Raw genomic sequence first — 137,427 nt, forward strand, 5'->3', positions numbered from 1 at the left:
ACAGTGACTGCCTGCCCACCTGCCACATGCCATCTCAGGGCTACTGCTGTCACTCACCTGCCACCTCCACCCTCTCCTCCTGGCCAGACCCTGCCAGGGACACCAACAATGGGCTCCAGGATGCCATTGCCAGAGCCACAGTCACCCTCCTGGGCCTTCAGCCCCACTACCTCTGGGCCCACCAGGCCAGCCAGGACAGGTGGCATTGCATTGTCCAGCACACTGGGGATGATAAGCAGTGGCTGGAGGCCTTCTGCATGACCCACACCACTTTCCAGGATCTCCTGTAGCAGCTCCAGCCACACCTGGAGTGGCAGCACACAGACATGTGGCTGCCTCTCCCTGCAGACACTTGCCTGGCCCTCACCCTGCTCAAGCTGGCCGCACCTGCCAGCCTATAGTACATTGGCCACCTGTTTGGCATGGGCAAGGCCACCACTGGGGAGCTGTTCTGGAAGTGTGTGGCGCCCTCCAGGACGTGCTGGGGGACACTGTGGTCCGCATGTATGAGCCCCCGGCAGAAGTAGTGGGGTTCATGTTCTGGGATTCCTTCAGTGCAATGGGGCCCTGGATGGGACCCACATCCCCATCACATGCCTGACCCATGAAGACTGCCTCTACTACAGCCAGAGGGACTTTTAATCCGTGATGCTCCAGGCTGTAGTGGTACACCATGGGGCCTTCACACATGTAAGCACCGGCCAGGCAGGCAGTGCCCACACCACCCACGTCTTCAGGAACTCTGGCCTGCCAGACCTGGTGCTTTGTGTGGGGGGTGCTGGACCTGCAGCTGAGCACTGTGAGCATCCCACCCCTCCTCATCAAGGACCCCACCTACCTACTCCTGCCCTAGCTCATGTAGCCTATACCAGCCACCTGGACCCCTGCCAGGCCCACTTTAACCACTGCCTGGGCCAGACCCCCACTCTGGCAGACTGCACATTCAGTCGACTCAAGAGCCACTGACGCACCCTCACCACCCACCTCAAGTGCACTGAGGACAACCGCCCCCAAGCTACTGTTGCAGCCTGTGTGCTGCCTAATATCTGCAAGGCCCAGGGGGAGCTCTTCCACAAGGCCTGGGCAAAGGAGGCATGGCATGCAGAGGAGGCCTGGCAATGGGAGCATCACTTGCAGTGTCAATGGTGCCCGCCCCCCCCCCCCCCCCCCACACACACACAGCTGACTCCCCAAGAAAGTGTCATACCTGCCAGCAGAGGCCAGGGCACCGGGTGCAGGAGGTGCTGGCTGGCCACCTCCTCCAGCACGCCCTGCTCTAGCCCGCCTGCATCACCGCCCACAGACACTCCTACCCCCCCAGCACCCCATGCTCACTCCAGACATGTCTCAGAAGAACAAGTTTTTATTCCCCTCACATCAACCAGAGCCCTGCTTCACCCTCCCTACCCAAAAAAACAGAGCCCCTCCACCACTCACCCACCAACAGTAAAACACCTTCTTCCCTGCGCAAACTTTGTACAATGTCCTTTGTATGCCATCCCAAGGTGGGAGACCATGGGGTGGAGACACCTAGGGAGAAGACCCTGGGGACAGGAGAACAGCACTCTGGCCTCTGGCTGTTCCCCTTCAGGTGCGCATACCACAGCAAGTGCAGTGGGCAAGGGGCTTGTCTGGGGCAATGGTGGCCAGTGGTCCCCCAGCATGGGCAGATCCCCCTCCAGCAGGCAGTGTTCAGGATCAGCAGGGCCGACATGTGTTCCTGGCCCCACTGCATGGAGCTGGGGCAAGCGGCAGGGCTGGGCCCAGGTGCAGGGCTGGGTGGCACCGGAACCAGGGTGGGGTCTGGATCAGGGACTTCTGTCCACTGAAGGCCATGCAGGACCTCCTCCAAGGTCCAGGCTGGGGCCTGTTGCTGGGCAGCTGGTGGCTGCCAGGGGCCAGGAAGGGCTAGGGCCAGGGGCCAGGCAGAGGGCAGCACAAAGGTGACCACCAGGGCCAGAACAATGTCCAGGATCTAGGAGCTGCCATCTGTAGCCTGCACTGCCCAGGCCAGGATGACATTCTGCTCCCACAGCGCCTTCACCCACTTGTGCTGCAAGGCCAGGAGCTGCACCGGGAACTCCCTGTCTGCCCAGTCCTTTACCTCCTCATTCCTGTCCCGTGCCTCCTCGCACCAGTGCCACACGTCTTCTGCCCATCACCTGCCCTGGCAGGCCACATCCTCCACCCACCAGGCCCGAACATCCTCCAGTGCCATGACCAGGTGGTCCAGGAAGAGGGTCCTGTCCAGGGTCCTCCTGGTGGAGCCAGCACATCAGCAGGGCCCTGGCTATGGGCAGCGAAGACCCTGAGGCCACATTTTGGCTGTCAAGTATGGCCTCTCCCCCATGTGCAGCTGCAGGCCCTGTAGAGCCAGGAGAAAGAAGTCGTTTGCATGTATCGGCAACATTTCAGAGATACAATGCTCTGCACCAAGGACTGTGCAGTGCCTGGCCTCAGATCAGGGATCGGGCTGAACAGGTGCCCCAGGACCATGGTAAGTCAGGCAGGCAAGTCTGGGTCCAGGCAGCCAACCTGAGCCCCCTCATCCCCACTTGCTCCCCTGGGACTGGTGGGCTGCCAGGTACTGGCCAAAGGCAGCTTGCCTCCCCTTCCCCATTCTCAGGGTGGGACTGACTAGGCTTCTGTCAGGACCTGCTGCCATGGCTCCCAACCCCAACCTAGGGAACTCCCTGATCAACAATTGTGGTCGGTGATGGCAAACCACTGTGCCCATAAGGCCTTGACCTTTATGCAGCACTGCTGTGCCAACCAGTTGTGCCCTTGATCACACATCCAATCTTACAGCCCTTCACAGATGTGGGCATTGGAGCGCCCACCTCACTCAAACTGGCACTGAACCTCTGCCCCACCCCACAGTGCCATGAGGTCACCAGTCTCCTTCATTGATCAGTTGGGGCTCCAGGTGGTGGGTACAGGAGTGGGTATGGGTGCCAGTGAGGACAAGGCCATCATGGGTCCAATGCCAGCTCTCTTGGTCTCTGTGCAGCTGTTCCTGTGTCACTGGGTCTGGGCAGCTGTCTGCAGCTGTCTACAGCGCCAAGCCCAGGGGCCCACCATGGGACTGGCGGCCGCACCCAGAGGTAATGCCCTGCAGCACCTGCAAGCTCAGGGCAGGCTGCTGGGGGTGGGCTGCAGGCAGGTGGAGCTGGCATCAGCAGCCAGAAGCTGCCTGCAGCTGGGCCTGGGTGCTGGCAGGCCTGGCTGGAGGCTGCTGCAGCACCATATGGGTCTGGATGGCACAGGCCTGTCAGTCATGTGGCACTGCAGTTCCAGGCAGTGGCATTGGGGTGCAGGCAGGCTGGGGCAGCTGGCCTGCAGCCTACCCAGGGGGACACAACACACAGGCCTAGAATGCCCTCAGGCTCCCTGCTGGTGTGCCCCAGAGATCAAAGTGCCTGCAAGCTTTTAAAGACCTGGGCAGGGGCTGTCTTAGAGGCAGCCCAGCCCTGGGGCAGGAAAGGCTCCCAGCTTGGAGCCGTGGGGCTAGCCTGAGACTGGTCCCTAGTGGCAGGACTGACCCAGGAGCAGATTTGCTTCTGGGTCGCATTTACGTGTTCATTACTGCACATTAACTAACTGTGAGTAAATTTGATACCTGCATTTTTAGGTATCATATTTATTCACAATTAGGGGTTTTTAGTGCACAGTAAGCGTGCATATGTGTAGATGTGCATGCTTACTGATCAGTAAACTATGCTACTGAGCAGTTAAGCATCTCATGTAGATGAGCCCACTGATTAGGGGCATTAGAGAGAGGGGAGGCTTCCAGCCACCAAAATGGAACAAGAATATCTAGAGAAGAAGGGAGCAAGGCAGCTGGACTCTAAGTCTGAGACAGCTGGGAGAAGAAAAGCAGAATTGCCTTGAGCATGCTATATAATGAGGGGGATGCTGGCCTATGGGAAAGGGAAGGGGAGATGTAGGAGGGGTGATTATGGACAGAAAGTGGGAGTACAGGTGACAGAGAAAGGAACAAGAAGTGTCTATGAGAGAATCTCTCTATCAAGATGTGGTCCATGCTATGAAAACACCTGAGCACCTCTAGTCTGTCTGGTTTCATTCCCTGATTCCTACTGTATCCTATCTGCAATAGCAGCTGTATTTGGTGCTTCAGAAGAAAACAAAACCTTCACAGTGCCCACAACCAAAAGTGTAAGGAGGAAAATAAATACCAAATTATGCAGAATAGGGCCTGCTGGGCACAGCTGCCTGGTTGATTCTCCAAGCTGGGACACTCAAACCAACAGGTATAACTGAGACTGGAGTAACCCAGAAGAGCAGCAAATACATGGCCTGTAGGTGCAAATGTATTAACAAGGGACACTGGTATTTGCTAAGAAACTTCTGGGAAAACTATTAACTCAATGAAGGTGGCCACAACTTTGCAGGGTGAGGGTCCATGTCCCTAATCCTTCTCTCACTGGAGTTGGTGACAGTTATTCTTTTACGTTCAGTGGGAGAAGGGCTGGAGCCTGTATTCTATGCGGGTCCCTTCTTCACATCTTTGACTGGATATTCCCCACCACCAGTCCTCCTGCTCTCCCAGCATCAATCTCTGGGTCTCACTGGCACACCACATCCCGGCTGGCTATGACACTGTGCATCCTTCTCAAAACCCAGTGCCTGAGGATGCAGCCAGATGGTCACAGGCAGTCATCCTGGGTAAGGCAATGTCTCTGGAAGTGTTAAAACTGTCTGTCCCCATCTCTATTCAGCTTTGGTCCTTACCCTACTCCACTGAGCCTTGGCATCTACCCTTAATCTTTCTGTGCATCAGTGCCCTACCTCCAAAAATGGGAAATAATCCTTCCTTTCCCTCACCTGTGGTCTGTCATTTCTGGACTTTAATGTTCTTTGTACCAGAGGCTGCCTTTACTAGATGTTTGTACAGCACCTGGAGCAATGAGTCTACATATTGATTGCAAAAATATAAAAAATAATAATAAGTCCCAGGAAAATGTATATGCAATGGAATGCATGGAGGAAAACAGACTTGTGAATGCACAGTCAAATCAAGTCAGTAGGGTAAGATAAAGGTAGTAAAAAAGAAATAAAATGAGTTTATGCTAGACAGGGACTGGAGGGAATTAGAAGTGCTTTTACAGATATATCAGGGGAACATAACAAATATGAGTGAAAAAGTAGGCTCATTAATAAATGAGGAAGGGAAGATTAAATTAATGATAACTCTGAAATGTCTGAGCTCCTAAAATGTTTTCTAAAAATCTGCTTTAAACAAAAAGAAATAAAGAAAGAAGTCTGAATGATTAAAAAGTAACAGGGACACTGGTAGAAACAGCTATTGGTAGAAAACAGGTATGATGCCTCCTTGCAAAAATGAAAATAATATATGAATCCTTGAGTCCTTATCACACCTATCCTGTGGCATTGGTGGGATTAGCTAACAATGTATGGAACTGCTCACAATGGAAGCTGAAGTCATAAGGATCTGAGGGGGCGTGGGGAGATGGGGGAGAAGCAAGATCATTTTCAAAGAAGGAAATGGAAGTGATCCTGGCAATTACTGTCTGACACATCTGACTGAAATCTCTAATAAAATAATGGAGTAAATATTAAGAGAAAAATATGTACATGTTTCCAAAGAAATAGGCTCCAGGCAATTTAAAAGCATCGCAGCTTTATAAATACATAAATAACTATGTGAGCTGACTTATTTTTTGTACTGAATAACAAAATTAATAAAGTAAGGAAAAGAAGTATCTAGTTACCTGTCTGTATTTGTCCCCATCACCCTAATGACAAAGCTAATCCTCTGCATAAATAGATTTAAATTTTAGTAAGTCATTTTGGATCATTTTCACAAAAAGGAGTTATAAAATCCAATCAAATGGCCTTAGAACTGAGAACTGTCCCATGGAGTGAGGTTGGCTGATGGACCATAAACCAGGGTGTGTTGTGCAGCAGGGAAAAGTCTTCCCCTTAAGTCTTCTGTCTGAAGGGAGACAAAAACAGCAAATCTGACATAAGATTGCCTTGAAATGTGGCATCAAACCTGCATGGTGTTGGGCCACAGATACAGAGAAATCACGATGCAGGTATGATGTTCCCTCTCCAAAGGACTCTAGCAAGACTTAGATGTGAAATGTTGGTCATAGGTCTGATAGAATACATTATAATTACTTGTATTACATTAGCCCCTGGGTATAAGCACAGGACAAAAGAACAGTCCTGGACCAGAGACCTTACAGTCCAAATGAAGCCAAGAGACAAATGGGACTCTAAGAAAACAATGAGCCCCTGCTGATGGCACAAGAAACAGGGTGCTCATTGCAGCTGCCCCATGTCATTGCCAAGTTTTGCATAAGCAGCACAGCAATGGAAAGTGGTAAGGGGGCAGGGATTGAGGGAGGACAATGGAAGTGGCTTTGTGAAGCTCTTCCCAAGTGGAAGGAACATCATGGGAGAAAGCACAAAGGGGCCTGTTTGCAAATCAAGCAGTGGGGGATGAAGGCTGGTACTGTGGGCTGGGAAGACAACTGTCAGTATCTCAGTAGCACAGGAGAGAAGACATGTAGGTAGGTAGGACAAGGCTTGCAAGTGCAAGCAAGTATCTTATGTTTGATGTAATGGAAATTGGGGAGGGGATGCCACGGGGGCAGAAATGGTCAAAGTGATGGGCTTAGAAGAGAAGCTCAGCCACAGCAAAGGCTTGAGGCATCTTGTGAGCAGGGAAACACTGACAGAGTAAGGGGAGTTTGAAACAAACAAAAAGGACTGACGGCTAGAGAGGCTGCTTAAGGTAGGAAGAATTTTGGCTGAGATTTTCAAAGAAGCTTAAAAGAATTAGGAACTGGAGACCCCTTAGCCTGCTTTTGCAAAGGGAGTGGGATTTGTATTCATCAAAGAGGATTAGCTGAGCACTACATCAGGAAAAGTACATGACAACATGAGGCACATGAACAGCTAGGACCCAATCCAGCCCAGCTATACCTCCAGTGCGGTCCACATAGTCGTACCATGGACAAGCGTGCCCCTATGCATAGAAAGGACTGGGAGTAATTAAACGGCCTGAAGATAAGAAAATACTTGGGAAAAATCTGGGGGAATTCCCTAGAAATGAATTCCATGGAACTGTGGAGTAGTTTGCACAGAGCTATAGCGAAGCATCATCTGCAAAGGCATTAGAGCCAGTCTGGGCAAACCAGGGGAAATTACCTGCAGGGAGCAATCCTGCAGGGGCAGGACAGTGAACTAGGATGTGACCTACAGAAAAGAGGGCTTGCCCAGATCTCATAGAGAATGGCAGGGTGGGCAGGAGAGTTTCCCTCTGGTATGAACCCTGAGTGCAGACCCAGGAGGAGAACCTGACCTGAATTTTTTGGCTGCTTGACATGGACTCCTGAGGCTCATGAAATTGAGCTGGCAGCAGTATTATTCATACCTAGGACATTCAGTGGTGGCAGGGCAGCTTTAACCCCCATGGGCAGAGTGAGTGAGCACCTCAGAGGCAAGGGACCACAGCTTACTGAGTAAAGGAAATGGAGATCAGAGACTGTGTCCGGGGTGCCCTCTAGTGTCATGGACTGGGATACAGGTGGAGGCTGTTGAAATCTATCCTCTTGTGGGGCTATGCTATTCAGATGCTGATCTGTGCTCCTGTCCTGCTCCTCTGCTGTGCAGGGAGACATTCTGTATGTCCTCTTAGCCAGCCACACTGCTGCATGGTGACTGCTTCCCATGTCCCTCTTCTCCCCTGCAGGGTAGAGCATGCGGCCTGGGCGTATGATGGATTGCTATGTTATCCACTGGTGGTATAGTGGACCCATCAATACACTATATCTGGGTGAGGACTGAGCCCCATCTCCAGGTGGGTTCTGGCAGCTCACTGACTGGCATTAGCCCCTCCTCCAGAACTGTACAGACTGGGTTCTGGTCCAGTCCTCCAAGGTGCTTCTTAGCCTTTCCCATGTGTTCTGCAGGGACAAGGCCTCCTGATCATGCTGCCTGAAGCGCACTGTGAGAAGGAGGAAATCAGGGCATCCCTACTCCTCTGCATATTCCTCAGCACACCAGCCTCTGCTGTCAGGAATGGCTGACTACATGCAGCCCTCTGAGAGAAGCCACTTGCTGGATAACTCCAGAGCCCTGCTATGCACAGTGCTCTGCCAAAGAAGGGGCTGCTTGGGTCAGCACAGAGGGGCTGTGGTGTATCACTTGGTACTTGCTTTCTTGGCCTGTGTGGAGCAAAGCTCCTGCCTGGAAACTGCAACCTGGCGGCTAATCCTTCAATCTGATCAGGATGGAGATGTCGTCTGGGAACTCCATTATTCATCCAGCGTGTGTATGCCTTTCCCAGACCTGGGCCATTAATATTTTATACGGCTCCTGCTGCCCTCCCCCAGTGAGTTCGTAGAGCAACATTATTCAACAACAGAGCAGAAAGGAGAGGAAATGGTGTGGGGCGAAAGGGATTTGGGAACCTCTGTGCTGGCAGGGCCCCTGGCTCTTACACATGCCGCTCAATCTCATCAGAGGCCATCATAGAGGTGTCATTGCAGGATTCATAGGGGCAAGGAAGCAGATGACTTCCCACACATCCTGAGTCAGTGTACGCATGTGAGTATGTATGTGTGCACATGATATCTATTCTAGCACTCGTCTGTTGTATGTGATCCTCAATATATTGAGTGAGGGAGGGAGTGTGTGTGTATGCCAGGTCCAGCTATGTATATGTGTACATATGAGTCTCTCATTCATAATGTGTGCGCACATCTGCGAGGTCCAAAGATGTGTGATGTGGGTGTACATGCATTCACTCACCTGTGTGTTCACCGCTGTAGTACGTGTGTATGTGTGGTATTTGCATACTGTTGTTACTCATTGTCTCTATTTTGCTGAAGTCTGGTGTCCAGACAGGATCAAGGCCTCACTGTGCAGTGCTGTACCATCAGGGCACAGCCCAGTCCTGACATTCCCTGAGGGGCTCCAGGATAATGTCAGTTGTAGCCTCTGGGGCTGCCCTGGGGTCACTTAGTTTCTCCTGGAACACAGCGCACTGTCTGCCTGGCTATGCGCCGCCACGCGCAGGCTGCAGGAGGAGCCTGTGTGGGAGACGATGTTATACAAGCACAACCTTTGCCAGTCCCAGGGCCACTCCAGCTGTCAGCTCTGTATGGCGTGCTCTCTAGAAGCCTAGCAGTTAAGTGTACAAGGCAGTAGGTAACAGCCATTCAGTCAGGGGCAGAGAAAGAAATCCAATGCTTCCCTTAATCTCCTCCCCCAACTGGTGATAAGAGTCAGCCCCTGATTTACCTCACCCAGCTTCAGGGACCCCTCCACCAGTCTGATGCCTTTACATTCACTAACATGGGCCCCTGGCTGCCCAGAGGGAAGTACTAGCAATGGACTTTTCTATCCCTGAGGAATGGATTCTGGGACCTCATCTGTACTAAACAGGCCCTAATCAGTAGCAGCAGTGAATACTATCAAGTTTGCATTCAGCCTTGTTCCACACATGCCCTTGGGCCTGCTAGTCTGTCTTCTGCTATTAGGACAGAGAGCAGTAACAACCCTGCCTCTCCCTGCCAGTCCTGGATAATGCAGAAGCTGATCATCAAGCTCTGGAGGTGCATGTCCAGCATCCAAAAAGCAAACTTCACAGACTGAGGCCAGGTCTTCATTTAAAATTCTTCCCAGTGTAGATCAGGATGGGAGTCTCTTAGGACATCTCTATACTGGAAAAAAGCTAGTGTCGACAGTTATACCAACAAAAAGTCCCGCGGGGAACAGGTGTAAGCAGTATACACACAGGCACAGGTACAATCTCTGACATCGTAGCTTGAGCGAGAATACATGTAAATGCCCCCCATTTACCCAACTGGAAGGGCTCATAATCCAGCCACAAAGGCTTTCTCAGATTCAGCTACATCAGGGGTTGAGGGATTTCTCACACTGAACTGCCCTCACTGAGAACATCCTGCCACTGCCCGATAAGCTCAAGGACTTGGTAGAAGCTCATCTCATCTCAGTGAAAGTGGGAGTGTTTGTCTCAGAAAGGAAACAAAAGGGGACAGGATGACAACATACAAAGTAATGAGCTGGGCAGGGAAAGCAGACTGGGTCTTCTCTTCCCCCTGGCTCATAATGCAGAATAATGGGGCTTTCAACAGAGGTGAAGCGTGGAACAAAAGCGCAGGGTTTTTGTGGGACTGGCTGCCAAGAAGCAGTGCTCAAGCCAAGAGCTTTGCGGGAAGAGATCTGACATGCATACGGATAATGAGCACGTCCACACAGTGAGAAGGAAATGCTGAAAATAAGGCAGGGCTTTGAGGAGGGACACCAAGTCTCTTGCTTCGGGGCAAACACCAGGCTCTAGCTATTGGGGTTAAAAAGGAGCTTCTTGGAGCAGTTTAGTGCGTTGCAGTATCCTCTGAGACGTTTTCCTTCCAGGCACCTTATTTAAAGCAAACCAGGAGGAAATCTGTGACTGTCCCAGAAAATCCACAACTGTTGGTTACCTCATGGGGTCCTGATCACTATCAGGAATGAGATCCTGGATTTCACTGATATGATCCACTCCAGCAATTCTTTTCCTTTCTGAGAGCTGAAAAAACCAAGTTCATTCCTAGTGTTTCCCCAGAGCTTTGAGAAAGTGCACTCAATACTTTACAAATTGCAATTGATGAATGAAAAATCTAGTTAGATTTAAATTATAATTAAAGTACCATTTAATTCTCATTTTTCTGGTCTGCTTTTACAAATAATTGTTTCATTTCACAGTTGCCGCCATACTTCATGGGTCTGTCTGAGACTGGAAATACCGGAAGATAAAAAGCTGTTTACATACTATTTCTGGCCTCTCCATGATGAAAGTAGTAATAATACTCAGATTTTGTCTGGAACTTTCCATCAGTAGATTTCAGATTGCTTTTAAAAGTGAGATTGGCACTATTGGAAACTGAGGCACAAGGAAGTGAAACATCTTTCCTGAAGTTACTCAACAGCTGGGGGGGGGGGGGGGGGGTGATCAGATGCAGCAGCAGCAGTAATCCTGTTTGGTTGAGATGGCTCAAGTTGCAGGCAGTTCAGACTGTGCTTGTGTGGTCTATTTAGACGTGGTAACCATTATGCCTCTATTTTCTGCCGACTGAACCTGTAAGTTCCCTAAGGGCTCTGTGCTCTGGTGCTGTGTTGTATTCAGTTCAATACAGAGTGTCACAGAAAAAATCCACAATTTGCACACTGTTTTCTCTTATGGAAACTTTAACCATTTTCCCCTCTCCTTTCTCTTCCTAGTCTAAGTTGAAGGAAGTTTTGACCAAAAAGCTTCTGGCTGCTCTTTTTGCATGGTGAAACCTCACAATAGTGAGTCAGTCTTTATAATTATCTGAAAAGGGGGTTGGGGAGGAATATCAGGTGGTGCACTTTTCATGATATATCAAGAAGACCTGAAGCTTTTCAAATTTTTTTTCCTATTTCTGCTTGTCAACATTCAGGCATTGTGTACTCTGGGCACTCAATGGAGAAGCAGAGAACTAATGGGATTATGGCATCACAGATACAAAGAATAAAATGAAAGAAAGAAAAGAAACAAAGGAAAGGTGTTTTTTTTAAAGTAAAAAAAACAGCAAATAAATTAACTCCAGTAGCCATTTTGGAGAAAGAAGGTTGCTCTCAAGAAGTCAACAAATCATATTCCCATTCCTTTATGTAGGACTGAGAGTCCTGCAAGAAGATAGGTTGAACATTTCTGTAGGAGGGAGGAAGCAATCACTACAACAACAACAAAATAATGTTATTTTATATATATGACAGAGAATCAAAAAGGGCCCAGACACAATAATTATAATGATCTTTAGGAGGTCACCTTTAAAGATTCAGAGGCAGCAAGCATTAATATAAGCAAATTCAAGTTGAAACAGCACAAACCAGCTGGGTTCAGAAACAGAAATCTAGTTCTTTCTAACTCCCCAGAAACTCCATTTACATGAGGTCCCCTAAACTGCAATCATAGAACCATAGAAAATTAAGGTTGGAAGGGACCTCAGGAGGTCATCTAGTCCAACCCCTTGCTCAAAGCAGAACCATCCCCAACTAGATCATCCCAGTCAGGGCTTTGTCAAGCTGAAGCTTAAAAACCCGATGGAGATTCCACCACCTCTCTAGGTAATCTGTTCCAGTGCTTCACCAACCTCTTATTGAGATGGTTTTTCCTAATATCCAACCTAAACTTCCTTTGTTGTGACTTGAGACCACTGCTCCTTGTTCTGTCATCTGTCACCACTGAGGACAGTCTAGCTCCATCCACTTTGTAACCCCCCTTCAGATAGTTAAAGGCTGTTATCAGATCCCCCCTCAGTCTTCTCTTCTGCAGACTAAATAAGCAGTTCTCTCAGCCTCTCCTTAGGAGTCATGTGCCCCAGCACCCTAACCATTTAAAATGCTCGCTTCTGGACTCTATTCTATATGTCCACATCCTTTCTGTAGTGGGAGGCCCAAAATTAGACACAGTACTGAAGATGTGTCCTCACCAGTGCAGAATAGAGGGAAATCATTGCTTTCTTCGATCTGCTGGCAATGCTCCTACTAACTCAGCCCATTATGTTGTTAGCCTTCTTGGCAACAAGGGCACACTGTTGGTTCATATTCAGCTTATTGTCCACTGTAACCCCCAGGTCCTTTTCTGTAGAGCTGCTGCTTAGCCCCAAGCCTGTTGCAGTGCATGGGATTCTTCCATCCTAAGTGAAGGATTTTGCATTTGTCTTTGTTGAACCTCATGAGATTTCTTTTGGCACAATCCTGTTATCTGTCTAGGTCACTCTGAATCCTAACCCTACCCTCCAGTGCATCTACTACTCCCCACAACTTGGTGTCATCTGCAAACTTGCTGAGGGTGCACTTCATCCCATCTTCCAGATCAGTAATGAAGATATTGAACAAAACCACACCAGGACCAACACATTTGATACCAGCTGAGTCTTCAGACAAGCAAAATGATATTAACTGATCAGCCCTTGATGGGATGGCACTGCTGCCAGCTACATCTAGAAGCCATGGCTTTACAGAAATGAACTCTGTCATGAATGCTAGCTACATACATGAGCTACATACAGACTAGCATAAATGGAAAGCCAGAGATACCACAGAGGTGGGCACAAACCAAAACACCGCAGATCCAGACTTCCTTGAACTTGGCAGAAGTTCAGGTCTCCATCTGGATCCAACATCCAGATTCACACCAGTACATCACAGCCAGATCCAAGGTTTATGATGCAAACCTATTCTTCCAGCACACTTGGACCAGACCTCTAATCCACATGAAGCTCCTAGGGCTAAATATTAGTACACTTTAGCAGAGAGTGGGAGGGAGTCATGCCCCTGTCTTAGCAATTACTACGTATTTTGCAGCAATATGCATTGGAAATAAAACACAATGTCAAGCTAAATTCAAGTGGCCTCTAGAAAGTACTGTCAGAGGCCACTTTGCTGACACCAGGTCAGTTCACAGTTCTTTGATCACAACGGAGTCTCCGCTTCCTTGCCAGACTGGTATTTTGTCAAGGACAGAGTAAGTTTATTAATATACACAGCAAGCATGTATACATACAAATAATCCGGGAGCAGTTTACTCTAGAGTAAACTCTCCCAGGAACTTGTTTACATACACAGGGACATGGAAACAGATTTGCTGCTCATGGCAGCACTCCTTCCCTTGCACTGGCCCCCTGCAGCAGCCAGGGGAGCTCTAGGCTCCCCCTGGGTGCTAGCTCAGGGGCTGTCAAGGGGCAAATGTATGGTAGACAGCCCCCAGGAGCTGCCTGCTGCTGGGGCAAGCTCTGCCACTAGAGCCTGGGCAGAGACAATGCCCCCCGTCCCCGCAGCAGGAAGCTGCAAGCCCCTGCTCCACGATTGTGATTGCAGGCCAGGGATAAGATATTTTTACCTCCCAGCCCTAGCTCCACAGTCACAGAGCCTAGGCTGGGAGATACTTATCTCGCAGCCCAAGCTCCACAGTGGTGGGGCCCAAGCGGGAGATTCTTCTCTCCTAGCACCAGCTCTGAGATCACAGGACTGGTGTGGGGAAATCTTATCGCCCAGCACCAGCTCTACAGTCACAGGGCCAGTGCTGGGAAAGAAGACTTTCCCAGTGCCAGCCCTATGACTTCAGAGCTAGCACTGGGAGCTCCCCGCTTCCAAAACAGGGGAACATTGTCCCTGCCCAGGCTCCAGTGGTGGATCCTACCCTGGCAGCAGGCAACTCCCAGGGACAGGGAGCAATTTCTAACTCCCTGCAGCCTGGCTAACCAGGAACAAATGTGCTCCCAGTCAGGAGTCTACACATAACCTACTCAGCAGTAAGTAATCGAGAGTTAATTTGCTACTTGCATTTGCAGGTAGCAAATTTACTCCCAATTAGAGCCAATCTCTGTGCAGTAAGCATCTGCACACGTAGACGATGATGCTTACTGCACAGTAATTAGCACTAATCTTAAGTAAAGTGTCTTGTGCAGATGCACCCAGCATCTCATTAATATGTACACACTGGATAATTAAAGATGCGCACTGCTTCTGTACTCCCTTTCCATTTTTTTTTTTTTGGGGGGGGGGGGGGGAGGTCACATTTATCCACTCCATGTTCTTTTGAGTTTTTTCCCCATCCTGGCAGAAACTGTTACCATGTCACAGGTACAGAGGTACAACATAAAGCCTATGCTGCTTAGACCATTGCTTTCATATTTCTAGTGTGGGAGTACAAGGAGACAACCAGGATCCAACCCCCTCAGTTTTAGTAGGTGCTGTGCAAAACTCCTGTAAAAACACAGGAGTGAGAAAAGAAGCAGTCTGAGAAAGCGGGGAATGTACTGATGAGAATATGAGATATGGACAGGTAAGCCGTGATGCCCAAGGCAGGACCCATTCCCTCCAAACTTCTCTCTCAAACTGGAGCCAAACCCCACCTAAACCTTTGCTAGGGACTGTGATGGACTGGTCTCAGTAAGGGTCAGGGAACAGAGAAGGGTACTAATTTTGCTAAATGTAGAATCCCTCACAAATTCTAAATTCATAAGAAAATTCCAGAAGTTTGAGTTTGGCTTTGGCATGGACTGCTGTTATGGGATTCTCTTTATTTTTAATTGAATTTCCCTACTCATACTGTGAGCAAGTGAAGAATGGCTTTCAAATAGAAATCATAGCCCATGCTCTCATTTAGTTAGAATGACACTGTTTTGAAAATTAAATTTCTTCTGAATAAAACAATGGCTTAAAGGGGACCCTGCCTGGCTAAAAATAATGCATGTTTTAGAAGGCAGCACCTTTGTTGCTAATAACACCTGGAACTACTATTGCTGGGGGAATTTTATAAATCTAATTCCTTTATCACTGCTTGTCCCCCCTCCTCCCTTTCTTCTCAGTTTAATCAATGAAAATAGACGAGGCAGTTTATTCTAGTTAGTGCTTAGATGCCAGGGTAATAGGGTCTTATAAAAATGAGAGAGAAATATTTAAGGGAATATGCATGGTGATAGATAGGGAGACTTTCTCAAAAGAAAAAGTGGGGTACATATCAAGACAGACAGGCTCTGCATCATGATACAGTAGATGGTAAATTTTTTTCCTTTTGTCAGTTTCAGCCCTACTTTCTCCTACGCTAGCACACAACTGTCTCATCATCTGTTTATATAGGGGGTCTTTTCCGGGTGGGGGAAGGATCTTTCTTTGAACTTCATTTTTATTTGAAAATTCGTAATAGCTTTATTTGCAAAATTCTGTGGGTTGGGCCCAACCTGACATCTTTGGGGTCATGGGGATAAACTGCTCATAAAAAAAATCATAAACTCTTCACATAATTTTAAAGTAATTATGTAATTTTTTTCCCCCAAGTCTAAATAGATTCAGTCCCTGCAAGACAACCTTAGCCATCTCCTTCCCAGGGCACAGAACAAGGTCCAACTGCAGCAACATACATTAGAGACTCCAGGCATCTTAGAATTTCTGGAGTCACCTTGCTTTACTGGGGTGGTCTCCAACCCTGACTCTGAGACACCCATGAGTAGAGATCCTGCTTTTCTCCAATTTAAAAAAAATCTCCAATTTTCAGTTAGAAAAGTAACCCCAAAATCCCCAAAAAGTAACCTCTCAAAAAAGTAACTCTGAATCCACATTTTTCCACAATTAAAATGAAACACCACCAAAATATAGTGGCGTTTCATTTTAACAATGGAAAAATGTGAGTTTGGGCTTACTTTTTTTAACCAAAAAGACATAGGGCAGCAGAGTGGAGTAGGAGCTAAGGCAGTGGATTGGGATGAGGATCTGCTGCCACTCTGCTGTGTAACCTTCAACCAGTGACTGGTTACCAGCCACTTCTCCTCTCTGGGCCTCAGTTTCACCAGCTCACTTGTAGAGCACTTTAAGATTGACACCTTCCTCTCCCTTGTAGACAGGAGTCCCTGGTGCCTACTTCTGCTGAACTGCAAGACAAGACCCTCCTCCTTGAGAGCTCAGCAGGGACTCCTGATTAAAATCTCACCAAAGGACAGCATCTCTAAGGGCCCAATGCTGTGAGGTACTGAATACCCTCAAGCTCAAGGGGATCAAACAGTGTTTAGCATCTTGCAGGAAAGCCTTAGCATATGGCAGGATCTGGCCTCAGTGAAAGCATCAGCCTCCCCTGACTGCAGTGTCAACACTAGAGATGAGCTCAAGTTCTAGCCCAGCTAATTAATGTTTGCAAAGCACTTTGTAGGCAAGAAGCACAGGGTATTATTATTGTAAGTGCGGGACTTGAACCCCACCACCTCCTGGCCTGAGGACCACAGGCTCCCTCTGACTGTAATACAAGAAACAAAATATTAGGTGGCAGGCAGGTGACTGGGAAAGGAGTGTAGGTGCCCAGAAAAAAAATGCTGAACAGCTGCAGTTGCAAAGCAGTCTGTGGCTAGATGCAGCTTCAATGCTGGGAAAGCCATTCCTCTCTTCACAGAGACTGGGCTTCCTGGGAACCCATCTTGCTGCCATGAATAGCCAGCAGGAGTCATTACAGCTAGACTTATTGCGACAGGGGGCCGTCATGTCATGAGGCCCGTCTAATCATTGGCCTGCCCACCTGTCTAGGGCAGTCCGCCCACCTGTCATGCCTGAGGTAACAAAAATAGATGCTTACAAGGCAGGAGGATGCCCATTTACTGCCCAATGTCAAGGGCAGAATACACAGCTCTGTACTGCCCCTACACTGTGTCCCATGCCTCACAGATGGCATCACTGTATGGCTCCATCCCCACACTGGGCCCCATTACATTCCCGACTGACATGTCGGACCCTGACCTAAATCCCTCCTAGTCAGGCAGCCTAACCTCAGCTGTCATGCAGGGCTGCAAACTCTCTAGACCCTTTTCCCTCTCGGCAGTGGCACCTCCTGGGACTTTTGGCCATACAGGCACCGGCCTTGCCTCTAGGCCAGTAGGCACTCCCGGCCCCTGGCTCTGGCCATCCCTCACAGTGGGCATCCTGGCCCTTTGACCATTCTGGCTCTGGCCCCAGCATTTACCAGTTGAGGGTTTCCTGGCTAGGTTTCTGAGCAGCTAGCCCTCTCTCTCTCATACAGGTCTGCCTTCTCAGGCTGCTCCAAACACAGCTTACCTGACCTCTAAGGCCAGCCTATGCACAGTCCTTCAGGCCTGCCCATGCAGACCCTACTCCATGCAGCCTACTCACACACATCCCCTCACAGGGGCTCCTACACCACTCCCTGCCTGGACTACTAGGTCTTACAACCCTTGGGCCTCAGGTCTCTGATGACATGCCTGGACCCCTCACTGTCCCCTTTATGGGGTAACCTACCAGGTCATGGGGGCTGAGGCTATATAGCATCCCATACTCACCTTTCACTAGGAAGGCACTGACGTGGCATTTCCTGGGAACCACCTCACCACACCCTCCTACCCCAGCAGGGTGTAGCTTTAGGTCATTCCCCAGGACAAGGAACCTCCTCCATCCCCATAGCTCCTACCCTGACCCTCCAGGTGTTCAGGGAGCAGTAGGTCTCCAGCTAGGCAACACTACACCAGCAACATCCCTACAACAACTGCCCACTCAGCTCCCAGGGCCTGGGCTTATACTGAGGCTGCCCAGTCCCGTCCTCCAATCCAGGAGCCCTCTTGCAATCATGTGACTACCTCATTAAGCTGCAACACACCTGTGGGCTGCTCCACAGCCTGCTCAAACCTCTTAAAGTGGCAGGTGCCAAAGGTGACCTGCCACACTCCTGCCCCCTTAACTCAGCTCTCCCGGGGAGCATTTCTGTGACCGGCCAGTCGAGGTTTCCCAGCTAACGCACCAATGTAACGAGTGGGCCGTCCTGGGGCTGGTCCAAACGTTAGGCCTCACCAGACCTGCCAGCTGCTCCACAGCCTGCTCAAGCCTCCTAAAGTAGCAGGCACCAAAGCTGCCCTGCCACAGTCATCTTGGTTCCTTTGCACTTCCACAGGGAGCCATGTCCACTGAACCTCCCAGGCCAGGGGCAATATAAAGCCAGGAGGAACTTCCAAGAGATGGGCAAGTGGCTTTGTGGCTACCGCATTGGACAGCAACACAGAAGGTCAGGGATCCATTCCTAACTCTGCTACTGACTGTCTGTGTGACCTGTAGCAAGTTGCTTGAGCTCCCTGGGCTGGATCCTCCGCTGGCTGTTCTGTGTTGCTCTGTTAGTGCCAGTACAAATGAAGGTTGTGGCTAAGTTCCTCAATTATAAAATGTGAAGGATAATGATTCCTTTCTCACAAGCGTGGTCTCACCCATTTAGCTGGTGGAAGTTTCTCAGGGAAGGGCTAGTCTCTTACTGTGTGTATGTACAGTGCCTACCACAAAAGGGTTTATGCTCAAAGGGGGCATCAGAGAATGTGGCACATATAAGATTCTGGGGTAATTTCAAGTCATGGGAGAGGCCAGGAAGTAGCACAGAACAGCTGCCTCTCCAAGGACAGAGAACAGCTCCCCTTTCATTCAGGGCAGGTAGCAGGAGGAGTGTGACCAGCTGGCAGTGCTACCATACCTAGATTCCTTGGGGATTCTTCTGTAGTGCTAGCTTCAAGTGCCATCACGCATAGTCCTGGAGAAGAGAGACCTCTCCTTTGCCAGTATGTTGGATTCCAGTGACAGAGAACCTAGCAGGCTGCTCTTATGTTACGGTCTGATGAATTAAGGACTTGTGGAAGCAAAGGGCTCTGTCAACAACTGAGACACCAGCCACTTTCTCCTCTCCTGCCCTCTCCTTCCTATTCCCCAGGACTCTGCAAAGTCCCATCAACCCTTAACTGCAGTTCCCCTGCTGTCACTATCCTGCCCCCTGCTAGAACCAGCCTGGCAGATACACTTCAGTGCTGAGTTACAGCCGGCTATCTTAAAGTCCTGGGTTTCAACACAAGAATGCCACTGCCCCCAAATCCTAACTTGCAGCAGCTACTGATGGACCATCCATGGGACCCTAAATATCCATGTTTCTGTCCACTTGTTTACCTATCTAGGGTATTTGATCCATGCCCACCCTGAAAGCAGATAAGTAGGGAAGGGTGGGGTATGGGTGTATCCAAAGCTCTTCCTCCCACGCACTTACCAGACATTGCAGTTGAGCTACTACAAGATGGAAGTCCTGTCATCAATACAGTGCAGTGTAGACATCCCACCTAGCTAGCTTAGGTGCCCCTTGCAGCATAGCACAGTAGCCCAAATGAACCATTTGAGCATTCCCCCAGCTTCTCGAATGGTTGTTGCAGTCCATGCTACAATAACACAGGAAAACACTTAGGACCTGCTTTTGCTCTCTTTGGACCCTGTTCTGCTACACTTCCATCCACCTTACTCCACCAGACCCCCTTTTGGTGTCTAAATACCCTCCCTTGCAATGTCAAGGCCTTATCCTAAGTGCATTGAAGCCTATTGAAGTTGGTAGTCATTTCTTATCATGAAAGCACTGACAAGGACCTCAGAACCAGCACATCCAGAGGGAAGACACTTATTTTCTCACAAGGGATATTGTTCCTAATGAATCTCCATCCCAAAGTGTCCACCCTCCCTAGTGATGGATCAGCATTATTTGCCATATGCACACTCCCATACTAACTCCAATAGCTGAGTAGAAGAACTGTACTAGGTCATTCTGCTTTGAATCCTCAAGAGGGTATATCCAGAAGGGCTAAAGACCACAACACTCAACGGAAGGGGGGAGGGGGAGTGGGGAAGAGGCAGGCTATTCAAATGGCTCTTTAGAGCAGAAATGTTGTTTTGCTAGTATCAGCTGTAATTGGTTTTCCACCTATGGCCCATTTGAGCACTCCCAAGCCATGAAAGATCCGATGTAGAACAAGAGCAAAGCAGTAGGATTTCTGTCAAAACATTTTGGGCCACTTTCTGGTGCCACTTACATTGGGACAGTGCCACAGAAGTCAATGTTATTGTAGGGGCAAAGCAGAGGATAGAATATGGTTCAGTGGCTATAAAGAAAAAGAGAGAGAGGAGGAGTCCAGGGACACTTAAGTGCCAGGAAAAGGATCAGGATTATGATTATCAAAGTGAATCAAAGAGGGATTTTCCTGTGTGTGCATATGTCTGTCCTTCTGCCATTTTTTGCACTGTCTGGATACTGCAGATGCCCATGTCTGTGGACTACTGCTAACTATAGTTTGCTTGAGGTTTGTACATACCAGGCAAGCAGTACATTCACAGACGTTTACACATGAATGAATATGAATGGATGTAAAGAGGTTATGGGGAATTTACTCCAGAGCTGCCCACACACATGCATATGCAGATCCCATTGCTCACCACATCAGCTCAGAAGTAAGAGTGAGGTTATAAAAATTAATGTGTGTGCCAGCTGGGACACTATACAGCCCCTGACCAGCACCTCCCATGCACAAAGCAGTGGCAGTGACAGGTACATTAATCTATACCAAATGAGTTCATACAAGCACACACACACACACACACACACACACATACACTCACAAATAAACATGCACACACATATATACATACATGCACACAATGACATTCAATTTCATATCAAAAACCTCTAGAACTGAGCATAGCACCAACTACAGAATCACTACCAAGATCCCTGATAGTGTTTCACATTCCTGTGACACTTTTCATGCTGAATGATCCCCCAAGGGCACATGTCATAACATGACACACCCATGTGACAGAGATTGTCATGTTGAAGTGCAGCCATATTTAAGGGGGAACATGACAGCTGTTGATCACTTTGCAGCAATGCTGTTCGGGCAAGGAAGTGAAAGACACTTATCTTGACACTGGAGTTCACACTTCTGCATTCACTCGTTCAGACTGATACACCTGACAAAAGCTGCCTTCCCCCACACTTTATGTATTCTTGATGATACTTAAAAGAATGGATCAAAAATACCTCTAGCTCAGTGAGCAGCTGCTGCTGGAAACCAAAACCTAATGACCCTTCTCTGCCCTTCTCCTGCTTCCTTATTTTCCTCCAATGGCAAATGTCTGGGAGGAAGAATGAGCCTAGTGTTGCCAGATCTGAGCTACTTTGGACCAAAGGTAGGAAATGCATCCACAGCCATAAGAGCTCACAGAGAGTGCCTGGCCAGACATGTGAGGATTGTCTTCCTGTGGCAATATGATGTGAAGAGAAAGGTGGTCTTTCTAGTAGGGTGATAACCATTTGGGACTTTATTAGATAAAACCTGCCCATTATACTACACTGGGAAACCCACTGGCAATCAGTGCAGTTCACAAGTGTCTGGGGTCCATGCACAAGGCCTGCCTCTGAAAAGCATGCTCCCAGCACTGCAGGGCTGTTGAGTGTAGTGAGGCAACAGCAGATGCAGCAACCAATAGCTTGATATTGGTGAGGGTGACAAGGGAAACCATGAGCTTAGATTTATGTCTGAATGACAGCACCCCTAACACGATGAGGCCATGGCCTCAGAGGAAAGAACATTTAGGAAGCATCTCTCTTTTAGGTATCTATCCAAGCACCAGCCAGCCCTGACTCCGTTTAAATTATGAAAGGTAATGGCACTGCATAGCAAGGCTGCTGGTTTCAGACCCCACCTATGCGCTGGCAGGTTCAGTGACCCCTCTGACACGGCTGTCTGGTTCCTGTTTTAGAGACCACCCAGGGCAGTGACAGCTGCTGCTCTAGACAGGGATCTGCCACTGAGAGTTGGCAGTGAACTTGCTGGCAGTGGTACTAAGGCAGTGCCAGCTGGTGGGCTGTTGCTGTGAGCTTCCTTGCAGCACCACCATAGAAGTACTACCTGTTAATCTACTACTGTAAGCCCCTTTATGTTGGTGCCATGACAGTGCCAGCTGCTAACCCACTTTTTGAACTTCCTCCAGTAGTATTTTATGGTGTTAGCCAAATCCCTTGAGGGGTTATACTGATTTGAAAGTGAGCTGCATCTCAGTCAGAACTGAGTCCTGATCTTCTGGTGGGTCTCAGCCAACTCTAACTCAATGCAAAGGGCATCTCCCTTCCCAGGGATGCCTCAGCTGTCAGACAGGACTTGCTAGACCTCAGGACCAATACTCTCTGCAGCATAACCACCCTGGGAAAAGTAAAGATTTGAGGAGATCATCAGAGCGTCAGCCAAGGTGAAGAAAGACAGATGGAGAGGACAGGCTTTAGATGGGCTAGTGGGGAAGAGGGAGATGAGAAGCATCAGCTGGGGACAGAGGTCAAAGCTGGGGAAATGAGACACTTATGGTTGGGTGAGGACCTAGAGATGCCTTAGGTCAGGGAGTTGTGGCCAAGGAAAGGTAAAACAAATCTGGAATAGGGAGGAAGGTGAAAAAAGGAAAAAGACTCTGGAGCTCAGCTTCAGCTTCCCCATGAATCCAAACCTGCTGCTTCATAGGCTTTTAGAACTGCTCTGAGCACAGGTCTGCAGTAGCAGGAGCTTCTGGAAGCATACAGGATGGCCTTGAACTTCCAGCAGTGGGAACTTCCTCCAGCAGTGTCCTGCCCATGCCAAATGCAATGACACCAGCACAGGCTCCTTCTCAGTAGTGCTCTGCCTGTCTCACAGGGATGCCATCAGTGCAAGCTCCCACAGAGCAGCACACATCCACGCCACGGAGAGATGCCAGGGTGTGAGCTTCTCCACAGCAGGGCTCTCTTCATCCCCCTCACCAAGACAGGCTGTCCCATGCCTCCACAGTGGGGTATCTGTTAGCCCGCTTCTCCTGTTAAGCAAGCAGAGCTGTGATTAATCAGTGACAAAGTGAGAAATAAGTTGAAAAATGTAATCAGTGCTTGGGAGGAAGAAAGGAATAATTGAAAAAGTGTTTCTGAGCTGGGATGGCTTTAATCAGCAGCTCTTTTTTTGCTGCTGTGGGCTCTTTTTCCGCTGAGGATTACTGATTTTTACACAGATGCAGATTGGAGGCACAGGGCTCAGAAGAGGCGTTTCTGACTTGGAGGGGCCAGGGGCTGACAAATCACCTACAGATTTATGTCTTTGGGATGTTAATAATAAATGTGCCCTGCCAGGGTTTCCCCTTGGATGGGATTCTCCTCCTGCCTATCCTAGCATCAGCCAAGAGGCAGTCCTCCAAAATCCAGGAACTGGGACTTGTGTTGCACAGTGTCAGAGCAGAATCAGGCCTCTTGTTAGCACCCAGCCCTGTGCCTAGTGCTGAGTGCCCAGAAGGCAGCATCAGGCCATGAGCTATGTTAGTCACAGGGAGCTCAGAGCAGAGCCTGGATTTAGGGCACAGCAGATAAGTAAGGACTGGGAGCATTTATCCTGGAAGGCAGAGTTCAGTTCTGTAGTGAAGGTGCTCAGTGCCTCACAGGATTAGGTTTGTCTACAGGGCTTGACTAGATAATTCCAGCCTAAGATCCTGGCCCTGTTGTCAGTGCCAAAGCACCAAAGCATGAAAAGGCAGGATCAGGCCCTATGAAAGGCACAGCTTGAACTGACCTGAATCACCTCATTTCTTCCTGTATTATGATACAAGACCCTTGGATCACTCAGTGAAGGCAAACAGCAGGACACCGAAAGCCATGCCAGGAGTGCAGCTGACCCATGGGACTGACTGCTACAGTAGGGTTTGATACTACATCTGGTCATGAATGGATCCAGGATTTGGTAAAGGAGGATGTAGGAGCAGCAACCAACACTGCAGCCCCATTCCCACCTATCCCCGTCCCCCACACCAGGGTGGAGCTGCAGGTTGAAGCAGCAGCCAAGGACTTATTGCAAATCCCAAATCAGGTAAGAATCTCCACTCCCTCCACTTCTGGCACACCCTTCCTCCCTCTCCATGCCCCGTGGCATTTCCCCTGCCATTTGCCCTTCCTCCACCTGCCACTGTTGCTGTCCCTGGCTGACCTGGGGGTGGAAGGAGCTCCAGAGCCCCTCCTCCACTGGGCTGCATGGAGAATCAGGCTCAGCTGGGGACAACAGTAGTGGCAGAAGTATTCTGCCTCCTGGACTGGTGGCGAACACCCAAAGGGACCAAGCAGGGAGGAGGAGCCTGCCCAACCTGCTGTCCTGGGCTGAGCCTGATTTCCCACATAGCCCAACTGGAATGGGTAGGAACAGCTCTGGATCTCCTCCCATGCCCAGGTCAGCTGAGGGCAGTGGGGTCAGCAGCAGTGGTGCATTTGAGGTGCAGAATGGGAAGTGAGGGGAAGGGTGGGAACATGTCACTGAGAATTGAGGGGGAAGGAGAGGACAGATTCTTACCTGATTCAGGGACTTAAAAAAGGTCCTGGGCTGCTGCTCCCACAGCATGGTCTGAAAAGGGGGTGTGACAGTGCCACTGCCTCCCACTTCTGGATCCACCCCTGCCTGCAGTCAAGGAACATTAAACCTGTGTCTGGCACTGCAGACACATCAAGGTGCACTACAGGGCTGCTTTCCCCCCTCTGAAGCTTCTAGTGTGGACCACTGCCATAAGAGGGACATTGAACCAAGGTAGACTGAGCTGTGATCCAGTCAAGAAGGAGATGGGCTTGCCAGATGAGAGGGACAGATCATGGTCTGGTCCAGTGGAGCTGGGATACTGAATTAGTGGCTCAGCATAGTTTAAGAGGAAGACAGAAATACTATTCCAGGTGGCCTGCTGATCTGATCTATTTAATCAGGGAATCACCAGAAGATCTGGATGGATCAGTCACTTGGTTTTGTGTTGCAAATTCAGTATAAAAATCCTTCTGCTTCATAGATATTGTCAGCAAACCCAAACCAGCCTGCACTATAGAAAGCTCCAGTGATTCTCCAAGGGCCCAGCACCTACCAGGAGAGCAGCCAGGAGTGTGGCCTGGTTGCTGCATTCACCCGTAGGTCCCATACATCAGTTTCCACTTTTAAATACCAGCTGCCTGAAATGCACTGTCTAATCAAGTGACTGTGAGCACAGAGGGGCCTGCCAGCAAATATTCCCCATGAAGGGAAACTCTTCTGTCCACAGTCTCAGTGCACTGCTTTAGCAGTCATACACTTCGCTGCTGCCATCAGTGCAGGATAGAAGGTGAGTGCATTTGGATGCCTTGGGTCCTGCTGTCCATTTAATGGGTATGACTGTGCCTCAGGCAGCCCCAGAAGTAGCTGCCCTCTGGCTCATTATAAACCTTTTGTTTCTCATCAACACACAGCAACATGTGCACATAGATGATATATAAATTCCAAAAGAACTGATCCAATGCATACACTTCTCCCCCTGAGGAGAGGAGGAGAGAGCAAGCACGTGACAGATATTTAGTCACGTTGCTTAATGCACAAAGAGAAGACATTCAGATACCACAGAGATGAGGGCAGTACAAGAATCCCTGGCGATCTGGGCTGGAATCGGCCTCATGAGCAGGAGAAGGGCTTTGTCTTTCCGCTGCCGATGCCCTAGAACCATCCAGTCCTCTGCATGCCCTTAAGAACTATCAGACTGAAATATCTTTGGCACCTTCCTCACACCTTCCTCTGAAGCAGCTGGTGCTAGTCACTGTTGGACAGAGGGGACTGGGCTACATGTATCTTAGGGCTTGATGCAGTCTGGAAATTTCTAAATTTTTCTCTTTGCTCCCTGTACAGTGGGTGGGGGACACCTGGCTCCTGCATACTTTACATATGTATGAAGCATATGTGAATGGGGAGACTTCAGGGGAAACACCCTCACATTCTCAGCAAAAAAGAGAGCTGGGCATCCCTTGATGGCACAGAAGCCCCTGTCAGCCTCTCCAGAAATGCACCAGCAGTTGCTGAGGCAGATCCCTTAGCTCTGAAGCAAGTGCAACAGCACTCCCAGCTTTGAGCTCCCTAACCAACATCTCCCAGGAACCTAGAGGATTCCCTCCACTATCCTATGGGGAACAGGATTAAACCTTGCTGGTCTGGTTCTGTGTGGTTTATGTAACAATGGCAGGATCCACACAGGGGCTGAGAGATCAAAAAGGTCACAGAGTCTGCAGCAGCGGGAAGGGGCATGACTTACAGGGCACCCAGATTTCCTAGGCTTGCTAGAAAACAAGGCCAGGGGATGCCCTAAGGATTAAGGGGTCCATGCAGCAAGCAGGGAAGCGATCAGAGCTGGCTGGGCACTGTTCATCTCTAAGGGAGATGCAGGTTTTCAGCCTGTTTCCTATAGCCAACTTGTGGGTCAGGTTCAGATAAGGTCTAAGCCTAAGAGGGGAAGGGGAATGCCTTCCCCCTATCTCTGCAAGTGGCTTTTTTATTTATTTATTTATTTAGCTGTTTCACCGCTCAGATGTTCATTTGGTTGGCAGTGGGGGGAGCATGTGTGTATGGTACGTGTGAGTGAGTGAACGAGAGAGGAGCGAGAGGACGGCACTGCTACACAGAGTGGAGAGAGAGGCTGTGAAAGCAAGTCTGGCGCTGAAGTCCGGCTGGGGAAACTTAGCGCAGGGGGTGGGGGTGACCCAAGCTTTGGCCTTCAGGACCTGGCCCGAAGCCATGCCAGCCTCTGGGAAGGATGTTGCTGTGCAGTGGGTAGCTGAGTCCGTGTGTTTGAGAATTCCTGGGTGAAAAATTAGGAAGGATGCACAGCTGTGTTCTTCTGCCTGCCTGAGAGACCTAAAGAGAGGAGAGAGCGGCGAGGGATATCGCACCCAGAATGGGGAGACCCTTCTCCTTGGTTGGTTTCACCGGGAACTAGGTGCCATCTGGAATATTTCATCCCTTTTGATTTTGCTTAGGGATCTAAAGCAGATGAGTGCAGAGGATACACTGTGGCCAATGAAGCTGTAACCTCTTCATCCCTGCGTCCTCTTCTTCTTCCCACACCCCCCAAATCCTAGGACTACGGCTCAACTGGAATTGGGATCTGGCTTCCTTCACAACGTAAAGAACTGCTTGTCCCACTGAACCCATTGCTGGAGAGGAGGAAGCAAGCGCCTGTTTTGAAGGGGGGGGGGTGCTTTGGGATTGCACCCAGAGGTAGGTGTGTATCGGAGGTGTGAGGGGGAGCCCAGTCTTGCTTTTCCGGACTCTGTCCCCAGCCAGAGCGCTTCATATGAAATTCGTGATTAAAGTTTGGGATTCAGGAAGCTCTGAAGATGCCTTTCCATCCAGTGACCGCGGCGTTGATGTACCGGGGAATTTACACCATCCCCAACATCCTCACCGAGCAGCACCCTGTTGAGATACCTGAGGATGAACTGGAGGGTGAGTGATCTCTGACAAAAGGGTTTGTCAGTAGGTGCCCATCAGAGCAGAGTGGGTGGCTGGGATGGGGGGCGATGACAACAGTGACACCGGAGTGATTGTGTATCTAAGGATGTTGTTGCTTCATGGGGTGGCTGCACAGTCAGGGGAAGCAAAAAGCAGCTTTGGCACCTGTTTTATGATACTGGAGTTTGACTGCTGGAAAATCAATGGGGAGGCAGGTCCCAATGCCATGCGAGAGTTCCCAGCGCAGAGGCCAGCAGAGAGTGTGTGTGTGTGTGTGTGTGTGTGTGAGAGAGAGAGAGAGAGAGAGAGAGAGAGAGAGAGAGGTGGCCTGGGTGGGAGGTGGGAAAGCAAAACAAAGTGAGATGCCCCAGAGCCAGGAAAGGCAGGAAAGAGCTGGACCTGCTGCTGGAGGGAGGAGGAGGGAGGCAGGAAGGTGCAGCCCCAGCAGTGAAGGGCTGGAGGGAAGCAGGTGAGCGGGGAGGGCTGGGAGAGGGAGAGCAGGGGGGAGCCGAGGAAGGGGGGAGCGAGGCGCTAGCGTGGGAGGGAAGGAGAGAAATGGTGGGAGCCCGGGGCTAGCAGGGGGTGCAAACCCGGCCCCTTCCGGCGGGGGAGGCTGTGGCGGGGCGGGTGGGGGCGCCGGGACATGGCCCGGGGCAGCCAGGAGCGGAACAGGCGGAGGGGGCCGCGGGCGGGAGCAGCCACCGAGGAGCCGTGTGCGTGTGTGTGTCAGTGCGCGTGTGCGCGTGTGCCCGCCGCACAGGCACTGCGGGCTCCGCTCCGGAGTTTCAAGTCGCGGATGCCCGCGCCGGGCCGGGCCGGGCCGGGCCGGGCCGGGCGGCGCTGCCCGCGGTGCGCAGCCCCGGCCGTGCGGGCGCGGGGATGCTGCCGCCGCCCCGCTGGCACTCCGGCGGGCGGCGGCGGCGGCGGCGCGGGGGCAACAGGTCTGCAGCAGGCGGCGAGCGCTGCCGCGCCGGCCCGTGGGACAGCGGGCCCGCACTGCCACGGCCGCAGCGAGCGGGAGGCGGTGTCGGGCTGGCAGCGCTGCGGGGCGCCGCGGGGCTGTCCGGGCCCTGGCACCTGTGCCACCGGCGTGCGTGGGTGGCTCTTGCTGCCCAGCGCGGTGACAAAAGCGACTGCGCTCCAGTCGCCTGACAGGTCTGGCTCTCGCTGCCCTAGCGCTGTATCACAACGGTAGGGCACGGGGGGTGGCTGCTGCCCTGGCATCGTGCCACAGTCGAGGGGCACGAGCCGCTGCTGCTGTCTCAGCACGCCGCCGCCGTGTGACGCAGGCCACTGTTGCTGTCCCAGCACGGTGGTGCAACAGCCTGACATGGGTGACTGTTGCTGTCCTCACTGTGATGCAGGTGATGGTTGCTGTTCCAGCACTGTGTCGCAGCCATATGAAGGGGTCTCCGAACGATGTCACGACAGTATGACACGGGTGACTGCCACCGTCATGGATGGCACTGTGTCACAACAGCATGGCAGATGACTGTTGCTCTCTGGTGCAGTGTTGCATCAGTGTGATGTGGCTGATTTGTGGTGTCCTGGTACCGTACGACAACACTGTGACTTGGTTGATTCTAGGTGTCCTGGCACTGTGCTACAATATTGGGACATGAGTGACTGTTAGCATCCTAGTACAGTGTCACAACAGTATGGTATGGGCACCTGTTACTGTGCTAAGTCAGTGTCACAGTCATATGACATGGACAGGAGTTGTTGGTCACTGTACTTGCACAGGTATAAACACAGGTTGGTTTCTGACTAGCGCAGTGTCTCTATGATACAGCACAATAAATTGTTACTGTATTAGCAGGGTCACAATATTGCATTATGGCCTGTTGTTTCCATCCTAGCACATGTCACACTAACAGGACATAGGTGATTGTTACTAACCTAACACAATGTCACAGTACTATGACATGGGTAGTTGTGGCCGGCCTAGTACAGTGTCATAAAACTATGACATGGGTGACGCTGTTTTAGCTTTGTGTCACAATGATATGATAGGATTGTAATTGCTGTCCTGTCACAATATCACAATAGCGTATGCATAATTGTTGCCATCCTGGCATAACGTCACAATAATATGATATAAGCAATTGTTGCTGTATTAGCATGGTGCAATTAACACAATGTCCTATTAAATTGACAGATTATTGTCGCTGTCCTAATACAGCATCACAATAAGATGACATGAGCAATTGTTTCTTTTTCATCCCACTTTAACAAAGGGGAGATTTGTTTTTCAGCTATGAGCCAAGTGGATTGCTTTTATATAACAATGTATCCTCTATCGCTACAAGTTACTGTTGCTTTATCATGATATAATTGAAAGAACAATTCAATTGTACTTTTCTAACACAAAATATTTTTGTTAAAATATGACTGACTTCCTTTTGTGTAGCTATGCCATACAATATTATATAAGTAAATATTAATTTTCTATATAACTCCATAAAATACTTTTTGTGTAAAATGTTATGCTGTAATCATACCATTAAGATTGTTGCTTTTTAGTCACACTGTGACCTGAGCGGCTGTTACTTTCTCATTGTCTCTAGTGGGGTACTGAGGGCTTTTTATCCAGTATCATGATATGAAGTGAGTAACTGTTACTTCCTAGTCACATTGTGTTGCATATGACTACCACAGAGTACAGAAATGACAGTTGCTTTCTGTGCATGAATGATTGTTGCTTTCCTATCACAACACAATGTGAGCAACTGTTGCTTCCTATTATAGTAGAATGTAATTGTTGCTTTTCTATCACAAAGCAATGTGAGCAGGTGTTGCTTCCCTCTTACAATGCAGTGAGACTTTTGTTTTCCTATTATAATGTGACTCAAGCGACGGCTGCTTTCCAGTCACAGTATACCATGATATGAGGATACCTGCATTTCCCTATCACAGAGCAGCATAATTGCTGCTTTCCTATTACAGTGTCATGTGAGCAACTTATTTTCATTTCACAATATTTCATGATATGTGAGTGATGTTTGCTTTTTTTTATGTGAGCTGCTGCTGCCTGAGTCTCAGCAGCTCTGTGTTTTGTCACTTCATTGTCAGTTCTAGCTAGGATCCTCCACTTCAGATTTTCAAAGCAGAGCAGAGGGAGCAGGGAGTGAGAATGTGCTCCCTGCAGAGGTCTCCCCATTCCTCCTCCACCCTTTCCAGGCTGGCAGCTTCCTTGGCCCCCTGTGCAACTGGGAATTGCAAGTTTACAGGTGATTTAACTATAGGAGGCAAATCAATTTTCTCTCTACCTCTGCTCACTGATGCTTGAGAATTACTCTCCCAGAAGTTCCTAGCACCAGGTCAGGTTTCTGCTTCTTTAACCCCTGTTACACCATTGCTGCTGACTTTGCAACATCCCTATCTGCTGGTAAATGTCCAAGGAGTTGGGGTGTTCCTCTTTAGTTTCTGCTGGACAGACATGCACCCTACCAAACTCATCCAACTCCTTGCCACAAGACTCAGCACAGGCCAAGAACCAAGTGGGTCACAGATTCTTGGCTCTGCAGGGTAAGGCTGTAGTGTGTGGGTGCAGTTGGGTGACAAGCCAGCTTTCCTAGCTCCTGCCCCTGCTGTGCCTGTTGTGCGAGTAGAGAGAGGACTTCTTCCTCCAGGCGTTTTTTCCCTAAGATGAGATATACTCAGGGGCAAGACATTCTAGCGGATGGCAAGGCCCTTTCAGCTGTTTCCTTTCACTCAGGGAGCAATGGGACACATGACAATGGTGGGACTGCTCCTTGATCCATCTCAGCCAGTCTGGTAGGTCAAGGAGAGCAGCTTTACAAGCAGGACACCTAAGCATCCCAATTGCTACCAGCACATAGGGCCTGAAGCACTGGGGAATGTGGCATTCCTCTCACTCTTGCATGTACAGTACTTCTCTGCTCACCATTCCCAGGTCTAAAACTTCCTTCCAGTCTCTTGTTTATAAGGGATAACTCAACAGATCCCGCCCCCCACCACCACCCCAAACTGGCATGGAGGAAGCAGGAACACTGCACCTGCATGGAACAGGCCTATGTCTTTAGACTGTCCAGTTAACCAATGGCCTATTCGGTAAGGTGTCAAGTCCCCTGTACCCTTTGAGGCCAATTGCTTCTGGGAAGTGCGAAGTCCCCAGAAGGCACCTCAGTGTGTAAAACAGCACTGCCATGGGGAAGGGGCTTCTTGCTGGCCCACAGCCTGAAGTCAACTTCTGTATAGAAGAAGATGGATAGCTTGGGGATATATTTAGAGGGTTGCAAGTATCTTTGGAAGCTGTGGGGTTCACTGGGGCTTGGAAACCTAGCATCTTACTATGTCATCTTAACCCGCATTTATGTTCAAGAGTGAATCAGGTTTTTCAGAGGCATTAAGGGATACCGAGCACTTGTCCAGAGTAGGAAAGTTGAGCTATGGACACTCCATAGATGACACCCTTTTACTGCTCCTGTCTTTACACTTCTAATGTGTCTTTCATATATCCTGCTCCCCCTCTTTTCTCTCCATTCATTCATTCATTCTCTCTCTCTCTCTCTCTCTCTCTCTGTCTTTCTCTCTCTGTCTCCCCCACCCCCCTCTGTCCCTCTTTCCTTTTGTTCACAGTTTTCTTAACAGCCACTTTCCTTAAATGGAACATGAGCCCAGTAATGTAGCAGCTGACTCACTGGGACCAAATTCCTGTGTGGTGTAAGCCCGTTGAAGTCAGGGGGCTTACCCCAGGATGGAACTTGCCCCTGGGCACAAAATTAGACAGTGAAGAAGGATGATCCCATGATTAAGGCACCAAACTGGGACTCAGGAATTCTGGCTTTGGATCCTGCCACTGACTCACTGCATGACCTTGGGCAACTCCCTTTACCTCCTTTCAGGGCCTTCCCACCAAGATGTAAAGCAGGATGATTTTCCTTCTGTTAAGACTGTAATGTCTCCAAAACTGGATCCCATTAATTTCTAATGGGACCCAGCACAGTGGAACCTGGATGCTGGTTGCAGATCTGTTTGCCAATGTCATGTTAAGGAGAAGTTAGTCCATTCCCAAGTATGACACTTGTGACTGTACCTGACTCTGAGTCACTGCTGATGCTGTGTCAATGCCTAGGCTTCCTGGTGCTGTCTGCCTCCATCACAGCCTGCCTCAGCAAGCTTCAGAGGGAAGCTACGCACTATGTGAGGAAACACACTTCATTTCCTTTGTTTACAAAATGTCACCTTTTCATTTCTTCCATCACTTCTTGTTCTTGTGTTAGGGGATGGGGTGGATGGGAGCTCTCAGCCGTTCGGGTATCTGCCTCCATCACTATCTGTATCTCTGTCCAATCTCTTGTCCTTCTTTGCCTCTCCACACTGAACCGCTTCTTCTCTCCAGAAATATCCCCCCTCCCTCACTGCCATTCCAAAGCCTCTGATCATTTGCACTGCGGCATCTTCTCCAATTGTCCTTTTGGAGGAGAGGAGGGGGCTGAGGCTGAACACAGCAGCCAAGGTGAGTACAAGCCAGTCCTTCAGAGAAGGTCATCCTCCCTGGTCTTTCTTGTACACCGTGAGCTCTTCTATGCATCTCCACCCAACCCCCACCTCATTGTCTCTTGGTCTCATATGCTGTCCTGAGGCTTTTCTGCCTCTCAAGCATACCTGCTGCAGTTTGTTCTCTCCTTTATGAAGCAAAGCCTCTCCTCCTGTCCTGGTCCTCCTCTTTGCTTCTCATGAATACAAAATATCCCTTGTCCCTGCTCTGCTGCCCCAAAACTTCCTGTCTCCTCATCTCAGTGCTGCCTCACTTCTCCCCACAGTGCAGCATAGTCTTATCATAGTTTCTTCCCCAGCCTGGGCCCTTCTTCCCAACATCCTTTCCATGTCAGCAAGAAGGCTCCTTGTCTGTCTCATAGGCAATAGTGCAACTAGGGGTGGGAGACTGAGGCATCAGCCCTGATTCCTGATTTTCAGGGGCAAAAGAATGGCTGCCACTGCCACCCAGTGCACAGAGACTGCTTGTTTGGCCTTTCCTCCTGAGTCAGGGTAAAACACTGGCTACTCTTGTTTCTGTGTAGAAAGCATGTCTCCCCTTTGTCTTTGCCAGCCTGGAGAGGGACAGCTGATTTGTTTCCATGTTGGAGAAAAGATTCTTCACCCTCACACTAGATCATTGCACTTGCTCTTCTCTAGGCCTTTGCTGCATTATTTGCATATGCAAGTTATCCAGAGAACTTGGATTTCTCATTACAGTACCTGCGCCTCCCACCCTACAAGCAAATTGGGGCCAACACTTCATGCTCTGAGCTGCCCATACCCATTCTGGTCAGCTCCCTGAAGGAGGAAACGGGTGAGAAATTAACAGGAGCAGATACTTGAGAGTTGGCTCCAACTATGAGCCTGAGCCTGTGCCCTAGCTATAACAGAGAGGCGTTAGCTAACATGCAGAGGCAGGCAACAGCTGGATTTGCTGAAGGCCTTTTGCAATATCTATGTGAGCTGCCTTTTCTCCAGTTCACCAGCCTCTGCAGAAAAACCCAGTACTCTCTGAGTTTATACTGCAGTGACTGCAGCTCCTGTAGATATACCTAGACAAGACATGCCCGAGCTACTTTGAAACTCACAATGTAGCAATGGTAATGCAGAGTTCAGCACAGGCTGCAAAACCTGCTTCCCCATCTTGCACCCTCTTCCCTCCCCTCCTTCCCCCCTCCCTCCCCACCATAAACCAGGCAGACAAATGGTCCTTTCCAGAGGAGACTATGGCAGGGCAGAATGCAACACTACCAGCTGCTTGCTCTCCAAAACTTCCCATGTATACCCCTCCTGTTATCATCCTTTGATCATTCCTAAATGGGCTTTAGCCCCTTGCTTCTAAGCCAGCACAACCATGTACACAAAAACTCTTGGACAGTTCTATCATAGCTTTATGACCAAAGGACACACACACCCATGTCCCAGATATGTTTAATCTCCTGATCAGCACTAAAACCCCCAGCCTACTTTTCTAAAAAGACCAAGGGATTATATGGGAAGACTCTCTATGTAATGGGGGAGAGGAAACTTAGGCACAAGGAGATGAAGTGACTTGTCTGAGGTCAGTGGCAGGGCCAGGTATGGAACCCAGAAACTGTTGATTCCTTGCTCCCTTCTGTGCCCATTCCATTACATACCACTGCCACTTATTTTCAGTCAACAAGGAAAGGAGTGCCCCATCTAGCCCACACCAAGCATTGATAAAACTCTGCCTGCTAAAGGGAACCCCCCAGAATATGGTATGAGCAGAGGTTATATTACTGGGGTTGTCTGCATTAAAAAGGAAATGAAGAGGGAGGCATCCAGTAAGTGTATATGCAATAAAGTATGATCTAGGGAAGACAGAGAGGGAGCTTCTCTTCTCCTTGTTTCATAGCTGAAGAACAAGGGGCATTCACTGAAATCAGAAGGGTTGGAGGAATTCATCACTGCCACTGGGAGTCATTAAGGCCAAAAATGTAGCAAGAGTCACAACAGGACCAGATATTTACATGAATAATGAGAATTTTCAGAGGTCTTGTAACAAGATTTTGGCTGGAACAAGATTTTGGAAGGGAAGCAGAACCTGGTGCTACAGGGCTTAAGTTGATCCCTAACTGCTAGAGATAAGGATGAGACCTAATGGGGGTACGCTTGTCTAACTTCAGCTGCTGCAGGGCTCTGACACCTCCTCTGAGGTACTTCATGCTGACCAACATCTGAGATAGGCAACTGGGCTAGATGGACCTGATGCCCGACCCACACTGGCAACTTCCTGCCAGGAAACACCACAGTCTGTGAAACTGTGAGCATTTGTCAGGCAAAGGCCTGTCTGGGATACTTGGATCTGGTGGAAGGAAGAATATTTCTACTATCCTGGAATTCTCCTAGGATATCATCCTTCATCCAGGAGGTCAATTTCTCAGTGCTCTGCTGGGATGTACTGTTAGTTAGGGGGACTTGATCCCCAATTGGTGTTGTCCAGAAGAACATCCTAGGGATCATCCTAGGGACATCCTAGGGATGTCATAGGCAGCTATGGTGTGTTTAAGACGATCAGGGAGCACTGTCAGCCAAGATAGGCCCCTTGGCATCACTTGTCAGTTCCTACATACCACATTACATGAAGGGCAACAGATACTCAGCCCAGGGGTCTGAATTTACCCAGAATTATACCTTCGCCCTGACAGGTGAATTGCACCATGTGCTGTATAATCCCAAACAGTTTAAATTCCTGGAGAGGGCACTAATGAGAATGGTATCCCTAAATGGATTGTCAAAGAGTTTGAATCCAGGAACCTCCAGATCTTCAAGCATGAATATCTGGTGCTTGGACTGAAAGAGGAGATTTGTGCAAGTACAATAGCAGGCTCCTAGAACACTCTGGTTGGCCCAGCCAGTAGTAGGACAGCAATCTGTATTGCGTTAAGAAGGCAGGTTCCTTTTGCTCTGTGGTTTCCAAGACTGCTGAGTGGTAATAGAGGAGAATTTTGCTCAAGGCAGGTTCTCATGCAGCTCTTCCCACCCTACCTGGGGGCAGAAGCAAATGATAGATTAGGGAGCTCAGACTAGAAGACAGACTCCCGCTTGTACCATCTTGTTATTTGACTTTGGGCTGTGTATCTGCTGTTTGTCGATACAAATACATCACACGGATCAATTCAATTAGGCCTTGGTTCCTTGGCAGCTACAAACCATCGCATATGGATGAGCTAGGAGTGGACACCGGTGGGAAAGAGGGACCAGGACACACAGTACAAATCAGTGACAGGAAGAATAGGACAGGGACTATATCTTCTGTTATGTCTGTTAAGCACCAGGCAGACACTTAGACAGCACAAAGGAAATGATCGATCATATTAATGAAGCTCAGTCATTACACTTGGCATCTTCAAGGTGCTTGCAGACATCAGCTAATTAATCGTTACAAGCCCATGGGAATTTGGAAAGAATTTGCTCCCTATTACAGATAGGGTAATTGAGGCACTGTCACTGAAAGCGTCCAGGTCCCATCCTTGATTCCTTGGAGTTCCTTAAAGTGAGAATATGGGACACTAAAGGCAAGCACAGAACTGTTTTTTGAGGACATCTGTCCAGTTATCACAGAGGCCTTGTCCACACATGGAATTTACCCTTGTTTTGATGGATATCAGTTTAAAATCCCATTTGGTTAAACTGAGGCAAGTCCTTGCAGGGACTCTGCAGTCTCAGTTTCTATCTGGTTCAGCTTATGCCTGTACATTGCTCTATGTACACTTAGCTGATACAAACCAGGTTTCAAGCAATTTAAGATGCCCAAGCTGGGGTTTGTGCCAGTTTAATTAAAGCACTTAAATTTTGTGCCTAAGTCAGGCCTTACTTCCAAAGCCACACATCAGTTTGCAAGGGACCCCTGAAATCCTGTAGATGGCTCACGCCTTGGCTGGGATGACATAGTTGGGGATGGTCCTGCTTTGATCAGGGGGTGGAACTAGATGACCTCCCAAGGTCCCTTCCAACCCTAATTTTCTGTGATTCTATGGACCCCCCTGGATGGGAGGCAGCCTCTTCTGGGATAGTGCCACAATCCTGGTCAGGGTACTGCAGTTTATATTCACTCCAGGGTGCCTACCTGTACAGAACCACTGAGAACTCTGAGGGTCTTTAGGCCAGAGGAGGCTCCAGCCTTCTGGGTTTATCGAGAAAGGAGGTGCTGACTCAGGGGCTACTTTTAAAACAAAAATAGTCACCCTTCACTGCTTCCACAGCTCCCACTCTGTTCACATCTCTCTGCCCTTTTTGCAAGTCAACAGCAAAGTACCTGAATCCTGCACTGACATCCTGGTCTCATTTAAGTCAACAGGGATTTCGCAGTGGACAGGATTTTACCGTAGAAGAATCCCCACCTTCTCCAAAGAGGGAGATCAGTTTAGAGCAGAGACAATATGGGGCTTCCTAGGAGCAGCTCTGCAGGAAGAAGGGCACATGAAAGCTGATCAAACAGAAGTGGTGGCCCGTGAAAAGGACAGAAGGGCTGGTTTCCCATTTCACCATCCTCTTGGAGTCTGAAATAAAGCCTGAACAAACCCGGCCCCAATTTCACAGCCAGGCCCTGAAACACTGAGTTCTAAACAAACCGGTGTGCGGTGGCTAGGAGTGGTTTGACAGCTGCTCAGTGGTGAAGTGAGTTGGTGACAGCTCAGCCCAGCTTCCAGCACACAGTCCTCCAATTCCTCCACTGCCATGCATGAAAATAATGAGCCATCTCAGGAGACATACCAGCTACTGAACGGGCACCAGAGCCTGACTTCCCCTCTCCTGAGGGCTTGTCTGGACAAAGGTGCTTTTTCACAGTGAATCGGACTAACCCAAATCAAGGCCACTTTAATCCTGAATGTGTGCGCTCTCCCCTAACCCTCCTCCCTGTCTTCACTATCTCTGCCCTCCCCCCTCCCCCCCCCCGCCCCCACAGCATCTTTCATATGATTTTAGTAATCCATTTTGATTCACAGTTATTGTTCATTTGGTTTAACTTTCCTGGGTGTCCTCATGTAGACAAGGCCTGAGAAGCCGTCCTTCCAGGGCTGGGAGCCAGACATCAGGGATGCTCATTTTGTTCCTGCCTGTGCTGTATCATTTCAGCAGTAGAGCAGGAGCTCGCTGGGCTTGGTAAATGGCACTTAAACCTGCACTTGGAGAACATGGGTCTTTGTCTCCCTCTAGCGGCTGGTCCATGAAGGAGGTTAATGAGTTGGTTATGGGTCTGAGCCAAAGGGCTGATTCTTTCGCTCAGTTAGGAGTGGCTGTTGCCCTTAAAGCTTTAAGTCTGAAGTTCAAACAGTGATGACAGCCCACTAGTTACATCTTACTGGGTCTCTGCATGTTACCTGGCGATGCAGTGTTATTGCATCAGTGTGTGGAGACTGGATGCAGCAGGGGGAAAAGAAAGGAGCTTATTCCCCCCCTTCCCCCCCCAATCCCCCAAACTAGCTTCCATCCCCTCAGCACAACAAAGGGCTCCCTTCCCCTTTCACGGTGCAGGATCTGGACTGATGTGAAAATGGGAGCTCCAGGCTTTTGCCCAGCACACACTGAATGGCCCAGCAATTTCCTGGGGGTTGGCTTTATGGACTGAAGATTGATTTTATGGAGGAAAAAAAAAGAAACAAAGGCAACTCACTGAGTTTATAATGGTAATTTGCAGGAGGTACATTCTGAGCTTTTATAAAAGGAGTCAGCAGAGTGAGGGAGGGCAGACTCACACCGAGCACCACTCAAATACCACAGCTCTGCCTCTTCCTCCCCACATTTGTTCACTCTGCTCTCCCCTTCTCTTCCGCCCCCGCCAAATTCCCTTCTGCACCCCTGGCTCTTTCTATCCATCTTCCAGTTTTTTCTCCTGGCCTCTGAACCTCCCCATCATTGTCCCCTTCATCCACTCCTCAGTTCTCTGGTTCTGTCCATTTCTTCCCTCCTCCCCACCTCATGTTCACCTCCTCTATCCTCCTCCATCCTCCAGCACTACCATACCCACCCCACACCAACCCCTGTGCTGGGCTGAGGAGACAGAAGACACTAGCAGTAGCGGGGCGGCCCTTTCTCCTATATCTCTATGGGGGCACAGATGCCAGATCTCCCTTCAAAGGAGCAGGGGGAAATTTGGAAACTCCTGGATGGGATATTTCTGCTGTGAAGCGGTGGTGCTGCTGCTTTACCTGGAGACGGGAGATGCTCAGGGCCCTAGTCACATACCCTGTCCTCCTGCTGTTTCCATTTTTTCATTGCCTTCCGGACGAGTGAAGAAAGCCACTGTTAGACTCTGTGGCATGGGCTTATCCCGCATCCCACCTTCCCATTTGATGCCTTGAACCAAATCAGCCTAACAAGGCTTTTGTGCCCTGGGGCCCTGGACAATTGCTCTGGTTGCTCACTCTTAAAACTATAGTGGTGCTGGTGAACCCTCCCTTCACTGGCTAGTGAGGAGCATGTTTGGGGCAAGCAAGCAGAGGTGGGAACTCTCCCACAGCAAGGGACACATATATTTTGACCCTTGCTGCCTCTGTCCAAAGGGCTTTCAGCCCAGGCTCTTACCTAACACTAAATGCACCAAGCGAGCTCAGAACCCCTGACACTGGAAAGTGCCTGGATCTGGGGCTCATGGCTTAAAAAGTCATTTGATCAAGCCCTTTGTTATGCATTTCCCTGGCTGTCAGAACAGGCACTGTAGGAGACAAAGAGAGTGCAGAGGCAGTTAAATGACAGCTTAGTAAATACAGCTCCAGCCTGGACTGTGAACAAGGCAGAGACACTGAGCTCCTTAAATCTAGAGACAAAAGAGAGACCAGCAACTGCACTTCCTACCTCAACGCCTTGCCACTCACTGCTTTAGCATGCTCTCAGGTATGGAGGGCACAGGAACAATCACTGTCCATCACTGCGGAGTAGCCAAAGAGACCCCTGAGAGGGCACGGGCAGCTGCTGTTCTCTCTCCTACTGCTGGATCCTGGTAAGAGCTGCAGGCGCCCCTCAAATCAGGATGCCCATGAGGGGCAGAGAGATGCAAATGCATTGCTGGCAGCACAATTCCTTTCTCATTTGAGGATTAGGAAGTGGTGGAGGTACTTCAGAGGACAGTAACACAAATGATGCCACAGCTGGAGGCGAGATTAGGAGAGCAGAATATGCAGAGCAGTCACAGAGGAGAGGGCAGGAGAAGTGTCTGCTCACAGCTGAGGCAGCATGGATGAGAGGCCTGGGACCTAGAGGTTCCTGGGGCTCTATTCCTCACTGCTGTGTGTGACTGGCATTCACCAAAGCTAAGGAGCGGCTGGTGCTCTACAGCAAAGAAGCCTGAGGCACTTCTGAGAATCCCACTAGGTTCCTATCTGCATCATTAAGCACCTAAATACCTTTCAAATCCTCCCCTCAGGGCTCAGCGGTGCTCTGTGGAGACCTGACCTATCTAGTCAAATTGGCAAAAGCCGCCTTTGGATGGTGGCACCATTTTCAAGGTGCTGAGCTCCCCTGAGTCCCACCTTATTCCCACTCCCCCATGTGATGTCTTGCTCCCCCTTCTGCTGCTGGCAGCACCACCAGTTTGGGAAGTGCACAGGTTAGTGAGTCATCATGCACTCCCTAACCACTGCCACACCATCTCTTTGCTATAGCATAGGCTCAGTGTGCTGCCTGGTGCACTGGGCTTGCTCATGTGCCCATCCTGGGGAGGACTCAATGCCATTATCCAGGCTCCATATCAGGTAACACTTTCAACCATCACACTTCTGCTCAGGAGCCTTCCAAAGACAGAGAAGTAGCATTATATTCATCGCATTGAAGGGAACTATTGCAGCACAAGATCTGGCCAAGGTCATACAGCGTGTCTATGGTAAAGCCAGGACCTGAACACAGCTGTCCCAACTCCCATTGCTGTCTGTGCCCATGGGACTGGCCTCCCCATGGAAAAAGGCATAAGAGCAGTTCTCCAAAACGTTTACTCCTCTCCCCCATTACTAGTCTTGTTGTCACAGAAGGCAGATGAATGTGAGCTGCTCATGCCCTGTGGGGGAAAAATCAGGTTAGGGCATGGACTTCCCTGCACTGTCTACATCCTTCTAGCCAGCAGGTCCCAGAAGAGGAGGCTACAGGCCCTTCCAGGCAAGGAGGCTCCAATCACTCTGACCTACTGTCCTGCCTGCTGCCTCTGCCTTCTTAGAGATATGTGCCAGTGGTAAGAACTTGCTATCAAAGCCACTTGTTTTTTCTGCCTCATGTGATTCTAGAAGATCATGGAAAATGGGAGTGAAAAACAAGCCAGAGACATGGAAGGGATATGTGAAATCACTTCAAGTTCTGAATAACCTTTCTTGATGATTAAGAATGGTTATTCAGAAGGCCTTTCTTCAGAAGACCTCTGAAGAACGGCCTTCAGGCCAAGATCTCCTTCCCCAACACATGTTAACAGAGTGCATCTACACAAGACACTTAATGTGCAGTAGCCTAATAGCACTGTGCAGTAGTGTGCTGGACAAAAACTGTGATAATAGGCTACTGTAGTATGTGGTAGTATTAGGCTACTGCACAGTAAGCATCACTGAAAACCTGTGCACTGGCACTACTGCACAGTAATTCTAGTTACTGCAGATTTAGTTAGTACTTCATTAAGCAAATAGTAAATTAAATGTGCAGTAACTACTGTAGATTAATGAACATGTAGACACCCCCACAATCTCCCTCCTGACTCCCAGAAGAGATGACTGTTTAAGAGTTTCTTTTTCATACATTCCCTTTAATTCGCTGATTCTTTTCTAATTATTTCCCTTTTCTTATCTGCTTGTTTCAGTTTTGTCTTTCTTCCTCTCCCTCTTCTCTCTCCTGCACCCCATTCACAAGGTATCTCTTGCACCAGAACAGCCTGTGTTCAAATCTGTTCACTCTTCTAATGTCTGGCTCTCTTTTTCCCTCTTTCTTTCTACTACTTCTACTTGATACTGCAGTGATTTCATAATGGCTGCTTTGTGATATAATTATTGTTTCCATGGCAGTACATTGTGATGTCACCCAGGAGGGGACCCTACTTTGGGATGCTGTGGCTTCTTGTCATGTGGCTCAATGCAAAAATTGATAATCCCACCTTTCTTTTTCTAATATCGAACCCATTTCCCTTGCTTTCTGGAAAGCCTTCACTGTTCATTCCTAGCTCTGCCTGTAGTGAAGCTCCTCACTGTTCCCTGCAATATACTACATACACCCATCTTGGGATGAATGTAGGAACACCACTGAGCAGAGCACCACCAGGTCAGCTTCCACCTCTTCATGTGACATACTCTGGCTCTGCCTCCCATTCCAGAAAAATGCTCTTCACAGAATCAGAAATTTGAAAACAAAGTGTTTCCTAATCAAGCAAATGAGTGCTAGACAGCTTTATTCTTTTATAAGATGCCCATTTTTAACAGCAAGGGTAATTAAATACTGGACTAGTTAACCATTAATGGAAATTTTGGAATCAAGTTCAGAGGTTTTCCAGCTATGAATCTATGAACATTTCTCATCATTTAACTCATTAGCACCCCTTTCTAGTGCTCCCATCCAAAAGCCAGTGCCTTACACCAATCAAACCAATACCAGGGAATCCTGCAGGCTGCATGGCACAAGGTCCTATTCCTGTGATAACTATTACCCAGAGCAGCATGATTTAGTGGATAGAATGGCTAGGAACAGAATTGTATTTGCCCCTAGACAGATTTTGCCCATGTTTGTTCCAGAACAAATGTCTTGGGATCTGTGTGTACAGATATTATTTATCTAATCAGGGTTTAGTGTGCAGCTAAATGCACTGCCGTTTTTTTGCCATTCATTCAATGATGCAATCCCAGGATAACCATTCAGATGCACTTTGCCTCCAGGGATAAACAGTGTTTCTTACCCCATGAATCTTAAGATTTATCCTGAAATAATGGATATGGATGTCTGAATGATTGCATTTCCTCCTGGGATAAAATGATTTATTCTGTGACAAATGTGACATCTGTTTGTAGCCTACTTGCAAGACCTGGGTTTTATTTCTGTCTCAGCCAAGTGACCTTAGATGAAGTGTTTCACTTTTCCTTTCTCATCTACCCCCTATCCACATAAACTATAAACTTTCTAGACAGAGCTTGTTTCCTGCCAAGCGTATGCTCAGCACCAAGCACAATGGGGCCCAATCTCAGTTGAGGCCCTTGGCTGCTATTGTAAAATAAATAATATGTTTTGTCAACAGGACTGCACAACTCCCACCCCCACCCTCCCTACAAATGCAAAACCCCCATCTCTGGACAATTGAGGATATCCCAAAGCATGGTTCTGCTCTTTAGCAACAGAAAATCCCTTACATAGATTTTGCCTGACCTTAATCCCTCTGGCTTCTTCACTGTGTCTGCCATTGCAGCTAAACATCTAAAACTCCCAGGGAAAGCATGTGCTGAGCTGTTAATAGAAAAGGAGGAATTGCTGATGAAAAAATCTGTGCGCTCAAGATGGAGGCACAATATTCTCCCACTACAGGGCATGATGCTCTGGTTGGACAAAGCTCTAAGACCTCTGCATGGGTCTCACACCACTATAATAATGAAAATCTGCACCAGCGCCCCCAGAGAATCAGACCATTGGCCCATCTAGACCAGCGCCCTGTCTCCAACAATGACTAGCACCAGCTGCTTCAAAAAAAGGTACAAGAACCCTGGCAAATATTTTGTTATGTCAAAGCCTGCTCATAAGAGAAGCTTCTTTTTGAGCCCATTAGCTAAAGGGACATATATGACTGGAAGGCACCAGATGGACTGAGTCCAGAGATGCTTAATGTCCTGAAGCATGTGGATTTATAACACCTGTCAATCCATGGGGACCAAAAGAATCACGGAATCATAGAAAAATAAGTATGAGAGGAACCTCAGGAGGTCCCATCTAGTACAACCCCTTGCTCAAGGCAGGATCATCCCTGTCTAAAACCATTCCAGCCAAGGGCTTATGTAAGCAGATATTCAAACTTCAAAGGATGGAGATTCCTGAATCCCTGTAGGTCATCTGTTCCAATGCTTAACCAACCTCAAAATAAGAAAGTTCTTCTTAATATCCAATCTACATTTTCTATGTTGCATATGGGATGTATTCTGCATTTGTTTACCAGTGGAAAACTGCTGTTTGTGTCATAGTTGTGTAACCCATTGGTGCAAGTGTGTTCTAAGTTCACCGGTGCACTCAGTCTCAAAATATGAACCTGCTACAGACACCAGCCTTGGCTCCTTACCTCACACTGTTGTAGCTTAAGTATTTAGCTCCTGAGCACCATGGATTAGTTCAAGTATGATGGCCAAGATGGCAGTCATCATACTGGCTTCTCTTCCTTGTTTCCAGATGCTGAACTGCATTAAAAGAAGCCAAGGACTTTAAACCCAGTCTTAATGCTGCTTTACTGGTTAAGCCAAGAATAGAGCTGCTATGGAGATGTTATAGGGCTATGAGCACAAAAAGAGGAGAGCTATTCAACAGCAAATGGATTTGCCCTGTAGAACAGTTCCTAGCCCAACATCCCTGGTGCAACTACCACACTTCCAGTGGTTCAACCTCAAAAAGAGACAAGGTTTGCAAACAAGCTCCAAAACCAGCCACCACTGCCACTAGATATGCCATTGTTTGCAAAATACCTTCTACATGTAGCCCGGGTGTACACAGAGTATGTAACCCCCCGCTCTGAATTGAAGGGGATTGTCAGCAGACAGAGGTGCTGTGGGAGGGAACTGTCAACTGCAGTTTCCCCTCAGTTCCCTATAGAGTCAGGCCAAACTCAACTGCTTAACTATATACAGATTTATTAATGAACACACACACACACACACACACACACACACACACACACACACACACATATATATAATCACTTACTCAATGGTACAGGACTATATTATATACTTGACTTATACCTCCTATAGAGCTTCAACCCACACAGGTAAGCAACAGATCTGAAACAAGTAAGTATAGGTAAATACAGTACGTCATCAGGAATAAATGCAATTAACTATTTACAGTCCATGAAAGAACATTCTCATGTATGAAGTGGAAATCAAAGATAAGAATACACTTGTACTCACAGTGGCAATGTGTAGGGAGTGCACACAGGTGCATGCGCACCCCCTGAGATGCCGTGCACCCCCTGTAAGCTCCAGCCACAAAACCGGAAGTGCACTTTCAGTTTCGCCACTGGCTCAGTCAGAAACATGTCGTTAGCACAAATAACAACATATGAGGTGCTTGCTCACCCTTGCAGGTGTTGAGGGTGCTACTATGCTAGGGTTTCCCCACTCAGTGAGGGGAGGCCTGGCCACAGCTCTGCCAGGGAAAAAGGGGACCATGCTCCAGGCCCTCCAACCCCTTGTGGGCTGGGACAGGAGGACTTACCTCACAGGAGCCACTGCCGGCTCCCTCCAGAGGATTCCCTCCCCTGTGGGATACCCTTGTTCCCAACACTAACAACCCACAGTGATGCGGGGCTGCTCCAGCTCTGTGGCACGGTAGCTGGCCACTGCCCAGGCTCTCTCCTGTCCTGAAGCTTGCTTGCAGCCCTGTGCATCAACCCATGCACCATTTGGCTTGCTCCTTATGGCAGGGGTTGGAGGCTCAGGCTGCCTTGTATGACACCGGGGCTCAATCAGCTCCTGGACCCACTGAAGAGTGCTGCCGCATCAGCAGCCTGGCCTTGTGCCAGGGGTTGGAGACTCGAGCCACCTTGAAGCAGCTCCCAGAGTCCCGGTCCCATCTTGGACCCTCTGTGCAGCAACCCCTGCACCGCACTCCTGGCCGTATGCCAGGGGTTGCAGGCCCGAGCTGTCTCAAGCGGCTCCCAGGGTCTGGGCTCTGTGCATTGATCTGTGATCTGCTCCCTGGCCACCTGCCAGGGGATGCAGACCCGGACTGCCACAAGCAGCCCCAAGATCTGAGCCCCGTGCGCTGCTCTGCGCACCGATGGGGCTGAGGCGTCGGTCCTGGCGAGGGGGCGGGTCTTCAGGGCTCTTCTGGGTGCTGTTTCACCTGCTGGGCAGCTCTTCCTCAGCTCTTCTTAGCCCCTTTTTCTTTCATCGTCCCCCAACGTGTCTGCCATGTGCTGGGCACATGGCTCCTTTTTATTCACTTTGGAGGCTCCACCCCCAAAGTCTTGCTGGATCTCCAAAATGCAGGCTTCAAGCACGTCTGGGAGGCTCCTTGCCCTGCCCCCACCCCTCAGCGTGGGTTCAGCTCCACCCAGCCCTTACCTGATCAGTGGATGGGCTCACCCATCAAAATGAAGATTTTCCAAGCCCAGGATATGCGGGGTTGAATTGGTAAGTCCACCACATACATTATAACGTGCTTGGTTGCCCAGCTGCAATGACACCAGGACATCTGGCAACCCTCTGGAGGAATGGCTCAGTCTCCTGGCAAGTGAGCTTAAACTGCAGCCATCTTGATGGAAAGCAAGAGTGAGATCCATGTCAATGAGAGCCTCTAAAACACCTTTAGGTAAGGAGAGTAGGGTGCTTGTCAGAGCAGAGCAAGACCTGAGCTGTCCCAAGCTACATCAAAAGGCTCTCTGTTGCAAATTACATTTTTGCTCACGTCAGAATAATTCACTTCATGAACACCATTATGTGCAGGGAAAAGCACTGCTTGATTCACAGAAGACCTGACATGCTGTGCCCCCATTTCCAAGTCAGGAGTTCAAACACAGAAGCACTGTGTTTTCTTAATTTAATCACAGACAGTTAAATAATTTCTTCATGTGTCTTGCATTTTTAAATGTTTTCTCAGAGAACAAGCTTTACACAAGGAAATACCTGGTTACACAGTACAAATTACAGGCATTGACTGGGCTAGTTATATTGCTGACATTGGCCAACAGCAAGCAAAGCCTAACACCTTCCCAAGCCAAACATTCATGAACAAGAGCTGGGCAGCTCAGCCATAAATGAAGCCAACACTTTTACCATTGCTCTCCTAACTGGCTTCTCTCTCTGAAAAACACTAAATTGAGTCCACCGATTTCCTTGACCTAAAGGGTGAATCTAACATTAACCAGTAACTCCCAGATTAGTCTGAGAAGTTTCACTGTCCCCTTGCTGCTAGGGCAGAGTTAAGGTTATGATAGCTCCATGAGCCAGATTATGTGGTACGTTGTTTTAAAGCCACCTTAACTTTAAAGTTCCTGGAGTTTTTAACATTAAAGTCTTTGAAGGGTCATCCACCTTCAGAATACCCCCATGTTCTTGAAGTTTTGCACTTTGGTGGGAAAATAATCCCTTAGCCAGGGACAGCTCTTCAAAATAGCTTGGGCCTAGTCAGCTTGAACAGTGATATGTATAAAGGGACTAGTTGCATTGAAGGCTGGAGGAAGTTACCAACAGAATAAAGCAGGAAGAATTTGTGCTATCCATACCTCCAGTCTCCCCTCTCCCCATCCCCCCGCCCCTAACCACCACTTACCTCACATGTGCATAATGCAATGGCTGTGACATAACAGACTAATTTAGCCAAGTATATAAGCGAAACCTATCCCCACAGCTCAGCCAAGGCATTCTCAGGCCCTCTGGCTGATCAGCCCATTCTCAGGGTAAGAGGATGAAGTAACACCTGCCCCAGCCTGAAAGAAAGTAAAGACTGAACACTTTGCTTTTATGGCTCAGGCGGATGCATCTTTATGAGCCAGACACAAGAAGCACATTCATGCCACAAGATGGGGGCAGGGAGCAGAGATGGAGAATGAAGGGAGAAAGGAGAGGGGAATACTGAGAAGTGGATGGAATGACAGAAAACATGAATACTGGGGGACAGAAGATGGGACTAGGGGGAGAGAGGAAAAGGGGAATGGGAAACAGAGAAGTGAATGACAAAGAAATGGAGAGAAAGAGAAAGCAGGAGATGAAAGATGAGGAAGTAAAATGGTTTGTAATCTAGTGAAAGAATATAAGATGCAGACAGAAGGAGGGAAGCAGAGAAAATTGGTATGATGGAGAAAGATGGATTTAGCTAAAGAGATTGGAGAGCTAGAGAGAATGGATACAGAGGAGCAAGAATTGGGGGGAGGAGATAATAGAAAATATGGGACAAAGAAGAAAGGCAGAATCAGTAACAAAGAAAAGGAGTGAGAGAAAAGGAAGGAGCAATGGGACTCCTAAATCTTACCAAATAAGTGGCATGAAGAAACATTCAATGAGAAGGGGATACAGGTGCTATGAGAGGGAGGAAACAGATAGCCAGGTCCAGAAAGAAGAACAAATGAAGTCAAGGGAGATGGGGAAGGCAGAGAAGGTTGTACTTAGTGTATGAAAAAAGGAGCTTACCAGTCCTGGGAGCACAATTCTGCTTCACCTAACACATGACCAAAGTGCAGTTTGTAACCAATTCTGAGTTACCTGATTAAAGGGTTATGAGGGATTCATGACCTCCTCCAGGCATGTAAAGGCCCCCATTACAGGAATAAGGAAACTTCTGTAAATTTCTGGAGGCTGATGCTATTCCTATAATGGGGGCACATAGGTGCCCAGAGGGCATAATGACCTGCTCCTTATGTCAGGTAACTCCCAAGTTGGTCATAGACTGCACCTTGGCCATCTGCTAAGTGAAATCATAGAATCATAGAAAATTAGGTTTGGAGGGGACCTCAGGAGGTCATCCAGTCCAACCCCCTGCTCAAAGCAGGACCATCCCCAACTAGATCATCGCAGCAAAAGCTTTGTCTAGCCAGGTCTTAAAAACCTTCCAAGGATGGAAAGTCCACCACCTCTCTGGGTAACCTGTTCCAGTGTTTTACTATCCTCCTAGTGAGAAAATTCTTCTTAATATCTAACCTAAATTTGCTGCAACTTGAGACCGTTGCTCCTTTTTCTGTCATGGTTCTATCTGCCACCATTGAGAACAGTCTAGCTCTGCCCTGTTTCGAACCCCCCTTCAGGTAGTTGAAGGCTGCTATTAAATACCCTCTCTGTCTCCTCTTCCGTAGACTAAATAAGCCTAGTTCCCTCAGTCTTTCCTCATAGGTCATGTCCCCCAGCCCCCTCACCATTTTTGTTGCCCTCTGCTGAACCCTCTCCAATTTTTCCACATCCTTTCTGTAGTGGGGGGAGAGGCAAAACTGAACACAGAACTCCAGATGTGGTCTCACCAGTCCTGAATAGAGAGGAATAATCACTTCCCTTGACCTGCTGGCAACACACCTACCTATGTAGTCCAGTATATACTGTTAGCCTTCATTGCAACAAGGGCACACTGTTGGCTCATATTCAGCTTACTGTCCACTGTAACCCTCAGGTCCTTTTCTGCAGAGCTGCTGCCTGCCAGTCAGCCCCCAGGCTGTACTGGTGCATGGGCTTGTTCCATCCTAAGTGCAGGACTTTGCACTTGTTCTTGTTGAACCTCATGAGATTCCCTTTGGCCAAATCCTCCAATTTATCTAGGTTTCTCTGAATCCTAGCCCTACCCTCCAACATATCTACTACTCTCCGCCAGCTTAGTGTCATCTTCAGATTTGCTGAGGGTGCACTCTATGCCATCTTCCAGGTCATTGATGAAGACATTGAACAAAACCAGCCCCAGGACCAACCCCTGGGGCACTGCACTTGATACTGGCAGCCAACTAGACATTGAGTCATTGATTACTACCCTCTGAGCCTGATGCTCCAGCCAGTTTTCTATCCAACTTACAGTCCATTCATCCAGCCCATACTTCCTTAGCTTGCCTGCAAGAATGCTGTGGGAGACTGTATCAAAAGCCTTGCTAAAATCAAGGTATACCACATCCACCAGTCTCCCCACATCCACAGAGCCAGTCACCTCATCATAGAAGGCAATCAGATTGGTCAGGCATGACTTGCCCTTGGTGAATCCATGCTGACTGTTTCTAATCAGTAAGCACCTTTTTCTCCTCCAAATGCTTAGAAATGGATTATTTGAGGATCTGCTCCATAATTTTCCAGGGACTGAGGTGAAGATGACTGGTCTGTAATTCCTTGGATCCTCCTTATTTCCTTTCTTAAAGATGGGCACTATGTTTGCCCTTTTCCAATCATCCAGAACCTCTCCTGATCACCATGAGTTTTCAAAGATGATGGCCAATGGCTCTGCAAGCTCATCAGTGAACTCCCTCCGCACCCTTGGGTGCATCCTGCCCAGCCCCATGGACTTGTATATGTCCAGCTTCTCTAACTAGTCCCTAACCTGTTCTTTTACCACTGTTGGCTGCTCACCTCCCCCCCAAACTGTGCTGCCAGATGCAGTTAGTCTGGGAGCTGACCTTGCCTATGAAGACTGAGGTGAAAAAGGCATTGAGAACTTCAGCTTTTTCTGCATCCTGTCTCACAAGGTTGCCTCCCCCATTCAATAAGGGACCTGCACTTTCCCTGATCCTCCTCTTGCTACTGACATACTTGTAGAAACCTTTCTTGTTACCCTTCACATCCATTGTTGCCTACAGCTCCAGTTGCCCTTTGGCCTTCTTGACTTCATCCCTGCATGCTCGAGCAATGCTTTTATACTCCTCCCTATTTATTTGTCCAAATTTCCACTTTTTATAAGCTTCCTTTTTGTGGCTTAGTTTTCTGAAGAGTACTGTCTTCAGTAGAATCCTGCTCTTCGTGTTGGAACTCCTGTAGAAAATAGATGGATAAAAAAGTGTGTGTAAGACAGGCAGAGAGAGATCCACAACCGTGTGTGTGTGTGTGCGCGCACATGTGTGTGTGAGAGAGATTCCCATATTGATGTATATGTATACACAAGAGAAATTGCCATGACTTTGTATATTTCTGTTTCTGTGTTATCTTCAATGTAGTGTGTGTGTGTGTGTGTGTGTGTGTGTGTGTGTGTGTGTGTGTGTGAAGAGAGGGAGAAAAACGTAAAACACACACATATGATTATGTCTGTGAAAGTTCTTTGTGAGTGAGTGCATGTGCATGTCTGTGCAATCCCCAGTGAGGTGTGCATGGGGGTGTGTGATTAGAACAGGAAGAACCTCATATATAAAATAAGAGGAATTACTGTCATTGTTATCTCTGGCTCTATAACTCCACACTGACAGTTTCATCATGTTTTAAGCTTAACTGACATAAAAGCAGTAAAGAATGCACTGGCTGATGTCTACACGGGGATGTCTTATCTACTCCCCTTCCAGCACTGGAGGAGAGTTGAGTTGTGCCAACCCTGCAGCCCCAGAAACTAACAGAAGAAGCAAGAGGGAGTTCCCACTTTTATACAGAAAATCATAGGGGTTAGGATCACAAGCCAACGGGCCAAAGGGAGGGAACAGGTAAAAGGTAAAGAAATATCAACATTGTGGAATCATTCACTTAGCACCTTAATTTCCCTCCCATACACATACTTCCAGAGGTGTCCCCAAACAATCCTTTAGTCCCTAGAGCACCCAAACAGCAGCTTGAGCTGCCCCCAAGTCTAGTCCAGCTCCTTCAGTCCAGTCCCGGCTGACCGAGCCACTGAGATCTCCAGCTCCACTGCGCACTCCTCTGTGTAGAGCTGACCAGGTTCCATATGCACGCTGCTCTCTTTTTCACTTACTCCAGCCTCCAGCTTCCTCTTCCTTTTTCCCTTGCCTCCCAGCCTGGGTTTTTGGGAGTTGTAGTCCAGATTAACAGACAGCGCAGCTCTGCAGACTACCCCCTGCTATTACACACATGATATTCATATTACAGGGTTTGCCTCATTTGCATTGTCAGCATTATCCCTAGTGAAATCAGCACACAACCTCCAATACCCTCAACAATAATGCATGGACAGATCCCATTATCCCTATAGTGCACAGAACATATTGCCCCCAACAGTATATCCCCAGCAATGGCCTGTAGACCTCACTGTCCCCATGAGCAATGTACAGGCCCTGCTAGCCCTGCATAATGCCTTCTATGTCATACTACATCTTTGTGACACTACAGGTGCCTTTCCATAGAGCATGAGCCTTCCTCCAACAGCAATGTTCTGGTTGGTTTCAATGTGATCAGGATTGGGCTCATAATGCTCTCCATCCCCCACTTGTCCTTGGTTCCCTTCTTCTTCAGCCTTGCTTGTGCAGCTAGTGGGACTGCAGCTCATGCCTGGGTGCCTGGAACATTGTGGACAGCACAAGCCAGGTGCACATTTCCCTCTTTTCTGTCGCTTCTTCCTCTAACTGAGGTCATGTATCCCTGCTGCTTCCCCCTGGGGGCTTCAATCCCTAAAGACAGCTTGGCATGCAGAGCCATGTTTGGCTGGTTTGGCTATTGTTCCCATATCTGTATCTGCCATCACAAAGAGAAGAGCCTGAGAGCCTCAAATCCAGGCACCCTGATGCCTGGGGAGGCAGAAGCTAAATTCAGCCTTGAGTCTGGATCCCCATTTCACAGCCAGTGCCTCCCTTTGCAATGGGTTAAGCAAAGTCTCTTTTTGTAATGGGTTAAACCAGCACCCTCAGACACACCCACTTTAAAACAGGTTGAGACAAGTGGCTTATAAATAGCCATGCAATGCACTTAAAAGGCATCATTAATCAACAGATCTTGAAGCTCTTTCCTGCAGTAGCTCAGAATCATTAGCCCCATTTAATAGATGCAGAAACTGAGGTAGAGAGAAAGCATGATTGCACAGTGAATCACCAGCAGAGCTGGAAGAGTCCAGCTGTCCTGACTTGAAGCCCTTTGCTCTGTAGACATGGCAAAGCCAGATACAGAGTCTGGAGAGGTTTGCCTTTTCGGGTTGTTCTGTTCTGAAGCATGTCCCCTCTTCTGGGGCCTTTAGCTTCTAACTTCCTAGCCCAAGGCTCTCACTATTGCTTATGTCACTATGGGGAAGGAGTGAAGTCTCCGTGAAAATGCAGAACAACCCCAGCCCCAGCAGAACTGCAAGGTCCTTTCACCTAAGAAAGGAGGGCAGTGTCATTTGACCTCCTATTAATAATACTACTTTGCTCCTATAGAGCACTGCTCATCAGCAGCTCTCAAAGTGAATTGTAAAGGAGGTCAGTATTGCTGTCCTCACTTTGCTGATGGAGAAACTGAGGCACAGGAAGGTGGACTGCCTTGCCTGAGTAGAATCCAGGACTCTGAGGCTCAGCCTAACACACTATCCTGTAAGCCACACTACCTTGCATGCTGGCTGCACACAGTGGGTTAGTGGCAGGGGAGAGGCCAGAATGATCCTTGAGTTCTGCTCTGCAGCACAGGCACTTGGTGAACATTCATTCAGGCACGGCAGTGAAATAACCGCAGAGTGAGGCAGAAGCAGGTGGGACAATGACATCCCCACTCCAGGCATGTCCCTCCACCCCCACAGAGGGCATTTATCCCAGTGGCTTTCCCAGGGCCCAAGTGATATGTGGAATTTTCTTGGCTTCAGGGCAATGGGGATGGGAGGAGAGGACTCAAGGCAAAGAACAACTAACGACTAGAAAAGACCACCAGTCAATGTCAGTGCTTGGCAAATCCAACCTGACAGGGAGCACACGTCAGGGATCGATATGAGCTAGAAGTCGTTGGAGACTCAAGGTCACCTGGGATCTCCACTCTGTGCCAAATGTCTGCATTTCCCTCTGCTAAAGGCAGTGGCCTGGGGGGTGTCACACTCCAAGAACAAGAGGGGTGTTGGGAGCATCATAGGACAGGCTGTCAGCCAGTGAAGGATTGGAAGAGAATGGCCCATAAAATGATGATGCCGAGTAAAGCTCCAGTTTGATGCTGAAGGACAGTGATGGAGAAGGGAAGGGGCACTGGGGTTGGTGGTCACAGGATTTTCTGCTTGGAGGGGCACAGGCAGCTTGCACCATAGAGCAGGGGCTGACAGGCACCACCAGGTTCTGGGCAGATGGACAAAAAGCACCTACCAAGCAGGCTGCAGGGAGACACTTCAGCTACAGGCTGCTGATTTTTGACAATTATAACAATGGTTTAATAGCTCAGTAGAGCTACTGTGTGTGGGAAGCAATGTTCAGCACCTCAGGGTCAAGAGCAGCCAGGCCCCAGCAGTGTAAGTTCCCTCAGAGCAGTCTCTCCAGACACAAGCCTGTGGGATGCTCTTTGTGTAGCCATTGGTTTATGCGATGTGACCTGTTCAAAGCCCAGAAAAGTGGGATTGGAGCTTTTTAACAGGGTCCAGTTAACTCCTGTATTGGTTTCCTTGAGATCCATGATCCCACTTGCCCAGATGGCTATTTAACCCTCATTGATATTCTTGAGAACCTTTCCCTCCTTTGTCTGGCTGCACAGTCCCCTCTGCCTCCTTCCCACATGTCTCAGATCCTATCTACAGGTTATCTGGGGGCTGTAGGTGCAGGGAACACCCTTTGATCCAGGCACCTGTAGCAGCCCCAGTCACAATGCAGGCTCGGGCCAGTGGAGATAGACTGTTCTCTGACCTTTTCTTCATCACTCCCCTTCAAACACAGGAGCATGTCTGAGATAAAGAACACACACTGGGATGTCTGCCTTTGAACTCTGACAGCAAGGGAAGGTGGGTGGGGATGGATAATGCCAGCTGCCTGACTATCTGAGATGTGACTGACAGCTGGAGTAGTCTGATATGGGCAGGACTTCAGATGACCAGCATAAGTCATTTTCAACCTGGAGGGATGTGGGCAGTGGGGTCCCCCAGGGCTCGGTCCTCGGACCCGCACTGTTCAACATCTTCATCAGTTATTTGGACAATGGGGTAAAAAGCACCTTGTTCAAATTTGCTGATGACACTAAGATGTGGGGGTATGGGGACATGCTAGAAGGGAGGAATAGGCTGCAATTGGACCTGGACAGGTTTCAGGGGTGGGCAGATGAGAACAGGATGGGTTTCAACACTGACAAGTGCAAGGTGCTGCACCTGGGGTGGAAGAACCAGCAGCATACCTACAGGCTGGGGAACTCCCTTCTCATCAGTGCAGAGGCAGAAGAGGATCTTGGAGTCAATATTGATGCCAAAATGAACATGGGCCGACAGCATGGGGACGCGGTCAGGAAGGCCAACCACACCTTGTCATGCATGCACAGATGCATCTCAAGCAGGTCCAAATAGGTGATCCTCCTCCTCTATGTGGCACTGGTCAGGCCACAGTTGGAGTACTGCATCCAGTTCTGGGTGCCGCACTTCAGGAGGGATATGGACAGCATGGAGAGGGTCCAAAGGAGGGCCACCCACATGATCAGGGGGCAGCAGGGCAGGCCCTACGATGAGAGGCTAAGGGACTTGAACCTGTTCAGCCTCCATAAGAGAAGACTGAGGGGGGATCTAGTGGCTGTTTACAAACTAGTCAGAGGGGACCAGCAGGCACTGGGGGAGTCCCTGTTCCCCTGAGCACTACCAGGAGTGACTAGAAATAACGGTGACAAGCTGGCAGAGGGTAGATTCAGACTAGACATCAGGAGGCGCTACTTCACTGTCAGGGTGGCTAGGACCTGGAACCAACTTCCAAGAGAAGATTATTTGGCATGACTGCATGGAGGCAGGGACGTGGAGGAGTGTGATGAAGCAGGTAGGATGGGGCACAGCGAATGGGGTACAAAATATGGGGGAATGCAGGCAGATGTAATCCTGGCAGGTAAAGGGCAGGAGTGTCTGAAATAAAAGGCAGAAAGGCTTGAAGCAGGAGGCAGATTTGTGCATTAAGCAGCAATGGGCACCCTGATCCTCGGGGCAGGTCAGCCTCATGTGCATGTGCCACATGGACATTTGATTCTCTGGTGGAGAGTAGCATTTCTTATGGTGCTTGGCAGGGCTTTCAGTTCTTGATCAAGCCTGTTATTAGCAAGTTGCTCAAGATCTGTCTAACCATCCAGCTGCACTAATGAATGTGTGACAGGGCTGCCACAAGAGGATGGCAAAGCTGAAGATGAGAGCACTGAGTCATAATGTGTGTGTGTACCAGTATCTAATTATCAGTTGTACCTCCTCTCCAGAAACTGAGGCTTGGTTTTAAATCCAGTGTTGGTTTTCACATACATGTATGTGTGTGTGCATGTGCACATGTACACATATGCACACACACATATGCACACACAATTTTTGTGAGTCTAACAATGCTTTTTGTTCTGGGGCTCCCCACACTTGCCAACCCCCTTGACCAGTGCTAGCATATAAAGCTGAAGCCCCTCTTTGGTGGGACCCTGATCCCAAACATGGAAGACAATCCTATTGTGATGGAACTGAAATGAAAAAAATAGTCCTCTTGAGCCTCTAAGATGCTGTGTATAGAAAAGAATACAAATGAGTACTTTGTACAGCTCCTTGCACTCAGAAGGATGCTGAAGTCTTGCATATACTATCCAGAAAGCAGCATTCCCACCCACTGAAATGTAGCCACTTCTGGGGCAGAATCCCTCGGCTGTTTAACGATGTCTAGTAACACAGAAATTCTAGGGAGAAACAGCTGGGTTTTTGGTTGTAGCCAAAAGAGAGAAAGAGTATATTTGACAGAAACTGAGGCAGAGCTAGAGGTTCAGAAGGAGCTTGGATTTAGTTGTTATCCTGACAAAGAGGTATGTGGACTCTTTAATGACCCTGAGGGGCCAAGACTCAGAGGGCCAGATTCTGTTCCACCTGTTGAAAGTCAAAATGGATTCAGGCACTAAGTGTGACTCTATTTCACCCTGTTCAAGTCCCCGAAAAGCCATGAATGCATCAACTGTCATTTCACCCTTAACATTGAGCCACAAAAAAAGCAGCAAGGAGGACTCCCCTACCCTTTGTATTAAGAGGTTTATAGAGCCTGGTGCAGAATGAAATAGGATCACATAAGTCCACTGACATGCCTAGTATGTGGAGTGTCTTCTGTTCTAGAGTCATTTTTTGTCCTGTTTCTAGCAGCACAGCACCCCCTAGGGCACAGGGCCAAACCAATACTCTGTAATTTAATGCAACATCCCTTTTATAAGGCTGCTCCCATCCACGGGGTTAAACAAGCCCCACTCTGCTTAGCTGGTGATCTCCTGTGAACCAAACCCAGAATGGCATCCAAGTCAGATTTCCAGTTCTGGCATGTGTGATCAGGGCGCACTCAGGAGCACAGGGGATGTGTTGTAGATATACCCTACATCACAGTCCCTAGTCTTGGATCCATTCTACCACCTTGTTTTCTGACTTTCCTTTACAGACACCACTGCTGCAGCTCCAGCTCCATGGGATAGAGGAGCAGCACCTGAGCAGTAACATCCCATGTGGCTGCTCCTAGTGAGCTGAGTTGCTACTAATAGCCTGCTGTGGGTGAGCAAACAGTAAGGCACTGCAGCAAACCTACACCAGGCGCTGGTCTCTGTGCTGCACAACAGAGCTGCTAGATGCTTCATGATGGCTCAGGGGAGAGGATACAGGACTGCCCCTCTGTGACCATGGCCAAATCTTAGATTTTGTAAAAAGGGATGAGGAAGCAATGACTGGTACTGTGGGGGGAATAGTCACCCCACTTCCAGCTTCCCTGCCTCTCCCACAGGGGTGGAGAGACCACACCACAGGAGCAGCAGCCAGGGACTTCAAAAAAGTCCTTGTATCAGGTAAGAATCCCCCCTCTTTGCTGGTGCCCCTGCCCTTCTTATGTGCTCAGCCATCTCCCTCCCATTTCCCCTCTCATCTGCCCACTGCTGCCGCTGTACCTAGCTGACGCAGGGGCAGAGGTAGGGTGGCCACTGATGAATCACCAGAATACAGGACATCCCTTGGATGAGAGGTGGGACTACCACCCCGCTTGGTCAATCAGTGTTGAGGGGTGGTGTTGAGGGGTGGAGCAGTCACCTCCTCAGCTAATCAGCAGTGAGGAATGGGGCTACCATAAGAAAACAAGGAAAATGGCACCAGCCTTGACTTGTTGCTGACTGTTATAATAAAATATTAATTCTCTTTAATTTTGCACTTTTAATGACATTGAATCCCACAGAGAATATGGCACAGCAAGTGTGAGGCTTGAGCACCCCCCTCCCCACGTTGGGATCTGGTCTCACTTTAGCCCAGCTCCACACTTGGAAGCCAGGGGCACACACTGCACAGGGACATCACCTCCCCCTCCATCAGCATTCAGCATAGACACTGGGCACTCAGGAATCTTCTCTGGCCACATTCAGGTCAGTGGGCGTTGAATGCCTGTGGCAGTGCATCCAGCTGCCTGGAGAGACTCTCTCTTCCTTCCCCAGGAGACTGACAGGTTTGCCTGTCCTGGAGGAGAAATAATGGCTTAATGAGCTGACCCAGCTACCCAGGACCCAGCTGCCCAAAGCTCCCCCTCCCCACACAGCAGGACACCCCAGGGCCTCACCAGGCTGCTCTGTGGGTGCAAAGACAGTGACAAGAGCCTCCTCCTAGTCCCACTGGCATTCTAGCAGATACAAATGTAGTGCTCCCCCTGCCCACTCTCAAAGTCATTACCTTGTGCCAATGCAGCACAGGGACATGTGTGTGCAGATCAACTGCCTGACTGTGGCAGCTCAGCTGCCCCCAGAGCCCAGGCCCATCTGCACACACCCAGCCCAGGGACGGGGAGCTCAGGCACTCAGCAGCGCTTCGGCTCTGTGTTCCTGTACATGCACTGCAGCCATAGCTCCTCACACAGGTGCAGAGCAACCAGCCCCTGGGATCCTCTACCTCCCTCCCACCTTCCCTGGCTGACTCCTAATCCTGCTCCTCCTGGCTGTGCAGCACTCTATCTATAGGCACAGGCAATAGCATCATGAGGACAAATGATTTGACATGTATTTCCACCAATGAACTGAAAAACAAGACTTTTTGCAATCTGTTCCTCTTTCAACAATGGACATAGGACAAAGGGTTTAAAAACAGGATGGTCCAGTATAAAACAGGACCAATGGCCACCCTCAGCAGGGGTAGCTCTAGAGCCACTCCTGCCTCACTCCCACTGGGCTAGGCAGAAAACTGGGCTCAGCTAGGGACAGTGACAGCAGAGGTGGCAGCAGGCTGGTGGTCAGCAGAGAGGAGAAACCCACCTGCCACCTATGCTGTCCCCAGCTGAGCCCAATTTCCCAGGCAGCTGGGCTGGAGAGAGGTAGGAGTGTCTTTAAAGTTCCCCCTTCCTCCGGGTCAGCCAGCAGACAGCACTAGCAGGAGGCAGGGGAGGAGGCGATGGGAGAGGGGATGTGCTGCTGAGCATGAAGGGGAAATCAGGAGGGATTCTTACCTGCTTTGGGAACTTAAAAATTGTCCCTGGCTGCTGCTCCTGTGGTAGGATTCCCAGGTAAAGGGGAATCCTAGAGCCAGATACTTCCTGCTCAGGTACAATCTGAGAAAGGAGAGCTTTTTAATATCCAAACAAGCCTTGAACTTTCTATGGATGGGCCCCATGTAGGGCTACAGAGGGTTTGTTATCATGGGCCACTCAGCCCTCTGTATCACCGCAGAGGATGTAGCTAATGTTGCAGAGCCCTGTCCCCTATCAGTCAAATCCAGATCATTTCAGGGAGGTCCCACAAGACTCTCAGGAGTCTCGGTGTTATTGCACTGACTAATATAACACTGACCCTTCTGTCCCTCCCAATGCCACTCTGAGGCAGCATGGGCTTGCTGTCCCAGACAAACTGCAAATGAAATGGTAGGACCATGCTGAAACCCATGAGCCCAGAGTTCACCTGGATGTCCTCAGGAAACCCTGGGTACAATGTAGAATCAAGTCCTGGAGGAACACACACATCTGGTCCCAACAGTGAGTCACTGAGCTGTGTGAAGAGCATCTGGAAAGGTAAACAGATCTGAGTGTCTGAATTCATGGGCCATGGGGTTCCTGTATCAGTTTTGACAGAACCATTGCAGCTCCATGTTTGCTGGGGAAAGGTAGCAGTAGAGGTTCCTGCCCCCTGTCAGTGTGGGAAGCTGTTTCCTTCTGTTACAGTTTTGGGGCTTATAATTGTTTTAAAAGAGACATGCTAGTGAGAAAGAACAGACCCAGATTTTAGGGGCAGGGGCTTCTCCTTGGCCAGCAGTCCAAGGAAAGGAAGGAGGGAGGAAATGTAGCCTCTATTCCAGGAGGCTAAGCATTTTCTGAGTGCTTCTCTCTTTCCAGCAAACCCAGAGCTCTAGCTGCCATGCTGAGCTCTGTAGTAGTCTATTTGGGCTGGGCAATCTCAGCTGCATCCAGGAGTCTGAACCCAGTGTAACCCGGGCAGTACTCCAAAAGGTACCCCCCTCTCCAATTGAAGGGATCAAAGCAGGTACACAAGCGCTGTGGGAGGTGTAGGGACTCTCCTCCCCCTATAGAGCAGAGCCAGACCACCAATGGGGCCTTAGCCATATACCTTTTAATGAGGGAACAATACTGGGAACATAACAGGCATAAATCAGGGGGTACAGGAGACACTACAACGCCCCAAGGGGGCAGGATTCAACAAAGGTTAGACACTTACAATCATTGACAAAAGACAGGGTTAACAAAATATAAAACACAAACAGCAGAACAAACAATACTGGTTGGGGAAATATAAAAAGGCACCAAATACAGAATGTCAAAGGACAAAGAAATATAGGGCCTAGGTACCTGGAGGGGTAGAAAGGTGGAAAATACAATGGCTCCTTTCTACTGCAAGAGGAATTTCTCCTTGTTAGCTCACTCATCCCAAGTCACGACTTGAACTCAGAAGTCCCATGTGGTAGGCAGGAACACTGCCACACAGTCACCAGTGCTGGCACTGCTCCAAGCTGCTAGGGGTTTTGACCTTCCTGGAGCCCCGGCCTCACCTTGAGCTGCCTGGTCTCTGATTGGAGGAGCTGGAAGCCGAACTGGGAACCCCTCAGGTCACTGCTCAGATCCTCCTGCTGGCCACAGCCTCTCGTAGGGGATCCTAGAGCTCAGTAGGAAGCCTCTCCTGTTGACCACAGCCTCTCGTAGGGGATCCTAGAGCCCAGTAGGAAGCCTCTCCAGTTGACCACAGCCTCTCCTAGGGGATCCTAGAGCCCAGTAGGAAGCCTCTCCTGCCGGTCACATGCTGCGCTGCTGAGGGTCCAACTGCTGCCTGCAGGTCCTGCTCCTTCAAGTGCTTCTGGGGCAACTGCTTCCACCCCGAAGGCTCAGCTCTTGCCAGCACTTTGAAGTTCCTTCCTCATAGTCCCTCGCTGGTCTCTCTCTGAGTCAGCCGCGCTGCCCCTTTTATCCCCCTCCAGGTGACCCAAGGGGCCAATCAGGGGACATGAGAGGTGAATCTCTGGGGCCTGATTGGTGAGGAAAGGGAATCCCAGTCCTCCAATCATCTTTTGCCCTTTCAAAACCCCTGGGCAAGGTCACTGCCAGCTAGCCCATCACACCAGCTTCTCTTCTAGGCATATATGTGCCCAGGGACACACTTCTCCCAGATCTCAGGTGCATGGGGCACTTGAGTGGATAGCTCAGAAAAAGGTAATACAAGGAGTTCTGTGTTCTGGCAACTCCTTGCAGCATTAATGGCATGGTTCCTTTTCATTAGAGTAAGACAACTGCCCAGCTGTTCAGGCCATGAGTGCTTGTACAAATCAGGAGTACATAAAACAAGATGTCTAATGTTGTTTGTTGCCTCCTCACTTTTGTTTAATTCATTTGCTGAAATGAGACTTGCTGCATGGTTATTGCCAAGATCTCTCTCCTTTCCTGTCCGGAAAAGCAGCACAACCACCCAGCACCTTTCACTCATCCATTGATTTATAAAAATAACTGCCCAGGGCTGCAATCCAACCCTGCATCTGAGGCAGGCCACAGGTCAAACCTTCCTCTAGGCATGCTGTGAGTTTCTAAGTCTGTCCCTTTCTCTCTCTGTGTCCTGGGAATATGAAAAGAGACCAAAGCTACCCCTCATTTACAAACTCCCCGCTTCCTCTCACCCTGCATTGATAATCTGACTTTTCATGCTTTGTCTTCCCTACACTTCTGAAAGGGAAGAGCCATTGCTTTTCTCTTGAGCTGGAGTCAGTGTCATTGATTAGGTAATAGCAAGGTCAGAGACTGTTGAGCTCTGTAGAGACTGTTGTGTTCTCTGTTAACAGGTAGTTATCCATGTGAGTCTGTAGCAGGGGCAGATCCAGTGGGGTGCAGTGGTGTACTTGCACCCCCTCTCCCCTTTGAATCATGGTCCACCCAAACTTTAAAACCAACTGCCTAGCAGGGGAAGCAAAATGTTTATTTAGGCAGCAGTGAGAGAGTCAATTGACCTCGTGGCTCATTGGAATCTATCTGATGCTTTCTAAACTCTTCATCCCACAGGTATTAAGGAGCTTATTCCCTTTTTAATGCTCTTGATGTTCCACTAATCAAGCTTAGATTGATAGATTGATTGTAAGGCTGGAAGGGACCTCAGAAGATCATCAGGTCCAGCCCCTCTGCACCAGGCAGAAAAGACAACTGGGGTCAGGTGACCCCAGCAAGGTGACCCTCCAGTCTCCTCTTGAAGATTTCCAGGATAGGTGATTGCACCACCTCTGGAGGGAGCTTATTCCACAGTCTGGACACCCTAGCTGTGAAGAAGTTTTTCCTAATGCTGAGCCTGAAATGGTCTTCCAGGAGTCTGTGGCCATTACTCCCACCAAGCCTGTAGATGTGTAGGAGATTGTTCGTCCCTGTAGCAGAGGGCTTTCCCAGGGCTGGTCTGCCATTGGCCTACCCACCTGTTTCTGGGCCAACTGCCCACCTCCACGCCTGCCACGCCTTGTTGTCTTTTAATTGGTTCTAATAAGGCGGGAGGCTGCCAATTTTTGACCCAATACTGGGGGGTGGTATCTGTGGCTCCATTCCTCCCCTATACCACAGCCCAAACCTCACAGATGGCATCCAGGTGACACAATGCTCCCAGCCTACAGCCAAACCAAGCTTAGCCCTCATGTTTAGACCTCAGACATGCACACGTTCATACCTCCCTCCTCTCACTAGGGCCTCTCACGCTCCACCCCTCTCACAGGGTCTCTTTTATGCATCGACAACTTGTACCACCTTGCTCCCCCTCGGAGCAGGCCCCTTCGGCCATAGGCTTTATCTAGCACACACCTTGGGTGGCAGATGTACCGTCTTTTGGGCCTCTCCTGCATCTCTCACCAGGGTAGTGGCCAGCCAATTACCTGACCGGGGCCAAGCTTGCCCTGGCCCCTCCCCAGGCAACACTACACAAACTCACACACACACACACTGGGCTCCTAGTCCTCTGGTTTCACCCTCACTGGGGCTGCACATCCACCCCATCCACTGGAGCTCCACATCCCTACCCCTCCACTGGGGCCTACCTTTACTGGGGCTCCACATCTTCCACCCCCTCACTGGGGCTATGGGGCTTCCCTTCCCAGTGGGGGCTCAGGTGGCCCTAGCCGTGCCTGGTCCCAACTGCTATCCACAGTGATGTGGGGGCTAGGGGTTATTGAAGAGCCCCAACCCACCTTCCACTGGGGTGGTAACTGGTCTGGTATTTTCCTGGAGGTTTCCATGCCACTGGGATCCCCACCAGGCCACCCACTCTTGGCAGGGTGCAGTTTTAGGTCATGCCCAGGACTAAACCATCCCCATAAGCTCCTGCCCTTACCTCCAAGATGTTTCATACAGCCTTTCAGCCAGGCAATGTTTCTGCCTAGCCTGCCAGCAGCGAACTGCTCTGTTTATATAGGCGGCCAGAGTTCTAAAATGGCCGCTGTAATCAAGCACCTGCTGGCTGCTTGGCTCAGCCTTTAAAGTGGCAGGCACCAACAGTGCCCTGCCACAGTCCCCAGCTGGAGCACTTTACATTTCTTGATGTTGAATTTCATCTGGTTCCGATCCACCCAACTTGCCAACCTGTCTAGGTCCATCTATATGTGCAGCCTATCTCAAGTGTGACCATGCTTCCCCATAACTTGGTGTCATCTGCGAACTTGGCTAATGAACTCTTCATCCCCACATCCAAATCATTAATAAAGATGTTGAAAAGCACTGGACCAAGCACCGACCCCTGAGGGACACCACTGGCCACTTCTCCCCAGGACGACACAGATCCATTCATTAGAACTTTCTGGATCCTACCCCACAGCCAGCTTCCTACACACTTAACTGTTGAGCAATTAAGTCCACAATCCTCCGATTTTCTCATGAGAACATCATGGGATACCAAATCAAAGGCTTTTTGGAAGTCGAGGTATACAATATCAACCTCCTCTCTCTTATCCTGGTGGGAGTTACCTGATCGTAAAAGGAGATGAGGTTGGTAAAACAAGACCTGCCGGCGGTGAAGCCATGCTGGCTGTCATGCAGAATCCTACCTGCTGCAAGCCTATCTCACATAGACTCCTTAATGAATTTTTCCAGGATTACCTCTGGGATAGAAGTTAGGCTAATTGGCCTATAGTTACCTGGGTCCTCCCTCCTCCCCTTCTTGAAGATAGGCACAACATTGGCCTTCTTCCAGTCCTCAGGGACCTCTCTGGAGTGCCATGAGTTTTGATAGAGCTTCGCCAGGGATTCCACGATGATTTCGGCCAGCTCGTTCAGCACTCTTGGATAAAATTAATCCAGTGCTGCCGACTTATATATGTCTAATTTTTTTAAATTAATCACACACCAGTTCTACAGCAATAGTAGGAAGGTGGTCGTTCCTACCATGCCCATTCTGTACCCTATCTGGCATGATTTTCCACTTGGACCAGTGAAATACCAAAGCAAAGTAGTCATTCAGGAGTTCAGTCTTCTTCTGAGTGCTGGTAACCAGCTGTCCTGAGTTGTTCAGCAGTGTTTTCCTCCTGTTCCCTACATACCTAAAGAAGGACTTCTTGTTGTCCTTGATTCCTGTTGCTAATTTAAGTTCAGTCACTGCATTAGCCTTTCTAATCTGTTCCCTACAAGTGCGGGCCGTAGCTGTATAGTCCTCCTTGGAGCCTGTCCCAAGCTTCCATTGCTTGTATGCTTCTTTCTTCTTTCTTAAGAGGATCCTGTTTAGGTAAGAGGGCTTCCCAGCCCTTCTGCTACCTTTCCTCCACATGGGAATGTACTTCCTTTGTGCTTCAAGGATTGTGTCCTTCAGGAACGACCACTCTTCATGCATTCCTTTTGCCTTTGATCCCGCAGCACTTCCTCTACTAGTGACCTGAGCTTATTGAAATTTGCATTTTTTAAGTCCAAAACTTCAACCCTGCTAACTGATTTGTCTGCCTTGTGACAGACAGTGAACGTGATGGTTTCATGGTCACTGTCGCCCAGACTACTCTCTATGTTTAAGTCAATCACCAGGTCATTGATGACCAGTCAGGTCATCTCCTTTGACCAGGACCAAGTCTAGAAGAGTGTTACCTCTGGTTGGCCTGTGCATGTCCTGAGCCAGGAAAAGCTCTTTGATGCAGGTCAGGAAGGAATGCAACCAATCCGACTTGGCTGAGTATTCCTCCCAAGAGATGTCTGAGTAGTTGATATCTATTCTTTATTCTGCAGTTCTGCAAAACTGCTCCTGGTAATCTATTTCCTATTTCACAGCTATGAAGAGTTTTTCATTCTAGCTAAAAACATTAACTCGGGTGTGGAAATGTTAACTCAGGTGAACATTAACTCATGCATGGAAATAACTTTCAGTGCAGCATTGGATGCACTAAGCTACCCAAGAAGGCTAGATTTTGTTTTATAAATCTGAAAAGGTGATATACATTTGATTATAATGACAACAACATTAATAAACAATGCCTCTTGATTATTTTGGCCTAGTTTGTTCTGGGGGGGTTTTTTAATACAAAATATATGATATAGCAAATTAATGCACATTCCAATAAAGCTAGATTTTGTTTTGCTGCAATCTTAAACCGAGTAATATAGCCCTACACCCCTAACATATTAGTAAAGACTTCAGTTTCTTTTTAGCTGGAGAATGTGTTGTGTTATATTTGATGATGTATTCCACTATTTGCACCCCCATAGATCCACATGAAGTGAGGCAGAAGGCAGTGTATAGGTGAAACAATCACTATTGTGATGTCTGATAAATCACTCTATTGTCACTGTAAGAGTGTACTGGTTCTGCATAGATCCCACAGCTTGCGATCACAGAACCCCTGTGCAGCAACCTGCTTGGAACTTGGTGGGAGAAACTTAGGTTGCAGAGTGGAAGAGTTTGAAGATGGCACCAGGAAGTCAGTTTGAAGGCACATGGTTGTAGTGATAGATGATTATGCATTGTAGATACATCCTTATACTGAGACAGATAAAGCCAGAGCCAGGACCTGCAGAACTGGCAGAGAGATTATGCCATTAGTTGACTCAACATAGAACCATTAGAAAAAAACACCATACAGCAGCAGCAGAAAACCAACAGGATGCTGCTCAACCAGAGGAAGCAACTGAAGTTGGTTCGTTATTCCCAGCTTCTTACTCTGGTTCTTTTTACAAAGCTAATCTTTACACAGTTAAAGGTTGCTAGTAATGAATTACACAAGTTAAAGAGTTAGAATTTAATCAAAAAGTGTATATTTACTAAAAAAAATGTAAAATAATATCATGTGTCAAGTACATAGCCCTGAAAAAGACCTGAGATTAGGCTGGGTTTATGGGGCAAAATCCTTTTTGAGTCACCCCAAACCACACATCTCTGCCATTGGGGGACTCTCCTGAAGAAGTCTGGGTGGAGTCCTGCATTCAGTTTTTGCATTCTAGTCTGCCAACTCACAGGCCGCTGGACCTCAAGAAGAAGCTGGGTTTGGGCCAGGATTATGGGTGGAAATCCTTTGCAGGACATCCCAAACCACACATCTCTGCCATCAGAAGATCCTCCCAAAGAAGCCTGAGCAGAGTCTTACCCAACCCAAAGCTCAGTTTGTGAGTGCCAACCTGACAACCCCTCAGGCCTCTGTAATAAATACTTAGCCCCAGGGTTCAAATGACACTCCGACTCTTGTGGGGGGGTCTGCAGCAATAGCAGATGGAAGCTGGAAGAAGCTGCCACTGCTGCCGCTGCCACCACCACCTGAGCTGCTTAGACAGGCTGGGGGTTCCCATCTCTTATGGGGGGGCTCAGCCCCCCCACCCCCAAGTCTCCCCATATTTCGACCCCTGCTTAGCCCTGAATAAGAAGCTGGGTTTGGGCTGGGATTACAAGTGACAATCCTTTTGGATCACCCCAAACCACACGTCTCTGCAATTAGAGGACTCTCCCAAAGAAGTCTGGGCAGAGTCCTGCCTGACTCAAAGCTTGATTTGTGAGTACTAACCTGACAACTGACAAGCCCCAGGCATGTTTGCTTTCTACCTAGCCCCAAATAGGAAACTGAATTTGGGCTGGGATTATCAGGTAAAATACTTTTTGGGTCACCAAAAAACAAATATCACCACCACCTGGAGACTCTCCCAAAGAAGTCTGGAAGGCTCCTACCCATCCCAAATCTCAGTTTTTCTATGACAGCCTCTCAACTGAAGGCTCCATAGAGCTGTGTACTATTTACATAGCATGGAAAAAACAGGTGAGTTGAGGCTGGGGTTATGGGTGAAAACCATTTGCAGATCATCCCAAACCACACCTCTCTTCCACCTGGAGTCTCTCCCAAAGAAGTATGGGCAGGGCACTGCCTGACCCAAAGCTCGGTTTTTGCATGCCTGTTTGCTAACTGACAGCCCCCCAGACCTGTGAGCTATGTACATTCCTGTGAATAAGGAGCTGATTTTGGGCTGGGGTTTTGGGGCAAAATCCTTTTTGTATCCCCCCAAAACACACCACTCTGCCACTGAGAGACTCTCCAGAAGAAGCCTGGGCAGGCCCTACTGGATCTAATGCTCATTTTTTGAGTGCCAGCCTGCCACCTGCCACCCACCCCTCAATACCTGCATGGTAGGTACATTGCGCAAAATAAAGATCTTATTTTGGGCAGGGATTAGTTGGGGGATCTCCTAAATAAGTCTGGGCAGGCATCTGAATGGTGCCTGACCTGAAGCTTGATTTTTGCATGCCAGCCACCTAGCTGAGAGTCCCCCAGGCTTGTGTGTTATGTAATCAACACCAAATAAGGGGCTGAGTTTGGGCTGGGACCAGCGCCAGCATTGGATTCTTCCCGGTCCTCAGCATGGGCTGTACCAGGCAGACTTGAGTGCTGGCACTGGCACCAGCTGGCAGTGGCAGCAAGTTGTCATTCTCATGCTCCGCAGCCGGTGATTTCAAAAAAAACAAAGCCTTGCACTCACCAGTTCTGGCAGCAGCTACTGGGGCCTCTGGGCACTCATGGCAGAGCCTCCCTGTGCAGCATGGGGCAGTAGTGGGCAGTGGGGACTGCTCCCCTCCTTCCCCGACCTGGCAGCCAAACAGCAGCTGCACCATCACATGGGTGCAGCATGGCTCGGCAGGCTGCTGTGTGCTGTCTGGGACCTGGGGCAGCTCCACCTGTCAGCCAGAGCTCTCAGTTTGAATCCCCAGTTCTCTGATCATTCCCCCAGCTCTTCCCGGGGGGTGCAGCCCCTGGATCTGTGAGTGGGGTTTCAGCAGACTACTGCTGCTAGTTGGGGAAATAGCCCAGAGTCACTACCATCCCCAGATGCCAGCGGCATCCTGCTGTCATCCTGCATCATCAGGGGCCTGTGCCTCCCAGAAAAAGATGAGGGAAGCAATCAGAGAGCTGGGAGAAAGATCAAGGATCAGAGGAATCAAACAAGGAACTGGGACCTGAACATTTCCCCAGCCCCTGGTTCAATTCCCCAGCTCTCTGATCATTCCCCCAGCTCTTTCTGGGGGGTGAGGGCCTCTGGATCTGCGCTGGGTTTCAGCAGGCTGCCGCTGCAGGGTGGGACCAGCGGCAGCACCTCAGTCTTCCCAGTGCTCAGCAAGGGCTATGCCAAGCAGTTGCTGCTGGCCCCAGCTGGCAGCAGCAGCCTGCTGAAACCCCATGTGCAGAGCAGGGGCCCATGCCCACAGGGAAGACAAAGTTCTCTTTCATGCCACCTCAAACCACACCTCTCCACCACTGGGGCACACTCCTGAAGAAGTGTTTTCAGGCTGCATTTTATCCTCGGCTTTTTCCACCAGAGATTCTTGTACGTGACATTAAGTTGGTACTGTAATAAAAGAGTTTTGTTGAAGCTGTCATGACATTAAGTAAGTTGAAATAAAATATGTGCATATCTACCTTTATATCAAATAATTAAACCATGCCTTTTCAAATGCCAATCTCTGGCTTTTCAGAGATGGTAGTATCCTATTTCCTTGCCCCCCCCAAATTATTTATTATTAGTTAGGTCTCTTGTATTTAAGTTATTTAGTATTTAGTTAGGTCTCTTGTATTTAAGTTGATGGAACGTTGCTAGTTAAAACATGTCACCTGTCTGATTAATTCAACAGAGAACATCAGACGTATTTGCAAATTGATCAGAGTCCTCAAAAATAAAGGTTGTCTCATTGCAGGTACAAAGTAGTTGGGGTTATGTACAATAGTGGCAATCATTATGTATGTTTCCACAGACTTGGTGAGACTCAGAACTGATGGAATTTTAGAATTAAAAAAGGTAGGAAGTGGCGATATCCCAGCAACTGAAAAAACTCCAAAGCTCTTAGGAAGGCAAGCATACCAAGCCATGTTGTTGCTGTATGAATGCCTCAGAAACAATAAAGACATCTGCAAGCACACACAGAGATGCTAAATACATATGAAGCCTCCCTCTTGGATTAAGAACACTGTACTGGTGCTAATACAGTCAGGTCAGGTTCTCCATGTGGGAGATTGCCACGCCTGTCTCTCCCCAAAAACTCTGCTCTGTGACAATTTGGTTAATATGGGTGCTGCAGAGGGCACACGTCCCATCTCTTTAGGTAACCTGAGCTGGATACATTCTTGGGGCGGGGAAACCTGCTCCCTCTGCCCACATGACTGGCATCACATACCTGGGTAAGGGGCGTATGCTCCCTATTGTTCTAAACAATGCCAACCTGACTGGGAAGGGGCTAGAGACCCTTCCAGTCTGCCCAGCAACCAATGATACATTTCAAATTGGTTGGCTGGCAGCCAACAGGTGCTGGTCTCCATTGGACCAGGTAAACGAGGTCATACGGGCTATATAAGTTAAGCACTGCCTAGGAGGAGGGGCAGTAGCCATGATGAAAACTCAGAGAGAAAAGAGCTGGGCCATCTGAAACTTACTCTCTCTCTTGAAACTCATGATCAAGGACCTGCCTGCCTCCAGAGGGAATCTCCACCTGCCTCTGGACGATACTCGTGAGTAAGCTACCTGAGATCTAACTAGATATATAGCTTGCAGTAACTCAGATGTGTGATCAAAAGCTACCCAGTCACCCTGTTTGCTCTAAGGTATTTCTCTGATATTGCTCTACCCTGTACCCTATTCCAAACCTACTCCTTGTAACCAATAAAGTTCTCCTTTGTACCTAGCATGGGAGACTTATTGGGAGTGGGTCTAGATTATGCCTTGGGGTCCCCTTGGTTCAGCTGACCGAGGGAGACCACTATTTGTGCTTCAGACTGAGGGAAGCACCCCAAGTTCTTGAAGTGGGTTGAGTACCCTCAAAGACTACTAGGCCTGTGTTTCCCAAGAGGCACAGTGCCAGGATCAGGCCAGACCCTGGGTGGTGGCACCACTAGCCCCAGGCTAGTGGGTGTGCTCCAGCAGGGGGGTTGGCTAGATGTGAGGTGCCCCCAGGGAGGCACTCAGAGCCCAGAAGGTGGTCGGGCGCAGTGAGGTGGGTGGCTCAGGGCAGGAGCACCCCCTACTGGCCCGCCACACTCCTGCTACCATAACTTACAGTAGACGGAATGACCTGTGACTGTAATTGCCGAGTGCTGGGAGGTAGGGCTGTGCGAAATTTCAATGGGTGTTTTGTTTCAAAGCTGTTTCAACATGTTTCAAGCTCAAAACAGTGAAATTGAAATGAAACAAAAGGCTTTGAAATGAAACAAGGGCACTGGAAACATTTTAAACATTTTGAAATGTTTCGAGTTTCAAAGCCAGACTTGCTTGCAGCTAAACAGAAACTAAGGAGAGGGAGGGGGAAGAGAGGGGGAGGACTGCTCTGATATTGCCATCTAGTTCGATTCCCCAGCTCTCTGATCACTTCCCCCAGCAGCGGCAGCCTGCTGTCATCCCGCACACAGATCTGAGGGCCCGCACCCCCAGGAGGGCTGTGGGGCTGTGCCAGACTCCTCCTAGGGGGGAGCGGGCCTCTGGACCCGTGTGCAGGATGCCAGCAGGCTGCCTCTGTTGGCAAGCGATACTAGTTTTGCTATGAACAGTTTCAGGTGCAGTTTCACAAAAAACCCTGCACCTATCTCCTAGAAACTTGGCAGGCTTCATGCCTCCAGAAGGGGCTACCGTCCCTGCAATTTTCATCCAAATCAGGCAAGAAATGACAAAGTTGTAGGCATTTCCGTGATTCCCCATTATAGCCTATGAGCGAAACAGTGAAATGTGTCAAAACGGCATCGAAACAGCATCGAAACAGCAAAACAGTTTTGACAAAATGAAACAGAACAGTGCTTTGAAACAGAGACATGAAACACTGTCCCTGTGAAATGGTGAAACAGAAGTCGAAATGAAACGGTGCTGTTTCGCACAGCCCTACTGGGAGGTGGTTAAGTAACCTGGCGACCTCTAGAGCAGTGTTTCCCAACCAGTGTGGCACACCGGTGTGCCATCAGGTATGTCCATATGTGCCATGGCATTTTGGACTGGAGCCATGCCCCCTGCCTGCTGCTGCTATGGGCAGCCAGACAGATACAGGGGCATGGCTCCAGCCAGTGAGTCAAGTGCTGTGCCACCCACTTCCTGCTGCTCTGCTGCATTCTGCCGCTCACTCTGTCCTGCACCATGGTATTCAACTGCTCACTTTCCCCCTACCCCCTGCTGCTGCCACCTGTTTGGCCAGTGTGCCATGGGGTAGTGGAAGCCATGTAAGTGTGCCACAGATTCAAAAAGGTTGGGAAACATTGCTCTAGGGTGCCAATGACTTTGTGTAGAAAAGCACCTTACAGGGGGTACTAGTCTTACCCCTGGCAGAGGAAATGCCACCAAAAAGTTGTGGAACTGAAATGCACTCCATAATAGGGTAGACTGGGCTTTTCATGCCTAGTTGGCAGCTGGTCCAGGAGTGAAGCCCCTATAAATGGATGCTCTCCTTTGCTCCAGCAGCTCCTGTGGCCAAGCTAGTTCCAAACATACTGACACCTGCCTTTAGTTTAGATTAAACCAGCACGAGTGAGAGGGGGACACAGATATGTGGGAAGCTTAGTGTTTCCATATACACTTCCCAGGCTTTGTGTTCTGGAAAGCTTACTCCAAATTTCTTTAATCATTCAAGTGAGGATTATGTTCAGTGAGCTGATGTCTAGTCTATAATAATAATTATTATATTGTCATGTGAGACAATAATAATAATAATTCTATTGTCTTGTGAGACAGATGCCTACTCCTACTATTACTGGTGCTAATACTGTGATTTTCAGTCAGTTCTCATCTGTGCTCAGCTGTCTTTGGTGTTCTGTTATTGGATGGAATAGTATGCATCGATAATGATTATTTATTTTTGCAATTAATACCGTACTTACCTGAATCAAAGATGACTTTGAATGTAGGATGACCACACCAAATAGGTAGATTCCATACATGAAAAATTATAACATTATAATTCACTGTAATTTTCCATTTATAGAATCAAATTATTGGAGTGTTGTCTTATATCTGTCCCCAACTGTGGAGGGGGGAGGCAGGCAGCCTGACCCCTGTACCTTGCTCCCCTGCTACTCACTCCCCAAGCCTGCACCCCTGTTACCTGTCCCCTGATCCACAACCCACCACTGGTCCCCCATCCACCTGCCCTCCCACCTGATTCCCAATCCACACTGCTGCCTGATCCCCATCACATGCTGCTGTCTACCTCTGCTGCTGCTCATCCCCAACATCTGTTGCCTCTCAATCCCAATGCGTACTGATGCCCAATACCCCTCCTGCTTCCTCATGCATGCTGCTGCTCTAATCCATGACCAATGCTGCTTCCCAGTTCCTCCATGTGTGCTGTTGTCCTTTCCCCCAACACATGCTGCTTCCTGATCTCCCAACCAATCATAAGCACATGCTGCTGCCCAATCCCCACCCATACTGCTGCTCCATTACCCACCCAATCTTCATGTGTGATGCCTCATGATCCTAATGCAAGGTCCTGCTCCATCCCTGGATCTAGCTGGAGACAGAGTGCTGGTACAAGGTGGGCCATGTTTTTCCCCATGTTGAATGAGAGCCAAATTTATCTTGAATTTGATTAAATACAGTAATAAATTAATTAAGTTTGGAAACATCAGTGTGGGTTTATATACAAGCCATATGTTTCTATGAGAAAAAATGAAGGAAAGAAAATTAGTAATGTGTTTTTTCCTGTTGGAAACTAATTTAAATATATGTGATTTATTTTACCTTAATAAATAACAAATAAATACAAAATAACAACAGGCACAAAATAGAAAAAATACTTCTAAATGAATAACTTCATACATTCATAGTGAAAATTCATGACCGGTTCCTATCCAAGAATCCTCATATTGGCCTATATTTCTGTATGAGAAGACTGTGTTGTACTGTGGGGTCAGGGCAATGCTCAGGATCTCAATATCATGCTGTTAGACAGGAGGGCGTGGTGTACTATTGCACATGCACACCTATCACCAATTCAAGCACCTACACACTATATACACCAAAAGTTAGACAGAAATCAATTGGCAATACCCACACACCCAACACACATACACAGATCACTAATTCGTATATCACACACATGATGACATATATATATATATATATATATATATATATATACATATATATATATATATATACACATATATATGTATGTATATGCACCAGTTCACACATATACCACACACCTACACATACACACAGGTGAGTTCCTAACTTGGATGTTACAGTATGTATGTGTGTGTGTTTGGGGTACCTATGCTTGGGGTGCTTGGTAACTAAAGAACAAGTGGCAGAGATCTGGGGAAAAGGCAGTGGAGACAAGGCAATAACAGTGGCAAAGGTCAAGGGAAAAGGCAATGGGGATGAAACAATAGCAAAGAAACAGGGGTTTGCAGGCAGAGAGGAGCTCAGGATGGCTGGAGCCACAGAAGCATGGGACAGGTGTTGGAGGTGGCGGTGAGCCAGAAGCAGGAGAGGGAGAAATGAGACAGAAGTTAGAGGGGCAAGGAGCAGAAATTGCAGCAGGGCCGGACTGTAGTAAAGCAAAACCCAACTCAGGGGTTCAAATAACAGTTTTATTAAATGAACACTGTACTGTACAGCTTGGTTCCCACACACACACACACAATGGTAGCAGGAGAAAGACACTCAGTGGAAGGGTTGGAGTCCAGGTAGGGAAGAGAAACAGAGTCTGAGTCCTTGGTTGAAGAGAAGGTGGGGGTGATAGCTACCTATCTAGCCTGGGAGAGGGTCCTTGATGGCCAGTTGGGGTCTTTCTCCAGCAGGTGTTGTCCAGAGGGGGGTCACAAGCAGGGCCTCTGGGTTGACAGGCAGCATGACATGGAGCAGGTCTGGTCCAGATGGAGACGGCATCCCAATGAGTCAGTCTTCACTATCCTTTTTAATGGGGCAGACTACCTCTGATCTCCTATGGGGAAGGCCTGTCCAGGCAATGTCAGTCCTGTTCCAGAGGGTCCCAGATGTTCATACTGAGCATGTGCAGCCTTGGCACAATGGTGGGTTGCCTCGTCTTTTGTTTCTTGAATGCTGAGGGTGGTTCCAATGGCTGGGTCATTGATCCAGGTATTGGTTTTGATGGTGGGGTGATTTAGTAGGGGGTCCTGCTATCATTATGTTTCACTCATCCATTCACTCTTGCTTCAGGCATTCAAGGAAAACCAATTTACATGGGAGAGGTTACAGACTTAAATGTGAGTCATAATTGCAACATACTTACACAGCAGGGCATGGGGACAAGATGGGAACAACCTGACACACAAAATGGATACTTGACATCACTCATGCCAACCAACATTGCAGGCCTAAATCATACAATGTTAACATGAAACAATAAAAATCAACGCACAAATAATAGGAATACAATATAATACAATATAAAACAGTAAAAATCAATACAAACATAACACTATTTACAATATATAAAAAAGGGGCTTATTACAATAATAGTATACAAGAACTTAGCTTAGCTTACCTAGTACTACTTGTAATCACTTATAAGGGATAGAGAGGGCAGAGAGAAAGTCAGAAATGGTTGGGGAAGGGGAGGGAATGTATTTTTAAATAAACAAAGAAAAGAAAAACTGGGGGTTTTGCTACAACTGTTGCATGTTTAATAAGACAAACCAAAGAAGAAAAACATAGTGTAACTGTTAACATAGTTTAAACCTGAACCACGATTTCAAATATTGCAATGATGTCTTACATCACTGAAGTAGGCTCCACGCTTATAGTGATAGGTATTCAAAAAAAAAAATCATATTTCTATGTATGTGTATCCCTGATTATGTTCTGCATGTTGGACTAAGGTTATGTTCCATAGTGACATTTTTGTATATTCCTTATCTGCATACCTTCATTCATTGGCGACGTGTAGGGGGTGCACCCAGGTGCACGTGCACCCCCTGAGATTGGCCACCACTGCCACTGCCGGCAGCATTTGCAGGCTGTCGCCACTTGCCACCCCCCCCTGCCGCCGATGCTGCCTGCGGCATTTGTGGGCAGTCACTGATTGCTGATTGTCCCTCGCCACCAACACTGCCATGGTCACATGTGGGCAGTCCCCACTCAGCCTGCCCTCGCCGCCAACATCACCACGGCCACCTGAGGGCAGTCCCCACTCACCGCCGCCATGCCCCTGACTCCACCGCCACTGCCTGCAGGCAGTTGCCATGCTCCCCCGGCCTCAGGAGGCACGAGGCATTCAAGCCCTCATTAGTATGCAGAGGATACACAGGTTTGAAGAGCTACTCAAGCCCATTTTCACTGTTTGTAGTCTTGGGTTACATTGCTGGAAGTTAGAGTGCACAGCTGTAAAAGGTAAGTGAGAGACTGTAATGTGAGAGGCAGGTTAAAAGGCAGATGAGATTTTGTATCTACCAGCCGTCCCTTCCAAATTTGTGAAGTCTGTTGTTAATGTCAAAGTATACAAAGGTGGCCTAAAGGTCGGCCCCACTGTAACCCATGCAATAGTCTGCAGTGGGGTGGCTCTTAATTTTGATGCAAAGCACAAGTGTGGACAAAGGGGAGAGATTTCCAGACAGGAGTTACTCCCTGGACTTCTTCAGTTGGCTCCTCAGATTAAAAATGCTTCTGAGCACAGTACTCTGTAGTGGGTCTAAGTGATTCACTATAGTAAAAACAGGTGAAAAAAAAATCCCAGAGCCTGCCACTGATATAGGACAGGATCTAAAAGATCTAGGGTTCCATGGCCATTTGAAGAGGATGATAAAGGAAGGATTTCCACCCATAATCCCAGCCCAAACTCAGTTTCTTATTCAGGCCTGAAGGGCTGTGAGTTACCAGCCTGGCATGCAGAAAGTAAGCTTCAGATCAGGCAGGACTCTGCCCAAGCTTCTTCAGAAGAGTCCCTCGATTGCAGACACATGTGGTTTGGGGTGACTCAAAAAGGATTTTGCCCCATAAACCCAGCCTCATCTCAGGTCTTCTTTCAGGGCTATGTACTTGAGAGATGATATTATTTCACATCTTTATTCGTAAATATACATTTTTGATGCAATTCTAATTCTTTAACTTGTGTAATTAAAATTACTAACAACCATTAATTGTGCACAGATTAGCTTTGAAAAAGGAATCAGGAAAAAGGAACTAGGAATAAGGAACCAACTTCAGCCTCATGAAGCAACAAGCAGGAAGCAAGTCCCTAACCAAGTGGGACTGGTTCAAAGATTAGCATGCCTGAAGGTATATGAGGACTAATGGGCCACAATGGGCTGCCAGTGGACACAGAGGGCTACATATTAACGTCCCCACAGAGGGCCACTAGCCACACAACAAAGCCAAAATGTTGTAGGAGGAAAGCTGTAATGATGTGCATGGAAGTTGGAGGGAGGAAATCAGGTCACAAGAGGGAAGTGACTGGAGGAGTCACCAGAAAGGGTACACCTGGCTTGGGCAGTAGCTGCTGTGACAGTATCTCTGTAAATGTCTCTCTTAATAACCAGGCAGTTCAGTTTTCAAAAACTGGAGTCCTCTTGTGTTATTACGCAGCATGGGGTACAGGAAACACCCTCCTACTTCTTGTCTGGGGGCTTGAGGCGGCAACGCTTCTCGCCAGGAAATGCGCCACTCTGCTGTAGTTATTCCCTGCTTTGCAAAAAAGAGCAAGAGAGGGCACAGGAAAGGAGTCTCTCCCACCACTGGCTGATGAGTCAGATCCTCAGAGTGGGCGAAGGAAGGATCTGGGCGTCCCCTGTGACTGCTTCATGCTGCAGATTGTGTGAATTGATGGACTCAGGCAACAGGAAAGACAAAAACTTGTTTTGATTGAACAAACATGACACCTGAAAGGCAGTGAACAAATGATTGATTTTCTGTGGGGATCCCCCAGAATAAATAGGTCTTCAGGGTCAAAAAGTCTGCATCAGGGTCAGGAGATTCCTAAGGAGAAGGAAAGACAGAGCTTTGTTGCAAATAAGCTTGCATTTGTAGCTTAATTGATCTAAATTCCCACATACATATGTGGTTCTTTTCGGTTATAGTGAAACAAACGGCCCCATCTTCTCTCAAACCCCTGGGGCAGAGGAGATAAAGGATTAAAAATTAAAAGCATGCCCCTTCTCACCTCACCACACAAACAGAGCTATACTATTTTATCCTGATTCTCCATTCTCCATGGTTTGTTTCAGGGTGGGCAGGTGAAACAGGAATAATTGGTATCTGCTTTAAAGGCAAACCAACACAGAGGCAAAACTGGAAAGGCACTAGGGAAAGTGAAAGGACTGATACAAGGTTACCAAGAAGGGGGGCTGGGAAACTGGAACTGTCCCATGGAGAAGCCAAAGGGCTCTGGTCAGAGTCTGGGGAATTAAAGTGGATCTATTTCAAAGCCAACAGGTCTCTGTCACCTCATTCCTCCTTTCTCTTCTCATCTTAGTGTTATAAACCATGCAATGAATCTGTTCACTCCTGCTCTGTTCAGCTGGTGCCAGCTATACCACAGTCGACCAGAGAGTCATTATGTCCTCCAAGAAGGATGGGACTTATCAAGGCCAGGCTGGCTGTGTATGTTTCCAACAAGTAGCCAGGGCTGAAACTGGACTCCGTGTGTGCTGCAGGCAGGAGTTCTACCAGTTGAGCCCAAAGGGATCCTTCAAGCCATTAAGTGCCATGTGAAGCTTATGCCAGCTGGAAGCTGTTCTTGACAGCTCTGGGGCAATGCCTCACAGTGACACAGACATACTTTGATCTCGTGTCTTGGGACATAAAAGAAGCTAGCAGAGGATGAAAACCTGCTTTTTGCTAGACTTGCACAGAGCTGAGCTAAACCTCTGAGTACATGCTGACTTAGTAGAAACAAGGATTCAAAAGTTTCTGTCTTTGGTGCAAGTTTGTCTCTGAATTTGAAATGTATCAGGCAGATAGTGGAAGGTGACAGTATCCAGTACACCACAAAGTGATGGGTGCTGTCATATCCCGCTCTCATTGTGCCTCAGTGGTACAGCAAGGCCAGGATCTGAGACCAATGAATGTGCATGTTCAGGTGCAGTGTTCAGTGGAAGAGAAGCCAATGCTGGAGTCCAGGCTAGCGTCAACTTACTGGGAACTAAAAGTGCTAGGGCCTGAGACTCCATAGTGACTAGTAATTCTAGTCACTGCTGCATTTCACAGGCATCCTGCCGGCGGTTATGCAAGACCTAGGCTAGTGCAAGCCATGGGATGGATTCTATGGGGAGGTCCAGGGGTTGGAAATTCAGTCTCTTTAGAGTTTGTCTGAGTCTGAAAAGAAATATATTGACAGGAAGGAAAGCCTCAAGGATATTACACAGCAGAAACCTGACTTTGCATGTCATGGTTTTCTCTGATTTGTACCCCAATCTGACATTCCTGTTGCAGAGAACTTCAGTACTACAAGTCACAATGACTGCTCAAAGCCATGTTAAATAAAGAAACATCAGTGCCATTTCATAGTATGGGCCCAAATGGTTTGAGGGATCAATCAGCAATTTGTCCTGACTGTAAGTAGCAGTAATTTCTTTTTCTGGATATTTCACAGCCCTGCTCTCTAGCTTCATGGAGAAGCCTAGATTTTAGCAGGTGCCCTATACGTGCAGTCATGTACAGCTAAAATACAGGAAAGCTTGCTCATATGTACAAGGGCCAAACAAGCAGGGGATTTGGGGTATGTCTTCTTCTTGAAGGGTAAATTAGCTTGTGCTGAGATCTGTGGTGCCTCTGGTACAGTGCCATAGCAAGAGGGGGGCAAGTAGGATGACCGCCCCAGGTGCCAAAGCGAAGGCACTGCCCAGCTGGAATGGGGTGCGGGATGGAGCTGCGAGTAGCTCATTTTCAAGGGGGCACAGGGATGGGGAAAGGGCAGCTCCTGCTGCTGCATGCACTCCCAGGCTTAGGCAGCAGAAGGCCAGGACTAACAGGGTTTAGCCCCCACCCAAACACAGGCAGTGGTGGCAGCACAGAGGACCACAGAGCTGCCTGGGTGCAGGTTCCCAGCGGCTGCAACAGGGGGAGAGGGGCTCACACAGACACAGATGAGCAGCCAGAGTCTGCAGGCAGCTGGGAACTCAGCCCAGTCCTGCCAGGTGTGGAGCAGCATCTGGCAAGTAAGTGTGTAGGGGAGAAGGTGGGGGAAGGGTCATGGGAGGGGGGGGAGATTGAGGCCCCCACGGTGAGGGAGGGAGTGGGGCAAGGGCTGTGGTAAACAGGGCCCTGGGGGGGTCATGGGAATGTCGAAGCCCAGGTGGCTCATCCAGGGTACAGGGGGCTCCTGCCACTGTGTGCAGCCCCAGGGCAGGCATGGGGAGCATGTGCCCCCCCCAGTCTGTGCATGGGACAGAGACGGACTGCTGTTGTAGGGTGGGCTGTGTTTCCCACTGCCACTGACTCAGCAGCCATGCAATGCCATATACCTCCTGTTGCTGGGCAGGCAGGGGCCTCAGTGCTGCCAATGTGCAGGAGGTATGTGGCATTGTGTAGCTGCTGGGACAGAGACAGTGGAGTGCAGCGCCCCAGCCCGCATCAGCAGCCTGCCTCCACCTCATGCACAAATCCAGAGGGCACATGCCCCCCATGTCTGCCCCAGGGGTGCACACAGTGGCAGGAGTCCCCTGCACCCCTGGATGAGCCGCTCAGGCTGTGACCCTCCCACAACCCACCCTGGGGCCCTGTTCACCCCAGCCCCTGCCCTACTCCCTCCCTCACTGCAGGGCCCTCAATCTGCCCCCCACCCATGACCCTTCCCTCCCTCCCCACCTTCTCCCCTACACATTTTCCTGCTAGGCAGTGTGTGTGTGCATGCGTGCGTGCATGCGTGTGTGTGTGTAGAAATATCTTTTAAGTTTAAGTTGGACTTAGCCTCCCCATAAGATTTTTTTTCCCTCTGCCTGTGCTCCTAGGCAAGAATGAAGGGGCATGTGCCCCCCAGTCTGTGCATGGGGTAAGGGCAGGCTGCTGCTGTGGGCTTTGGCCCAGGTGCCAAACTTCATTGCAATGGCACTGGTCTGGTAGATTGGTAGTAGTACCCAAGCTGGCTCAATTTAAAGTTGGCTTTCTACACTACATTGCACCCACTTGATGACAGCAATGTAGACATCTCCACAGAGTAATATTGGTACCAGTTACTGATGATGATGATGATGATGGAACATTTACATTGCATCAACACCAAAACTTAAACCAAGTTAGGGCCTCAGTTTGTTAGGCACTGTGCAAACACATTATAAATTGGAGTCAGCCCTCCAAAGATCTAAAAATAGGTTCCACAACAATTTCTACCAATTAAGGGTTTGTCCCCAGTCAGCCTGGTATCCTGCATTTTTTGGAATGAATGAGGGAGCACATTTTATTTCAGATTTCAAGCCTTCTTATCATTTTTTGTACAAAGCCCTCTATCCTGAATTCTATTGCCCTGCAAGTTAAACACAGAAATCCTCCAGTGGCCAGAAAATAACTTGAAATTCACGCCTCTCATACCCAAAAGCTTTGCTACCTAGCAAAGAAAGGAACTCCCTTGTATTTCAAAGTGTCTATGTTTGAGTCCTATTTAAAGCTGCTCCCTTTATTAACTTTTCTATTCACTCATTTCCCATTAGCCTGGTTTTAGATTCACTCATTGAAAATACAGAGATCTGATCAAAAGCATTTTATGCATAGCAGGCACCACATTAGAGCAAAAACATGTCGCCTGTTGAACAGCTGGCAACACAGTAGCAATTAGGGTGTTAAACCAGGTATAAGAAAACCTGGGTTCTTGTCCTGGTTTCACCATTCCCCTGCCGTTTTGATCATAAACTCTTTGGGGCAGGGATGAACATGTCTGCCTTTAACTATCAATCTGTCCAGTCCTTAGCACAGTAGGCTTTGATCTTAGCTAGGAATTTTATGTGCTACCAAAATACAAATAATTACCATTGTCAACAGCAGTGACCATGTGAATGGTCACAGTGATGAGTCACCTTCACCCTTTATCTGACTCATCCTCAGCCTCCATGTGAGGGTTCACCATCTAGGAGGACTCTACTTCCACTGCAACAGAATGATTCATCCTCATGTGCCTGTGGCCTGATTGGCTATCCTGTCCATGATTCCTACTGGTCCATGGCAGGCAGGAAGCAGGAAACTGCTCAGCCAGTTAAAGGACTTGCATGGAAACAGAAGAAGTCTGCTCTAAATCACCTACTCTACTCAGCCTGGGTAGTCGTACAACTCTTCTTCTTCTTCAGCAATCCCTTGTAGTTGAGGATGATGAGTAGTCTTCTATGACTATCTGTGTGTCCAAGGATGGCTGATGAGGACTATCTAAGATCAACAGACTCTACTGCAGCTCAGACATGTGTTTCCACGTAGGATGGGCGGTGCTGGATTTTTTATTTGGTCCGCAACACAGTGTTTCTGCCACTCCTGCTTTTCCATGTTGTTGTCATGAGGTTTCAAAGAACTGAGATCCCTGCAGCAGACTCTTCTTCCATTTGGAGTGGTCCTGAGTAATAGTCTCCCATGAGTTGGGATTGATGTTGCATTTTTTAAAGTTGGCCTTGAGGATGTCCCTGAAGTGCTTTCTCTGCTCTCCTCTTGAGCACATGCCTTGGCTGAGCTGGGAGAATAAAACTTGCTTCAGGAATCTGGAGTCAGACATCCAGATGACATGGGCAGCCCAACAAAGTTGATGCTGAATGATCTTTGCCTCAGTACTCATGATGTTTGATTGCAAGAAGATACTAAAGTTGGTGCATCTCCCTTCCTACTGGATTCAGAGGATCTTCTGCAGGCAGCATTAACGGTACTTCTCCAACAACTTTAGATGTCTTCTGTACATTGTCCATGACCCAGCTCCATACAGCAAGGTGGGGATCATGACCACTTGATAAGCCATGAGCTTGGTTTCAGACCTAATGTCACAATTGTCAAACACCCATTTCTTCAGGCATCCAAAGGTTGCACTGCACTTGTTGGATTTCTTCACTGACATCAGCCTTCTGTGAGAGATGGCTGCCAAGGTACAGGAAATATTCAATGTTCTCTAGAGTCTCACTGTGGATCTGGATTACCAGAGCTGGGGACTATTCATTAGGAGCTTGGTAGTGGAGGACCTTAGTCTTCCAAATGTTAAGCGTCAGTCCCATTTAATTGTATGCCTCAGTAAAAACACTGACACTTGCCTAAAGGTGTGCTTCTGAGTAAAGGCATACTACAGCATCATCAGTGTACTGGAGCTCAATGATTGTGGTTAGGGTGGTCTTGGTTTTGGCTCAGAGTCAGCTGGGGTTAAACAGCTTCCCATCCATTTGGTAGTTTAGCTCCACCCCAGCTGGAAGCTTGTTGGTGGTCAGATGTAACACTGCAGCAAGGAATATCAAAAAGAGTTCTGGAGCAATAACGCAGTCTTGCTTAACACCCATTTTAACCACAAAGTGATCTGTGATATATCCATTACTGAAAACAGAGTAGGCAGAAAATGGTGACAAATTTTGGTGTGCATCCGTACTTCAGAAGGATCCTCCACAGCACTTCTCAGCTGACAGAGTCTAAAGCTTTTGGGAGATCAAAGAAGGCCATGTGCAGAGGCTTATGTTGTTCCCAACATTTCTCCTGAAGCTGGTGATCTTTGAAGATCATGTCAGTTGTGTCTCTTGATGCCCTAAACCCAAACTGAGATTCTGGGAGGAGCTCTTCAGCAAGTGGAAGAAGATGGTTCAAAAGGATTCACGCAATGATCTTCCCTGTGGTGGACAGCAAGGTGATTCCCTCCGTAGTTTCCAGTCAGATTTGTCTCCAGTCTTGAAGATTGTCACAGTGATGGTGTCCCTGAGATCATTTGAGATCTCCTCTCATTCTAGATCCTTAAGATGAGGGCAAGAAGCTGTAATGTGATCTCCTCCCCCCCCTGTTTTAAGCTTTCAGTCGGGATTCCATCCACTCCAGATGCCTTGTTGTTCTTCATCTGCTTGATGGCTTTCCTCACCTGGTCAAGGGGTAGAGGGATTCCAAAATCATCTCTGACTTGGTGCTGTGGGATGAAGTTGAGAATACTCTCATCAACAGCAGAATCTCAATCAAGACTGTCTTCAAAATTTTCCTTCCAATGGGCATTGATGGCTCCCCTTTTGTGATCAGGTCTCCTCCATCCTTAGGTCTCAAAGGGGTTAGTCCCTGAGTACATGGACCATAAATGGTGTTGGTGACACTGAAGAAGCTGTCCATATCAAGGATGTCAACCAGATGTTAAGTCTCCTTAGCCTTGTCTTCCTACCATTTGTTCTTCATATCATGTATCTGCCTTTGGACCTCTGCCTTGGCTTGTTGGAGATTCAGTTTCTTTTGCTTGGAGTTGGTGTCATTTTGCCAAACACAAAAGGCCTTACACTTGAAATCAATCACCGCTTGGATCTCCCAGTCATTCTTATCAAATTAGCCTTGATGTTTCCTGGTAGAGAATCCAAGTGTCTCTTCACAAGCACTGATGACAGTGGCCTTGAGAGCACCCCACAGTCTGCTGACATTCTCCCATTGTTGTTAAACTGGTGAATTCCAATCTTCACTGAGGCACTGGTAGAAAAAGTCTCACTTGCTTGGGTCCTTGAGTCCTTCAACACTGATCTTCCATTGGCATTGCTTCTGCTGCAGCCATCATTTGGGAGCCAGTTTGAGCAACATAACTGAGAGGATGAGTCAGTGATCAGTCCAGCAGTCATCAGCTACTAGCATAGCTTGAGTGATGCGGACATTTTTGCAATCCCGGGCACGGACAATGACATAGTCAATCAGGTGCCAATACTTAGATCGTGGATGTTGCCATGATGTTTTGTACTTGTTTTTCTGGTGGGACAGGGTGTTGATAATGGTGAGTCCATGTTCTGCACATATGGTCAAGAGGAGGATGCCAATGGAGTTGACCTTTCCTACTCCTTCTTTGCTGATGGTTCCATTCCAGAGGTTAGAGTCTCTTCTGACTCTGGCATTGAAATCACCAAGAGGAATAACTCTGTCTTCCTCTGAAACATCAGGAAGGACTTAGTCAAGGTTAGCATAGAATTCCTCCTTGGTTTCATCGGTGGTGTCAAGGGTTGGGGCATACGTGCTGATGACAGTGACATATTGGCAACCCACCAGTTTAAGATGGAGAGTCATGAGGTGTTCATTAATTCCAATAGGGAACTCATTGAGCTGGTTTATAAGTTTATTCTTAATGGCAAAACCAACTCCATGAAGTCAGCATTCTCCTTCCTGTTTGCCCTTCCAAAAGAAGGTATAGCTGCTTCCATGTTCTTTGGACTGGCCATCTCCTGCTTGCTGGGTCTTACTCAGTGCAGCTACATTAATGGTGTGTCACCTAAGTTCTTGGGCCACAATTGCAGTGTGGTGCTTTGAGCATTCACTATTAGGGTTGTCCATGAGGGTCTTAATTTTCCAGGTCCAAAAAATAATGGTGTGTCTTCACTGGTATTTTCAACTGCAGTGAAGATGATCCCTCTGAACGTGGTTATCCAGCCTAGAAGAAATACAGAATTCTTTATTAGACAGGCCATGTTTAAGGCACCTTTTCTAGCCCCCGCCCCATGTGGGGTGAGCAGAGCAGACCCTGAAGAGGGCTGCTCTGTCACAGTAACAGCTGCTGAATCATATTCCTGTCTTGTCCAAGCACTAGACAACCTTCTTGTAACTGTTGCCTTCATGCCAGGCCATAATTAAGAGCTTCCAGACCTCACAAACTGATTCCCATCACCATTAACTGATCACCAAAGGGCTTGAGGAATGTGCTGACATGGAAGACACTTGTGCATAACTTCTTTTATTGTGGAGAAGCTGCTGCACACCAGCTTCCACATGGCTCTTGACAGAGCAGGGCACTGATCCAATGGGGATCTTGTTCGGCTGCAGCCTTCATCTGCCATTGCAGCCATTGAGATTCTAACATCTTCTTTTGCCTGCTCAGTTGTTGAGGACTTGTAGACCCATAGCTCGGGGCTGGGCAGGCTTATTATAGTGGCAACCTGTACTCGCCATGTTACAGCACTGTCAACGTATGTGGCTTTTCAGGAGGGAAACCAATGCTTTCTGCTGTCCTCATTACGTCCTGGTGGTGCTGCTGCCGCTTGGTCCACAACTGCTTATTTGTCAGTTACCCCTGTTTATTTCACAGCTAACCTTCCTTGAAGGTTATTCCACTATCCACCACCTGTGGGCATCATGCTAGGTAGCAGTACTGCACATCTCTGCCCCACAGTCATGAACTAGGTGTTAGGGAAAGACAGAGTCCCACTGTCCAGCATTCGGGGAGCAGTGTGCTTGGAATATACCTCAGTGAAATAAAGAAGGATGTTCTCATCACCAGAAACATGGGTAATTAAGGAAGAAACACTAAAAATCAAGGACTACATACAGATATTGACTTTATGGCTTGTAATCAAACTGCTAATGTCCCTGCACTGCCCTCGTCCTTTCTGAATAGTCTTGCTCTTCCACTTACCAGGTTACCCTTGTTCTTGCTTTTCTCTTGGTCTAACAATGTCTCTTTGCTCTCTTTGCCACTCGTTCCATTCCTTTAGGCAGGCTGTTTTGATTTGCATTTACAATTTTTCACACTCTATCTTTCTATTTGTTGTTTAGCTTAAGCTGTGGTTTCTTCTTTCTCAGACCTGAAGAAAAGAACATTTTGCTTAAAAGCTGGTCTAAAATCTCTCCCAACCATGCAATTGGTCCAATAAAAAATACCACTCCACAAAATATCCTTGTCTTTCATGTAATGAAGCAAGACAGTAAGACTTGGAGTGTCCCCCAAGTCTGAACCTCAAAGCGACTGGATTTGCAGCCTGCAAAGCCTCCACTGTTAATGTGAGTCTGCAACCAGATGATGGGGCATAACATAGAAAGGCAGAGTGAAAACAAATGTTCCTTGGCAGAGCTCAGCATGGGTGCAAAGTACTACTTGGTCTCTGCCCTACAACATGCCCCCTATAGGTAGACTCAGGAGTTTAAAGGAACAGTATAACAATAATGACGCCCTGACAGTCACATAGCTGCAAGTGCTGCCGGAGGTGACTGCCTTTGCCTTTGCAGTGGTCCTCGTCACATTCGACTGTAAGTCCCCTTCCCTCCTGCCCAGCATATTCCAGCATGTTTTCATCCTCCCCTGTCCTTACTCAATCAGATCCCTCTCTCCTGCCACTGACCCCACCTCTGCCTTCAAATCAACACGCACCCCATTATGTGGCTGCCAGTCTCCATGGGAGGCATCCTTCCACTCTATATAAAATTCCCCCATGGATTCAGGCTCATAATTTGTACCCTGCTGTTTGCAGCTGGTGAGGTCCAGACATATGGGAACTTCAGAGCAAAGTGAATACATCAGACAGGAACTCTGGCTACCTTCAAACCACACAGCTGCGTAGGGGAAGTGTGCGAGTAAAGTGGCACTCCGTGAGTTGTAGACATGACAGAAATGCAGGGTCACATTAACTACAGAAGGAATAAGTAGGACCTCAATACAGTGCCAGACTAGTGTCAACACACCCAAGCAACTTAGAGCACAGTGGCTACTGATACACTCAAGGGACACATGGATAGAGAAAGAGAGAAAAAGCAACCCACGGATCACAATGCGAATGCAAAGCTGAGTGGCCAGGAGTAGGATTTTCAAAAGCCTCCAAGTTAAAAAATGCCAATGATTTTCATGGGCTACTTACCAAACCATCTGGCTTTCCCATGAAAATGTTTCCAATAAAGAAAGTGAAAAATATAAATTGTTCACATTTAAAAGCTCTTTTCAGTACAAGTTTGATAATAAAAGCTTGCAAAACCAAAATCCCCAACTGAACTTTTTACTGCAATTCCAAAAATGTTGTTCTCAATTTAGTGAGATAAAAAAGAAAAAGATCAATGGCAGTAAATATTCCCTGCAAAAATTTCTCATTTTGGTCATTAAACTTTATACGTTAATAAAAATGCTTAAAAAAGGATTTAAACCAGCTGCCAGGTAGTGATTTAAACTCTCACGTCCCTTAACCTTCCTCCTAGAGAGATGGAGAGGTAGGCGTACAGAGATGTTTGTGAACAGAGTCAGGTGTCAGAATTCTTATGTCCTGCTCCAGACTCTGTCTACGGTTGACTGTTGTTCATTGAACAAGTCACTTCCCCTATTCTCCATCTATAAAAGTATGGTAATGACACTTATACGCCCTTGAAAAACACTGTGAGCTTTGTAGATAAGAAATGCTATGTAAATGCAAACATTTTCTTTAAATAGATGTCTCTCTTACACACACAGAGTCGCACACCCATACTGGTATATAGAACATATAATATTGCTTACTTCACAGAGTTGTTGCTGCCTGTAATTGATTCTTTATCTCCCAGTATTTCTCAGATCAAAGACCCTTCTGCCTGTAAGTAGAGTACATAATTTGTGTTACTGTAGAGTGTTGCTGGAGGAAAGTGACTGGCAAAACCCTGGTGGTACAGAAACAACCTCAGCACAGGCTAGGTGGGGGTGGGGAGTGTGCACTACACTCAGACCTAAGCCTTGCAGTGGAATACTTAGAAGGTATTATCGTGAGAATATATATCATAACAACTAATGATCCTGGTAATCAATTGCAAAGCTACGTGGCTTGGTTCACTGGCTTGCACTGCTTAGATAAGGAATCTGACTTTGGGCAGCCCTGAACACATCTGTGCACCTGTTGGAAGACACCCTGTACAGACACCAGGCCTTGCCAAGGTATATGTAGTAGTATGGAAAGTGTACTATACTGGGCTAGCTCAGAGCATGGCCATGTGTTTCAGTGCTGGGATTTGCACTTTTCACTGCACCAGCATGTACCCTTCCTTGTATAATGGCCAACATTATGTACAAGAGATATACACACATACACACACGCACGGAACCAGTGCTGTACGTGTGGCTGGACATGTACATACATGTACATTTTCTTGGCACACAGCACCTGATTTATTAAGGCTGTCCTGAGTCCAGCAGCTTAGCACACCAAAGATTTATCAGTCCCTGAGCCTTTATCGAGACTTTACTGATGAGGCCTCCCCATTCCAGTAGCCAAGGCATAAATCACACCTATATACATTCAACACTGGGATTGGCTCAACACTTGGACACAGTTCTTTCCTCACTCCTTTTCCTTGAGGCTTATGGATAAGAAGCAGTATTGATTTCCATGCTCTCCTGATTTGGAAAGCATGATGGTACAGCTTCTAAGTGCTTTCCTGGAAGGAGTAAAATTTTTCTGGGACAAGATTCTAAACTGTTTTAATTTCTACAAGGGATCAAAGGCTTTTAGTAGAATTGCAAGCCCAGGTCCAGTAGTTTTGTATGAAAAAGATACTTTCACCATCTACCCCTTCACTGATCCATCCAGATCAGTGCCATCACCCTCATTGTTATGTCTGAACACCTCCCAGGAATTTGCAAGTTCTCTTTCCCTCTTTCTTTTTCTTTCTTTCCAGCCTGTAGGAGAAATAGCTTGTTTGCTTTATGGGGTAGTGATTTGTTTGCTTATTTATGCTTGACTTAATGTATGTGCATGTGTTGAGAAGAATTTAGAAAGGGATAGCTCAATAAAAATGAGCTTGGCATTGAGTGGTGAGACATTTGGTCTCTTCTGTCTATTCCCAGAGCTCTACCTCCATCCCCAGCTCCCAGGAGAGTTTTACCCTCCTCACACATGAACCTACCCCTGTTGAAAGTAGTCCTGTTGGTCCAGTGGCGTGTTGCTGTCAAGGAAGTAGTGGTCCAATCTTTATCTGTGCTCTAACTAGAGGGCTCACTAGAGTACAGCCATCCTAATACTGGGTATTCCTTTTGCTGAGGAGCAGATGGTTGTACTGGTTGGAATAAAGTTGTGTCCTTTCCTCTCTCTGCTGGCGTTTACCTCTGTGCTGCTTGCAAGACAAGCTGTTCCCCAGAGAAGAAAATGTTCCCCAAAGGAGAAAAGGTTACATGGTGGCAGCATGGGGCAAGAGTAGCAGCTCTGACAGCAAATTCAATGCAAGTCCTGCATAGTTCACAGAGGAACCCATATGTAAGCCATGCCTGCTAGCACTGAGGCTCCTGTCTATCCATCACCAGCTCTGGAACAACTTGCCTTCCTTGCTGGTGAGGACTGAACCAAGTAGAAAGCAATATTCAAGGGATATAAGCAAGTACCAGGCCTGAAAAACAAGCCAAAAAGGGCACATCAACTCTCTCACACATCTGATCAGTCTAGAGTCTGAAGACATCATGGCATCCTTCAACTTGATGGCTGAGGAATCAGTCACGTACTGATGTAAATGGCGAGTTTGGCAAATATTTGATTCTTCCTCCTTAACCTTTGTTTACAGGATTTAAAATATAAAAGTTCTCTTCAATATTTCAAGAACAGAGTGAATCTGTTGAAGATTCATGACCCTATGTGACTTCGCACAATGCTGTCATTTCACAGACAGGTTTCATGATGAGATGATATGTGATCATATTGTTTTTGGCATAAGAGCCTGTCACTTGTTGGAGATGTTGCAGTTCAACACTAGCCAAACACTTCAAAAGCCATTACAGCAGTTAGACAGGTTGAGAGCATTAAGAAGCAGCAAGAGACATTGTGGAATCCTGATAAACCCATAGGAAACACTGACTGTGTCAATACCTGACACCAGTTGTCAAAGAAAAAACAATTGTCAACTCAAGTCCACAGCAGATCTCCTGAACAGCCTGAGAGCAGCAACATCACCACAGGCCAACACAGTCATCAACTTAAGCAGCCAAAAACACAACATGTGTAAGAGGTAGTCATGTCCTCAAGGCATCTGTGAAATTAATGCTCAGCTGGGAACACCACTGTAGCTGATGTAGCATATCTCCCATTGGGAAGATACACATTCAGACACATACTGTTTAGAATATCCTCTGCACCTGGACTCAGAAGAGGATGAGTCAGCTGTTATGGAGCCTAGTAGGGCTGGTATGCTGTCTTGATGACATCCTGGTCCATGGATACCCAAGGTAGCACCAAGTTCTGGGCGTATGCTTGCCGTGTGGTCTGGTGGCAAGGATTTTCATCTGAACTGGAAGATATAGATTTCATAAACATTAGGGCTGGAAGGGACCTCAGAAGATCATCGAGTCCAGCCCCCTGCCCCAGGGGCAGGAAGTCAGCCGGGGTCAAAGGATCCTAGCAAGATAAGCATCCAAATGTTTCTTAAAAGAGACCAGAGTAGGTGCTTGCACCACCTCTGGAGGGAGTCTATTCTAGGCCTTGGGGGCTCGGACAGTAAAGAAGTTTTTCTTTATGTCCAGCCTAAAATGGTCTTGGAGGAGTTTGTGACCATTGGAACTTGTCATCACTTGGGGCACTCTGGTGAACATACGTTTCCCCAGATCCTGATGTACACCCCTTATATTATAAGCTGCCACCAGGTCCCCCCTGAGCCTGCGCTTTTCCAGGCTGAAGAGTCCCATGGCTCTCAGCCTCTCTTCATAAGGCCTGTTCTCTTGCCCTCTGATCATGTGTGTGGCTTTCCTCTGGACTCTCTCAAGCTTCTCCACATCTTTCTTCTATTGTGGAGCCCAGAATTCGATTCAGTATTCCAGCTGCGGCCTCACCAAGGCCGAATACAGCAGGAGAATGACATCCTGAGATTTGCTTGAGAAGCATCTATGGATGCAAGCCAGAGTTTTGTTTGCTTTACCAACTGTGACATCACATCAGTGGCTCATGTTCATCTTGTGGTCAATCATGGACCCCAAGTTCCTTTTGACCGTTGTGTTAGCCAACGTAGCACTGCCAAGCCTATAAGCATGATGTGGGGCTTTTCCCCCCGAGGTGGAGTACCTTGCATTTTTTGGTATTGAATGTCCTCAGGTTTTTATCTGCCCACTTTCTAAGCCTATCAAGGTCAACCTGGATCACCAGCCTATCCTCAGGTGTGGATGCCCTACCCCAAAGTTTGGTGTCATTGGCAAACTTGGCCAGTCTGCTTCTGACACCAGTGTCCACATCATTAATAAAGATGTTAAAGAGAACAGGTCCAAGGATGGAGTCTTGGAGGACCCCACTGGTCACCGAGAGCCATGATGATTCACTTCCCCTGACTGCTACTCTCTGGGTCCAACCTCAGAGCCAATTCCCCAACCATCAGACTGGGATGTAGCTGAGGCTGCAGTTTGGCCAATTTTTTCATGAGGAGATCATGGGACACCAAATCAAAAGCTTTTTTAAAGTCCAGATACATGACATTAATCTCTTCTCCCTTGTTCAGGTGATACGTCACCTGGGCATAGAAGGAGATGAGTCTGGTCAGGCAAGACCTACCTGCAACAAACCCATGCTGGCTGTCTCTCAGGATGTTGCCATCAGCCAGGTTGTCAAGAATGGTCTCTGATGATGTTTTCCAAAATCTTCCCAGAGATTGAGGTCAAGCTGATTGGCCTATAGTTCCCTGGATCTACTTTTCTCCCTTTCTTGAAGATAGGCACCACACTGGCCTTCTTCCAATCTTCGGGTACTTCACCTGAGCATCATGAGTTCTCGAATGTCGTTGCCAGTGGCTGGGCTATGATGCCTGCCAGCTCCTTAAGTACTCTGGGGTGCAATCTGTCAGGACCAGCTGACTTGAAGGTGTCCAGCCTCTCAAGGTGTTCCTTTACAAGGTCTACAATTGTCCCACATTGTACAATATTCCTGCAAGAGCAAAGCAACCTACAGGAACCTTCTTCACCAAAGGCTTTTAAGGTTGTATTGGAGCAGCTTATCCTATATTAATGCAGAGGGGGTGGACAAAATAGCCTTTAGAACCCCCCAACCCTTTGATTTTCTGAAATGCTCATGCCTTCAATATCCCTGAACACCCTCAGAACTAGCTGGGAGTCAAACTAGTTTAGTAAAACCTCCCCAGAGACTAGATAGAAAATAAATTGTGCCTTTAGATTTCTCAAGTACGTACTTTGGCTTTTAAGGGGGAGATATGTAGTCTTCCAACCTATCAACCTTTGGTCTTGCCCTTTGGTGCCGTTATCCTGGTACTGTAGCTCAGGATAGGAGTAGGGGATGAGGCTGTATGATTGGACTGAGTAGAGTTGGAATACAGCTGTGCCCTTTTCCCTCTTTGCTGAGGTTGATGTTGTGTTTTCATCCCAGTATAAAATTGTTCCCCCAGAGGAACACATGTGACAGTGGTCACAGAGGGAGAGGTATCTCTCAGGCAGCAGGACCAGCCCGGAGGGCCTGGGCCATCACGACCATGGGCTGGATTCTGTTCAGTGGAGAGCAAGTGCAGGGTGTTGTGGGATGGAGTTTTGTGCTTGTGGCAGTGGGCTGTTACAAAGCAGGCTGGCAGCTGCATTGGTCCTGGTTTCTCAGTGCATGGGGCTTCATCCTGACACCTGCACTGCAACAGATGAGCTGGGAGGCCCCAGCTGTGCAGTTCACTCTGGCCAAACCTGTGTCTGACAGGATGGGGTGTGGTGGTCTGGCCAGGCACAGAGGGAAGTGCTGGCATTTTGTGCTACCCTGATATTTGGGGAGCCAGCAGCACAGAAGATCTGGCAGGATCCCAAGGCAGCAACTGAACTGGCAACTAGCAGGAAGGTTCCCTCAAGAGCAGGGGATGGAGTAGGAGGGGAAAAGTCTTCATAGCTCTTCCCTCCTCCTACCAGCATTGCCTCAGTCTCACCATGTTCAGCTTTTGCCACTTCCTCCAGGTTGGGTTGTCTCAGTCTGTGGAAACTGCTCAGTGCTCAGGTGGGTCTGCTCAGTTTAGGGCTCTAGAGAGTCTAGACATCTTGCAGGGTGGGTACTGCTCTTCTGGCCCTGCTGGTTCTGAGTAGGTTACCACGCCATCCAACACGGGGTTGATTGTACGGGACCAGGTCTTAGGCAGTCTTGCCTAATGGTTAGGCACTGAGAATGGTGGGGGCCAGGGGCTGGTCAGATTTCAAGAGCCAAATTACTAGGTCTTGAGGGAAATCCAGAGGTAGAGTCCATAATACAGGCCAGGGTCAGGATCCAAGTATCAGATGCTCAGTTACCAAATCAGAGAGACAATCCACAGGGTGAAGTCTGCGAACAGAGCCATACTGGGGTCAGGAGCCACGAAACAGATCCTCAGGGAAATCCAAGGCCACAATCTAGAAACAAGCCAAAACCAGGGTCAGGAACCAGATGGCTGGCCACAGCAGACTAGGTCAGAACTGTTGACTGGCTTGGAGTCCGCTGACACAGGTGGGACTAAATGTGTGACTGCACTCCAGCAGTCAATTGGGAATCCAGCCGAGGCTGCCTAGGCAATTAGCCCCAGCTGGCCTGCCTGATTAGAGATACTGATCTTTGTGACATAAGAAAATAAACCCTGACAGTGTGGGCTTTCAGGCTGGAAGTCACCAGCGTGTAGCAGAGGGTCCTGACTTCTATGATCAGGTGACATATCACCTGGACAAGGGAGAAGAGATTGATGTCATATATCTGGACTTTAAAAACGCCTTTGATCTGGTGTCCCATGATCTCATGGACAAAATGGCCAACTGCAGCCTCAGCTACATCACAGTCTGATGGCTGGGGATTTGCCTCTGAGGTCGAACCCAGAGAATGGTAATTGTCAGGTGATCACCAAGTACGGGCGCACACCTCTGCATCCGGCTGACATTCAGCAGTCCTCTTCCTTTTCACATGCTAACCCCAATCAGCATAGTTAGGTCGGTTCTCTCTCTCTCTCTCTTTCTCTTTCTCTCGTATCTCGCCTGCCACAAGTTTGATGGTTTGCATAAAGGGGGGAGGGGTGGTGACTCCCCAACCCAACGATGACTGGCACCTAATTCACGTTGCCAGGTCCAGTTCTGTGCAAAAGGAAAAAAAAAAACGGGAATTAAAAAAAAGAAAAAAAAACAACTTGTCGCCAACGCCGAGTTGTCTCCCCAACTGCAGGGACTCAAGGCAACCCCTCTCTTTACTTGTCTTCACCCCAGACATTTAGCTGTCGGAGTTGCGGATAAATGGGGCTCTTTTCCTTCCTTTGTAACTGCCACTGCACTGGCTTAATTGACCACCTGCAGCGATCGATTAGCACAAACCCCCCCCCAACAATGAAAGCGTCTCTCTTTCTTCTCTTTCTCTCTCTCTTTTTGTGAGAGCTCCTCCAAGCTTGTAAGACCAGATCAGTCTCTTGCCCCGTTCCTGGGGACTTCAGTTTTGGGCAGCGGACAGCTACCGCCCTTCCTGCCTGTGTCGTCCTGTCCGTTCATTCACTTCCTGCCCGGTCCCCCTCTCTGTCCCGGGAATAGACCCAGTCACTTAATTACGCCAATCCGCCTCACCTGGCGAGGTGGTAAAGTCAAACCAGGGCAGATCGGGAGCTCCTGCTGTAGCATGGCCACACTGCTCCAGCCGGGCACGTGCTCTTGGACAGGGGACCACCCTGGGTATATAGTCTCCAGTTCTTCACAGTAATCGACGGAAGTAAATCATCATGGTGCACCATGACCAGTGGTGTCCCCCAAGGCTCCGTCCTTGAACCTGCACTCTTTAACATCTTTATTAACGATGTGGACATTAGTGTCAGAAGCAGACTGGCCAAGTTCGCTGATGACACCAAACTTTGGGGTAAAGCATCCACAACTGAGGATAGGCTGGTGATCCAGGCCAACCTCAACAGGTGCAGAAAATGGGTTGATAAAAACCTGAGGACATTCAGTACCAAAAAATGCAAGGTACTCCACCTCGGGGGACAAAATCCACATCACACTTATAGGTTTGGCGGCACTACACTTGCTAGCATCATGGCTGAAAGGGACTTGGGGGTCATGATTGAACACAAGATGAACATGAGCCACCAATGCGATGTTGCAGCTGATAAAATGAACAAAACTCTGGCTTGCATCCATAGATGCTTCTCAAGCAAATCTCAGGATGTCATTCTCCCTCTGTATTCAGCCTTGGTAAGGCCGCAGCTGGAGTACTGCATCCAATTCTGGGCTCCATAATTTAAAAGGGATGTGGAGAAAAGCTTGAGAGAGTCCAGAGGAGAGCCACATGTGTGGTCAGAGGGCAGGAGAATAGGCCCTATGATGAGAGGCTGAGAGCCATGGGACTCTTCAGCCTGGAAAAGCGCAGGCTCAGGGGTGACCTTACCTACCTAAGGGTGTCGTGGAATTTCCATCAATGGGAGCCTTTCAGTCCAAGTGAGACATCTGTTTAAAAGCTATGCTGCCACTTACACCTTCCCCCGGTCCCTTCAGCATGTAACTTTTACCAGTGTAGACCTCACTGAGTGCAGTCTATTGAACTTTACACTCAGGTTCTGTTGCATCAGTTTGCAGCAAAGGGCGAGAATAAGTTAGACTGATCAGGAAGAGAAGGGTGAAGCCTTTCATCCTCAGAGCCCTCATCTGGTATGAAAATGATTCCCCTCTCTCTGTCCTGAAGCATAAAGGTTAACTTTGTGTTTATGCAGGTCATTCATGAAGATATTAAATAAGATCTTCATAAGATCACTGCCATGCTCAACCAGACATCTCCATGTGGTTCAGTCTAGTACCATTCAAATGCTACCTTTGGCTTACAGTCCCTCAACCAAGTTTCCAGTCTATATCAGTGCTCTTAACCAAGCCAAATTAATTTTACAGATAACATTTCATGAGAAGCTCTGTTAAACACTTTACTAAAATCCTTCTGTATTATAGGAGCTGCATTCTCTTCATCGAGTAATTTGCCATTCTATTAAAAGCAAACAATCAAGCTTACATAGCAAGATTTGTTCCTTTATAACCCATTCTGCTTAACTGCTCACAGTTTCTTGCTCTACTTGCCTTGGTGATTTTTTTTCTTCATATGTGTAGTGTTTAGGATTGCAGACATTGACGGGTTGGTAATGGTTAGGATCACTCTTTTTTTTTCCAATCAGACTCAAGTTCTGCTTGCAGTGATAGTGAGTGGGTAGGTTTTTTAGTTAATTCCCTTAATACCAAGGGATTGTAGCAAATTGAGCTAGAAGAGACCTCAAGAGATCTTTAGTCCAGGGCTGTCCAACTTCTGAATGGCCACAGACCACACCCCACCTCCCCCTCCAGGGTACTGGCAGGAAGCAGAAGCTGGAGGAAGGAGGGGTAGCCTGGAGACTCTGGTGGCTGGGGAAGGGGGTTGGAGGGTGCTTACAGCATAAACAGGGGCAGTCAATGGATGGCCAAACCCTGGGGAGGCCATGGTGGGAGTCTATAGGCCATGAGAATGCATGCAAACCATGGGCCACCAAATGGACAGCCCTGATTCTAGTCCAGCACTCTGCCTCAAGGTCACTGATGCCCATGATCTGCAATACTGGTTACTTACATTCATGAAGCCCTTGCATCCCTAGCATGAGTCTTGCAGCATTGTGCAGCACTTTGCAGAGGGGAATGGAAATATGTAGCTGCTATCCATGCTGTATCTGTTCCCTGGACATGGGCTTGGGGCTGTGAATTCAGCATCTTTCATCAGCATTGAATTCCCTTGAAAGAGGGAGAGCTGAAAGCTCACATTATGCAACTTCTAATTTATGTTTATGTTCCTCTTTATTTCAAATGGCCAATTTCTCACCTGATTTATCTGTTCTTTTCCTTTCTTTCATTTTTCTTCTCTCTAGAAAAGCCAGAGAGGGAGAGAGATGAGATCAAGACACAGAATAGCCAAGTGGTTAAGGCAATCCCCAAAGCAGTGGGAGTTACAGCTATGCTAAGAGAGGCCAGGATTTGAACCTGGATATCCCACATCACTTTAGCCACAGGGCTATTAGATCAGTCTTGGAACAATTCTTAGAGCTGTTTACTTAGTGTAAACCTTTACATATTTATCAGGTAAATGGCAGTGACTACAGCCTAGTGAGCAGTGTACTCACCTTGGATGTGGTCACTGACATGTGCTTACAATCAGCAGCTTTAATCAGGGAAAAGAAGGACTTGCACCTGGCCCCTCTTCAGCCCAAGGCAGCCTCTGGTCCCTGGCCATCCTGTGGTTATGGACCACCTTTCAACAGAGCAAAATCAAAATCTGAAACCTCAACTGTTTTCATGAAACAGATGCCATTTTCCATTCAGATCTGTCTGGGCTCTTCTGTCTGTGAAGCAGGGACCATAACGCTACAGGATGCAATAGTGTCTCAGTGGTGGATGCTCTCCTGGGATATCATGGATGTGATGTCATACCTCAGTGCTGTGGCGCCTGAGTGTTGCACTGCAAAACAGTAGAGGGGATGCAGTCCTGCCTCAGTGCAGGAGGTACCCAGGTGCTGGACTATGCTACAGCAGAACAATGCAGACATGCGCTGTTGCTGGAGGTTCCCACATGCTGGGCTGTGACAGAACAAGGATTGCTGCTGCATCTCGGTGGCAAATGAACCCAGATTCCCTGCTGTAGTCCAGGCAGGAAGGAGTCAAGGCAAAGACCTTGTAGAGTAGGTTGGTGTCTGAATCTCTTTCCCTGAGAACCTGGTATAATTATTCCTATCGACATTTATGGTTATGGAAACAGTAATTGAGGGGAGTTATAACTGTGTGTGTTCACTGGCCATGCCAGCACGTCCCCCTTCCCACGTGCCCGGGGTTCTAAACGGCCAGTCAGGACTGTCTCTCCCAGAGGGAGATCCTCGGGGTGAGGCTTGACTCATCCCTGGATCATCACCTGCTCCTTCCTCAAAGTCACCTTCCCAAGGGGGTGGAGCTTTTGTAACAGTTGGGATCATGTCCTTAGAAGGAGCACTCGGTGTCCCTGGGGATCCAGGCTGGATGCAGGTGCTGATGTGCTTGAAAGTCACTCACCTGGATGAAGGTGCTGCCATCTCTATATAATATATACATTATACTCTGGGTATAGAGTTCCCAGCCCTTGTGTGTACTGCCTCTCAGACAGCTGAGTAGACAGGGCAGAGGGTGGGAGTTGTGCTGGAAGGCTACAGAGGAACTAGGCTGTGGAGAGGGAAAGGGAAGCATGGACCAGCAGGCCAAGGGAGTAAAAGCAGATGTGATGGGAGGGTACAGAAGGCAGACAGGAGCTAGCAGGAGAGAGAAGGAGGAAGGGCACAGAGTGAGGAAGGGTGCAGAGGAGGATAGGGAAGAAGCTCATAAGAGTGCTGGTGTGGGTAGGGAGAGAGAAAGGGGCAGGAAAGGGGCAAGGGGAACTGCTACCTGAATGTAAGGGTGGTGTATCACCTGGATCAGGTGAGGGAGCCACAGGCAGGAAGAGATCTAAGGTGGTTGAGGGTTCCCTCCCAAGGCCCAGACTGAAATGTCAGCACCCTTTGGGTGCCTATAAAGCACCCTCTTTCCTCTCAAGCCCTACAAACTGGCAGGTGGATGCAGCACTATCTTGTTCTGAGCCTATGTACCAGAGCAGAAGGCTCAGGGTCCAACAGGGTGAGGTGTGAGAGATGCTAGAATCTCTCCAAGGTGACTGACCCCACCGGCCTGGCATTTGTGGGGTGTGATGTCAGGGAGAGAAGGGAGGTCAGATGCCAAATGCACTGCTAGTGCCCATACACACACCTCTGTGCACTCACCTTCACACGGGCACGTGACTCCCTTGTCCACACAAAGTACATCAAAACACATACACCTCCATGCAAATATTCACTCATTCTCACACATGGACACAGATTCATTCCCATGTCATACTGACACCCACATACAAATGCCAGGCAGTCCCATTAATTCTCTTGATCTCCTGGTGTGCATGCACATGTGCACGTGCGCACACACACACACACACACACACACACATTCTCTCTCTCTCTCTCTCTCTCTCTTCTCCTTAGCAGATTCCCTGGGAGTCCTTTGGGCATGTCCCTGCTCTAGAAATGCAATGTCTAGTTATTAATTAGAATAACAGTAATGGGAAATGAGAGATAATTACAGACAAGTGCCCAGAGAGCAGCTGATGAGACAGGGAGGCTGATAGTTAAGTAAAGACATAACGCTGTCTACAAACTTAATCGCCTGCATGGAATCAGGAGGGTGTCATTGTGTTCGCACACACTGTGTTTGCAGCACAGCTCTCCAGCTAAGGCCAACTTCCTCCGAGCCTGAGAGCTCCCACAGAGCATTTGTGTCTTTGTTCTGTCCTCCAAAATGATGGGTCCTGATGAGTCCTGTATGTGTCACATGACAGCCTGGCTGCTTTAGCCCCTGCCCTCCTTACAAATTAGGCCTTGTTACAAAGCCCTTTCTAAACAACAAAAAGTTTGGATTGAAGCCATCATGCATGGCTAAGAGTGTTGAGACCTACAGGCCACTCCCAGCTCTGCCATCAACTTACTGCATGACCTTGTACATGTCACTTTCCCTTCTGGTGCCTCAGTTTACCCATTTGTAAAATAGGGACAATGATCTGGACCCTCCTAGGCAGATATTTTACAAGTTATGTATTAAGGGCCTGCTCATTACAGCTGAATGATCGGACCCAAGAAGCTGCTCTATACTGCTAAAAATGATGCAATCTAATTCCTTTTATTAGTCCTATTTTCACTTTCCTCTAACATTTACAAAGAAGGACACCTAGAACTGGAAATTGGTAGCCTTGCTGTGGGTCTGATATACCTGTTTCCCATCAGTTCTCATGTACATAGAACAAAGGGTTCTGCGTGTAAGAGGCACCCTTTCAAAGCCAGCTGGTGCAGGCGTGTGGGAGTTGGGTGCTCACGGTTTAAAAATTCACATAAACTTTATTTTTCAAAATGTTGTTCACTCATCATTTAAGAACTCCACCAGGTGCAGGTGGAACAGCACGGCCACTGTTCTATGGTTATTAGAAATGAATCTATTAAAATGTGATAAGGCTATTTCAAAGGTCTGCATCTAAATGGCAGATGCTGGCTGTTGGCAAAAGGCAATGAATATCCTAAACTACCAGGGAATCAGAACACTTGCAAAAAGATTTGCCAGAAATCATTGTGACGATGCTACTATTGTGCCCTGTCCAGCCAAGTCATGGCTGCTGGAATCATTTTTAAGACTGGTGGCTTAGTTCTTTAGAAAATGGTTTTTTAATGGCCTGTACTTGCTGTAGACAGAATGCCATTGAAAGAAGAAGGGATGTTTAAGGGCACTCACCTTGGACTTTGTTCAACTGAGGACCTCAATACAGTTCCCTACTCTGCCACAGACTTCCCTTGCCACCTGGGAGATTCCCTCCACTTTGTTTCCCCATCTGTGTAATGGGAAGAACGGCCCATTCTGCACAGAAAGGTTGGGAGGATTCAATCTATTAAAGGCTGGTATGGGAGTTGAGTGAGCGTCTGCTGTGAATAAAAGACACCAAGCTGAAGCTGTGTTCTCCCACTGAGAGATACTACCCAGGCAAGGCAGCTGATTCTTCCAGTGAGTTTGGCAGGGGGGTCTGATTTGCTTTGGGGAGCAGGAGGGAATCTTGTTTCATGTCTGTGCTTATTCCTTGGGCTCAGAGCCAGGACTACAGTGCATGATGGGGCAAACCAGCTGCTGAGCATATTTGTTCTCTTCCCTCCCTGCAGAAATCCGGGAAGCCTTCAAGGTGTTCGACCGTGATGGGAATGGCTTCATCTCCAAGCAGGAGCTGGGCACAGCCATGAGGTCTCTGGGCTACATGCCCAATGAGGTGGAGCTGGAGGTCATCATCCAGCGGCTGGATATGGACGGTAAGCCTTGCCCTCTCATTCTTCCTGGGATTTTCATAGGTCTTGGGATCTTTCTGGGACCCACCTCTGTTTCAGGCAGCATCTTCCAGGGGCCTATGGATGGCAAGGCAGGACAGGGAGCTTAGTATGTCCTCCAAGATTCCCCCACATCCCCTCAGGTTCCTTTCTCTCTCCTCTTTCAGCCCTTTCCCATGACCCTTCTTTCCGTCTGTGCTGCCTCTGATCCTATCTCTTCTGCTTTCAAGCCATGTGGTAAATTCAGCCCTGGCTTGCAAGTCAGAAAGCCCACCAAAGGAGGCAGCCAGCACAGTCCTGCTGGGGCTATACCACATGGGTACTACTTCCCACTAATTGATGTAGCAGGATTGTGAGCAGGTGTGGTCAGCCTGGGAGATCAGGAAAAGGGAAGGTGAGCCCAGAAATACCTTGGGAGTGATCCCCCAACCCAAATGTTGAGGCCCAGCATTGTGTCCAATGTGCACTCCCTCATGTCAGCATGGAGGAGGAGAAGTAGCAGAGCAGGACTCTGCCCTGCACAAAGTGGTGCTTCCCTCTTCCTCTCCATTAAATGATTCACCTGCTCTCAGACCAGCCATCTTTCTCTCTCTCCCCCTTTTCTCTGCTGTTTTTCTCCATCCTTCTCTCTCCCCATTCTCATGTTTGCTTTCTCTCCATTACCCCTCTTTCTTTCATTTTCTCCCTCCCTCCCCATCACTCATCTTCCACCTCCCTCATTCACTGTCTCCATCTTATCCCTCAGTATGTATCTGTTTCCCTCTGCTTTCTGACACCCCCTGCCCAGTCCCCCCCACAGAGATACAGGCAGTCCCCATTGACAAGAAACTCCCACAGATGCATCCTGCAAGAGAAGAATTATGGCCCTTATCTCTGTCCTTCTCCTTATCTGTCTTGTTCCCTCCATCTCACTCTCCCTTGTGCTGTGCTCCATTCTCTCCCTCTCTGCCTCCAGCTTAGCTTGTATGGGGCTGGCTTAACTCTAATGCAAGCAGCATTGCCAAAGTTATTACAGATTTGATATCACCAGCTAAAGAGAATATTTTCTTTGAGAATGAATATAATATCACTGCTGTAAAAGGTGACAGCACCATGAAATACACTCAGGTGCCTGAGTAGGGCTGTGATTGTCTGGGATGGGACGTGCTGTCAGAGCTGCCTTCCTCTGCAGCCACTCACTACCTCTGCCCTCTGCAGAGGAGTGTGCTGTGCTGTAGGCTAGCTAGACCTTGTCTCTGAGTAGCTGGACCAGTGTGGAAGAAGAATGCAGCTGATCTTCAGTCCATGGGGTGCAGTTCCTTCCCAGTTTTGTTGCCATCTCCTCATTCCAAGCACATGATATGTTTTTACACCACTATATTTTAAATGCTTGTTAAAGAGACAGGAGGTAGCCAGTTTTAAATCTAGTATTCAGATTTTGCAACAGGATTTACAAAATCCTAATAGGAATAGAAACATTTATATAACATACGGCAGATATGTGTGCCTTATCACCCTCCAATGACTCATCCATAACTGGATAAGTAGCCTACTATGGCTACTAGCAAATGTTATTACTTCTAGAGAGAGAGAGTAGTAGAGAGCTGTGCAGTAGATCTGAAAGGGCTCTAGCTATGCTGAAGAGCCATGGCAGGAGTAGCTGCTTGTGTGCATATGTATGTTTTTATTTGAATGAAAGTGATGTTTGAAGCCAGTCTTCCTTTTACAGTATATGGGAAACATGAGCATCAGCATGGTGTACTAGGGTATGGGAACCAGGATACACTGATTTCACAGTCAAAACTGAGTGCAGGGAAGAAATAAGCCACACGAATGGTAGAAAATAAAAGAGTTCAAAACCATTCACAGTTAATCTAATCTTAAAAGGGTTGCTAGTAACAGGGGTAAAGGGGAAAGTGCAAATACCTCTCTGTGCTTACAGGGACTGTGTTTAGAAAGTCAGCCGCCTGAGCCAGCTGAAACCATTTAGTCTAGGTTTGTTAGTGCACAGTACAGAAGTGGGGCAGGGCAGCTGGGCACCAGGGTCAGAGGCCATGCAGGGGAGTACCAATGACTTCCGGCTGCTGATGCCCATGATGTGACTGTGCAGTGGCAGCTGCTATTTTTCTGCCCTTCCTTTAAGTCAGCAACCAGGGCTACAGCCCTGGTCACCTGCCTTCATTTGTTACTGGTATAATAGCTCCCTCCTGCCCACACCTCTCAGAACAGGATCTGTCATGCAGTTAGCATCCCACTCCATGACAGCTGGGTCCAAGCGAGGACGCAGAGGGACCTGGTTAGTAGCCTCGGGAGTCAGAAGGAACTCCAGGGTCTGTCTGCACTCAGAAGCCGCTCTGCAGCATTCCCTTTTCAGTCCTTAGGGCTGCCTTCTGTCCTCCCGTGAGCACCAGGAGGCCTCTCACTTCCTCTTGTCTAACTCTGCATACCAGGCAGTACAGTGTCAAGTGTCTTGTGCTATTATCATGGCTGAACTCCTCCCAGAACTTTTCCCCTCTCCTTCATCACTGTAACTTTCTCCCCTGAAGACTATCCCATGGGTGCCTGCTCTAATGCCAGCTCCACCCTCTTCCAGAAATCTTCTCTTTTCCCCTACCCCGCTGCTGCAGAGGCAGCTCTTCTAGGTCCAGCATCTCCTTCCCTATCTTCACCTTTTTCTGCAGCTGCCTCCTGCTCTCCTCAGCGCCTCATATTCCTGTCCCCAAACCCTGAGACTCTCTCTACTTCCTGCCTTCCAGGCATCTTCTTCCCACCTACTGCAAACCTCTCCTCACACCCCATGTCTTCCCAAAAGCCGTCTTTTACCCTCTCTTCTCCGCCAGGGAGAAGGAATGTCCTGCAGCTCATTCTCCAGCCCTAGGTCTTGTCTCTTTCTCACCTCCACTGGGCAAGGCAGACAGTATCTCTGCTGCTGCATTTGTACCGAGCCGGTATCCCTGCAATGTTCTATGAATGTCTACTATAATTATTAATCATCATCACCATCATGTCAGCTATAATGCTGGGCTGTTACCAATGTGCAGCTTGGTTCTCACAGACTGCAAACAATCAGGTGTTCTTTCTCCAGCCCAGCTCCACCACCTGGGCTTTGCTCTGATGCACTCCTGACAGCCCAGCCTTTCTGGACAGTCAGAAGTACATCCAGTGTCCCAGTCAGGGCCACAGGCTGGCAGGTGTCCCAGTTAGAGCCATGGCTTGACTTCAAGGTGAGCAGCCATATGCCTGAGACCTAGAGCTGTCAGATATGTTTCCTTGCAACAGCTGATAATGTTACTGATATAAGCTGCAGGGAGTGTGCTGCTAGCAGCACCCCTGCTAGCAATACCTATAGGAGGAATATGAATATGAAACCCTGGTCTCAGGTCTTGGCAGATGGGGCAACTGACAACTGACGCCCAGGAAAAAGCCAACCTATTAAATAGGTACTTTGCGTCGGTCTTTCATCAGCCCCATGGGACGCCCGTGCCCGCTACAGGGCCGGGAAGTCCGGGTGAGGGTGATCCCCTGCCCTCCATTAATGCTGACTTTGTGAAGGAACATCTTGAGAAGCTGGATACCTTCAAGTCAGCCGGCCCTGACAATCTTCACCCCAGGGTACTCAAGGAGCTGTCGAGCATCATAGCCCAGCCTCTAGCGCGGATCTTTGAAAACTCTTGGCGCTCTGGTGTAGTGCCCGAAGACTGGAAGAAGGCCAATGTGGTGCCTATCTTCAAGAAAGGGAGGAAAGTGGATCCGGCTAACTATAGGCCCATCAGCCTGACTTCTATCCCGGGGAAGATCTTAGAAAAGTTTATTAAAGAGGCCATCCTTAATGGACTGGCCGACGCCAACATCTTAAGGGATAGCCAGCACGGGTTTGTTGCGGGTAGGTCTTGCTTGACCAATCTCATTTCCTTCTACGACCAGGTGACCTATCACCTGGACAAGGGAGATGAGATTGATGTCATATATCTTGACTTCAAAAAAGCCTTCGATCTGGTGTCCCATGATCGTCTCTTGGAGAAACTGGCCAATTGTCGCCTTGGGTCCTCCATGATCCACTGGCTGGAAAATTGGCTCCGGGGTCGGACCCAGAGGGTAGTAATTGATGGAAGTCACTCATCGTGGTGTCCGGTGACCAGGGGGGTCCCCCCGGGCTCTGTCCTTGGACCCATACTGTTCAACATCTTCATTAATGATGTGGACACTGGAGTCAGAAGCGGACTGGCCAAGTTCGCAGATGACACCAAACTTTGGGGCAAAGCATCCACACCAGAAGACAGGCGGATGATCCAGGCTGACCTGGACAGGCTCAGCAAGTGGGCGGACGAGAATCTGATGGTGTTCAACGCCGATAAATGCAAGGTTCTCCACCTTGGGAAGAAAAACCCGTAGCATCCTTATAGGCTCGGCAGTGCTTTGTTGGCTAGCACTATGGAAGAAAAAGACTTGGGGGTCATCATTGACCACAAGATGAACATGAACCTGCAATGCGATGCTGCGGCTAGTAAAGCGACCAAAACGCTGGCTTGCATCCATAGATGCTTCTCAAGCAAATCCCGGGACGTCATTCTCCCCCTGTACTCGGCCTTAATGAGGCCGCAGCTGGAGTACTGCATCCAGTTTTGGGCTCCACAATTCAAAAAGGATGTGGAGAAGCTTGAGAGAGTCCAGAGAAGAGCCACACGCATGATCAGAGGTCAGGGAAGCAGACCCTATGATGAGAGGCTGAGAGCCCTGGGGCTCTTTAGCCTGGAAAAGCGCAGGCTCAGGGGTGATCTGATGGCCACCTACAAGTTTATCAGGGGTGACCACCAGTATCTGGGGGAACGTTTGTTCACCAGAGCGCCCCAAGGGATGACGAGGACGAATGGTCACAAACTACTACAAGATCGTTTCAGGCTGGACATAAGGAAGAATTTCTTTACTGTCCAAGCCCCTAAGGTCTGGAACAGCCTGCCACCAGAGGTTGTTCAAGCGCCTTCATTGAACACCTTCAAGATGAAACTGGATGCTTATCTTGCTGGGATCCTATGACCCCAGCTGACGTCCTGCCCTTTGGGCAGGGGGCTGGACTCGATGATCTTCCGAGGTCCCTTCCAGCCCTAATGTCTATGAAATCTATGAAATAAAGGAGGAATCTCTGGGTGCGATATGGCAGGTAGGTAAAGGAAGGACTTGGGGCTGCACCTCCAGAAGTCACAACGCTAATCAAAGAGGTCTTATGATAGTTTTGAGTTCTCTGTGCCCTTGAGATCCTGGACCCTTCTGGGGTTGAGTGGCCCCTGGTATAAATTACAGCAGCTGAGGGGTTGCTTTACTTTATAGCTGCATCCTCAGAGCTACCTCCATGCTCTTTAGTGGTTTGGACCCTGTTATTAACTAGAACAGCCCAGGTAGTGCTCTAATTTACAACTGCTTCCTAAGAGCTGCTTGAGGGCTCCTCCACTGCCTGAAGCATCCAGCATCTGCACAGCAGCATGCTTGTGTTATGGATATTCCCTTTCCCTGGTCTCAGCATCCTCACTATGCCAACGATTGCAGTGTGTGGCTGCTTACAGCAGCCCTATTCCATACCTGTAATGGGAAAATTCTCCCCCAACCCCTTTCCTGCACAGCTCAGCACCTGTATGCTACCACAGCTTTGCTTAGGGACAGGGGAGAGGGACAGAGCCACTCCCTTTACTTTGCCCACGTGGGATGGGATTCCTGTCTCACTGATACAGGTGTAAATCCAGAGCAGCTCCACTGTACAAAGAGAGAATGACTGTGAGCAAAACCAGCCTTCCTCCTTGCTGGATCACATTGGAGCCTGTTCCCATCACTCTGTTACTGATCCTCTTAAACAGCTTGTTAATTTATTGGATTTTTTTTCTTCTAAAAGCCTTTTGGGCAGTGCTGCCAAGTCATCAGCTCCCTTCATTATTCATTTTTAGTGCTGGCTTGACAGCCCTGGAGACCAAAGTCCTTTTTATCCACAAGACAGATCCAGCACAGGCAAATGCAGGGCAAGTAACACAGTGCATTTGCCCAGGTCATATAGATCAGCCGTGCCACAGGGACTCTGGTTCCAGAGAGTTCAACTTCCAGGGATCATTGGTACTTGGCTGGTGCTACAAAGTACAGTAGCTTGTTTATGCCAGTCATGGGAGAAAGGGAAGTTATATTGCAAAGCCCCATTCCCTTGGATCTAGTGTGAGGGCATTTCCAGACACAGTGCAGCCCCACCCACAGCCCCACAACTTATTCATCTTCCCTTTTCCCAAGATCTTTATCCTGCAGAACAGAGTCATCACATGATGATACAAAGCTGTGTTCGGTCGAGTCCACTGGAGGTGCAGGCAGCATGAGGCTGCTCTGAAGAGTTCAGGTTAGGGCAGCAACATGTATAACCACCCTTCTGGCCTCTCTGAAGGAAGCAGAGCCTAGTCAAAAAGTATGGCCCTGGTTTCTCATGCCAGACCTCATCACACAGCCTGGGGAGGATCTTGATCCGCCAAGATGGGACCAGAACGTGACCCCTTAGAGTTTGGCATGTCCTGATTCTAGCCCTTTATAGGAGCCAGCTAAGTTTGTTCTGGGAGCAAGGGGCTCCACACACATCAGCAGCCAAGCCACGACAAATAGAGTCATGCACTTGCGATGGAAAGACTGCATGCACAGATACAGACTGGGGAATAACTGGCTAGGCTGCAGTACAGCAGAGAAGGGTCTGGGGGTTACAGGAGCCCTTAAGTTGAATATAAGCCAACAGTGTGCTCCTGTTGCAAAAAAGCCAACAGTGAGTACGTCTACATGTGTTATTAGTGTGTGGTAAGGTTACTGGGCATCAGAAAAGAAGTAGTAAATAGCCTCCAGCATCTACACATGCACTGCTGTGCAGTAGCTAGTGCACAGTTAATCTACTACCTGTATTTTCAGGTAGTAGATAACTGTGCATTAGCCTATTTAATTGCACAGTAGCCTAGCACACAGTTAAATAGTGATGCTTTACTGTGCAATAGATTAGTCTACTGTGCAGTAAAGCATCTCATGTGGCCACAACCAGTGATTCTTCCACTCTATTCATCACTTGGTGAGGGCCTCAGCTAGAGTACAGTGTCCTGTCTTGGGCTCCACACTTCAAGAAGGATATGAAAAGTTTAGAAAGAGTCCAGTGCAGAGCAGCAAAAATGATTGTGGGCCTGGGAAGCAAGATGTTTGAGGAAAGGCTTAAAGACCTAGAATCATTTAGTCTGGAGAAGAGAAGACTGAGGGGGATTTGATAACAGTCTTCAAATACCTGAAGAGTGATTATAGAAAGGATGGAGATAGACTATTCCCTGTACCCATATGGGGACAGGACTAGGAGCAATGGTCTCAAGCTGCAGCAGAGAAAATCTAGGTTGGAGATTAGAAGGAACTTTCTGACTATGAAGGTGGTCAAGCATTGGAACAGGCTGCCTAGAGAAGTTGTAGAATCTTATCTCTGGACATTTTCAAGAGCAGGTTATCTTGGCTGGGATGCTTTAGTCAGGGAATGGGATGATCCTGGGGCAGGACTAGATGACCTAATGAGGTCCCCTTCAGCCCTACTTTCCTGTGATCCTATGATGAAGAATGGCTAAGAGCTGGGGTAAAGATAGGACACATGGTACTGGGAGCCAAACACCACTCCATTTCCAGTGGAGATTCAACCAAACCTTGTCAACTTCTTTCCCACCTTATCTGGTTAACCTTAGTGGTGTCCTGTTTCCCCTTGTAGCAACATTTCTCCTGCAGCATTAGAGGTACTGATTGGACTTTCCATCTTCCCTGGTTCCTACCCGGGGATGCTGATCTCTGGCTCAGCGCTTGCTGTGAGGTTCAGGCCTCACTAGTGAAGTGTGACTGAATTTCTCATTACCTTTTGCTGGCTGTGGTTCACAGAGCCCTCAGATCTATGGTTTATTGACTGTGAGTGTCCCACTTACTGCTGGATCGGGCTGCTGGCTGCAGTTCTGGAGAGGCCCAGCTTCCCCCTTGACAGCTGAAACAAAGTTATCAGCAGCATAAAGGAGATAATTAACTCTGGCATCCCCTAATAATTACCCAGAGGCTGCCGACTCTTCTGGCAAAAGCACCAGATCATGGGGGTAGATATTTGCAAATGCCAGACAGAGGCTGCAGCCCAATCTTGCAGGTCTCTCATTTCCCAAGGTATCAACTTTCCTGATGTGCTGAGCCCATAAGCAGGGTATCATAAGGCTCTCCCACTCTTCTTGGGAGGGGTGGGAAGGAACAGAGCAGGGGGAGGCAGTGCCAACAGAGGCTTTCTATAGTTTTCATGGCATCCAGGTATGTATGTCTGTCCTGTCCCCCTTGCTACAGTATTGTGAGGCAGACGGTGAGGATTAATTCACATGGGCATGCCAAGCACTTTAAGAAGGTTGCCTGGAAGGCAGTAGAGATGGGCAGAGGGTCACAGCTGTTCAGGGACACAGGTGAGGTTGCTGATATAAGTGTCTCTCCCCAGTTCAGGACTTTCACCCTCAGTTGTGCTCACGTGTCTCCCACTCAGATCTTTTTTGCCTCCCTTTTCTCTGCTCTCTCTGTCCTTCTCTCTCCTTCATCCTGTTCTGTCTCTCTGTACCTCTCATTTACTCTTTGAGTCCTCAGATATGGAGACTGCACTCAGGTCAGTGACTGACCATGCATCTCTGCTGGGACTGATGGCTTAATCTGGCCTGTCCTTGTGGCACATGCAGTCCCCGCTTCCAACTTGCAGGCCACCTGCCCTTCCTGGCTACACAGAGCAGGGGCAAGGACACTTCAATGTAACAGAAATGTGGGGCTGGAAGGGGCCTCCTAGACTACTGAGTACAGGCCTCTGCATTCACAGGCTGTTTTTAACTCCCCCCCCAAAACAAACAAACAAACAAACAAACAAACAAACCCCAAATCACCACTTTGTTTGCTCACCCACAACTACATGGAACTACGTCTGCAACACCAAGAACACTCCATAGTGTGCTACAGGTACGGGAGATAAGGGAATTGCCAATGCCCTGCCACTGCTATGATGGGGAAGTAGATGGTTAATATATATGTGAGAGGCAAGGATTTTGGTGGGTGATATCTTTTATTGGACCAACTGCATGGTTGAGATAGACAAGCTTCTAGATGCAGTGCATTCTTCTTCAAGTTGGTATAAGGTCAGAAGATCCACTACGGAGGAAGGCAAAAACCCCTGCAGTCTCTGCCAGTCTGGCCTAGGGAAAAAAGTCCTTCCTGACCTCAAGTGGAAGAATAAGAGTCCTTAGCCAGGAACCTCTGGGCTTCTGGCACTTGCAGGCTTATCATCACACTCCAGTCAAAACCCCATACTCTTAGCTGTGGCCAATGACAGAGGAAAGTAAAATCTCCCCGTCCAGAGGCGGATGGCATTTATGAAGTGAGGAATACCTTTCTGGCCCCAGCTGGCAACCAGCAAAGTCCTAAGGTATGGGATTAGCAACAGCTTCTATGCTACAGAGCTACCTTTATACCCCAACCTGGCATATAGTTTTCCCATATGGGCCCTATGTGGAAGCCTCTATTTCCAGAGATCCATTAATAGAAGACCTCCAGGGCTTTATTTTGAACTCAGAATGCTCATTGTTGGCACCCTGCTGTGCACTCGATAGGCAGTACTCCAGTTGCCCCAGCACCCCCTGGGCCAGAAGGGGAGGGCTTGTGTGGGGACAGGATCATCAGTTAACATACTCTTAGACCCCCTCAGAACTGCCAGTATTATATTGTCACTTGGAAGGGTTTCAAACAGATCCTTTTCTAATTCTTGCATGGATTTGCATTCTGATTCTTTCAAGCTAATTAAGCAAATAGGCCCCAAACACCATTACCAACATTTCATCTATTTTTTTAGAGGTATACAGAAAGTCTCAGTAATGTGTTCAGGAAAAAAATTAAAGAAAAGTATTGGGGTGGGGAAGAACAGGCACAATTTCCTAATGACAGAAATAGATTATGTGGTTAGGCTCTAACTTCTAACTCTAAGCTTCTTGGATCAGGGCCCATGTCTTGGTTCTGTGTTTGTGCAGCACCTGAGATATATTGGGGTTTGGGCGGTTTTTTCAAGGGCTGAGGCTTTGAGGAAAAATTGGCAGTGGATTGGCACTTTGATGGAGGGAGAAGGCAGGTCCCTCCTGTGCATTCCACCTCCATTCATTCTCCAAAAGCTACCTGGAGGGCTTCTGGAAGGCTTAATCACTCCTTCAAAGGATCCTGCACAGTTCTGGATGGATCCAAGCTAATGCACCCAGGAGAGGGCAAGTCACCCATGGGAAGAGGTGGGGAAATGAACCAAAAATCAAAGCAAGTGTACTGTGACTGGAAAAGTGACTCCAAAAGAGAAGGCAGGGAAAGCACTCAGATACCATCCAGCAATCAGACAGAAGGGAGAGAAAAGGGGGAGAAAAGCTGCAAAAAGAGACAAGAGGGAAGCGATGCATGCAAGTGAGAGAGAGATGGAAAGAAGGAGGGAGTTAAACAGGAAGGAAAGGGAAAATAGGAGGAAAAAGGGAGAAATGAACTCAGAAGAGAGGTGGAAGAAAGGAAGAAGAGAGACAAGACAGAAAGAGAAAGAGGTGGGAGAGGATGAGGTAAACAGCTGATGCTCAATGTAAAGGGAGGGAAGGAGGGAGCCAGCCTGGCTCCACTGGCCCAACCAGGGGCTGCTGCTCTCCACGCTGTGGAGCAATAACTCTAGTCTCTTTCTTTTTCAGGGGATGGGCAGGTGGATTTTGAGGAGTTTGTGACGTTACTGGGTCCTAAGCTCTCCACCTCGGGGATCCCCGAGAAGTTCCACGGCACAGACTTCGACACTGTCTTCTGGAAGGTAGGAGGTACCCCTTGCCCAGGACTGTCTCCACGCTCTCCTTTCTCCCTGACACCACTGCAACCTCATCCTTAGATCCCAAGCCTTGAGCTAGACACAGTCCTCCTTGGAGGCAGGGAACACAGAGAAATGGCAGTTCTAGAAATTACTTTAATCACAGCGGTACAAACCACTGCTGGTCTTTCCCTCGGATCCCTGGGGATCTGCCTGGGAAGGAGCAGCCAGTGCAGTGAGGAGATGAAGAGAAAGATGTTACTCACAAGAAGGAGGCCTTGCTTAGCCCAAACCTCACCAATGCTCCTCATCTATAAAGACCCACCAAAAATCCATTGCCCCTCACAGCTGCAGTATGCTCCAATGTAGATCACTGTTATCCAGAGCACCAAGTGGCTGCTGATGATATCGGTGGGATCAGGTCAGCAGGCAGCATGAGCACTGGAGCAGGATGGATAAGAGAAATGTTATCCCTTACTACAGGAGTGAGGACAAGTGAGATGCACAAGAACTGCTGACATGATGCAAACTGGAATGTGTGCTCTTATTACACTTAGTAGGGCAATACAGGAAACATCACCAGTGGCAGCTGCTGCAAAGTGAACCCAAATCTCTGCTAGGGTTCATGCATCTGGACCCCAAATCTCCCACTTCCTGTGCATACAGATCCCCACTATGTAGCTATTGATAGTTCAACACCAACATGCTAAACACATCCCAGCTGAGGCAACATGACCGTTGTGCGGTTAGCAGATTCACATGACGGCCTGGTCTGTTCTGAGTCTTAGGGAGCAGTTGCTAGACATCAAAGGCTACATTTCACTGAGACATTTCAGTTTTCACTAGCCTGACCAGAGTATCCTAACGGAGCAATGACCAGTGACCAGCTCCTCCACTGTAAGCCCTTGCCCCAACACCTGTGTCTGCAGCTACCTAAGCCTCATGGACAGCAATGACTTGACAGTCCTGGAGGTGATCAGTGAGAGGGAAATCTGGCTTGGACCTTGCCTCCTTTATCAAAGGCTCCACCGAGTGTCTCTGGGACCCTGCATTACATCGCAACAGGAGCCTCTTTGCAGATGTAACTTAACATGTGTTTTTAGAGGACCAGGAGTAGCTGATAGCTGCTGACCATATCCATCCTTGACCTAAAACCACTGATCTAAACTGAGGTGCAGCTGGTTAAATTCTGGCCTCTTTCTGAGCAGTGCTGTTCCCTGGGAGCCAGATTCTTCTGGTTTTTGCACTCCCCTGGCACTGACAAGTATTCAGCCTGGCATCCCCTCTGTTTTATGCAACTCCTCGGGACTCCCTAGATGGGTCTCCCCACAGGCTGTTGCTCACGGCACAGATCTCCAGGCAGGAGCTGGTTTGCAGTTTCCAGTTTGGGGTTAATTTTTGGATCACCTTTTTCCTCTTGGTGCATTTTGCACTCCAAAGCAGGGATGGTCAGAAGGGAAATTGGGGCTCAGGCAGGGCATTTGTCTCCAGCACTCTAGGTGTCTGGGAGCCTGGTGTCACTAAGTGTGACTAAGGGTGTGGGGGTGGAAGGGATGGAAAACAGTCTTCTTGGGTTTGCAGACAGCACAGTCCCCTGCCTGAAGCACCTCTGTCATGGTTGTATACAGTGCTGTGCCCTGTCGCTTTGTTCCTTCAGCTCATCCTGTTCCCTGTAGCATGGCGCAGTTGTTGACCATGTGACAGCTCTGACATGACTTGTGACAGGCAGCAACTCTTTGATAACTATGACCCAGGCATGATGGGGACCACTGTGCTGAAGTGTGAGTGGATGGTGGCAGTGACAATCTGCACCCCTTGTAAGATGGGGGCTGGTGCTTAAGGGTTGGGCAGCCCATGTGAGGGCAGCCCTGTAACATGCAAATAGAAGTCACATGATGCCAATGAGAGTTTCCATGACAATAATGCAAGGGTTGCATCCCACATGAGAGATCCATAACTTCTTCATGATCTTTCCCCCTCCACCACAGTGCGACATGCAGAAACTGACAGTTGACGAGCTGAAGAGGCTTTTGTATGACACCTTCTGCGAGCATCTGTCCATGAAGGACATTGAGAACATCATCATGACTGAAGAGGAGAGCCACATGGGCAATGCTGAGGAATGCCCCGTTGATGTAGAGAGTAAGTGCCCCCTTCCACCAACAGCTGCAGACACAGGCAGAGCTTCTCCTTATTGGTATTTGCCCTACAGTCATGGACCTGAACCCTATGGTGCAAGATGCTGTATAGATACAGGACAGAAGGATAGTCAGGGTGCCCAGGAGATCACAGTTAGATCAATGCAAACAGCCATTTTTTTCAGATTTTGGGAAGTTCCAAAAAATGTAAAAGAATTCTTTTTCAGGTCAGCCTGAACTGAAATGCTAAAGAAATGGCTCTGTGCCCCATTTCACGTGGTTCTGAACTTTTTTTTTAAGAAAACAGAAGGAAATTTCAAAAGCTGTTTGGAATAAGAAGCTGGAACTGTTTGTTTAGCAAATGTTGGAGCAAATTGTGTTGATAATACTGTGCAACAACTCAGTGAAACCAACCCCAATTCACAAAAACATTCCTGTTGTCAAATCTGCATTTTTTGCTGAAAAAATTGTCAGCCAATTTTCCCCCAGCTCCCTTCACAGGCTGCTGTGCAGGGGCACCCAGCTCCACATGTGGGCAGTCACAATGTGCTGTCTCTGCTCCCACTGTGACACCAGCCATGTTGCCCCCTTACAAACCTTACCTGTGGAAGAGGCATGACTGACTCCACCGGAAGCAGGATCTGGGTTTGCTTTGATACAGAAGAAGCTAATGCAGGGCTGGGTAACATCAGGGAGATGCACCATCCTCCTTGACCAGCTACCCTCTCTTAGCTGAGGGACTGACTGAAGTGCGGGTTGGGGCGGCCAAGCGTTCTGAGGGTGGTCCTGAGATGTATGGCTTGGTGCCATGTGCTTTGTCCCATGTTCTGACCCAGGGTCAGTTTTGTGCATGCTGTCTGGGTGGCCAAGTGATGCCAGGATGTGTGGTGTCACCCATGGGAATTTACTGATCTTGAACAAGTTCTTGAATAGGGCCTCTGTCCTCCCTGCTGCTCACATGGTACTCTGCAGCTATTGCACTTGGGATTATGGCTCCTTCTTGTGCCCCAAGCAATGTAACACAGCCCTATTGGGTCTTAACCTGAAAAGAAACATTAGTAAATTGTAGGTGAAAGCCATTTGTGATCCATTAAAAGGAATCAGTTGATCATGACCCCCAGGAATGCCTAAGTCTGGGAAAAAATTCTTGGTTGCCCTTCCACCAGGAGTGGCACTGAGTGCAGGTGGTACTAGGACCCTATGCAGAAGGCAGTCTCCCATCTTATACACATCTGTCCATCAAACTGTCTCATAGGATAAAAGTGACCCTAAGCTGACAATGACAGCAATGATTACAGGCCCAGAGAGAATGACCTAAGAGGAGAGACTGAAGGAGCCAAGACTGTTCAGTTTAGAGAGGAGAATAAATGAGAGGGCTCATCATAGTTGTATCCCACTCCAGAGGTGGCTGCATTTTGGCTTGAAGTTATACTGCTGCCGTGTAAATGCTAAGAACATTAACTGGTCTATAAGTTATCTTACTGGGTGATTTCCTATACTCTGATTGGCTGCGTTCCAATTTGCATGACTGCACTATTATTTTGAGGGATGGGGGAATCTCACTGAAGCATGAGCTTGAGATCCACTCTGTTCTTGTGCCAAAGGCTGTCCTCAGTGACCCAGTTGCAAATGGGTACTTGTTCATTCAGCCTGGGGAGTCGAAGGCAGCCAGACATGATGCTAGTCTTTGTGCGTGTCTCTGGCATGCCTTAGGCACTGTGAGCTGGTAGAGCTGGAGGACATTTTCTTGACAACTATTTACCAATAATTGTTTTCTAAGCAAATTAGCTCATTCTAATTAACTGATAGCCATTGTTAAGCAACACACACAGGAATGTGCATATTCAGTTCAGACTTAGTACACCAAAATTATGTGACTATATCTACTCTGATAGGCTACTGTAAACTCTTCTGCTCTTATTGGCTTCTGTGCCTGATATCAGGTCTGCAAATAGGACTAGTTGATACCAGGCTCCCTTGCCCCCATCCTACTCCTCATCAAACCCAAAAACAAGTCAAGTCCTCATGTTCTGGGCACATGGGCAACACACAGACCACTGAGCTGCCACGTTCTGTACACAACCCCTTAATGTCACTGCCTTCTGTACATAAATCTCCTGCTCTATACTCTCAAATTAAGGAGTGCTGTTCTAGTCACTCCCACATACACACACACCACAGGCAGCACAGTTGCTACTACATTTTATGCATATGCAGTAAAGGCCTCTGTATTCCACATATGCCTGGATTTGGTGCAAACGTGGAGAGAACAGCTGTGCTCATCCCATTCCGTGCACATGTAGCAATGGCACACCACACTGGCCGTTCCCGTTGACACAGAAGATTGCTGCAATTCCTAAACATGTTGGCTGTGGAGGTCACAGAACTCCATGCATACATCACAAGTCCTCTGCCAATAGAAGCGGCACATTTTCTATACTAGTCCGCTGTGGAAGCCATGGGAATTTTCATTCATAGAAAATGGGTTGACAACCCATGGTCCATGGGCTAGAGCCATTGAATCCAGACCCTGGAGAAGGGGCTTTGGCAGTGTTTGATGACAGGGGATTTTACCTATGCCACACTAAGACTGGGTGTCAGGGAGAAGTGGCAGCGAGAAGTGGTGGCCAGGTCCTAATGCTGGCCCACCTTCAGCCAAAACAGGGTCATTCCAGCCCGCTGCCAGAAAACTTTACCAACCCCCAGTATAAAACACAGTGAATTTACTGAGTACTCTGGCACCACCAGCCTTGTGGGCAAGGAAGATGGTGACACGCCATCTTCCCCCACCCGCCTCCCAAGCATTCATGAATCAAGCAAGCCAGATCAACTGAGTCCTATTACCCCATTTTTTTTCTTTTTAATTAAGAAAGTGACAGTTCTATTCTGGCTCCAGGCTGCTTTGAATGTTAATACAGGAAGGAACCACTTGGTGCCATGCAGGAGAGCTGCTGCTCTGCATGCCAAACGGCAGCGGGCTGTGGCAGGGCTTCTTAGCATACCCATCAGCACCCGCCTCGCATCAGGGAGCAATCCTCAGCAGCACTTGCCAGACAAGCAGGATGGTGCTTCATGTATGAGGGTCTTCCTAGCAGGTGGGCTGCAAGCTACAAGCAGGGAGGGCACAGGGATGTCTGAAGACACCCTTGGGGTGCAGGTGGGGATGGATCCTCCACAACAGCCTGAGAATGAAGGGCTGCAGGGGACATTAAACTAACATGCGTCCTCTGTCCAATCCCTCCCTTCCTGTTTACCCCTTGTCCCTCTTCTGCCCCCAACCTCCCTGACTGCTTTCTCTGCAGCCTGTTCAAACCAGCAGATCAGGCAGACGTGTGTCCGGAAGAGCCTCATCTGTGCTTTTGCTATCGCTTTCATCATCAGCGTCATGCTGATCGCCGCCAACCAGGTGCTGCGGAGTGGGATGAAGTAGCTCAGACAGAGAGACTGTCAGCCAGAAGAACAAATACAGAGATACCTATATAAATATATATATATATATAATATATATAATCTATACACCACGGGGGGAGAAAGCAAACTGTATTCCTCCATGGCACACGTCTTGGGGACACCCACCGGCTCCTCACTGACATCCTTTGTTTCCCTCCTCCGACTCCGCCTCTGATGGGAATGCCCTTCCTGGAGACAGGGCCCGTTGTCTGCAAATCACCTGCCTTGTCCTGGGGCTGGAGAGGTCACCTGGATTCGCATGGCTGTTTGCGGAACATTTAAACTAAAAGTGCATGCAACGTGCATGGACCCCCTTCCTGTCTGAGTGATGCAATAGCGTGTGCTTTTATAACTGGGTACTAGGATCCTATCAGATATATAATATATTCTATATCTCTATATTTATGATAAACCAAATCGTCCCTTAAGCAATACACACTCGTCAAGATTTTCTATTGGAGATTTGGGTGTTGCATGGACCTCAGTAACAAGGGCTGGATTCCACCACTTGCTGAAGCATCACCACCCAGAACCACCTCCATGCTTCTAACCTCCTCCTAGCAGGCTCCTTCCCAGAAATTCACACTCTTCACCATATCTACCCCTGTCCTGTCATTAAGCCTGCTCTGTGCGAACCAGGGTATGCTGCCAATGGAAGGAGAGAGCAATCACTGCTGGTTTATAGTCTAGTCTGTATTGCAGCTCAGTCCCTGCTGCCATCAGAGAACCCACACATGGGACATTCCCTAGCTATTCTTAACCAGGTGTGACTGGTGCTTGATGGGCAACAAAGCAACCTGGAGGAGTTCACAGCAGGTGTGACTCACCTGATTTTGGCCTTGGAAGCACCCCTCTGACTCAAGACCTCACTGTCTCTTGGGTATGGTCATCATCACTGTCACGAGAAGCAGTGCCAATCCATTGTACATTCCAGAGAGGCAGTGTGGACCACTGAGTAGAGCACTAGAGCAGGACTTAGGGCACCTGGGTTCTCTTCCTGCTTCTGCCATGGACCTGCTGGAGGACCTTGGGCAAGTCCCTTCCCCTCTCTGTGCCTCGGTTTCCCCATTGTAAAATGGGGGTGATGATACTGACCTCTGTTGTAAAGCACTTTGAGATCTACAGTTGATAAGAGGTGGGTTATTAACCAGCAGGAAATGCTGGACCCCACTGATATTAATCAGCCATCCCCAAAGGTTGCTGGCTAGAAGCTGCCTTTGAGCGCTGCTCCATCCCAGTTCCAGAGACGGCTGCCACCTCTCTGGTCTGGTAAGTGAATGTCCTGTCTGAGGGAGCACTTCTGAACTGCCCTATACCCACACACACTCACCCTGGCTCCCATCACCTGTACCTGCTCCCTGCCCATATCTGTATCTGAACACTGTACATGTTCACACACCCTCTAGCCTGTATGTAGCATCCACCTGTTCATCAGACTGGTTTGGATTTTGGTTTGTTTTTCATTTTTTTTCCCCCAACCCAAATAAAAATGGAATTTATAAACTGCTCTGGGCTCCTTTGGATCTGGCTGCGATGGACGGCAGGTTGAGGGGAGGGGAAGGAGGTATCCTGTTAGATGATGAGTCCAGGAGTGGACCCCATGACATCGAAAGGGCTTTCTATAGGCTGCATCAGGGTCTGTGTGTAGTCACAAAGGCGAATGGATGAAGAGAAAGTGAGGAAGGGCTGGAGAATTAGGATAGCTAGTGGGGCAAGGGGGTGGGAGATGGGTGTCTCAGGCAAGTGAGGCATTTCTGCATGGCTGCAAAGGAAAGTGACTGGAGTGAAGGTCTGCATTGATTGGCCAAGCCCTGAGTATTGTAGAGGAAGATTGGTAGGCATAGGGATTATGCAGCTGTGGGTGAGGAGCATGGAGGTAGGAGTGCATTGGCAGTGGGAGGTAGGCTGGTTATACAGGGTGGGGAGAGGTGATGTCAGTCCCAGTTCTCTGCGACTGGCTGTACTCTGAGTGACCATGCCTTTGAAAGCAGTGAGTGGTTTCTTAAGATAAGCTCATTAAGCAACTCCAGTGAGATTTCTATGCCATCATATCCCAGAACAGCCTCATCCCATCCCCATATGGCAGCAACATGTTCTGTAACGCAGAACTGCCTTTGGCAATATAGCATCCAAAATCACTCTGACCAAACTGCACTCCTGATTGTTCTTCCAAGTTGACTGTAGAACAGTGTCTCTTATCTACATAAGGTTTGTGCAGTCTGATTAGACAGCTGGCTTGAAAACAAGACTCTTGATGACATCATTTCAGAACATGACATCAGCAAGGAACAACCAGCAGCTTGTTCTGCCCAGGCATGTCAAAACTAATAAATAAATGAGAGCTAATAAACGATACCTAATAAAGGCATCAGCTAAGTAACTTTCAGGACCCGAAGTATGGGTGCAGATCACTAAGGATAGCTGCAGAGCCCGGGGATCCCAACAGCAGGCATCTGTTAGAAGCTTCTGCAGCATTTTCTTTCCCTGCCCTGCTCTGCATGAGGGACAGAGAGAAAGACCTTTGAGTGCCCCAATACAAGGGCACATAACACAGCCCCATAACAAGTCCTGCAGATCTGCTCCCAGGATTATTCTGAACGTGTATTAAAGAATTGTGTAATACAACTGAAACCAGTCCCGGGAGATGAAACTAAATCCCAGAACTCCACTCGACAGGTAAGTGTCCTAACTACCAAAATAGAAAACAGGCCCTCTCGTGCGCTCTCTCTCCCTCAGGCCCAATGGATGTTGAATCCTTTTCCACACAGTAGCCAAACTCCAACAGGTGGGTGCTGCCCCCACCCAGGTAAGGCCTGGTGGTTAGGACCTACCCCTGGGGCATGTGGGTTGGAATCGTTTCAAGTAGAGGTAGGAACAGGCCCCAGGTCATTCACTTCCTGGGGGAGTGATTTAACCCCTAGCCTTAGTCTCCAGCCACATTTTAAGAGAAAGCAATGGCAGCAACTGCATTTTGGAGGGAACCCAAAGCTGTCAGCACATGCTAGGCCTGCTCTGAGAATGCTTACTAAGTCAAGCCCTCAGGGGACTCAGGCAGAGAGCACATCAGTTCTGGATCCTCATATGGCCCAGCTGTAAGCTTGACACCAAGGTGCTCAGCTCCATCAAGACGGGCAGTTTTGGGCAAATGCTAGGGCATCACTCAGAGGCTTGGGGACCTTGCAGGTCACACAGAAAAGCTCTCTGGCAATCATCTGCCTCCAGGGCTTGGCAGCAGCAGAGCAGGGGTCTCCAAGATTGTAGTTTTGGATTTAGACACATTCCAGTTAGTCCCACTTCCCACTGCTTCTCCAGGCTGTGTTGGTCCCAACACCTGAGCTGGCTCAATCAGAACTAGCTTAGGCCTCTCCACAGCATTGTGCCTCTGCTCCCCATCTGCGCAAAGAAGATAACAGCACTTCCCTGCCATGGAGGGTGGGGGGCTGAGAGGAGGCGTACATTAGATGGAATACTCTTGTACTGCAGTGATGGAGCCTGTAGATAGATTCCATTATTGAGACCCATTCAGGCAATATGCTTATTCATAACAGTACCTCTTGGGTGCTATTCTCAGTTTATAGCCCCCGATCATCCCCAGAGGAAAGCCTGCTGTGGACCAATGGCAGTATATAGCCCTTTCGCTTACTATTCTCTGCGTACAGCATCCTAGTCATTAAGCTTTGTTAATTTTCTCTCCAGCTGCAGATTTCACCCTTATATAGAAAACGGGCTCATTTTCACGATAAAAAAAGAAATCATTTGCAATAGCAGAAGTGCCTTAAATATAAAAAGCACAATGTGATTCCAAAGGTCACAGTTTGGCTGGGACTGCAAAATTCCTAGAGTCCACCTGAAGGCACTTTGGTTTTTGAACTAGCTGAAAGCAAATTGGAAATCTTTTCCTTCTAGTGTGAAAGAAGAGCTGGGAAACTTCATGGATCAGGGGCAGGGGCTGGGGTATGAAGTACGTGCTGCTGCCACTTTGGTTCCAAGTAGGTCCTTGGAGAGCATAAATTGTTCCATTTAATGATTCAGAGCAAGCAGGTGAAAGAAGCCGGTAGGGCTCAGCCCAATTCACTCCATGACAATAGACATGTCAACAGAAAGACAGAGGGTTTAAAAGCACTGTGGAAACTGAGCTGCACTCTTCGTGTTGTGTCACCTCTGGTCAGGACTGAGGCACTGGCAAGGGTCAACATTATTAAATCATGCATTTATGACAGCAAATTTTGAGAAGGATATTAAATGTGGCACTTCAGGGTTTAATAATCTCTAATTACCAGACATCAGGATAAGGGCTGATGTGGGGAGACATATTACCCAATATCCTGATCTGATCCTGTAGGGGGTGAGTTCATGGACCTTCCTCAGGAGCATCTGGTGCTGGCCACTGAGTAAGAAGGGCATTGGCTCTGATGCATTCTGGCAATTCCTCTGCTGACCATACACTGTGAGTAAATGGAGGATTTCAGCTTCTGCGGTGATCAGTGGTTGGGTATGCTCCACCAGAGTGAAATTCAGTGTGAAATGTAATATGTTTATTTTAACTAGATTAAATGTTGGTTCCTACACTCAAGGGACTAGATATTACGTACCAAGACTGCAAGTGTTACAGGGATCATTTGCTATGCAGCTAAACAGGCCCAGGATCTCCCAGATATAAACACATACATGCACCACAAGTTTGTAGTGAGTAGCTGCTGATTGTGCCTGATATAACACTCCTTATGTACTGGTTGTTGTGCCAGCAATGGTTTAAGTAGAGGCTACTAGCTTAATATACTGTGCCCTTTCTGGCATGGGGACTCATCATACTCAGAAATGTGCCAGGTAAAGCATGCTAACCTGTGCAACACACCAAATACAATGTGTCCGCTGAGCTGTTGAATGTACCTGGTACAATCTGGGTATGCATTGTATGCCGGTCAGTGTGGAAAGTATATCCATGTAGGATAGACCTGCTGTGCTTACCATGCTGAGGTACTCCAGTCACAGCATACTTGCTGTGCTGCCCGGGACCCCAGGGTGTGTGAACCCAGACATCCCACTGATTGTTCACTTCCCAAGCAAGGAGCAGCAGCAAGCGCATTAATGCCCCAGCTCTCATCTACTCTGCTATCGATCCCATGCTTCCCTGTGTAATATGCAAACTGTGCAGAATCTGATTTTTCCCTAAGCCTTGATATTTCATGTTCATGTTTGATTAATATTTTAGGGTTATTTGCCTTACAAAGTACCTAAAGCCAGGGAACGTGCACTGCAAGCTACTAGAGAGAGGGAGCATTTGCCAGAGCTAATGATAAAATCCTGGAAATGGAGGGAAGGTAAATCCAGGTTGCCCAGTTGAAAAAAGGCAACAAAATATGGGGAGCTAGCCAACCAGAAAGGGATTCTTAGCATGACTGGGACCTCAGACAAGCCTGGAATTAGATAGACAGGGAAGCCTGAAGACTGCTTGGGGCCACCATACCCATACTTGGGTTGGGAGCTGCCACACCAAGGCAACTTTTGCCCAGAAAACTAGTCCAATTGTCAGGAGATCTATCCATTTAAGAGGGCACTATTCCTCACCCAGCATTATACATATCAGCAGTAGCTGCCAGGCCAGGGTTACTTTATCAGATTCTTACCTGGTTGTCCTTCTTTCCAGCAGTTTGGGCAGTTTTGGGGGAGTAAGGGAAGATCTTGGGGAGCCAAGGCCCCAAACCTAGGAGAACTGAAGCACGCTTATGCTCCCCCTTGTCTGTGTACCCACTCAGCAATCCTAAACTGCCAGGCTGGTGTCTCTAAGCACCCTCCCTGACTGGGGACTTTCAGTGTGCATATCTGCTCTGCAAACCCTGGCCTTAATGAGATCAGTGGCTCAGTAGCTCTTGCCAGTTGAGGTGACAACAAGGGATCAGCTGCTCTAGGGTCCCTGCCTCAGCATCTCTTCCATGGAGGATGGATTTCAAGATTTCTGTATGGTGCTGGTTCAGTATTCCTAGCTGGGTAGAGTCAGGTCAGGCCCCAAGCTCAGACAGACATGTAACTGGATCCTGGACATAAAGGCATGGACATACAACTGCTCCTGGCTCAGAAACCTGTTGATTAGCTCCAAAAAACAGAAATCTCAGAAATGCAGGCACATGCCTGCTGTGGCTCAGGGTAGAAGCTAGGGGGCCTAGAGCTGCCCTCCCTTCACCTCCATAACACTGAGCTGAGGGGGGTGCATGGCCAGTAGGATGCTCTGATTAGGGAGGAGTGCCCCCACCCAGCAGCCCAGCAGGCAGTTGATATAACACAGTGTTTATCGCCCCTAACTCAGTGTTTATCAGCCAATCAAGAAAACAAAAAAAACAAAAGCTTCTCTACATTAGTTCAAGCTCTTCAATTTTTTCCAAGGAATGAATTGAGGGACATTACTTGGGGTGCTTCTTTTAGCCTGAAGCACAAAAAACAGCCTCCCTTGGTCATCCGAACCAAGGGAATAGAAAAGGCATGCCCAAACCCTCTCCCAGCAAGTCCACCATGCTTGGTACAGAGGAGAACTTTATTGGTTAGAGAGAGGAAGCTTGGGGAAGGGTACAGGATAGAGAGGTATCACAGAATAACTTTACAGGAAACAGTGTGGCTCGGTAGCCTTTGAACACGCATCTTCTTTATAGCAAGCTATATTTCTAGATAAGGTTCGGGTAAGTTACTCACAAGTATCATTTAGAAGCTGACTGAGCTTTCCTCTGAAGGCAGGCAGTTCATCGTGTGTCAGTGAGTTTCTAGAGAGATCCCCATCTCTCTGCCTGGTCAGCTGTTCACATGTTCCCCAATATGGCTCTCTCCCCTTCTTCCAGGAAGAAGGGCTCTTAAATAACTTTTTGTGACCTCATCGCTAAGGTCCCACCAGAAGCAGCCCCATTGGCTGATGCCTGGTGCTTCCAAATGACCTCACTTTTGGGGCCCAATGAAGACCAGGTGTTGTTGGGTGTTACCCATGAACACCGCATGTCCCTGGAGGCTGGGGGGCATGGTGACCACCCACAGGCAGTGGTGTCGGTAGCAAGCAGGGAGCTCCCGCAGGCAGCCACGGTGGTGTCAGCGGGGGGGTGCAAGCATCAACCAGTGGTCAGCAACCACCCACAGACACCACCGGCAATCAGAGACCGCTTGCAGATGCAGCTGGCAGTGTCAGCAGTAAGGGGTGGTGGGGTGGCAAGTGACAATTGCCCACAGGCACTGCTGGCAGCATCGGCAGTGCTTTTCACAGGGAGTGCACTGCCAATCTCAGGGGGTGCATGTGCACCCACATGCACCCCCTATGCATCACCAATGGTGTTACCCAATCAATTTAAAAAGAATCACCGGACAACTCAGAGATTGACACCTCTTGAGCCACTACCCCTCTGCCATGAGGTTAAAAACAAAAGAGACCAGGTTCACTCCCCCTGTACCTGCTTGAGGTCACGTAGTAGCCATAACCAGGGGCAACCAGATTGACAGACAGGTGAGGAGACAATGGCAAGGAGAAACCTAATAACAGGGTCTGGGAAGAGACTGAGATGGCATTTTGCCACAGCTAGCTGTGGAGCAATGCCAATAGTTGAGGATAGTCCTACCTTGAGCAGGGGGTTGGACTAGATGACCTCCTGAGGTCCCTTCCAATCCTCATTTTCTATGTGTCGCGGCGCACCTTGCTGCCCCGCTCCTAGAGAGGGGAAAACTGCCAGAGGAAAAGCTCTGGCAGTGCATAAGGAGCCCTAGCGGTGATTAGCGAGTACAGCTGTGGGTTGCCGGGGCAACTAAGGAGAGTCAGCTGCGGTAGGAGGCAGGGCCTGGCCCTTATAAAGCCCCGGGCTGAAGCCAGGCTGGTAGTTCTCTGCCAGCAGCCAGAGAGGCAGGAGCTCTCTCAGCCATGATGCTAGAAGCAGTGAGAACTGCAAGTACTGTTTGAGCAGAGTTACAGAAGGCAGCTTGGGAGGCTTGAGCTGTGGTGTTAAGTTATAGCCAGGCGGCTTCAATTTGTGTTACAGCCTAGGGGCTTGTGGTTTTGCTTTGGCGTTGTTATTTATTACACCGGTGGTTTGGGTGAGGCTATAGGGGTTGGAGGAGGCCTCATTGGGGACTCATAACAGAGGGTGAGGACCCCAGCACCCGAGTGGGCGCAGCATACTCAGGGGGAACCCACAGCAGCGGGTGGACCCCGGCGCCAGTGAGGGCGCAGCTTATGGGGTGCTTAGACCCCCAGCCCAGGGAGGGGCCATTTGAGAAGCCCAAGTTGGGCACAACGAGCCCCAGGAAGGGGCAGCTTTTTTAAGAAGCCCCGTGCGGGTGTAGCAAGCCCCAGAGCAGGGCAACAATTGAGAGGCCCCAGTGCAGGCGTGATGGCCCCAGGAAGGGGGCAATATTTTAGAAGGCCCAGACAGGGGGCAGCAGTGCAGAGAAGGCCCCGAGAGAGGGTGACAGCGTAGCGAAAGCCTGGAGTGGGCAAGGAGAGCCCCAGGAGGGGGCATCAGTGTACAGAGAAAGACAAACCAACGTCTATCCCATCTGCAAGGCTTGGGGCATGGTATCAGGGGAGGTTGGAGTCACGCTTAGCCCATAAGGCTAGGGTGCCCTGAAGCACCCATTTGTGCTGGACAAGATCCACGAGGGGTCCAGGAGTCTACGTGTCCAAGACGGTATAAGGCAGCCTCCCAACTTAACTTAAGAGCAAAGACATGGCGGGTGAGAATAGAGGGTGCCCTTGGGCTGACTTGACACGGAGAGGGGGCCTCAAGGAGATCACAGCCCTCCTGCAGGACCCCGCCGTGACACTATGATTCTAAAACGCCAGGAAGCTCCATGTGTTTAGAGAATTTTGTAATAGCTCCGAGCACATGCTGCACCTCATGGCTGCAAGCAATGGCATAGAGCACATGGTTCTTCTAATAAAGATCTGACTTGTGGGGAGCCCTGCAGGTCAGATGATATGTCCCTGTGCATTAGATCACACCAGCATGTGGGGTCAGGCAGGCACATGGCTGGGCCTTGTGTGTGTTTGCACTTACAAAACAACCCCGCATGCATGGTTCTGTGTGCAATCTGGACCACAGACCAGCCCCATGCCACTCATCTGACTTGCAGAGGCAGAAAATTGCGCATCCCTGCAGTAGTGAAACAGTTAATTTGTTTGGGATTGACCCGTGTTTCCCAGGCTGCTTCTTCCAGAGCCACTGGTTAGTTTTTTTGACTTGAGAGGGCAGTGCTGAATACCACTAACATAGTCAAGAGAACCTGCCACAGGGGAGCAGACAAGATGCCATAGAGGGAATTATCTTTAAAAAAACAAATGGAAACACTCTGGTCAAAGTGTTCAGAAGTTACTTAGCTCTGCCTTCGAAAGGGATGGAAATAAAATGCTGAGGAGCCAAGGCTCCCCATCCAGACTGTTAAATGCAAAATAAACCAACATAAGGATTTTTAAGAAGAAATATATAAAGGGAAGGAGCAAGAGGGAGAGGGGGAAGGTGGGAACTCAAGACTGAATAAATGGAATTTATAAATCTTCTGAATATTGTAAGAAAAGTGAGCTGGATTCTGCTCACAGTCCCAGAGATGTAAATCTAGTGCCACTCTATAAAAGTCAGGGTGTTATATTCGTATTCTTCTTCCTCCATCTTGGTTCAGCAAATCTGCCCAGCTAGGCATCTGTTGGGATCCCTGCCTGGCTTAGTGCTGGATTAGCAAACTCTAAGTAGTCCCTCTTCCAGTCATCTGCATACAGAGTATTTCCAGGGGGAAAAGGGAAGCTCTATCACTTCTGTGTTCCAGTCATTCCTGGCTGCTGGAAAGGTCTCTTAAGACAAGGTCAGCTGGACATATTTTAGAGCATCCTTAGGCAGCTGTAAATTACGCTGGGACCAGGAGCACATCTCTCCTTGTGGTGTCAAGTGTGCCTTGGTTGCAACTGAGAATCAAGCCCAAAGATATGACTTCAGATCTGGGGCTTCATTTAGCAAAGCACTTTCTTGATTTTCAACACTTGAATAATCTGATCTCTGTTTGGAAAAATACTTAGACACATACTTAAATCCTGTTGATTTTCACTGGAACTGACACATGATGAGTGCTCGTTAAGTGTTTTGCTGAATCGGGGCCCTTGGAAGTAGAATTTGCCCCATCCGATCAGCAAAATTTATTTCAGATTTATGTCAGTCTAACAAAGATGATAACATGGCCCCTTGATGTCAAATTAATGTCCAAACTTAAACTGTTGTAACCAATTTGGAATCCCTCCCAATGCCTTTGCTGTATAACAATTCCACCCTTGAAACATGTTGCGTTCAAGCTGAGCAGCAACATTTCACTAATGAAAATTATGTCTTGTTTATGTAAAACACCTTAAAAAAAAATAATTTATACATACACACCAGGGGGGGCCTCCTCCTCCAGCCTAATGGATAATCTTCCCTTAATCCCTCAAATAATGTATTTTTAATGGAAAACAGATTAAAATAATAAATATAAACATTGTAAACGCTACAAGCAGTTAGCATAAGTCAGTGTTAATTCCTGCTCCCCTGTGTCTATACGCTGGTTTCCATGTATATTTCATTTATAGGATCGCCATTAAAATGTTGAAGAGGAAAGAAATGGGAAGTGCAACATGCTAGTTTGGGACTAGGTTTCAGCGCACCAGAGAAAAGGAGATCTTTGTGGCTTATTAGGTGTCTGGACCCAGATGCTCAGAAAGCCTTAGGCATCTAATCCTCACAGATTTTAAGGTAGGATCTCAGTGGATTTCAGTGGGAGTAAGGCACATAAAACTTTTAAAGTCCTGGGCTTTCCTATTTTGGACAATTAACTCACTAGACTAGCAAGGGATATTGCCAGTTAGGGCAAAGGGGCATGATCAGAGTTATGGTGCTAGGGCTAAGTGGCCCATGAGGCAGCAGAACAGAATCGAGATACACTGGCAGAGATTTTGGAGCCCAGGATTGCAATAAAGGGAGGGCTGGGTTATATTGGCAGACCCAGATTTTGAATAAGATGAGGACACTGCTAGTCAGGATTCAGGGGCATCAGTGGATTTGTGTAGGGAGCCCAGGACAAGAGTACCAGGAACCATGTGTAAGGATTGAGGAGCACCTCCAGGGCAGCATGGGAGCCTCCAGACTGAAATATCTAGAGCCATTACAGGTCAGGATTTAGAAGTGCTGACACAGCAAGCCTCCAATGGCTTGTCCAACCTGGATACTAAATTAAACAGCAAAGAAAAAAAATTTCTCACTGTGTTATCATGTGCAGGAACAGGGGGAACTTGGATACGACAGCACTCAGCATGCATGTCCCAGCCGCCTGCCGAGGGTTCGGGATTGAGAGTATGGTCGAGGGTAGACAGGTAAGAAAGGTTTATTGACTTAACAAAAACACAACTACGCGTAATATACTAAGACAGATAATGACAGACAATAATAATTCGCGTCGGCAACTTATCAGCAGTCCCCTCTGATGTATGACAAGTTTCTCTTCCACAAAGCTCAGCGAAGTCAGGCATCCCCGATCAGCGCTGTCCAAGAGTTACCGGGAAGGACCCTGGTATTCAGTCCTTGGGCTTCTTGAGATCCACAGGCCCACTGATCCAGGTCAACAGCTAATTAGTAGTTCCTTTCACAGAGCTGTATCTTCCTTCTAAATGATTTTCGGATATGCCAGCCAATTTATAACTTCTGAGCTATGCTGATAACTTACAGCCATTCAGATTCTTTTTACTTTAACTGTCCTTAGACTGACCAACTGGCCTTGCATTCTTCTGATAAGGTTAATTTTAACTATGCCACAGGGCCTACCATCACTTCTATAAGGCTTTGCTAAATTTACTAGGCCTTATATTACATACAAGGCCTCACTACATCTTAGACTTTAATTAAGCTCTTAACGACAACATATAGCTTAATATCTGAACAAATGACAGAAAAACACTTGGTCTAATTTTCATAGAACCTTCAGCAAGCACTTCTATCAGACATAATTTTAATCTATCACACATGCAGACATCCCACCTGCTATATGCCTGGCTCTGTCTAGTATGCTTTCTCTGAGGCAACAAAGAAAAAGAGAAGCAAACGCCGGTAGGACCATGGAAAAAGGAAGTAGGCCCCTGACATTTTGTTCCTCCTATTTCCTAGTGTGTTGAACTGCAGTATTTCATCCAGCCACTACATGTCTCTGTGCACTGTACAGAGGTCCAGCTAGGGCAGAGTGGGCAAAGCTGGCCAACCAAGAGATTTTGTCTGGCCCATGGAAGGTCCCTCAGCCCTGCTTGGCTTAGGCATGAGAGGCAGTCCAGGCTGTGACACAAGCAGCCAGTCCTGACACCCCTGGGCACACAAGGGGGGCTGGGGTAGCTGGGCTTGCTTCCTGGCAGCCCCTGCAGTGACAGATCCTTCCAGCTGCTGCTGCCAGTCTCCGCTGCTGCTGGACCTGGCTCCACTGCCTGGACACCCCAGCCCATCTGCCCTGTCCCCACCACATGGGGCATTAGATGAAGCAGGCAGATGGGGTCTCCATGGAGACTGGACCACATGGGCAGGGCGCACAGCCCAGCATATGGAATGGGGCTGCAGGCAGGTAGGGAGTGGCATCCAGGAGCAGGACAGGCAGGCAGGCAGGGCTGAAGCTGGAGCCAGGATCTTGGGCCGGTGACAGTGCAGGGCTGTTCCAACATCTTGCAGCAGGGACAGCATGTGAATATACTTTGTTAGGAGCAAATTCTGTGAAGAGATTTTGTCCTCACCTCTGACCAGACCATGATTTTAGAACAATATTCTGCTGTAGCAGCATTTTAATGCAACTCTTAATCCAAGATTTTCCAAGCTTTAAAACCATGTATATGACAGATAAATGTTCTAACTTGGCATTTTATTTTTACTTAATTCACTTTACCCATCACTAATTTCCTTTTTCTATGCCTGCTATGAATCTATGTCTAAGCACTTCATTGTATTGGAGAGCTCAAGTGCATATCAGACTTTGTACATGACATACAAATTACTCCATGATACTGAAGATTTCAAGTGATATTAATTCACAGTAATTGGAACTTCACAGATCTTTTTCTTGGATATGTGGCAGCATTTTCTCTGCTGGTGCAATTCTTCTTCTTGGCCTTACAGTGTCCTGATTGTCCTTGGGCCGAGACATGATTGTCTCACTGCCAGCATTTTACACAAGCACTAGCAATGCATAAGACACACACATACATGAAGAACCATAAAAAGAATTGTGCCAAGAGGCCATTTTAGGATTAATTCAGACTGCAAGTACCCCAAGGCAGGCACTTTTTGTTCCACATCTGTGCAGCACTTAACCAAATGGGTCATGACTGAGGCCAGTAATGTACCTAGGGCAGGAGGGGGACTGGGTCATGGGTGGTCTGGCTTAGCAGTTAGGCCACCAGAGATGGACCTGAGAGAGGGGCAGGGTCCAAAACATAGACTGAATCAAATTTCAGGAGCAAGTCAGATACCAGGTTACCAAATCCAAGGAGAAATCCAGGGACAGGGTCCAAATCACAAACTGAGTCAGAGTTTAGGTGTCAGAAACCAAGTTACCAGATACAAGGGAGAAGCCAAAAGCCAGGGCCAGGAAACCAGAAAGCACAAAAATCAGGGAGACTTACTGTATGAATATGTTTAAGAGTGCTATATATAAGTTGTTACATTGGCCCAGAGAGGGCAGAAGGGAACAGCAGAGTAGTAGGCTAAGAAGGCTCTCTGAATAAACAAGCTTTATTGTTCTATAAGTTTAATTCTTTGGTCTTTTGAGAATAAGACATAGTACCAGGAGTGGGGTATGAAGAAAGACAGAAAAATGGAGCATCTTGGAATTCCTGAAGAGTTGAAGCTTCCTAGCAATACAGCAGAAAACTTGGAAGAAATTTAAGTACAGCTTCATATATGACAACCAGTGGAGCTACAGAGAAGGAGGATCCACTCAAGGTAGCTATTTTTTTTAAATATAGCAGGCCCAGAAGCTCCATCTCTTTATAATTACCTACAACTGTCAGAAGCAGAACAGAAAAGCCAGGGCTCAGTAATAAAAAAGGTTGAGGAATATTGTATACTCAAACAAAATGAAACTTTTGAGTGGTATTATTTCCACATGAGACAGCAAAAAGAATGTGAGACGATAGAGAAGTTTGTTGAAGACCTCAGGCTGCTGAGCCAGACATGCAACTTTGGAGACCTAAAATAGCACATGATCAGAGACCAAAGAGTATTAGGTACAAGGGATACAAACTTCAGGAAAAGACTGCTAGAGGATCCTAAGCTTAATTTGGAAAAAGAAGTTAGAATGTGCCAAGTGGCTGAGATAACAAATGCAAGACTGCAGAATCTGCACGAAAAACCAAAACAAGCTGAACTAGACAGGATTACAAGACTGCAAAAACCTAAGACAACACACAGACAATACAGAAAGGAGGACCTTACTATGAAGCAGGCAACTGGAGGCCAAAGAGAATTGCATGAAGAAACAATGGTCAGCTGCAGATGCTGTGGGGGTTATCACAAATCCATGCAATGCCTTGCATTTTGTAAGTGCTGCAACAAGTGCAAAAGATTCGATCATTTTGCAAGAGTTTGCAGAAAGAAGCAGGATGCACCACACAAGAAACAGCAGATGCATGCTCTATGCAACAAGGAAAAGGAAGAATTCCTTATTAGTACAATGCAAGAAGTTCATTCTTCTGGTGATTGGAAGTCACCCTGGACACCAGTGGATTAATGGTAACTTTTAAATTAGATACAGGGGCACAGGTCAATTTAATACCAAAATACAGTATTCAAAAAATGAAAACTAAACCCATGTACTATTAAAGGAAGAAAGTGAAACTAAGAGCATATAATGGGAACACGATTGTAACATGGGGTTTATGTGCACTGCTTGTTAGACACAAAGGTAATATAGTAAAAATTCAGTTTTTAACAGTCCCAGGAAAGCTGGTGACAATTATTGGGTTGCAAATGTGTAAAACTCTAGGTTTGATTAAGAGAATGGATGCCATTGAGTGACTAGAAAGCAAGAACATAGAAGAAGAGTTTTAAGATATGTTTCAAGGCATAGGGAAACTGTCAACAAGACAGAATTAAGAGAACCAAATACTCCCACCATACATGCTCCAAGAAATGTTCCCCTTGTACTAAGGGAGAACCTGAGAAAGGAATTAGATAGATTAATTAACATGGTCATAACAGAAAAAGTAGAGCAATGAGCTGCTTGGGATCATTCACTGGTCATAATAGGAAAAAAAAAAGATGGATCCTTGACATTGCTTAGGAGCCAGACACAAATGAACAGATACATCAGAAGGGAGTATTTTCCCATTCCAACCAGGAAAGAGGTTTTTGGCAATGTGGAAGAAGCTAAATATTTCTCCACAGTGGCAACGTGTAAGGGGCGCACAGGGGTGCACATGCACCCCCTGACTGGCCATGCTCACCGCTTAGGCAATTGGCGGGCAGGGGGGCAGGCAGGAGTGCCAATGCCCCCCCTGCAAGCACCAGCCAGGGAGTGGAGCACCATGGCACTTCCAGAAGTGGCTGCAGTGATCAGCCGCAGTGAGTGGCCAGCTCATGATCAGCTGTGAGGGAAGCACCCCCTCCCCGGTCAGCAGGATCGGCTGCAGGGGACCTCCCCCCCCACTGACTGGTCGCTGGTGGGGCACATGCCCACCCTAAGGCGGCACCAGTCGCCCATGCTTCTCCACTTTGGATGCTTCTCCTGGGCTTTGGCAAGTTGTCCTAGAAAAGAATAGCACTAGATGTTGTGCTAGAAGATCCGAGTTTTCAGTTTATCATGGAAAAATACGGAAAATACAATACCACTTCAGTCAACGGGGGCAGAGGCAGGAGGCGGGAGTCATCGTGTTTCTCTGCGTGTGCACGCAGACAGCCAGGCAGGGTGTAAGACCTGCTCTGGAGTTTGGGCTTGCTCCACCACCACCCACAGGAGCCAGAGCTCCTGATGCAGCCGCTGCACTTGCTTCAGACGGGATGGGACAGGGGACTGTGGGTGGCAGCTGAGGGGCACCAGCAGAGCCCAGAGGGGAGTGGGGAATTTGGATTGGGACTGAGGGGCACTGCTATGGGCAGGGCCCGGGCCCTGGTATATCGCTCAGGGCTGCTTGGTGCTACAAAACAGCATGGGGGCGGGGAGGGACACAGCCACAGCTGGACCCACATCTTGTTGAGCCAAGGGGGTGGGGGAGCTCTGATTTTCTGTTTTAAAAAAAAAAAGTAAAAAAAATAGATATTTCAATTTTTTTTTTATTATAATGATTGAGGCACTGGTAGGCTTCCAAATTCCTTTAAAAATTTAAATAAATCAATAAAACATTGTGTTAAATTGACAACTATATATATATAGTTGTCAATTGTCACTGAATTAAATTGAAATGCCACTATATATAGATATATATATCTATATATAGATATATATATCTATATATAGTGGCATTTCAATTTAATCATGGAAAATGTGAGTTCAGAGGTTTTTTTTAATCAGTGAATTCAGGTTTTTTTTAATCAGACAATTTGCAATTTTTAGACTGAAAAAGAAAACCTAGTGCTTACTGTACTGATGGACCAAACATTGCATAAAGCAGGAGCGCAGCCTGCCCTCTGAATACAACTTCAGCATTTACTTAATGCTTTTGTTTCTCATTAAATTTCTGAGGCAATAACACTTGTTATTTACTGTAACTGTTAGAAACTCACCCCCCTCTCCACCTCCATCACCCCCTCCCCTTCTCCCCCCACAGGCGTCCTCTTTTTTGGAACTAGAAATATGGTAACCCTAATCTACCTAATTTAGCAAAGCAGAGCAAACACCTTAGATCATTCCTACAAAAAAATGCTCAGTGGATATGGGAACAAGAACATGAAGCTGAATTTAAAACTTGAAAGAAAAAATAATGGAAGCTCTGGGACTAAAATACTATGACTCTAAAAGACCCATTAAATTGTCAACAGATGCTTCTAAAGGCATTGGAGCAGTTTTGCTTCAAAAACATGGGAATAGCCAAAGACAAGTAGCATATGCATCAAGGGCACTCTCTAAGTCAGAGTGTCTATATGCACAAACTGAGAAAGAAAGTTTAGCTCTGGTATATGACGGTAAGAAATTTCATATATTTATCTATGGGAAGCCTGTGATAGCTGAAACTGATCACAAATCTTTGGTAACTATAGCAAATAAAGGGTTATCAGACATGCCACCCAGATTATAGAGATGTTCCTTTCAACTGCAAATGTGTGATTTAGACATACAGTACATGCCAGAAAAACCATCTACTTATTGTAGATGCATCGTCCAGAGCATGAGACACAATGGAAAATGACAAAATTCCAGACTCAGACATAGTACATGGTAATCTAATTAAGAGTGATTCCTGTCACAGATAAAATGTGGGCACTAATTGCAGAAGCTACTGCTCAGGACACCATATTATAAAAACTGATAACAGCTACTTGTGTTGGTTGGCCTGGAAAACATATCCTTAGCCCCTACTCTCATTTCAAGGAAGAGCTGTCAGTACTGGATGGCATTTTGTTCAAAGGCTCATGACTTCTTGTTCCAGCTGTGCTGAAGAAAGACATTTTAAACAGAATACATGAAGGGAATCTAAGCATTGAAAAATGCAAAAGGAGAGCAATGTGTGTTCTATATTGGCCCAATATAAATAATGACATATAAGATGCTGTAATGGCTTGTACAATGTCCCTAAAGTACAGATCAGTGCAAAGAAAAGAGCCCATGATGGTCATGGAGGAGCCTATAGCTCCATGGTATCAAGTGGGTATTGACTTATTCATGTATACAGGAAAAAAATATGTATTAGTGCTTAATTATTATTCTCACCATCCTGAAATTGCGTTGCTCGAAAGCACAACAGCAAACCATATCATAACTCACATCAAATCAATTTTTGCTAGACGTAGGATTTCACAAATTGTGAAAACAGACAATAGACCTCAATTCAACTATCTTGATTTTAAAGAGTTTGCAAACAAATATGGATTCTGTCACAACATTTCAAGTCCTAAATACCCACAATCCAACGGTGGAAAATGGAGTACAAATAGTGAAGTAATGTTCACCTTGTTGAAAAAAAAAAGCTACAGATTCACACGCAGATGTTTACCTGTCACTCTTAAAATACAGGGCAACACCCAAGAAACAGAGATTGTCCACAGCACAAATGCTGTTTAACAGGAAACTCAAAACCAGGCTACCAAATCTGGTGGATGATGCTCATCAGAATGAAAAGCAAAATGTGAAAACATTTTTTTTTTAAATCAACAAACTCCACCAAAAATGGTATTATGACAGGGGTTCCAGGGAGTTATCACAACTGTACCACACAGATATGGTGCTTATTTCAGATGGATGAACATGGAAATAAAAAGTACTAGTTTCCCATCAAGTAGCTCCCAAATCTGATCAAGTAGTCACAACAGAAGGACAGGTATTAAGAAAGAACAGATGACACTTGCAGCTTGTAAAGGGGAGAAAAGAAGCAGCACCATGAGATTCACCAGAGGAAACAGAGTTAACAACAAAGCAACAAGAAACAACAGAGGAGACTGAAAATGACACAGAAGTAAAGACATCTGAACAAGGAAACCAAACAAGAACTAAACCAATAAGGAGTGAGACTACAGAGAAACTGAGAAGATCACTTAGAGCTAAAAAGCCAACACAAAGACAAATAGAGACTTGCTAAAATGTGCTTTAATAACGGGTTCAACTAAACTTCCAATGTTAGTATCACATGGGGATATGTTACATGTAAAGGAGACAGATGTGTAGATATCTTTAAAGGTGTTATGTGTAAATTGTTACCTAGATGACATTGGCCCTGGGATTGCAGGAGGGAACAGCAGATCAGTAGGTTAAGAAGACTCTCTCAATAAATAAGCTTTATTGTTTTATAAACTTAACTCTTTGGTCTTTTGAGAATAGCACACTTACCACAGCAGATCTTCAGATGAACAGTTAACTGGTCTGCAGCCTGCTGCCACAGGTGGGACTAAATGGAAAGGCTGCTGTCCCCAGCAGCCATCTGGGAGGTGCTAACTGTGGCCAGCTGGAATCGTGGTAGGACTAGGGTAGGGCTGCCAGTCGGAACCCCAGGCAAGTGTAGCCAGCTAGGCAGTTAACCCAGACTAGGCTGCCTGTTAAGGCCCCTGACACAGGCAGAAGCCCCAGGCAGTGACTGCAGAGAGTGAGGGCACAAAAGTAGCTGCCACCATAGCTGATGGCTTGGCCACACACTGCCACCAGCAGCTGGTGCTGCCCATGCACACAAGGTGCCTAAAGCATGAAGCTGCTCTATTAGGGCTCTGGCTGGGGCTCCTAGACAGTACAACAATACCAATCAATGAATTATAATACTGTTGTAAAGGAACTGTGTCTATCCTTCCCATGAAAAACATAACGGACATTTAGCATTATTTTGGACCTCCCCATTTGCCAAGAAGGAAGCCAAAGCAGACAAGACATTTTTAAAAAGGACCTCTGTGAAATCCAGGGAAATGGTAGGATGGATCCTGGCCCCAAGGGCTGAATCAACACTGAGCAGGATGAGTCAGTAGAGACACAAGAGCAAGCAGCCAACTAGATGACAAACTTGTGGGAATTGAAAGAGAAACCAGAGCCTGGGAA

The 137,427-nt window shown here is 48.1% G+C and overlaps 1 protein-coding gene and 1 long non-coding RNA gene across 5 annotated transcripts; one reads left to right on the forward strand and one right to left on the reverse strand.

The window, feature by feature from the left end:
* The first annotated feature begins 26,776 nt into the window (after nucleotides 1-26,776).
* Nucleotides 26,777-119,262, forward strand: CABP7 (calcium binding protein 7). 4 transcript variants are annotated; one of them, XM_006271333.3, is made up of 5 exons: nucleotides 26,780-27,647; nucleotides 101,176-101,319; nucleotides 112,053-112,165; nucleotides 114,148-114,301; nucleotides 117,600-119,262. In XM_006271333.3, the coding sequence occupies exons 1-5, from the start codon at nucleotides 27,539-27,541 to the stop codon at nucleotides 117,725-117,727; spliced, it is 648 nt and encodes a 215-aa protein (XP_006271395.1). In that variant the 5' UTR covers nucleotides 26,780-27,538; the 3' UTR covers nucleotides 117,728-119,262. The 4 variants fall into 4 exon arrangements, with proteins under 4 accessions (XP_019349165.1, XP_006271395.1, XP_019349164.1 ...); XM_019493621.2 differs by lacking the exon at nucleotides 26,780-27,647 and adding an exon at nucleotides 59,588-59,817; XM_019493620.2 differs by lacking the exon at nucleotides 117,600-119,262 and having other exon boundaries at nucleotides 26,777-27,647; nucleotides 114,148-116,161.
* LOC109284643 (uncharacterized) lies at nucleotides 57,986-61,394 on the reverse strand. The gene is made up of 4 exons (XR_002092180.2): nucleotides 60,610-61,394; nucleotides 59,708-59,809; nucleotides 59,260-59,361; nucleotides 57,986-58,283 (listed from the first exon to the last, which is right to left on the reverse strand). It is a non-coding gene; the product is annotated as an uncharacterized LOC109284643 (long non-coding RNA).
* Nucleotides 119,263-137,427: the final 18,165 nt, after the last annotated feature.

The sequence above is a fragment of the Alligator mississippiensis genome, chromosome 10 (genome assembly GCF_030867095.1).
Source record: "Alligator mississippiensis isolate rAllMis1 chromosome 10, rAllMis1, whole genome shotgun sequence".
Taxonomy (NCBI): domain Eukaryota; kingdom Metazoa; phylum Chordata; order Crocodylia; family Alligatoridae; genus Alligator; species Alligator mississippiensis.

Excerpts from the sequence above, each read along its gene's own strand:
- CABP7 (XM_019493619.2), top strand. The coding sequence starts at position 59,679 with ATGCTGAAACCCATGAGCCCAGAGTTCACCTGGATGTCCTCAGGAAAC. Across the intron at positions 101,320-112,052 it reads CCAGCGGCTGGATATGGACG|GGGATGGGCAGGTGGATTTT; the intron begins GTAAGCCTTGCC and ends TTTCTTTTTCAG. Across the intron at positions 112,166-114,147 it reads TCGACACTGTCTTCTGGAAG|TGCGACATGCAGAAACTGAC; the intron begins GTAGGAGGTACC and ends CCTCCACCACAG.